This window comes from Gopherus flavomarginatus, chromosome 1 (genome assembly GCF_025201925.1).
Source record: "Gopherus flavomarginatus isolate rGopFla2 chromosome 1, rGopFla2.mat.asm, whole genome shotgun sequence".
In the NCBI taxonomy this organism is placed as follows: Eukaryota; Metazoa; Chordata; order Testudines; family Testudinidae; genus Gopherus; species Gopherus flavomarginatus.
The window spans coordinates 145,940,926-146,085,104 of record NC_066617.1 but is presented as its reverse complement, the minus strand read 5'-3'; the positions used below and the strand labels follow the sequence as shown (position 1 = coordinate 146,085,104).

General features: G+C 47.8%; 1 protein-coding gene and 1 long non-coding RNA gene across 4 annotated transcripts; one reads left to right on the top strand and one right to left on the bottom strand.

The window, feature by feature from the left end:
• Positions 1 to 40,075: 40,075 nt before the first annotated feature.
• On the bottom strand, positions 40,076 to 122,553 carry LOC127046307 (antigen WC1.1-like). Of its 3 annotated transcripts, none has more exons than XM_050943182.1 (17): positions 122,437 to 122,553; positions 118,616 to 118,930; positions 102,655 to 102,969; positions 76,570 to 76,884; positions 75,803 to 76,114; positions 70,148 to 70,465; positions 63,966 to 64,280; positions 62,680 to 62,994; positions 60,880 to 60,942; positions 60,481 to 60,795; positions 60,050 to 60,085; positions 59,086 to 59,223; positions 43,950 to 44,042; positions 42,888 to 42,971; positions 42,140 to 42,229; positions 41,573 to 41,725; positions 40,076 to 40,482 (listed from the first exon to the last, which is right to left on the bottom strand). In XM_050943182.1, exons 1-17 carry the CDS (start codon positions 122,495 to 122,497, stop codon positions 40,358 to 40,360), a joined length of 3,363 nt encoding a protein of 1,120 aa, XP_050799139.1. In that variant the 5' UTR covers positions 122,498 to 122,553; the 3' UTR covers positions 40,076 to 40,357. The 3 variants fall into 3 exon arrangements, with proteins under 3 accessions (XP_050799139.1, XP_050799157.1, XP_050799147.1); XM_050943190.1 differs by having other exon boundaries at positions 40,455 to 40,482; positions 41,521 to 41,725; XM_050943200.1 differs by lacking the exon at positions 42,140 to 42,229.
• Positions 122,554 to 138,901: 16,348 nt separating this feature from the next.
• Positions 138,902 to 142,973, top strand: LOC127047242 (uncharacterized). The gene is made up of 2 exons (XR_007773357.1): positions 138,902 to 139,926; positions 141,346 to 142,973. It is a non-coding gene; the product is annotated as an uncharacterized LOC127047242 (long non-coding RNA).
• Positions 142,974 to 144,179: the final 1,206 nt, after the last annotated feature.

The following is a 144,179-nucleotide window of genomic DNA, read 5'->3' as shown; positions in this document are numbered from 1 at the left end:
CCCAGCAGCCCCATGAAGTAGAACTGCACTGGCTTCCACCATCTGTCAAGCCTCACACCCCCAAGGGACTGGGAAGAGAATAGATTTTCTCCTTACTGCAGACTCCAGCCATTTCTTTGTGATGTGTTGGGTAAATGTTCTATTCCAGGAACAGGAACTTTATCTGCAGGAGATTTTTAACTGCATCCTGAGGAAATTCTCTTCTTCTAATCCCTCCTGTGGAGTCACTGCTTCCGACAACACCTATTCACATTGCCCTCCGTGTATCTCCTCTCCCTGAACATGATGCCTTCAGACTCACAAAGAATTCATCAACAGATGCAGATGGTTAAAGCTGCCCTCTCCAAAACTGCATTGTCACTGTGTTCAGAGCTATGATGATGATTGTTATTATTTATAACTCGTAATATCCTAGTACCTAGGAATCCAAGTCATGGACAAGGACCTCATTGTGCTAGGTGATGTACAAACACAGAACAAACCAACAGTCCTTGCCCCGAGGGCTTTATAAGAGAAGTATAAGGCAAGAGCCAGGTAAGATATTAATGTCCAAGACCTGCATGGTAGCATTCTCTGAAATGCTTCCAGCTCCACATGCAGGGCCAATTAGACAGGCAGGACTGCAGAGTCTCAATGCATGGATGAGACAATGGTGTAGGGAGGAGGGTTTTAGGTTATTAGGATCTGGGAACCTTTTAGGAAAGGAGGAGACTATATGGGAAGGCTGGGCTCCACCGAGACCAAAATGGAACCAGATTGCTGACATGTAAAATTGAAAAGGTCATAGAGGAGTTTTTAATGTAAGGGCTGGGGGGGGAAAGCCAACAGGTGCAGAGGAGCACATGGTTTGGACAGAGACATCCCTTAGGGGAGGATCAATTAACGGAGATTTTCTATATCTCAGTGAAGAGAAGAGGACAGAAGGTGATAAAGTACAGGTAGGACCTAAAGAGAAATAGTCAAATAAAAAAAAAAAGAGTCCCATTCAACTACATCATATAAATGCAGGCAATGAAATATTGACAAATCTTATAAGTGCTTCTATACCAATACCAGAAGTCTAAATATTAAGATGAGTGACCTTGAGTGCCTGGTGTTAAATGAGGACATTGATATAATAGGCATCACAGAAACTTGGTGGAATGACAATAATCAATGGGATATGGTAACAGGTTACAAAAAAGACGGTTACTTACCTTTGTAACTGTTGTTCTTCGAGATGTGTTGCTCATATCCATTCCAGTTAGGTGTGTGCGCCGCGCGTGCACATTCGTCGGAAAACTTTTACCCTAGCAACTCGGTGGGCCGGCAGGTCGCCCCCTAGAGTGGCGCCATCATGGCGCTTGATATATATCCCTGCCGGCCCACCCGCTCCTCAGTTCCTTCTTGCCGGCTACTCCGACAGTGGGGAAGGAGGGCGGGTGTGGAATGGATATGAGCAACACATCTCGAAGAACAACAGTTACAAAGGTAAGTAACCGTCTTTTCTTCTTCGAGTGATTGCTCATATCCATTCCAGTTAGGTGAATCCCAAGCCTTACGTAGGCGGTGGGGTCGGAGTGAAATGTGGCAGAATGAAAACTGCTGAGCCAGAGGCTACAGCATCTCTTGACTGTTGAACCAGGGCATACTGCGAAGCAAAGGTATGGACCGAGGACCAATGGAGCTGCGCGACAGATCTCGTGGGTAGGAACACGAGCCAGCAAGGTGGCAGATGAAGCCTGAGCCCTGGTAGAATGCACGGTGATGTGGCTTGGGGAAATATGAGCCAAATCATAACAAGTTCGGAAGTCTGCCATCACCCGAGATGTGATCCTCTGAGAGGAAAACAAGCAAGCCCTCCCTTTGGCCCGCTACCGTGACAGAGCTGGGGCACCTTACGAAATGGTTCTGGCAGCGCAATATAAATGCGAGCACTCCACAGATGTCCAAGGAGTGCAATGGTTGTGCCCATTGCGTTGAGCTGTGGGTAACATGAAAGGCCGAAACCACCTTAGGGAGGAAAGCCGGGTGCGGTCATAACTGCACCTTGTCTTTGTGAAACCTAGTGTACGGCGGAACCCTCGTAAGAGCTCTGAGCTCGGAGACCCGTCTGGCCGATGTAACAGCTACGAGGAAAGTTTGTCGTCCAAGACGGGTATATCAGAGGGCCAGTCGTGAACGGCTCGACTGGGGGAGACATAAGTCTAATTAAAACTAGGTTGAGGTCCAAGGTTGGGGCTGGCGGCGCACCCGAGGGTGCAAGCTCTCCAAGCCCTTGAGGGATCTCGAACCCATAGAGTGTGAGAACACGGAACGTCCACCTTAGCCTGGCTGGAAGGTAGAGATGGTTGCTGAGTGTATCCTCAGCGATGATACCGCCAGGACCTGCCGCTGAAGGCCAGAGGTAGGCCAAATAGAGGGGGTCGAGACCTCAGCAGGAGCAAGATCGAGCGTATTGCAGCTGTAGAAGAAACGCTTCCACCTGGCCCGGTACGTTGACCAGGTGGAAGGCTTCCTGTCACCCCAGCTCAGTTACGCAGCGGCCACACCGTGAGGCGAAGAGGCTGCAGGTCCAAGTGACGAAGCCTGTTGTTGCCCTGAGTGATGAGGTCTGGGTGGGGTGGCAGGGTAATTGGGTCTGTTATTGACAGGCCGAGCAACGTGGTATATCAGTGCTGCCTGGACCACTCTGGAGTGATCATGATGATGCGCGCTCTGCCCCTGCGGAGTTTGAGCAGGACCTAATGAACCAGTGGGAACAGTGGGAAGGCATAATGGAGTTGGCCTTTCCACGGCATCAGGAATGCGTCCAAGACCGATCCTGAGGAGAGACCTTGGAAGGAGCAGAACATCTGGCATTTTCTGCTCTCTCGGTGAGCGAACAGGTCTATGTGAGGAAACATCTCCGCTTCTGGACAGCAGAACGCCTCACATGGGGCAGAGTGATCACTCGTAAGACAGGAAAGACCTGCTGAGTCAAAGCGCCAAGACGTTCCGAACGCCTGGGAGAAAGGACGTCACCAGCTCCATCGAGTAGGCCATGCAAAAGTCCCGGAAATGGATGGCCTCCTGACAAAAAGTGTGTGGGGGGAGGACCATGTCCCTCCCTGGATACTTATGAAGCACATGGCCGCTGTGTTGGCTGTAAACACCTAGATACAACGGCCTCGCAGCTGCCGCTGGAACCCCTGGTACTCCAGGCGGACTACTCTCATTTTTGGGGCATTGACGTGGAATGCCAGCTCCCGAGAAGACCAAAGGCCTTAAGCTCGGAGGTGACCGTGAGCACTTGAGCAGAGAGATGACGCGTCCGTCGTCAGGGGCAGTGAGGGCTGGGGCGGAGGAAACCGCCTCCCTGCCCACACCAGGGAGGGAGTTAGCCACCACTCTAGGGAGCCTAAGGTGCTCGAGGGAACGGTGACTACCATGACCATTGGCTCCCTGTCCGGGTGGTACGCCGAGGTGAGTCGGACTTGGAGAGGACGGAGGCGGAGCTTGGCATGTTTGGTTACCAACTTGCGGGCAACCATGGACCCAGGAGACTGAGACAAGTACGAGCTGAGGTCGTTGGGAAAGCCTGCAGACCTCAGATGATTGTTGCCATCGCCTAAAACCGCAGTTGTGATAAGTAGGCTCCGGCTAGGTAGGAGACCAAGATAGCTCCTAGGAAGTCCAACCTCTGCGTGGGAACCAGAGTGGATTGCTCTATAGTAATCATCAGGCCTCGACCTGTGAATAAGACCGTGACGATGCCCACGCGCTGAGTGGTTTGTGTCTCAGAGTCTCCTCAGATAAGCGAATCGTCCAGATACGGAAAAACGCATATCCGACATCAGCGAAGGTAGGCGGCGACTATGGCCGTAAACCAGAAGTACTGACAGTCAGCTAGAAAGCGGAGGTATCTCCTGTGCGGAGGGAAGATGGCGTAGCGAAAGTACGCGTCCTTCCTATCCAGGGCGGCATAGTAGCCCCCAGGAGGCAAGGATGGAATAATGGTTCCCAGGGATACCGTGCAGAACTTCAACCTTATCCTAAACCGGTTGAGTCCGTGCAGGACTAGGAAGGTCTGAGACCTGCATTCGAGTGGGGAACTAGGGCATAACGGGAGTAAAACCCCTTGCCCCTTTCGTCCATCGGCGTCTGCACCTCTTGTACGAGGAATTGCTCGTGAGAGGGGTCCCTGAACGGGGACAGGGCTGGAACAAATTAGAGGTGGTATCTATGCTCCACCGTGCGCAGGATCCAGCGATCTGAAATTAACTAGGGTCACGCCAGGAGAAAGCGGGATTGGGATCCCGGTCTGTGACTGGTACACCGCCCTCAGGCGCACCTTGGAAGGTTCGTCTTTGGTCCCAGTGGTAATTGCAAGGGACCTTGACCTGGGCTCTTTAGGGGTCCTGACGTTCGTCTGCGACCGCCTTGGCCTCGCCGTTTGCCAAAGTCCTGTCTCTGGCTAGGCACCGAGTATGGCGGGTGGGGGCAGAAAGGCCTGTGTTTGGTCGCTGGCATATGCATGCTGAGAGAGCGCATTAGGACCCTATTGTCCATTAGGCTTGGCAGCCTGGGGCTGTCTTTGCCGCGAAAGGCCTTTACCACAAAGGGTAAATCCTGAATGGCATACTGCAGCTCCGGCCGGAGGTTTAAAACCTGGAGCCATGAGATGCACCTCATGGCGACACCAAAGGCCAGAGACCTGGCTGCAGAGTCTGCTGCATCCAACGAGGCCTGGAGGGATGCTCTGGGTACCTTTTTCTTTTCCCCCGTCCTCCAAGACGGGAGCGAGCATAAGATCTGTGCATGTGGGATGACACGCATGCGTGTCCGGATGGCCATGGAGGTACTAAAAGAAGGCACAGGCAGAGTCTCTGACTCTATCGGACCTTGCCCAACTCGGCACCGGGAACCGGCACCGGGATGCGTACCGGTACCTGGAACGAGATCCAGACCCGCAACCAGAATGGTGCCTGGAGGTCGACCGAGATCTCGAGGCTCGGGGAGAGGCTACAGGAGTCAAGGTACCTGTCGCGGTGCCGGGAGTCGGAACGGTGCCGATAGCGGGTCGGCGAATGGGATACCGACCGGTGCAGCGAGTGCGACTAGTACCGATGAGGAAAACAGCACCGGGACTGCAAGTGGTGTCGGGCGTGCCAACAGGATCTGGAGTGTCTGCGGGACCGTGATCATGAACGGTGCCGCTCTGCTGTGCTGACAGAGGATGGTCACATGAAGAAACTGTATTACCCGCACCGGCGGTGCCGGGGTCAGGCAGCATCGACTCTGTCATGGCAATGAGATCCCTCGCCGTTGGTAATGCCTCCAGCATGGAGGGAACAGCAGGCTCAACCACAGTGCATACTGGGGAGCTGTCAGGCACCGGATTCGACGGCCCTCATGGGACCGGGGTCGACGGTACCGAGGTCGTCAGAGCTTCGGTGGGCGTCAGTGCCGGGCGATCCGAGTTAGATGAGCTGTCTGGCTGCGGTGCCGTCGGCACGGAAGCAGCAGGAGCAATAAGCTCAACCACGGTGCGCGCCGGGGAGCCGTCAGGCACCGGATTCCACGGCCCTTGTGGGACTGGAATCGACGGTGCCGACGTTGTCGGTGCCTCAGAGGTGTCGGTGCCGGGCAATCCGACTTAGACGAGCTGGCTGTGGCGCCGTTGGCACGGAAGCAGCAGGAGCAGTAGCTCAACCACGGCGCGTGCCGGGGAGCCGTCAGGCACCGGATTCTACGGCCCTTATGGGACCGGGATCGACGGTGCCGACGTCGTCGGTTCCGCAGCAGGTGCTGGTGCCAGGCGATCCGACTAGACGAGCTCTCTGGCTGCGGTGCCGTTGGCACGGAAGCAGCAGGAGCAGAAGCTCAACCACGGCGCGTGCCGGGGAGCCGTCAGGCACCGGATTCTACGGCCCTTGTGGGACCGGGATCGACGGTGCCGACGTCGTCGGTGCCGCAGCAGGTGTTGGTGCCAGGCGATCCGACTTAGACGAGCTCTCTGGCTGCGGTGCCGATGGCACGGAAGCAGCAGGAGCAGTAGCTCAACCACGGCGCGTGCCGGGGAGCCGTCAGGCACCAGATTCTACGGCCCTTGTGCGACCGGGATCGACGGTGCCGACGTCGTTGGTGCCTCAGCAGGTGTCGGTGCCGGGCGATCCGACATAGACGAGCTCTCTGGCTGCGGTGCAGTCGGCACGGAAGCAGCAGGAGCAGTAAGCTCTACCACGGCGCGTGCCGGGGAGCTGTCAGGCACCGGATTCAATGGCCCTGGGGGACTGGAATCGACGGTGCCAATGTCATCGGTGCCTCTGCAGGTGTCGGTGCCGGGCCATCCGACTTAGGCGAGCTCTCTGGCTGCGATGCAGGTGGCACGGAAGCAGCAGGAGCAGGGGGCTCTACCACGGCGCGTGCCGGGGAGCCGTCAGGCACCAGCAGGAATTGTAGGCTCTCTCAACTTCGGAGGAAGGGAGCGGTGCCGAGTCGACTTCGGTGCCGGCGACGGCCGGTGCCGAAAGGCCTTGGCAGTACCGGCGGAGTCCGGTGCCGAGGAGGCGCTTCTGCCAGCCGCTTGATCATCGCTCGGCGCCCAAGGTGGAGGGGTAAGTGAAAGTCCCGCTCCTTTTTGTTCTCTGCTTAAAAGCCTTGTAAATGGGGTACTTAGCTGTCAAGTGATTCCCTGAGGCACTTCAAACAGGAGTCGTGGATCTCCCTTCGGCATCGGCTTCTGGCAGGCCGAGCCCATTTTAAAACCCGGTGAGCCATGCATGGGCTCCGGCACCGGGTTCATGGAAGGGGCTACTTCCTGAACCCCGCTAACAATTATCAATCTAACTATGTTAGTAGAGAAAAAACGTATAACTATACAAATATATATATAAAAGAATTATAACTGTATAACTATATACGAGAACTACGAGTAGCTAGGGAAGTGGAGGTCAGCTAAGCCGCGCTCCACTGTTCCAACGACCGACACGGGCGGTAAGAAGGAACTGAGGAGCGGGTGGGCCGGCAGGGATATATATCAAGCGCCATGATGGCGCCACTCTAGGGGGCGACCTGCCAGCCCACCGAGTTGCTAGGGTAAAAGTTTTCCGACAAATGTGCACGCGCGGCGCACACACCTAACTGGAATGGATATGAGCAATCACTCGAAGAAGAATATATAGAAATAACACAGTAGGTCATGGTGGTGGGGCAGTGGTACTATATTTGAAAGAAAGCACAGTCACATATAGTAAAAATCTTAAATGAATTAAACTGTACCATAGAATCTGTATGGATAGAAATTCCACTTGAATAATAAGAGTAGAGCTGTAAGAAAACCCTTCTGACTAAGTGACCAAGATGGTTATTGTGAAAAGATCAGAGAGATCAGAGAGGCTATAAAAACAGAAAACTCCATAACGGTGGATGTCAGAGTCAACATGGCTTTTGTAAAGGAAAATCACGCCTATTAGAATTCTTTGTGGGTATCAACAAAGGTGATCCAGTGGATACAGTGTACTTGGACCTTCAGAAAGCCTTTAACAAGGTCACGTTGCTCTTTAGCAAAATAAGCAGTTGGTGGGATAAGAAGGAAAGTTCTCTCATGGATCACTAACCGGTTAAAAGATAGAAAACAAAGGGTAAGAATAAGTGGTCATTTTTCACAATTGAGAGAGGTAAATAGCAGGGTATGCCAAGGATCTGTACTGAGTTCAGTGTGCTTCAACATATTCATAAGTGATCTGAAAAAAAGGGTAAAGAGTGAGGTGGCAAAGTTTGCAGAGGATACAAAATCACTCAAGATAGATAAGTCCAAAGCAGACTGCGAAGATCTCACAAAGCTAGATGTCATAAACAGATAGCTAAGGGTTAATGTCTCTTTCACCTGAAGCACCTGACCAGAGGACCAATCAGGAAACCGGATTTTTTCAACTTTGGGTGGAGGGAAGTTTGTGTCTGAGTCTTTGTCTGTCTGCCTGCTTTCTCTGAGCTTTGGAGAAGTAGTTTCTACTTTCTAGTCTTCTGTTTCTAAGTGTAAGGACAAAGAGATCAGATAGTAAGTTATATGGTTTCTTTTCTTTGGTATTTGCATGAATATAAGTGCTGGAGTGCTTTGATTTGTATTCTTTTTAAATAAGGCTGTTTATTCAATATTCTTTTAAGCAATTGACCCTGTATTGTATCATCTTAATACAGAGAGCCCATTTGTATGTATTTTTCTTTCTTTTTATATAAAGCTTTCTTTTAAGACCGGTTGAAGTTTTTCTTTACTTCAGGGAAATTGAGTCTGTACTCACCAGGGAATTGGTGGGAGGAAGAAATCGGGGAGATCTGTGTGTTGGATTGCTAGCCTGATTTTGCATTCCCTCTGGGGGAATAGGAAAGTACTTTTTGTTTCCAGGACTGGGAACAGAGAGGGGGGGGGAAGGGAAAAAGGATTATTTCCCTTTGTTGTGAGACTCAAGGGATTTGGGTCTTGGGGTCCCCAGGGAAGGTTTTTCAGGGGGACCAAAGTGCCCCAAAACACTCTAATTTTTTGGGTGGTGGCAGCAGGTACCAAGTCCAAGCTAGTAACTAAGCTTGGAGGTTTTCATGCTAACCCCCATATTTTGGACGCTAAGGTCCAAATCTGGGACTAAGGTTATGATATGGTGTAGCAGCGGGTGGGATATAGACAGAATCCAGAAGCCAGTAGGAATATTATATTTTTCTCTTCTCTGCTAAGGGCTTTTTAGCAGAGAGAGAAACAGTTGGTTTTAAAAGGGAACCAGAGAGAATTTTTTTTTCTGCTCTCTCTGGCAGTTTGTGGCTTGCATGTTAAGCAAGAAGCCATTACCAGACTGTTAAGGGTCTTTTGTCATGCAATAGCCCTCCCATTAGGAGGCAAGTTCCAGCACTATATGCATGCAAATAAAGTGGTTTTTCAGGTTTACTTAACATTGAAGATTAGCTAAAGGCACTGTTGCTAGGCAGACTTCAGGAGGCAACAGAGCCTGCAGTGCAGAAGATAAACACCGGAGGGCACCCCAACACAAGAAAACAGGAATCATGACTTCTAAGGCAAAAATTGAGGCCGAAGAGCAAATCAAAGAAGCTAAACACAGGCGACAACTGAAAATAAAACAAAAAGAGATGGAGATAAAAGAAAGAGAAAAACAAATCAAACAGGCAGCACACAAAAAAAACTAGAAGAAGAAGAGTTCGCCCACCGAAGGAAACAAAAAGAAGAAAAGTTGGCCCACCGCCGAAAAATGGAAAAACAACAAAAAAAAAAAAAAAAGAAGAAAAAACAAAAAAAACATGAACTGGAGTTGGCAAAAGCTGGGCTGCCTGTGCCAGCCAACCCTAACAACCCGGCGCCAAATATTGCTCCACAGCACAGGAAATTTCCCACCTACAAGGCAGGGGATGACACCGAGGCCTTCTTGGAAAATTTTAAAAGAGCCTGTCTTGGGTACAACATCCCCGAAGACCAGTACATGGTAAAATTAAGGTCACAGCTCAGTGGACCTTTAGCAGAGGTGGCAGCTGAAATGCCTAAGCAGCAAATAAATGACTATAAACTTTTTCAAACCAAGGCCAGATACAGAATGGGGATAACCCCAGATCATGCCCGTCGGCGCTTCAGAACCCAAAAGTGGAAACCAGAGGTGTCATTTCCCAAACACGCCTACTACATTGCAAAAAACTATGAGGCCTGGATAACAGGAAACAACATTCAAACCTTGGAAGAACTGCACCTCCTCATACAAATGGAGCAGTTCTTGGATGGAGTTCCTGAAGACATCACACGGTACATACAAGATGGAAATCCCAAAGATATCGCTGAGGCGGGGGAGATTGAAGCCAAATGGATGAAACTAGCAAAAAGCAAGAAAGCTACTGTCAAGGGGAACGATTACCCCAGGGGGCACACAGACCATAAACCCTACAACCGAGGACAGCCAAAGACCCCACATACAACCCAAGTCAAGCCACAGACGCCCTACTCTTCCACCTCACCAGTCTCCAGTAACTCACTTCGGCCCAGTGACCCATCAGATGGAAGATGCTTTAAGTGTAATGAACTGGGACATATCAAGGCCAACTGTCCCAAGAACACCATGCGAGTGCAATTCATTACACCACCATCACACCAAAGATCCCCAGGCCTGGATGCCTCTCAAATACCCTTGGAGCGAAGGGAAAATTTGAGAGTGAGCGGAAAGAAGGTTACTGCGTGGAGAGACACGGGGGCACAAGTGTCAGCTATCCACCAATCCTTCGTTGACCCCAAATTCATCAACCCAAAGCCCAAAGTTACAATTTACCCCTTCATGTCACAAGCTGTAGACTTGCCTACAGCTCAACTGCCTGTCCAGTACAAAGGCTGGTCAGGAATGTGGACTTTTGCAGTCTATGACAATTATCCTATCCCCATGCTACTGGGTGAAGACTTGGCCAACCAGGTGAAGCAGGCCAAGAGAGTGGGAATGGTTACACGTAGCCAAACCAGGCAAGCTTCCAGACCCATTCCTGTTCCTGAGCCGTCCACAGAGGCCCCGTCTGTGTTACCAGAGACCCAGGCAGAGGTAGTGGACCAGGATTCCATGCCTACCACTGAAGCAGCCACAGCATCTCCAGTCCCAGGCCCGGAACTGGAACAGCAACCAGCACCAGCAAGTGCAACCACATTTTCAAACTCAACGCCAGAGGGCGCCAGCGAGCCAGAACTGGCAGAAGCAACAGACAGCCATACCCAAAAGGCTCAGCCAGAGCCTGAAATAGAATTCAGTAGTTAAAAAGTGTTCTTAAAATGTACAAGTCTGTTACTTATATACTTAGGGGTATATGTAAAGGTGCATGTGTTGTATTAATCTGTTTATTTTAATGTTCTAGAAGGAAATCGCCGCCAGTGAGCTTCCCCACTGTCTGCAATTTGGGGGGCGTGTCATAAACAGATAGCTAAGGGTTAATGTCTCTTTCACCTGAAGCACCTGACCAGAGGACCAATCAGGAAACCGGATTTTTTCAACTTTGGGTGGAGGGAAGTTCGTGTCTGAGTCTTTGTCTGTCTGCCTGCTTTCTCTGAGCTTTGGAGAAGTAGTTTCTACTTTCTAGTCTTCTGTTTCTAAGTGTAAGGACAAAGAGATCAGATAGTAAGTTATATGGTTTCTTTTCTTTGGTATTTGCATGAATATAAGTGCTGGAGTGCTTTGATTTGTATTCTTTTTAAATAAGGCTGTTTATTCAATATTCTTTTAAGCAATTGACCCTGTATTGTATCATCTTAATACAGAGAGCCCATTTGTATGTATTTTTCTTTCTTTTTATATAAAGCTTTCTTTTAAGACCGGTTGAAGTTTTTCTTTACTTCAGGGAAATTGAGTCTGTACTCACCAGGGAATTGGTGGGAGGAAGAAATCGGGGAGATCTGTGTGTTGGATTGCTAGCCTGATTTTGCATTCCCTCTGGGGGAATAGGAAAGTACTTTTTGTTTCCAGGACTGGGAACAGAGAGGGGGGGGGGGGAAGGGAAAAAGGATTATTTCCCTTTGTTGTGAGACTCAAGGGATTTGGGTCTTGGGGTCCCCAGGGAAGGTTTTTCAGGGGGACCAAAGTGCCCCAAAACACTCTAATTTTTTGGGTGGTGGCAGCAGGTACCAGGTCCAAGCTAGTAACTAAGCTTGGAGGTTTTCATGCTAACCCCCATATTTTGGACGCTAAGGTCCAAATCTGGGACTAAGGTTATAATACTAGATGAGTAGGCAACAAAATGGCAGATGAAATTCAATGTTGGCAAATGCAAAGTAATGCACATTTGGAAACTTAATCCTGACTATACACACAAAATTATGGGTTCTAAATGAACTGTTACCATTCAAGGAAGAGATCCTGGAGTCACCATAGGTACTTCTCTGAAAACATCTGCATAATGTGCAATGGCAGTCAAATAAGCTCACAGAATGTTCCAGAACCACTGGAAGGGATAGATAATACGACAATAAATACTATTATGCTAATATATAAGCCCAGGATACGCCCACATCTTGAATACTGCATGCAGCTCTGGTCACCCTTGTGACACTGACAGACAAGGTGCTACCTTATGCCAAGGCCCTTAGGCCTCACTGAACACTGTCAAGTCTGGTTCACTTGTGTTAAAATAGATATTGGCTTTATAGAAATGTGTTTTGTGTTTTGACTTTATGAAATGCTTGTAAAGTGATGCATGCATTCATCTCACTTATAACAGCTGTATCCTATGCAATAAGAAGTTACTCATCTTGTGCAGTAACAATGGTTCTTTGAGATGTGTCCCTATGGGTGCTCCGCTGTAGGTGTGTTTGCATCCCTGTGCTGCTGATCGGAGAACATCAGTAGCAGTGTCTATTGGGCCCGCACATGCGCTGTCTCTCCTCATGCTGCGCCACGAGGCTGGTCAGCACACGAGGACTAACTGTCCTCAGTTCCTTCTCTACCGCAGAGCCATTGACAAGAACTCTAAATACAGGGGAGGAGGGTAGGTTGTCAAGCACCCAGAGGGACTGTGGCAGGGTGCTGCTAGAGAGGCCTTAATCAGCTCCTGGCACTCCAGCCGCAATCAGGAGGATTGGATTGGGGCTGGGTAGATAGCTTGATGCTTGTCTGGTAACTGACCACACCTACCAGCCTGGCTAGTAGGAGCTATAAGGCTGGGAGGAAGTGAGAGTAGAAGGCGGGGAACACAGAGACAAGGGGAAGGTCAGACTCAGAGGGAGGTGGGAGTCTCCTAGTCTGTTGGTGGCCAGGCCTGTGATAGGCCGAGCTGTTGTAAAAAGCCTGTATATAGGTGGAAACGGGTGGTGGGGACGTGATCACAAATAAAGAGAACAAATAAAGAGCCTAAAGTGTCCCTGAGTCCAGTCTAGGGCCATCCTTAGGATTTATGGGGCCCCACACAGTATTATTAAACTGGTGCCCAAATGCCCGATGGCAGACCAGGCTCGCAGCCCAGGTGGGGGAGGGATGAGGCAGCAAAGGATGCCAAGCCATGAGGTCCGCCTCATGGCAGTGGAAAGTCACATTTCCCTGCAGAGATCCCTGGGTGCTGATGCATTCAGCTCTGTGAATACAGCCCCTTCCTAAGGACACTGCAGCGCACACTGGGTGTGCAGGAGCTGACCCACTCTTACCTGCTGTCATGGGCTGTAGGTGAAGCTGCCTCTTTGGGAAGGCTCACTCCCCAGCCCATCTGTTCTGCCTGTGGCCCAGCATACTCTGCCCCAGGCCCCACCCCTACTCTGCCCAGGCCCCACCCTCTCCCCACTGTCTCCCTCCTCTCTTCCTTCTATGTCCCTCATCACCTCCTTCCAGCCAAATCCCTGAACCCAAATGAAGCAAATGATATTTGAAAAAAACACTCTTCTGCAATTTCTTTCTAAAGAAAATGGAGCATGTTTTCCACTGCATGCCAGAAGGTGAAGACTGGACATGCAGAAGGTACCTAATTAAAGGCACTAAATTTGGGAATAAAAAATGTCAGTCATGGGCTTTTTGATATGCCCTGAAGTTTGTCAGAGATTTATTTGCAAAAACTTTGTAGTAAGGGCAAGTCATTTGCCCTGCTAAATACAACATTAAACATTATGGAATATATGATGCAACTCTTCTCTGTTTTACATTTTCTTAATCAGTATTTCTAAGCTGATTTTATATTTTAAATGTACTCTTAAGCCTTCATAAATAATCATTCCAGATTACTACATATTTAGCTCACTGAAACAAAGACATTATTTTAAATTTATCAGTCACAGAGATTGTGTGTGTTCTTAACAATATTCATTGCTTTTAGTAAAAGGGAACACTAATTTACTTTGTGTTATCTCCATAACAATAGATATGTTTATGAAATTTCACCAACTTTAAAAAAATATGTTTCCAAAGATTTTGGGCATAACAAAGGATTTTATATCTTCTTAAGGTGGTGATTTTGCTAGAGGGTTCTCTTAAAACTAGTTCATCAAATAGTCAGACAACAGACATAAAGAAAAGGAAACTTGTTTGTCCAGCTATCTGGCAGGAAAGGGGTGTTGTCCCTTTAAGGGCTCTCTTCCACAGGGGCACGAAGGGAGAAAGGAATGGACAGAAAGGACAGGAAGACTTGGGAAGCAAGATTTTTGTACTGTAGTAATTAAAATGTCTATTTTAGATAAGGGTGATCTGTTGAAGGATTTATTTAAAAAACTATATCTGAAGATCCAAGCATTTAAGGCTAAAGATGAATACTCAGATTGTGAATCTAAAAATTTATGCAAGGTTTTTTTAGAGATATGATTTTATCATTTTCAGCAACACACTAATGACATATTTTTAAAGTAAATTTTAAACTAAGGTCCTGTACACTAATATGTTCTGAGTAGAGTGACCAGATAGCACCTGTGAAAAAATGGGACGGGGATGAGGAGGGCAATAGGTGCCTATATAAGAAAAAGTCCCCCAAAATGGGACAGTCCTTTTAAAAATGGAACATCTGGTCACCCTAGTTCTGAGTAAACATTACAGTAATGCACATTTGTTTTTGTCAGTAAATTCAGAAACTGATAGTATATACCTGGGGGTTGTTAAATGGCTTCATTAACACTTGAATGGCTTTTTAACAGTTTCAGTCTTGTGCAAATAGGTCTGGCAGGCTGGGAGCTTTTTCACTTTTAAGTACTAGATCCCTTCTGGAGGAAGACTCACCAGGCTGCAGCAGCTAGCTGTGGGAGCCTGCAGGAAGGGTCAGAACAGTGATAGGAAGAGGCAGGAAGGTAGACACTAAGACCCAGAGGTACCTCAAATTTTCAGATGCCCTATACAGGGCATATGCTGCATATTCCTAAGTCCGGTCCTACCTGAGTCTCTGAGAAGAGAGAGAGAAGGGCTGAACCAGAGGGGCACAACATGTGCCCCGTTGCATGGGTTGGAGGGTGGTTCCAGGGTCCAAAGCCTCCACCAAACAGCAAGAGGACCAGCAGAAAACCCTGCAGGTCTTCCAGCAGTCCCACCAGGCAGAGCGGAAGGCCTTACTTGCCTGGCAGGTCGAGCAACAGAAAACCCTCCAGGACTTCATCAGGGAACAGGCCAGTATACAGCAGCAGCTCCTGCACTGATGGGTGAGTCCCTCGGGGGTGATGGCAGCAGTGCACCAGGGTCGGAACTCTGTAAGAGGGGCCATGAGGATGACCCTGATGCCTTCCTGCGTATGTTTGAGCCGGTGGCCACGGGCACCGGAAGGGACAAGGCAACCTGACCGGCGAGGTGCAGGCTGCCTACGTGGCCTTAAGTGACGAACAGGCCAAAGATTATGACATGGTGAAGGCAGACATGCTAAACCAGATGGGGCTATTCGCAGAAAAGTACAGACAGAAGTTTCAGGCGGCCTGGTGAACGGGGGGTTGTGTCCTTTTGCCCAGAAACTTGTGGACTGGGCCACTCCGTGGTTGAGGTCGGACACCTAGAGAGTGGGAGAGATTATGGACAGGGTGATCCTGGAACAATTTGTGTAGCGCTTCCCGGAAAACATGCGAGGCTGGGTCTGGTGGCACCAGCCGTATACAGTAGAGGCTGCGATGTGAGTGACCGGGGTACAAATGCAGAGATTGCCCGGAAGTGGAGTGTTGGCTAGCCAAGTTTTGTGGTTGTACAAATGATGGAGGGAGGAAGCAGGGGCAAGGACTGGAAACCATCCCTGTGCAGGTGGGGAGGAAGCCCCAGAGGGACTTGGTGGACATGGCCTTCACTCACTTCCTTGTTCAGTGAGAGCTGGTGAAGCCCTAGTGGTTTATTCCCAGGATGAGAATGATGCCTGAGTGTATCCAGGGGGAATGGAGGCCCTGCCCTGTGGCCCAGGTGCCCCTGGATATCAGTGACTGGTTTGCCTGGCAACTGGTGGGATTAATAGAGGGGTTGCCATACCCGATGGTACTGGGGACAGATTGGGGGCATGACCCAAAGGGGAAATGAGACCATGGGAGGGGGGCCCCCAACAAGAAAGAAGGGGAGACCCCGATGAGGGAAGGGGAGACCCCTATGCTCAGTGGCCCCAGAGAGGGGGAGGACCCAGGTCCCCAGAGGACAGAAGAGAAAGACCCTAGACAACAGAGCTAGAGAGAAGATGGATGAGAAATAGAGGGCTGTGAGTAGTTGGGAAGAATGTTTGTTAAAAGTGGCAATGTATTTTGTATGAATAGTTACATTAAAAAGTTCCTGCCATTACAGCTATATTGATAAACTGTTAGTATAGATCGTTATCAGTGTTACTGACCACAAAAGGAATAGTTACAGGTGTTTGTATTTTATTAAAACCCTTCTTTGCAGTACAGTTTTTAAAAAGTTAATACATTGACTTTAAATAGCATACTTTATTACTCTCCATTTTTTACTATACTTTTGTATCTTTGTATGAAAAGGTTTTGGTAATGCAGCCCTCAGGCCAATGTACTAGTCCTTCTGTGGCCCTTGTCGTGCTTTGAGTTTCAGACCCCTGGTCTAGTCTGTCCCTGTTTGGTCTCTAATCCAAATTGAACCACACCTGAAGGCACCACATGCGAAGTCTGGGGTGTGGTATTACCGCTGTGCCTGCTGCCATATGCCCTAAGAGTTGTAGGCAGTGTCTGGCTGATATCTGTGGGTTGTTCTGAATAGTCTCCGTGAATGTAGCCAGAGAGAGAAATCTGTGTTGAGGTAGGAGAGCTCTCGCCCATAGAGAGTCAAGGTCAATGACCATAACTCCAGGTGTTACGCAGGAGTAAGGGTTGATTTCTGGGCATTGATCTGCACATCCAGCTCTGTAAACAGTCACATCAAGGCTTCAGTGACCTGGTGAGCTGTTTGGAGAGACCAAACTCTGAGAAGGGAATAGTCCAGATAAGGGTAAATCATGATCCCTTGGGAGTGTAAGTGGGTGGTCACCACTGAGAGAACTTTGGAACATTCTCTTGGGAGCGATGATAACCCAAAGGGGAGCCCCCTGTACTGGTAGTGGTCCTGTCCCACAGAGAATTTGAGAAATCATCCGAGAGTAGGATTAATATGTAAAAATATGCATCCTGAAGGTCAAGGGCCAAAATCCAGTCTCCTTGTTCCAGCGCTGGAATGATGATTACTAAAGTAACCATCTTTCATTTCTGAGCTTTGAGAAATTTGTTGAGAGCTCTGAGGTGTAATATGGGTCTCCAGCCCTGCCCTTTCTTTTGGGTATTAGGAAATACCAAGAATAGAAACCTTTTCCTCACAGATGTTGATGTACCAGTTCTATGGCTCCTAACTGGAAGAAACAGTCTACCTCTTGTAAGAAGAGTCGCTGAAGAGGAATGGGAAGGGTGTTGTGTGGGGGAGGGGGAATCAAATGGATAGAGTACCCCTGGCAATCAAACAAACAAACAATCTCTAGGAACCATCGGTATGATGTTAGGCATTCCCAGGTGCCGAGGAACAGTGTGAGATGGTGGCCGAATGGGTGGGTAGTGATGGTCAGTTGTAGCTGTTGTAGGGAGTGGTTCTCCAGCACCTCAAGATGTCAAAATTGGTGTTTGTAGGTGGATGACTGGGATGAGGAAGATTGCTAGGCAGACTGTTTACGTCTTGAGAATTTAGTTTTCTTCTTGTGTAGCTTGTAGTTTTTATAATCCAGTTATTGGGAGATGTGTGGCTTATGCTGGGGCTATGGGCTAAACTTTCTTTTATCCCAGCATATAGATGTCCAGAGAATAGAGAGTGGCATGAAAATCCTTCAAAGTGTGAAGAGAGGCGTCTCCGTGAAGAGCTTAATACCCTTAGTCGGAAAATCTTCAACGGTTGCCTGCACCACCTTCAGGAAACCTGACAGATGGAGCCAAGAGGCACATCGCATCACTGCCACTGTGGAAATACATCTGGCTGCAGTATCGACCACATCAAGGGCAGGCTGTAGTGTACGCCTTCCTCCCAAAGAGGTCCAGATGCTTCCAGTACCTATTATATGGAGTGGACTTCATGTGGTGTTGATGGCCATGAGAATTGACAGGGTCCACTGGGACCCCACCCTCCACCACCACCACACTGTCCACACCAGAACCCCCGAAGCACATGCATGAAGGAGAGCACACAGCAGGACAGCTAGCATGCCTGAGGAGAGTTGGTATATACATGCCTCTGCCTCCGGAATGGGCTTAGACAAGGGAGCCCTAAACGCCATCTACACTCAGCTAATGCCATGTGACCCAAGTACTAAGCTTGTCTGAACCTTGGAGCTGCTTTTCTCTCTACTGCTCCGGTACTCCAAGGCCCCGAGAGAGGATCTCATGTTTACAGCCTACCAGTGCTATCACTAGTTGGTTACAAGCTCTGTTCAGGGTTGCTGTATGTACAAGGCCTTAGGAACTGCTGTAAGACACATCCCTGCCAAGGACCCCAGCTAACTGCACTGCACGGCCTGGGCTCTGAGCTCTGCCAGAGCCTGTGTGTTACTCACACTCTGAGAGACACCGCCACACTAATATCACAGCTACTCTCAGTGTGTGTCCATTCCCTTCACTGAGCCAAACAGATGTCAAGGGGGGATCTTGACTGTAGGGGACACAATTCACCTTCACATCAGCTAACCCACCAATTGATGGTGCTTTACAAACACGTCTCACCAGGAGAGGCAGGAGATTATCTTTCATATCATCCCTCCTGGATCCCACGGCTCCACCAGGGATCACTGCCTCCGTGAAGGGCTAGGAGAGTTAGTGGCGAGGGGAAGCTCTCACAGCACAGCTCTCCAGAGAAACTGTTGCTCTAGTCCCCAGCTGTGGGAGAGCTCAGGTTCCCAGGATCACCTCACCCCTCTCACCCACCTGGCAGCTCAGGGAAGGGGTTCTAGGTAACTTCTAGTAGGAATCCAGCAAGGATCTGGTCAGGAGTTATATGGGGTGTTCTAACCACTCTAAGACACTCGGATGTCAGCCAGGGAGATGGTGACAAGAGCCAGATCACTACAGGGAACATATGGTGCTAACACACCTACAGGAGCCATCATTCCTGTAGGGGTGCCATTGTCTGACTGGGGTCAGTCTCAGAAAAGGGGGCTCATTTCTATAGGGGTCCCATTGCCTGTCTGACTCCTTACCCCTCTGGGGCTCCAGTGTCTTATACACTTGCTGGATGGTGTCCTCTGCATGCATCAGCATTTTACCTTCAGCCTCCAGTCTCCCCTGAACAAGTGTGACGTTATTGACATAAACTGTGACCATATAGATCACTGTTGCAGCCACTGTTATATATTTCCAGCAAATATTGTACTAAAGTTGTCATGTGAGGTGTCTATGAAAAGGTTATGATTATGCTATCTGTATGCATGTATCATTTTTGTATTTAAAGTTATGTCTTAGCTCTATCCTGTCTATATTTCAAACTTGTGCTATGCTTCTGGGTGACAGCCCAGACAATTTGCCATCAGCACTGCCTAGCCTGCTTCATGGCCCATTAAAAACCATCAGCTATACAACTAACCCACAGATACGCCTTATGACTCAGCAAGACATGCGGGGACATGCCTATGGACAGAACTCTAAGGTTTTTCAATGCCATGCGCTGGGTGGCTTGTGATTGGAACAAAGCAAGCAGAAGCCACATGGCAAAAGGACTATAAAAAGCAGCAGCAGCATCTCCATTTTCTCTTCATTCCTGCAAACTGAAGCTCTGAACAAAGGACTGAATGATCCAGCCAAGCTATGGATGTACTCCAGAGACTTGATTTGCACCTGCAGTTTATTCCATCACTGCTACAAGCCTGAACCAAGAACTTTGCCCTTACTATATTAATTGATTCCATTTAACAAGTTTTAGGTCTCATCTACATTTCTTTCTTTTATGAATAAACCTTTAGATTTTAGATTCTAAAGGATTGGCAACAGGGTGATTTGTGGGTAAGATCTAATTTGTGTACTGGCCTGGGTCTGGGACTTGGTCCTTTGAGATTGAGTGACCCTTTTTTCTTTTACTGGGGTATTGGTTTTCATAACGTGTGGCTTCTGGAGATGATTCGGGGAAACTGGAATGTCTAAGGGAATTGCTTGTCTGACTTCTGGTTAGCCAGTGGGGTAAAACCGAAGTCGTCTCTGTTTGGCTGGTTTGGCATGCCTTAATAGCAAAGAAAACCCAGCATTGGGCTGTAACTGCCCTGCTCTGAGCAATTTGTCCTGAATTGATACTCTCAGTAGCGTCCCCCCAAGAGGCTGCATTGTTACAGCAAGGAACCTCTCTCTTCAGTCCCTGGGGAGCTAGGTGTGGGGAGCTCGTGAGAGGAGCCCTGCAGGGAGAAATTCAGATAAAGAGCTTCAATTCTCACTGCCCCTCAAGAGAGTCTGCCCCCCAAACCCATGTGGGATGGGTAGTGGCACAGAGCCCAATGGGGGGGGCCTTAGAGCTCCTGTAGCGATGGGGGGTGCTTGTTCAAAGACCCAGGCTTCCTTCAGGACCAGTGTTCCCTTACGCCCCAGGGGCAGCATCATGGGGGCATGGCATGGCTGTTATGGTGAGGTTCCCAGATCATAGCGAGGGCCCTAAGGGTCGGTCATCTCTTCCCCCACCTCTGCCAAGGGATGTTTCTTTGATCTCTTTCCCCCACACTAAGGCTTGATGGAAGGGGCTTCTGGGGCTGTACCCTCTGGGACACATCCCGGCCACTCCATTCAGATCCTGCCACTGGCAGGGGTCATGTAGTGAATTCTGCTGACAGCTGGCGGGTCAGTGCCTGCTGTCTGGGTCTCTGCAGAAGGCCTGGTACTCAACAGGGCATGGAACAGCCAAGCTGTTATGGACAGTAGCTGGGATTCTGGGCAGAGTCCAGCACCAATGCGGTAGCCCCCTATTCTACTCTTTTTGCCACTGCAGTTCCCGGGAGAGCCCTGTGGTTCTCTGGATATCGATTTATTTTTGCAGATATCTGCATCCGCGGATATAAATTTGTATCCATGCAGGGCTCTAACACCTTGTACATAGTAGGTTGCAGGGCTGCTAATATCAGGTCAGGCTCCTGTACCAGATATGGACTGGCTACAGAGCTTCCTTCCATGAGCGAGATGTGCAGATGTGATCATCATAAGATCCTTTATGGCTCTGCCACCTATGGCTGAGCTTGGCTTAAATAAGGTATGTGACATACCGCACCACTTAGTGGCTGACTGGTATAATACAGTCTAGCTTTCCATTACAGCTCCTGCTCCTGGGACTGAGGAGTAGGCTGACGATATGCCTGGACATGGGTGTATTTCCTTCCCTGTGGCCATGGTGAACACACTGTGAAGGCAGCTGGCAGCGGGGCATATTCCAGGCCAGTCCCCAGCTTGCTGACAAGACAAAGGAGCCTGTCGTAGACTTTCCAGTGTGAGGTAGGGATGTGAAACTGCAAGGCAACAGGCCCAGGGGTTCGGGATGCAGGAGCAGAGGGTCCAGGGATCCAAACCTCTTGTAACAGTCGCTCAGGATAATCCCCACTTCAGAGATGGGGAAACTGAGGTAGTCAGAGCTGTGGCGTAGCTAGCATGGGACATTTGGGTTGGCCCCTAATTCAGGTATGCTGGCAGTGATGGGGAACAGGAGGGACTGGGGGGCCAGCCTCTGCCACCCTCTTCAGTCCATCTGGCTTTCCAGGGGGCAATGGATGTTCTGGTCAGGGCCCCCCCCAGAATCTTGTGTGTGCACCCAGCTCCGGGAGGAGATGCCTTTCTCCAGCATGCATGACTCCCGGTACCTATCTCTGGCACACCGCCCCACGCCAGGCCAGGCTCCCCGAGGCAGCAGGCCTTTGGTTTTTATGATTGTTGCCATTGGCCGTCCAGCTGGCCAGTCGCCCTCCTCCGTCTCCACCATGCATACACGTGCATATGATCAGCACGATCATCAGGCATGGAAGACCGTATACGGGGGATCTACTGCGAGGGCCTGTAGTTCCGACACCCGCCTAGCTGAGGTGATGGCCACTAGGAAGGCGGTCTTCCATGAGAGGTAGAGCAGGGAGCAAGTCGCTAACGGCTCAAATGGAGGGCCCATAAGCCGAGTTAGGACCAGGTTGAGATCCCATGAAGGGGCAGGAGGACGGACCTGCGGATAGAGACGTTCCAGGCCCTTCAGGAACCTCGCCACCATAGGGTGGGAGAAGACGGAATGTCCGTCCCCTCTGGGATGAAACGTGGAGATAGCCGCTAGGTGAACACGAAGGGACGATAACGCCAGACCCTGAGCCTTAAGGGACCAGATGTAGTCCAGAATAGTGGTGATTGGAACCTCCGTAGGGAGAAAACCTTTTTTCCGAACACCAACAGGAAAAACGCTTCCACTTAGCCAAGTAAGTAGCCCTGGTGGAAGGCTTCCTACTGCCCAGGAGAACCTCCTGAACCGGGGTAGAGCAGCGTAACTCGGAGCCGGTCAACCACACAGGAGCCATGCAGTAAGGTGCAGAGACCGAAGGTCCGGGTGACAGAGCCTGCCGTGGTCCTGGGTGATCAGGTCCAGATGAAGGGGGAGGGCAACTGGGTTGGCTACTGAGAGGTCCAGCAACATGGGGTACCAATGTTGCCTGGCCCACGCTGGAGCTATCAGAATCATGTGAGCTCTGTCTCTGCGCACCTTGAGGAGGACCCTGTGTACCAGCGGAAAGGGAGGGAACGCGTAAAACAGATGGGTCGCCCATTGGATCAGGAAGGTATCCGCTATCGACCCGGGCTCCCGACCTTGAAAGGAGAAGAATGTCTGACATTTCCTGTTCTCCTTGGATGTGAAGAGGTCTATCCGGGGACGACCCCACCTCCGGAAGAGTGAGAGGGCGACGTCCGGGTGGAGGGACTTCTCATGCGAGCAGAAGGACCTGCTCAGTCGATCCGCTAGAGTGTTTCGTACTCCCGGGAGATAGGAGGCGGAAAAGTGAATGGCATGGGCTATACAAAACTCCTAGAGTCGCATCGCCTCGTGACATAGGGGAGAGGACATGGTGCCGCCCTGCTTGTTGATGTAGAACATGGTTGTCGTGTTGTCGGTGAACACCGCGACACAACGACCTTGAAGGTGATGGACGAACGCTTGACAAGCAAGACGGACTGCTCTCAACAACCATATGTTGATGTGGAGGTCCAGCTCCTGACGGGTCCACAGGCCGTGAGTTCTCCGAGCGCCGCTGTGCGCCCCTCAGTCCAGATCTGAGGCATCCGTCGTCAGGGATGCCGAGGGTTGGGGCGGATGGAATGGGAGCCCTGCACAGACTACGGACTGGTCCAGCCACCACTGAAGGGAGTCCAGTACCCCTTGGGGGACGGTGACAACTGTGTCCAACGAATGTCTGGCCGGCCGGTACTGCGCGATGAGCCAAGATTGAAGAGGCCTCATGCGGAGTCGGGCATACGCTGTCACGAATGTACAGGCCGCCATATGTCCCAGGAGGGCCAGGCATGTTCTTATAGAGGTCAGCGGGGCCGCCTGTAAGCGCAGAATGATGGCCAATAGCGACTGGAACGTGGGCAAGGGTAGCAAGGCCCTGGCCAGGGTAGAGTCCAGAACGGCCCTGATGAACTCTATCCTCTGCATGGGGAGCAGAGTAGACTTGTCCAAGTTGATCACGAGGCCTAGGGCAGCAAAGAGGCTGCTGATCCTGTGGACATGGTCGCGGACCTGCAGCTCCGATATGCCCCGGACCAGCCAGTCGTCGAGGTAGGGGAACACGTGAATGCGGCCGCGCCGAAGGTATGCGACGACGACAGCCATGCATTTTGTGAACACCCTCGGGGCCGTAGAGAGGCCAAACGGGAGGACCACAAATTGATAATGTTGGCGGTCGACCACAAAGCGAAGGAAATGCCTGTGGTGGGGGAATATGGTGATATGGAAGTAAGCGTCCTGCATGTCGAGGGCAGCGTACCAGTCTCCAGGATCCAGGGACGGGATGATGGTTCCAAGGGATACCATACGGAACTTCAACTTCACCATATACTTGTTGAGTTCCCGCAGGTCGAGGATAGGCCTGAGGCCCCCCTTGGACTTGGGGATTAGAAAGTAGCGGGAATAAAACCTCTTGCCCTTCTTGCTCTCTGGAACCTCCTCTATGGCTCCCTTGACGAGGAGCGTCTGCACCTCCTGATGGAGAAATTGCTCGTGAGAGGAGTCCCTGAAGAGGGACGAGGGTTGGGGGTGGGAGGGGGGGGGCGATGAAAACTGCAGGCAATAACTGGCCTGCACAGTGCGCAAGACCCAACGGTCCGATGTTATTTGGGTCCACGCCTGGAGGAAAAATGAAAGACGGTTGGAAAACTGTGGGGAAGGATCCGAAGGGGAAACTGGTACTGCGCCCTCGGGCGCACCTTCAAAATGAAGGCTTGGGTCTGGGTGGGGCCTTGGCGGAGCCTTGGTTTTGCCCCGTTTGGCCACCCGACTGTCTGCATCTATTGTTCCTGCCGCGGCGCCTATTAAGGTCCTGCCGCGGACGGAACTGAGGATACGGCCGACGCTGCTGTTGTTGGTTCTGCTGCCAGAAGGGCCTGCGCTGTGTTGCAGGCGTATGCATCCCCAAAGACCGTATGATGACCCTATTGTCTTTAAGGTCCTTTAGTCTGGGGTCTGTCTTATCAGAAAACAGGCCCTGGCCTTCGAAGGGGAGGTCCTGGATAGTATGCTGGAGCTCTGGCGGAAGGCCAGAGACCTGGAGCCAGGAAATGCGGAGCATCGTAAGCCCTGAGGCAAGGGTCCGAGCGGCCGAGTCCGCAGCGTCTAAGGAGGCTTGTAGCGAGGTCCTCGCTACCTTTTTGCCCTCGTCAAGAATGGTGGTAAATTTCTGACGCGCGTCCTGCGGTAACAGCTCTGCAAATTTGCCCGCCGCTACCCAGGAGTTAAAAGAGTAGCGGCTAAGGAGGGCCTGCTGGTTCGAGACCCTGAACTGTAGCGCCCCCGCTGAATAGATCTTACGGCCCAGGAGGTCCATCCGCCTCGCCTCCTTAGACTTGGGCGCCGGGGCCTCTTGACCATGGCGCTCCCTGTCATTCACCGACTGGACCACAAGGGAGCAGGGTGTCGGATGAACGTGTAAGTATTCATAGCCCTTAGAGGGGGCCATGTACTTTCTTTCCACTCCTCGAGCGGTTGGAGGGATGGAGGCCGGTGACTGCCAGATAGTGGTGGCGTTGGCCTGAATAGTCTTGATGAAAGGCAGGGCCACTCTGGTGGGCGCATCGGTGGAGAGGATGCTCACCACCGGGTCCTCGATTTCAGAGACCTCCTCTGCTTGAATGTCCAGGTTCTGCGCCACGCGCCTGAGGAGGTCCTGATGTGCCCTAAGATCTAGAGTGGGAGGGCTGGAGGACGAGGTACCTGCCACTGCCTCATCAGGGGAAGACGACGAGGAGACCCCTGGCAACAGAGCATCCACGGGGCGTTCTGTCTGGGGCTGCACCTCCGTCTCTGGAGGGAGCTCTGGGTCCTGGTGGCTGGACCTGTCCTCTGCTTCCGGGGAGGGAGGGGGTCTAGACACCGTTGCCTCTGGTGGCCTGCGTTCCGCCGCAGGGCAGGGAGTGATATGTTGCGGACCCTGGGCTTGGTGGTACGCCCAGGGGGTCCAAACCCCCCACTGCTGAGGCCCTCGTTCTTGAGGTGGAGGGTCCTGAAACAGGGCTGCGTGTCTGTTCTGCCCCAGCGTATAGGCACTCTCCACCTGAGAGGACACGGATGGTTCCCTTGAACGCCATGGAGGCGCCGAGCCAGTTTGATAGACCTCTCTATATGCCGACACCGACGATCTCCTCGGTGCCGAGGATCGGTACCGTGAGTCGTACCGGTGCCGGGATCGGGACCGGGAATGGCGTAGTAGTGGGTGCCGGGATCCAGATTGGGATCTGCCTCGAGGTCGGTGCCGAGAGCGGGACCGCGATCTGCGTTCAGCGCGGTGCCGGGATGGCACTGGGGACCTGGACCTGCCACCGACGCGGTGCCGGGAAGTCGACCGGGATTGGGACCTACTACCGGCTCAGTGCCGGCAGGTTGACCGAGGAGCTGAACGCCGAGGTTAACGGCTCCTAGAGTCTCGGTGCCGGTGGTAAGAGGAGCCAGACCAGGACCGTGCAGATGCTGATCGGCGCTGCGAGTGTGACCGGTACCGCCGAGCAGAATGGTGCCGGGACTGTGAGCGGCGCCCAGAGCGCGAGCGTTCACATCTCCGGGGCGATCGGTGCCTGGACTCCGGAGACGGCACTCTCAGCATTGGTTTGCCTCTGGAGGTTACTCACCCCGGGAGTACCGTGGTTTGAGGCTGCGATGGCTCAGTGAGCGCTATCAAGTCCCGTGCCGAGGCGAAGGTCTCCGGCGTAGATGGGACTAACAGCTCGACCCCCGATCTCAAGGGGGAGCTAGGAGGGGCCAGACTCGACGGACCTGCCGGGCCCAGAGTCGACAGCAGCCCTGCAGGCGGTGCCGCGGCCAAGGTAGGTGCCGGGCGTTCCACTCGAGCCTGCCTAGATGGTGTTGCAGACGTCGAGGGTCTTGTATCCATTCCCGGTGCCGGGGATGGACGGTGCCGGGGAGTCTTGCCGGTGCCGGCGCGGTCCGGTGCCGGAGTAGAAGTGGCCGGTTGCGCTGCCGGTACCGGAGTCAGTGCTGCTTCCATTAGGAGAGCGCGGAGTCTTTGATCCCTCTCCTTCTTTGTGCGAGGCTTAAAGGCCTTGCATATACGACACTTCTCAATGATGTGCGATTCCCCCAGGCACTTGAGGCACGCATCGTGGGGATTGCTAGTCGGCATCGGTGTCATAAACAGATAGCTAAGGGTTAATGTCTCTTTCACCTGAAGCACCTGACCAGAGGACCAATCAGGAAACCGGATTTTTTCAACTTTGGGTGGAGGGAAATTTGTGTCTGAGGTCTTTGTTGTCTGTCTGCCTGCTGTCTCTGAGCTTTGGAGAAGTAGTTTTACTTTCTAATCTTCTGTTTCTAAGTGTAAGGACAAAGAGATCAGATAGTAAGTTATATGGTTTCTTTTCTTTGGTATTTGCATGAATATAAGTGCTGGAGTGCTTTGATTTGTATTCTTTTTTAATAAGGCTGTTTATTCATATTTCTTTTAAGCAATTAACCCTGTATTTTCTCACCTTAATACAGAGAGACCATTTGTATGTATTTTTCTTTCTTTTTTATATAAAGCTTTCTTTTTAAAACCTATTAAAATTTTCTTTACTGGGAAATTTCAGGGAAATTGAGTCTGTACTCACCAGGTAATTGGTGGGAGGAAGAAATCAGGGAGAGATCTGTGTGTGTTGGATTTGCTAGCCTGATTTTGCATTCCCTCTGGGTGAAGAGGAAAGTGCTTTTGTTTCCAGGACTGGGAACAGAGAGGGGGAGTCACTCTGTGTAGATTCACAGAGCTTGTGTCTGTGTATCTCTCCAGGAGCACCTGGAGGGGGGAAGGGAAAAAGGATTATTTCCCTTTGTTGTGAGACTCAAGGGATTTGGGTCTTGGGGTCCCCAGGGAAGGTTTTTCAGGGGGACCAGAGTGCCCCAAAACACTCTAATTTTTTGGGTGGTGGCAGCAAGTACCAGGTCCAAGCTGGTAACTAAGCTTGGAGGTTTTCATGCTAACCCCCATATTTTGGACGCTAAGGTCCAAATTTGGGACTAAGGTTTGACAATCGGCTTCTTGCATGCTGAGCACTGCTTGAAGCCCGGCGAACCAGCCATGAGCCCGGTGCCGGGCGCCGGGAAGGGCAACGGCCCACCCGCGAACAAGTTCTACAACTATATACAATAAACAACTAACTACTATACTACCTTAAACTGGTTTTGAAACTATTTACAACTACAACTACGAACAGTGTACAAGGGAGAGCTAGGGACACGGAGGACAGCAAGCCGCACTCCACAGTTCCAGCAACCGACACGGCGGTAAAAAGGAACTGAGGAGCGGGCGGGCCGGCAGGGATATATATCAAGTGCCATAGTGGCGCCACTCTAGTGGGCGACCTGCCGGCTCACTGGAGTTGCTAGGGTAAAAAAGTTTCCGGCAAATGTGCACGCGCGGCGTGCACACCTACCTGGAATGGATATGAGCAATCACTCGAAGAAGAACTGGGGCTGTTCCTCTTGTTGTCAAAGTCCAGTCCCATTTCCTAAAAGACACGACAAACACGCACAAGAGGGGAGAGAAATGACAGTGCAGATGGAAAATGTAACTTGTGTCTGGTGTTGACTCTCACTTGCAACCTCACTGTTGGAAACACACAGGTGAGGTACACGATCTGATCAGCCACCCCGAGCCTGACAAATGAGTAGCACCACTAGACTGATTAGAGCATTGCTTCGCACTGCCTCTTTGGTCACAGGCTCACACTGGTGTTGCAAAATACGCCGTCTTGGCTGGCTAAGTCAGACTCTTATTGAACAGAGAGCAAAAGGAGAGGGATAGGGAAGAGAAGGGGTAAGATAGGGAAGGAAAAAGACACATGGGGAGTAGGGGTGGAGGATGATGACAAGGCTTCACATCTCAGATGGTGTTTGGGATTCAGGCAGAGCCAGTGGAGGTGATGACGTCATCTGGGCCCTCCACTTTGCCCAGGTTTGGTCAGGACATCTCTTGGGTTACATCGGACAGAATTAACATGGTTCACCACTGTAAAGTCTTTTCTATGGTCTGGACCCCACATTCTGGCCGGGGGACCTGGGCCACGGGCTTGCTGCTCTTCTACCAGCAGCCACACTCCCCTGGACCTGCTCCCTTGGCTGGTTATTTTGTGGCATTTTTAGTCCATTTTTCATAGCGCATTTGAAAATAAAATACTTCACTGGAGCTTTTTCAAAAGCCTCAATGAAAGGGCCTTGAGGAAGAAACAGCACGCTCTGCTGGTTCCTACGAAAAAATCTCTCTGTCATGCAATAAGACTTTCTAGAGGACCATGGCCTCTAACTGTACTTCATACAGTTCCAAAGTGCTTAGTTTACTGGGTTTACATTCTGGGTTTCACCTTAGGCACCTAGGTAGTGGAGTCTGAGTTTGATCTGTAACATCTGTCCATGTGTACGTATACACAGCTATAGAACCATTTTAATCTAGTTATGGTTAAGCTGCTGCTTGTAATATTAGCTTCTCTATCCAGGCACATAGAGCTTTAGAAATCATTACTCTCGGGAATCAAGTTTCAGAGACTCATTCTTGTCCCTGAATTTAATTCATTCATGGGAAATTCTTCTGCCTTTTTGAGTTCCCCCATCCTAGTAAAAAAAAACGTTTTTTTACATTCTTGCAGGTACTTTCTATACTTGAATTCTTTAAAAACAGCCTATTCTGCTAATGTAAACTCGTGAGGGACTTAATCTCAGTCGGGACAGGAGTCTTTGAAACAGTTGAGTAAATTTGGTGTAGAAATAAAGTGCTAAAAGTGCTAGTCTGCCATTGATTTTAAAGGGACTCAGGCTCGGACCATAGTGCAGCTATAGACTAGAGCACTTTCTAGCTTTAAGGGGACCGAGTCCATTTGAAATGTAGGCTCTTTCAGAAAATGAGCTAGAAATGGTTTCAGAGCCTACACATGCCCAAAAGCTCACAGGTATTGGGCTCAGGGGTATGGTTTTGTGCCACTCTAGAGACAGAGACCAACTGCAAAATGCAGCTCCAGAGCTGGCTTCAATTGGCCAACTACCTAAAGTTTAGGGTGTTCAGATGCAGGTATCGGCTATAGCTACAGTTCTAAGCGTTAGACATAGGTATAACGCACCTCTTCCATTTTTAACCCACTAGGCTCTATCTAGTGCAGGGCTCAGCAACCTTTCAGAAGCGGTGTGCCGAATCTTCATTTATTCACTCAAATTTAAGGTTTTGCATGCCAATAATACATTTTAACATTTTTAGAAGGTCTCTTTCTATAAGTCTATAATATATAACTAAACTATTGTTGTATGTTGTCATAAACAGATAGCTAAGGGTTAATGTTCTTTTACCTGTAAAGGGGTAACAAAGGAAAAAGACGGTTACTCACCTTTGTAACTGTTGTTCTTCGAGATGTGTTGCTCACATCCATTCCAGTTAGGTGTGCGCGCCGCGCGTGCACGTTCGTCGGAAACTTTTTACCCTAGCAACTCCAGTGGGCCGGCAGGTCGCCCCCTGGAGTGGCGCCGCCATGGCGCTCAATATATATCCCTGCCGGCCCACCCGCTCCTCAGTTCCTTCTTGCCGGCTACTCCAACAGTGGGGAAGGAGGGCGGGTGTGGAATGGATGTGAGCAACACATCTCAAAGAACAACAGTTACAAAGGTGAGTAACCGTCTTTTCTTCTTCGAGTGATTGCTCACATCCATTCCAGTTAGGTGAATCCCAAGCCATACCTAGGCGGTGGGGTCGGAGTGAGAAGTCGCGGCATGGAGCACTGCAGATCCGAAGGCCGCATCCTCTCTTGACTGCCGGACCAGGGCGTAGTGGGAAGCAAAGGTGTGGACCGATGACCAGGTCGCTGCCCGACCGATTTCCTGGATGGGCACATGGGCGAGGAAAGCCAGTGACGACGCCTGCGCCCTGGTAGAATGCGCAGTCACACGGCCCGTAGGGACGTGGGCCAAGTCATAGCAGGTCCTGATACAGGACGTTACCCATGAGGATAACCTCTGGGAGGAGATAGGAAGCCCCTTCATGCGGTCCGCTACTGCCACGAAAAGCTGGGGGGATTTGCGGAAGGGCTTGGTCCTCTCCACGTAGAACGCGAGAGCCCTACGGACATCAAGCGAGTGGAGCTGCTGCTCCCTGCCTGAGGAGTGAGGTTTCGGGAAAAAAACCGGAAGGAATATCTCTTGGCTGATGTGGAAGGACGAGACTACCTTGGAAAGAAAGGCAGGGTGTGGCCTCAGCTGCACCTTATCTTTGTGGAAGACTGTATACGGGGGGTCTACCACAAGAGCCCGGAGTTCCGACACCCGCCTAGCTGAGGTGATAGCTACTAGAAAGGCAGTCTTCCAAGAGAGGTAAAGCAGGGAGCAAGTAGCTAACGGTTCAAAGGGGGGTCCCATGAGCCGGGACAACACCAGGTTAAGATCCCAGGTTGGAGCAGGGAGACGGACGTTAGGGTATAAACGTTCCAGTCCCTTAAGGAATCTAGACACCGTCGGGTGAGAAAAAATAGAGCGACCATCCGCACCCAGGTGAAAGGTGGAGATAGCTGCCAGGTGGACTCGCAACGACGATATCGCCAGACCTTGCTGTTTGAGGGACCAAACGTAGTCTAAGATATCGGCCACCGAAACTTCCATAGGGCGGAGATTTCTCTCCACGCACCAACAGGAGAAACGCTTCCACTTGGCCGAATATGTCGCTCTCGTGGAAGGCTTCCTGCTGCCCAAAAGCACCTCCCTCACCGGTGTGGAGCAGCGCAGCTCAGAACCGGTCAGCCACGCAGGAGCCACGACGCTAGGTGCAGCGACTGCAGGTCCGGGTGACAGAGGGTCCCGTGCTCCTGGGTAATCAGGTCCGGGTGAAGGGGCAGGGGAACTGGGTCGGCTATGGTCAGGTCCAGCAGCATGGGGTACCAATGTTGCCTGGGCCATGCCGGGGCTACCATGATCACGCGAGCCCTGTCCCTGCGCACCTTCAGAAGGACCCTGTGGACCAGAGGGAACGGGGGAAACGCGTAGTACAAGTGGGTCGACCACGGAATAAGGAAGGCATCCGCTATCGACCCGGGCTCCCTGCCCTGAAAGGAGCAGAACGCCTGGCACTTCTTGTTCCCCCCGGACGCGAAGAGGTCCACACGGGGATAACCCCACCTCCGGAAGATGGAGAGGGCGACGTCCGGGCGAAGGGACCACTCGTGCTACAGGAAGGATCTGCTCAAGCGATCCGCCAGCGTGTTCCGTACTCCGGGGAGGAAGGAAGCCGTGAGGTGAACGGAGTGGGCTACACAAAAGTCCCAGAGTCGCATCGCCTCGTGACACAGGGGAGAGGATCTGGTGCCGCCTTGCTTGTTGATATAGTACATGGTCGTCGTGTTGTCGGTAAACACCGCGACACAACGACCTTGAAGCTGATGGCAGAACGTTTGACAAGCGAGGCGGACCGCTCTCAACTCCCGCATGTTGATGTGCAACCCCACCTCCTTCTGGGACCACAGGCCCTGCGTTCTCAGGGTCCCCAGGTGGGCCCGCCAGCCTAGATCTGAGGCATCCGTTGTCAGGGACACCGAGGGCTGAGGTGGGTGGAAAGGGAGCCCCGCACATAGCACGGACTGGTCTAGCCACCAGTCGAGAGAATCTAACACCCCTTGGGGGATCGTGATCAGCATGTCTAGCGGCTGTCTTGCCGGCCGGTAATGATCGATGAGCCACAACTGGAGGGGCCTCATGCGGAGCCGAGCATAACCGGTCACAAAGGTGCAAGCCACCATGTGGCCTAACAGGGCTAGACATGTCCGCACTGATGTCAAGGGGGCTGCCCGCAGTCGTTGAACGATCGCCGACAATGCCTGGAACCTCTGCAACGGCAGCAAAGCCCTGGCCACAGTGGCATCCAGGACGGCCCCGATGAATTCCACCCTCTGCGTGGGGATCAGGGTGGACTTGTCCATGTTTATCAAGAGGCCCAAAGTAGCAAACATGCCGGTGATCACGCGGACATGGCTGCAGACTTGCCGTTCCAACGTGCCCCGAATCAACCAATCGTCTAGATAAGGGAACACGTGGATACGACTGCGTCGAAGATGTGCCACAACAACTGCCATGCATTTTGTAAACACCCTCGGGGCCGTAGAAAGGCCAAATGGGAGGACTGCAAATTGGTAATGAAGGGGGCCCACCACGAAGCGAAGGAAACGTCTGTGGTGTGGCCAAATGGCAATATGAAAATACGCGTCCTGCATGTCGAGGGCGGCGTACCAGTCTCCCGGATCCAGGGATGGGATAATGGTCCCCAGGGATACCATGCGGAACTTCAACTTCACCAGGTATTTGTTGAGCTCTCGCAGGTCGAGGATAGGCCTGAGGCCTCCCTTGGCCTTGGGGATCAGAAAATAACGGGAATAAAACCCCTTGCCTTTCTCGTTTTCCGGAACCGCCTCTATAGCTCCTTTGCTGAGGAGCGTCTGTACCTCCTGCCGAAGGAATTGCTCGTGAGAGGGGTCCCTGAAGAGGGACGAGGAAGGGGGGCGGGAAGGAGGAAATGATACAAACTGCAGGCGGTATCCCGTCTGCACCGTGCGTAAGACCCAGCGGTCCGATGTTATTTGGGTCCACGCCGGGAGGAAAAACGAAAGGCGGTTGGAAAACGCGGGGGAAGGATCCATGGGGGAAACTGTTACTGCGCCCTCGGGCGCACCTTCAAAATGAAGGCTTGGGTCCAGGCGGGGGCTTAGAGGAGCCTTGGTTCTGCCCCCCTTGGTTCCCCGAATGCCTGCGCCTTCCATTCCTGCCACGGCGCCTGTTAAGGTCCTGCCGTTGGCGGAACTGGGAATATGGCCTGCGCTGCTGTTGTTGCTGTGGCCGGAAGGGTCTGCGTTGCATTCCCGGTGTGTGCATCCCGAGGGAGCGCATAATGACCCGATTGTCCTTCAGACTCTTGAGTCTGGGGTCTGTCTTTTCGGAAAACAGGCCCTGGCCTTCGAATGGGAGGTCCTGGATGGTATGCTGGAGCTCCGGAGGAAGGCCAGAGACCTGCAGCCAGGAGATGCGGTGCATCGTTACTCCCGACGCGAGGGTGCGGGCAGCCGAGTCTGCAGCGTCCAAAGAAGCTTGCAAAGATGTACGTGCAACCTTCTTGCCCTCATCTAAGATGGCTGCAAATTCCTGGCGGGCGTCTTGCGGCAGCAGCTCCTTAAATTTGTCTGCTGCCACCCAGGAGTTGAAAGCGTACCTGCTGAGCAGGGCTTGCTGGTTCGAAACCCTGAGCTGCAGCGCCCCAGCCGAGTATACTTTACGGCCGAGGAGGTCCATTCGCCTGGCCTCCCTGGATTTGGGGGCTGGAGCTTCCTGCCCATGACGCTCTTTGTCATTTACTGATTGTACCACCAGGGAACACGGTGTCGGGTGTATATGGAGGTACTCATAGCCTTTAGAGGGGGCCATGTACTTCCTCTCGACGCCCCTCGCCGTAGGGAGGATGGAGGCCGGAGACTGCCAGATGGTATTGGCGTTGGCCTGGATGTTCCTTATGAAGGGGAGGGCGACCCTGGTGGGAGCATCCGATGAGAGGATGGTAACAATCGGGTCCTCTATTTCCGAGACCTCCTCGGCTTGTAGGCTCAGATTCTGAGCTACTCGCCTGAGGAGGTCTTGGTGCGCCCTGAGATCCAGTGGGGGGGGGGGCGCTACTGGAGGAGGTAACAGCCACCGCTTCATCAGGGGAGGAGGATGAGGAGACCCCCGGCAAGAGAGTGTCTAATGGAGGGTCTCCCTCGGCCCTCGCCTGGACCCTTCCTCCCCATCCGGGGAGGGAGGGGGGCGAGACAATGAGGCTTCCGGCACCCTGTGCTCCGCCGTCGCAGGCCTAGCAGGAAGCTGTTGGGGCCCCTGGGCTTGATGGTATGCCCAGGGTGTCCAAAACCCCCATTGCTGCGGGCCTTGGTCGTGTTGTGGCGGGTCGTGAAATAGCGCCGCCTGCCGGTCGGTGCCCAGCGCATACCCGCTGTCCGTTTGGGAGGAGACCGACGGCTGTCTAGAAGGCCACGGCGGGGCAGACCCTGGTTGGTAAGGGTCTGCGCGGGTCGGCAGGGACGATCTTCTCGGTGCCGGGGATTGGTACCGGGAGTCAAAACGGTGCCGGGACCGGGACCGGGACCGGGTTCTGTCTCGGTGCCGGGATCTGGACCGGTACCGGCCGCCGCTTCGGTGCCGGGATCGGGACCGGGACCTGCCACCAGCTCGGTGCCGGGAGGTCGACCGGGACCGGGACCTGCCACCAGCTCGGTGCCGGGAGGTCGACCGGTGCGGCGAGTGATGGCGGGACTGGCTCCTGGAGTCACGGTGCCGGTATCAGCGGCTGGAGTCCGACCGCGACCGCCTTGAGGTCGACCGGTGCCGCGAGTGCGACCGGTACCGCCGAGGAGAGCGGTGCCGGGACTGCGAGCGGCGATGAGATCTCAATCTGCCGTGACGTTGGGACCTGGACCGTGAGCGCGAGTCCCGAGACGGTGCCGACATCATGGGCTTGCCTCTAGACGCGACCCGCACCGGAGGTACCGGGGGTGGCAGCTGAGTAGGCTCAGTTAAGGCAATGAGGTCCCGAGCCGAGGCGAAGGTCTCCGGCGTGGATGGGACCAATATCTCAACCCCAGATCTCATGGGGGAGCTTGGCGGCACCGGACTCGACGGACCCGCCGGGCCCGGAGTCGACGGTGCCGGCGGCGCCGCGGCCGATGTTGAGGCCGGGCGCTCCAGTCGGGTCTGCCTGGCCGGAGTAGCAGACTTCGACGGTCTTGGTTCTGTCCCCGGTGCCGGAGAAGGTCGGTGCCGGGGAGTCTTTTCGGTGCCAGTGCGATCCGGTGCCGGCGCCGAGATCACGGCCTGCGAAGCCGCCGGGTCAAGTGCCGCCTCCATAAGGAGAGTCCGGAGTCTTTGATCTCTCTCCTTTTTTGTTCTTGGCTTAAAAGCCTTGCAGATGCAGCACTTGTCCGATCTGTGCGATTCCCCCAGGCACTTCAGGCACGCGTCGTGGGGGTCGCTGGTGGGCATAGGCTTCTTGCAGGCCGCACACTGCTTGAAGCCCGGCGAACCAGGCATGAGCCCGGTGCCGGGTGCCGGGAAGGGCTAAGCCCCCGGCGAACAACTATTTACAACCTATTTACACTTAATTACTACTATCTATACTTAACAATCTAACTAACAACTATAACAATACGAGAGATAACGAGAGATAACAAGGAGAGCTAGGGACGTGGAGGACAGCTATGCCGCGCTCCACAGTTCCAACGACCGACACGGCGGTAAGAAGGAACTGAGGAGCGGGTGGGCCGGCAGGGATATATATTGAGCGCCAGGACGGCGCCACTCCAGGGGGCGACCTGCCGGCCCACTGGAGTTGCTAGGGTAAAAAGTTTCCGATGAACGTGCACGCGCGGCGCGCACACCTAACTGGAATGGATGTGAGCAATCACTCGAAGAAGAACCAAACACCTGAGCAGAGGACCAATCAGGAAACAAGACTTTTTCAAATCTGGGTGGAGGGAAGTTTGGGGTGTGAGTCCTTTGTTCTTGGTCTGTTCCTTTTCTCGTCTCTGAGAGTGATCTTTCTATCTCCTGGCTTTCTAATCTTCTGTTTCCAAGTTGTAAGTACAAGGATAGTAAGACAATAGGTTTATATTGTTTTTTTTGTATTTACATGTGTGTAGTTGCTGGAATGTGCTAAATTGTATTCTTTTTGGATAAGGCTGTTTATTCATTTTTTTTCCTTTAAGCAATTGACCCTATATATTGTCACCTTAATACAGAGATCATTTTATGTCCTTTTTCTTTCTTTTTATATAAAGCTTTCTTTTTAAGACCTGTTGGAGTTTTTCTTTAGTGGGGACTCCAGGGAATTCAGTCTGCAGCTCACCAGGGAATTGGTGGGAGGAAGAAGTCAGGGGGAAAATCTCTTTGTGTTAGATTTACTAAGCCTGACTTTGCATACGGGGGAAGAGAGATTAGATCTCTCGGTACTTGTGTTTCAAGGATAGGAAGCAGGGAATCTCCTAGGGTCGTCCAGGGAGGGGAGCCTGGGAGGAAGTAACAAGGAAACAAGGGGAGGGGGTTATTTCCCTTTGTTGTAAGACTCAAGGCACCTGAGTCTGGGGGTCCCCCAGGGAAGGTTTTGGGGAGACCACAGTGAGCTAGGCACTGTATAATTCCTAGCTGGTGGCAGCGATACCAGGTCCAAGCTGGTAACTAAGGTTGGAGGTTTTCATGCTAATACCCATATTTTGGACGCTAAGATCCAGATCTGGGAAGAAATGTTATGACATATGTAAAATAAATAAGGCTTTTAAAATGTTTAAGAAACTTCATTTAAAATTAAATTAAAATGCAGATCCCCCCAGATAGGTGGCCAGGACCTGAGCAGTGTGAGTGCCACTGAAAATCAGCTCGCGTGCCACCTTCGGCACCTGTGCCATAGATTGTCTACCCCTGATCTAGTGCTTTGTCATTATAAGGAATCCTACCTGGAGAGCCATGGAGCCTAATAAGTGATCCTTCCTCAATAACAGGCAATGGATTCAGCTAATCCAAAAGACTCAGGGAGACAACCCTTTATGATAACTAATGTATACAAAATACATTTTTGTGGCAGCAAAAAACAATATTCTTACCCTCCATCATGAAATCCAAAGGCATTATTTGCAGGCTAGGCTTTGGCTACAAGTAACTGGCTGTGATGGTCACTCTTACGCTTTCCCAGTTGGCCCTGATGCCTTTGTCTGGCTCAATGGCTGTAGCTAGTGATGGGTGAAGGTTTAGCTGTTTGGCGCAGAGAAACACATATAACGTCAGCATCTGATACAAAGTGTCTTTGAACCAGATCGATCCACAAACAAGGGTGGGAAATACAGCAAGACTGGTATCATTTTTGCTGTTCATCTAGCCACCCTGCCAATTCTTCACCAATTGGTTTCTTTCAACGTAATGAATTTCTGCAACACTTTGTCTACTAACTTTAGTACATCATAGAAACTCAGTTTTAGGACAAGGATTCCTGTGAAAAGGATAGTGCATAGTTTTTGTTACTACACGGAAGTGAAAGACTAACATGCTGTAGTTAGGGTATATTTGTGCAACATTCATTGTTTTGTTTCAGTGTTTATGGAAAACACATTTATCCTTAGGGTAACTGTATTAGGGAGATGTGTGTTGAAACAAGTGTTTGAAATATAAAAATTATATTCAATTGAAAAAAATGAATGGTTGTGCTTGTGGACAGGTGAGGATGAAGGTAAAAGGTTCAGCTTGTGATTGGATTGTCTACTAGGAATGTAAACAGGCATCTTTTAAAAGCAAATTAACCTTTAGCTACAAGAATACTTAGAGTCATACAACATGAGGGTTGGCAGAGACCTCAGGAAGTCACCTAGGCCAATCCCCTTCTCAAAGCAGGATCAACACCAACGAAATGATGGCATCATTTACGTCCTTTTGATTTTTATGTTTTTTTTTCTCTATATACATTTTTTTATTATTTAGTAAAATTATTGAATACCTTCAGTTTGATAGTCAACTTATTTATTGAGGAATACATTCTAGAAAGAATTTCCATTGTAACTGCCCCTGTTACTCAACATTTATACAGTTACTTTATCATCTATCTATCTATCTAATCACTAACACTAATGAGCAGCTTTAATTTTTCTTGTTTAAGCATTTCCATTGTAACTGCCCCTGTTCTACTTACAGCTTTACTCAATATTTATACAGTTACTCTAGCTTACTAGCTATCGGAGCAGACAAGCACCTGCATACATAAAACATCATTAGATATTGGTAAAGTTGCTCATTAACATAAACTCCAGAAATGAGAAATGAACACATAAAGGATCCATACAGTTTCCCACTACCATGCAGTCTTTCATCATTTACTGCAATTTATGCTGCTGACACAACCTTACCTTTGCAACATCCTTCTATTCTCTAACTACGATAAGCTATGGGATATCTATATAGTATTGTTTTAAAATAGTTTTCTACATAGATAATAAAGATTTCAAACACACATGCAATTATACAAGCAAAATAAATATATAACTATAGGTTCCAAAGTTTAGCGTCCCCTCTTGAAGGACACACAGAAAATAATTTAATTTTCCCAGCATAGTCTTCTTGTATCTGTGCAAAGTGTGGGCCATTAATGATGGTCTAGAATCTTGATGGCTCCCATTCATTAGGACAATTGATTGTAAATGGTTCATTTACCTGAAAGCCTTCCTGTGTTCCTGTGAACCAGTCCAGGAAGAATAGAGGCTGGGGTCTCACATGTCACCTGATACTGGAATCCATCTTAAACCTGGTGCTTTTCTATATAGAAGGAGAGGTGTAGACCCAGACAGAAAAAATATTACTGCCTTGTGCCAAATCTATAAAAGAGAGTGGAACAGAATAAAGGAGGCTGCCAGTCATGAGAACACCCCTGCTTTCCACTTAAGATGTGTGCTGTAACCAACAAGGACTGTACCAGGGGAAAAGATTGGGCCCAGAGTAGGGAGGAGTCTAGTTTGTGAAAGAAGCTTATTAGAACAACTCTGAGGCTACGTCCAGACTACCCACCGTATTGGCGGGTTAAAATCGATTGCTCGGGGATCGATATATCACGTCTCATCTAGACGCGATATATCGATCCCCGAGCGCGCTTATATCGATTCCGGAACTCCATCAACCCCAACGGAGTTGCGGAATCGACAGGGAGAGCCGCGAACATCGATCCCGCGCGGTGAGGACGGGTGAGTAATCCGATCTTAGATATTCGACTTCAGCTACATTATTCACGTAGCTGAAGTTGCGTATCTAAGATCAATTTCCCCCCGTAGTGTGGACCAGCCCTCAGGGTGAGATTTTACCTGTAATTAGTTTATTAATGTATTAGGCTTACACTTGTGTGTTTTTGCTTTATTTTGCTTGGTAACTTACTTTGTTCTGTCTGTTATTACTTGAAACCTCTTATATCCTATATTTTATTCTTAATGAAATCACTTTTGTTTATTATGGAACCCAGAGTAAGTGATTAACACCTCGGGCAGCAAACAGCTGTGCATATCTCTCTATCAGTGATATAGAGGGTGAACAATTTATGAGTTTACCCTATATAAGCTTTGTAAAGAGTAAAACAGATTTATTTGGGGTTTAGATCCCAATGGGAGCTGGGTGTCTAGGTGCTGGAGATAGGAGACCTAATGAGCAGTTTTGGGTTAAAGTGTGCAGGTTTGGGGGCATGGACCAGACCTGGGTCTGTGTTGTAGCAGACTAGCATGTCTGGCTCAACAAGGCAGGGTTCTGGAGTCCCAAGCTGGCAGGGAAAATGGGCTCAGAGGTAATCTTAGCACATCAGGTGACAGTTCCAAGGGAGTCTCTGTGACCAAACCCGTCACATCAGTCTCCATCTGTCTCCCTACAGGGCAACATAGAGTCATCCAATAGACCTCATGAGAGAAACATCACGCCTGGAATAGATTTTCAAAAAGGATTTAATAAGAAAAATCAAAAATTCACAATGAAGAAATGTTAGGAACAAAAAAGCAGGGAAATTCCAGACTGTCTGATCAATGGGAAATTAGAGGGGAAATCACAGCCCCTATCCCAGTCACACTTATTTCTTGCATTTAAACAAAATTGAAATAAAAAAGCTAATTAAAGTAGTTCCCAGGCAGGGATTGTCTCCAGTACCACCCATGGCCCAATGAGCATTTGGGAAAGGAAGAGTCTAACCATACAGCATTTACATCCTCACAGGATAATTGATCTGAACCCAGGCATTCTTATATTGATGTCCCAGAGCCACCATCATCAACATCATCATAACCTGGGTCATGAGGAGGTGGGGACAGGACGTCACTCTCAGCCCCAGAGGCCCCTTCACTTCTTAGCAAGTGCAGGTTCCAGCCTGAAAATAGCAAGGTCACATTACAGTCAATGTATCCATTCTCTACCCATGTGAACTCACATAATGGATGGGCAACATACAGCATGGACTGTGAATCAGCCCCCACCCACAGTTTTCCTGAGTGGGCCTCTGACAAGTTTAGTCCATTATCTCTCTCTGTTCTTCAAAGAAAACATATGGGAGGAGATTCTGTCTGTGCTGAGACCTCCCTGGTGCAGGAGAAGTGTAGTGGTGGCAGTGAGCTGGTGATGAATCTCTGATAGGCCACTGGGAGCTGCTGTAACTCCTGACAGCTGATATAGTCCCTAAGGGACCACATGGTGGCTGGAGAAGGGTGGGGACCCTACTCCATGGGCCTTGCCTGGACATCACAGATCTCACCTACCCATGCAGTGCTGGTTCTCACATTACTCCCATCAAGACCGAAGAAATGCAGATTTCATCCCAACCCAGTTTCCCGAGGTGCAAAGTGGCAGCTCAGCTCTGATCCTATGCTAATGGGGACATTTACATATTGAAGAGAGTGATTTCAAACCTGATGCCAGGCCACTAACTAACCGCACTCCATGGACCCTGCTCTTCCCATTACCGCCTAGGGCACTTGTTTGGGGACAGGCACTTTGGCCCCGATCCTGCCAATGGACTCTTGTAACTTAGATGATTGGACAATTCCACTGAAGTCAGCAAGATTATTCATGTGAGTAAAGTGACAGATGAGATCTAGTATTTGTAGGACCATGGCCCTTAATATGAAATCTTCTTTATTTCTTGATTTAAGTTCATGTAACTCAGAGCTGCCCAAAGGATTCAGGGGGCCCAGGGCAAAGCAAATTCGAGGGCCCCTTCCATAAAAAAAAAGTTGCAATACTATAGAATACTATGTTCTTGGGGGGGCCCTGCGGGGCTCGGGGCCTGGGGAAAATTGCCCCACTTGTGCCGCCCCCAGGCAGCCCTGATTTAACTCTGTTTAGTAGAGGTCAGGGTGGGGATACAGCTGGGAGTTTACCAATAACTGTATTTCAGTGCAGTGACAGTGACCTCTAGTGGCCAGTAAAGGCTCTTCCAGGTGAGCTGTCCACACACCACTCACCCGTCTGTGACTCCCAGTTCGTGACACTTCCCCCACGGGCCACAGTGACTTTCTGGGCACTTGGTCCTGAACCAGGGTCATCTTCAGGGTCAGAAATTTCTCTAGCATCATCATAACCATCCCCTGGGTCATCTCCAGGCAGGGCAGGGACCTCTGAAATAAAGATGTGAATTAATGGAAATGAGAAGAGGCTTTCCACTGAATAGAGAAATAAGCTACATGCCAGGTGTGGCAAACGAGGGAATTATGTGTATTATTTTTTATGAATGCCACATACACCCCAGTTTAGCTGTTTGATATTATCCTGCCAGACTGCACAGAGAAAATCAAAGGAGGCTATTGGCGGGGAAGCAAACAGGAAACATAAAACTAACAAAGACATGGCTCCTTAAGGGCATGGGGAGAGCTGTGAATTGTGGAATGCATCTCCCTGGCTCCAGCCAGGCTAGTCTGGGTTAATTCTTCCCAGCCCTGAGCTCAGGATCAAAGGGCAGACTAGGGAATGAAGGGGTGGAACAGCAGTAGCCAAGGGGTAATGTGGTTTCTGGAGGGGGATTCACTGTTCACCTCGACTGTCTGGAGTCTGGGGGACATCGTTCAAGGCAGACTCCTCCACGTTGTCGTAATCCAAACGAGAGCCCCCTGGGTAATCTGCCTCTGGAACAGCAAACACCACACTCAGCTTCCCCTGAACACACCCCTTTCCCGAGCAGGTTTTAATTTCCCATTAAAAGCCTGTTGTCTTGGAGTTTGGGCTATTCATCAGAGTCTGTACGGGAAGTCACAAGGTGACCCAGAGGAAAAGGGAGAGTCATGGACATTCTGTGAAACAATAATTGTGCCACCTTCATATCCTCAAAAATAACTACAGCCCAGCCCTGCCCCACAGCATCCAATAGCAACTTTATTATGCCCTTCAATGAGATCAAGACCTATGCTGGTATTGAGCTATCCCTGGACCCGTTGGGAGACAGTAGCTGCCACACAAGAGCTGACCATTGTGAATTGAACTGAACTCTATAAAGACACAGAGTCCTGACTTTATATGGGCTGGATCGTGAATTGGCCTATATGCCGAGACAGGGGGCTAAGATCATGGGGCACAGATCAGGGGTTGTATAGTGACACGTGTCAACTGTGGAAGCCACATGCTTTCATACCATGTGAATATTTCTCTGCCCAGTTCCCTGCAGCTCCTCCCCTGGGGGAGAGCACCATCAACCACACACAGAAAGGATCACGATTTGTTCACATTTCCATCAAGAGTTGGACAGAAATCATTATGTGTCTCTGTACCCACCCCCACCCCCGTTACCTTGTTCTGATCCACGATCGTTTTCCCCCTCGCTGTCCCCAGTGTAATACTGCAGCTTCGTCACTGAGTCATCTGAATAGGAGACTGGAGAGATGGTAAATGGGATGTTACCACAATGAGAGCAGTGAAACTGGCTGATGGGCAATGTATCCAGGTCCTGGAGCAAGATTTATGGTCTCAATATATTGCTCCTTCAAGAGAAGATGCTGAATTCACAGCGACTGAGTGGTGAGAGGCTGACACAGGTTTTCCGAGATAAATATCCATTTTTTTGTGGTAAATGTGGCTTTGGAATGGATAAAATCAGACTGGGAAGATGCTGGGAACAGCCATAGTGACCTCATGAGGCGAGGCAGGGACTGAGTGAGCCTTTAACCATGGGATCCCCTCCTGTGGGTTTCATTTGAATCCTTCTTATTAACTGCAGAGTGTATTTTGAGTCACACTCAGGGTGTAAGAATCTGTTTAGAGAGGAATGTTTATCTTCTCCTCCTAAATGTTGCTACTTCATGGCCTGATCCAGCAGAAAATTATGGCTGAGGCTGCTGGTCCAGACCTCCTCAGCCACAGACACGACTCCCATTTTGTTATGCAAGACACCCCCCTCCCCTGCCTCGTTCCCAGATTAGGCCACCCCCTCCCAGGATCAGAGTCTGTGACCAACCCCCATCATTAGTAGAGAGGACAATGTGCATCTCAGCCTCAGGGCGATGCACTGACCATGCCCAGAGTGCCCCACAATGTGCTAAATAGAGAGCAGCATCTTCCCAACTGATTGACATTGAGTCAAAAGGATATGAACAGCCATTTTCCTGACCCATAACTAATTACCCCCTAAGGCTGCAGAATGTACAGATCGGACTGACTCAGAATGCAGAGTCTGCTAGGGAGGAAACTCATTCATTTCAGCCCAGTAACTGGCTGATCTCTTCACAGACCCAGCATCTGCAGCCATCCAGGACTCACAGGCTTGAAGGCTGCAGAAATTTAGCTCTAGGTCAGAGCTTTAGAATGCAGAGTGCAGTAGAGATTTTCTCCCTGTTAGGAATGACACACACAGACCTGAGCGATCAAACATCTGCTTCTTTCTCATCAGGTTATAATCAATCTCCTCGTACACGGCCTCAGAGAAAGGGTCCAAGGATCTTCTGGAGCCTAAAAACAAAGGGGAGGGTTTGCACAGGGTCAGAGAAGCTAGGGATGGGAAACCCTATGAGATCATCCAGCCCCTCCCCCTGGGCCCAGTGCAGGACTGGTCCCTAAAAAACATTCCCACTGCTCTTTCCAGTTAAGATTTCAGCATTGAAGGTGACCATGTCCGTGTCATGTTTGTTCTATTGGCTATTTCACTGTCATTAAGTTTATCTTAACATTCAGCCTTAATGGTCCCTACATAAATTTATCCTATTACTCCTAGTACCATGCAAAATCATTCCTCTCCTATCCTGGTGCTCACACCTATGGGCAAAATAGTACTTGTACATGTACTGCCTAGAGACTGTGTGGGGAATAATTAGCTAATATTTGTGCAGTGCTTTAAAAATGGAAAGTACTATCTATATCTCTTTTTAGGTGACAAATCTGAGGCATTGTCTTAGACTGAGGTGTCATTAGAGAAAATTTTGGAATACATTGATGAAGTAAATAGTAATAAGTCACCAGAACCAGATAATATTCACCCAAGAGTCTGAAGGAACTCAAATATGAAATTGCAGAACTATTAACTGTGATATGTAACCTATCAGTTAGATCAGTTTCTGTACCACATGGCTGAAGGATAGCTAAAGTGATACCAATTTTTAAAAAAGGCTCAAGAAGTGATCCCAGCAATTACAGGCCAGAATCCTAATTTACAGAACCAGGCAAATTAGTTTAAAATACAGTAAAAACAGAAAAGACGGTTACTCACCTTTGTAACTGTTGTTCTTCGAGATGTGTTGCTCACATCCATTCCAGTTAGGTGTGCGCGCCGCGCGTGCACGTTCGTCGGAAACTTTTTACCCTAGCAACTCCAGTGGGCCGGCAGGTCGCCCCCTGGAGTGGCGCCGCCATGGCGCTCGATATATACCCTTGCCGGCCCACCCGCTCCTCAGTTCCTTCTTGCCGGCTACTCCGACAGTGGGGAAGGAGGGCGGGTGTGGAATGGATGTGAGCAACACATCTCGAAGAACAACAGTTACAAAGGTGAGTAACCGTCTTTTCTTCTTCGAGTGATTGCTCACATCCATTCCAGTTAGGTGAATCCCAAGCCATACCTAGGCGGTGGGGTCGGAGCGAGAAGTCGCGGCATGGAGCACTGCAGATCCGAAGGCCGCATCCTCTCTAGACTGCTGGACCAGGACGTAGTGGGAAGCAAAGGTGTGGACCGATAACCAGGTCGCTGCCCGACAGATTTCCTGGATGGGCACACGGGCGAGGAAAGCCAGCGACGACGCCTGCGCCCTGGTAGAATGCGCAGTCACACGGCCCGTAGGCACATGGGTCAGCTCATAGCAGGTCCTGATACAGGAAGTAACCCATGAGGATAACCTCTGCGAGGAGATAGGAAGCCCCTTCAGGCGGTCCGCTACTGCCACGAAAAGTTGGGGGGATTTGCGGAACGGTTTGGTCCTCTCCACATAGAACGCGAGAGCCCTACGGACATCAAGCGAGTGGAGCTGCTGCTCCCTGCCTGAAGAGTGAGGTTTCGGGAAAAAAACCGGGAGGAATATCTCTTGGTTGATGTGGAAGGTCGAGACCACCTTGGGGAGAAAGGCAGGGTGTGGCCTCAGCTGCACCTTATCTTTGTGGAAGACTGTATACGGGGGGTCTACCACAAGAGCCCGGAGTTCCGACACCCGCCTAGCTGAGGTGATAGCTACTAAAAAGGCAGTCTTCCAAGAGAGATAAAGTAGGGAGCAAGTAGCTAACGGCTCAAAGGGGGGCCCCATGAGCCGAGACAACACCAGGTTAAGATCCCAGGTTGGAGCAGGGAGTCGGACGTTAGGGTATAAACGTTCCAGCCCCTTAAGGAATCTAGACACCGTCGGGTGAGAAAAAACGGAGCGGCCATCCCCACCCGGGTGAAAGGTGGAGATAGCTGCCAGGTGGACCCGCAACGACGATATCGCTAGACCCTGTTGTTTGAGGAACCAAACATAGTCTAAGATATTGGCCACCGAAACTTCCATAGGGCGGAGACCTTTCTCCACGCACCAACAGGAGAAACGCTTCCACTTGGCCGAGTATGTCGCTCTCGTGGAAGGCTTCCTGCTGCCCAAAAGCACCTCCCGTACCGGTGTGGAGCAGCGCAGTTCAGAACCGGTCAGCCACGCAGGAACCACGCCGCTAGGTGCAGCGACTGCAGGTCCGGGTGACAGAGAGTCCCGTGCTCCTGGGTAATCAGGTCCGGGTGAAGGGGCAGGGGGACTGGGTCGGCTATGGCCAGGTCCAGCAGCATGGGGTACCAATGTTGCCTGGGCCACGCCGGGGCTACCATGATCACGCGAGCCCTGTCCCTGCGCACCTTCAGAAGGACCCTGTGGACCAGAGGGAAAGGGGGAAACGCGTAGTACAAGTGGGTCGTCCACGGAATAAGGAAGGCATCCGCTATAGACCCGGGCTCCCTGCCCTGAAAGGAGCAGAACGCCTGGCACTTCTTGTTCCCCCCGGACGCAAAGAGGTCCACATGGGGATAACCCCACCTCTGGAAGATGGAGAGGGCGACGTCCGGGCGAAGGGACCACTCGTGCGATAGGAAGGATCTGCTCAGGCGATCCGCCAGCGTGTTCCGTACTCCGGGGAGGAAGGAAGCCGTGAGGTGAATGGAGTGGGCTACACAAAAGTCCCAGAGTTGCATCGCCTCGTGACATAGGGGAGAGGATCTGGTGCCGCCCTGCTTGTTGATATAGTACATGGTCGTCGTGTTGTCGGTAAACACCGCGACACAATGACCTTGAAGCTGGTGACAGAACGTTTGACAAGCAAGGCGGACCGCTCTCAACTCCCGCATGTTGATGTGCAACCTCACCTCCTGCGGGGACCACAGGCCCTGCGTTCTCAGGGTTCCCAGGTGGGCCCCCCAGCCAAGATCTGAGGCATCCGTTGTCAGGGACACCGAGGGCTGAGGTGGGTGGAAAGGGAGCCCCGCACACACTACGGACTGGTCTAGCCACCAGTCGAGAGAATCTAACACCCCCTGGGGGATTGTGATCAGCATGTCTAGCGGCTGCCTTGCCGGCCGGTAATGTTCAATGAGCCACAACTGGAGGGGCCTCATACGGAGCCGAGCATAACCGGTCACAAACGTGCATGCTGCCATGTGGCCTAACAGGGTTAGACATGTCCGTACTGATGTCAAGGGGGCTGCCCGCAATCGCTGAACGATCGCCAACAATGCCTGGAACCTCGGCAACGGCAGAAGAGCCCTGGCCACGGTGGCGTCCAGGACGGCCCCGATGAACTCCACCCTCTGCGTGGGGATCAGGGTGGACTTGTCCATGTTGATCATGAGGCCCAAGGTAGCAAACAGGCCGGTGATCACGCGGACGTGGCTGCAAACTTGCAGTTCCGACGTGCCCCGAATTAACCAATCGTCTAGGTAAGGGAACACGTGGATACGACTGCGCCGAAGATGTGCCACAACGACTGCCATGCATTTTGTAAATACCCTCGGGGCCGTAGAAAGGCCAAATGGGAGGACTGCAAATTGGTAGTGAAGGGGGCCCACCACGAAACGAAGGAAACGTCTGTGGTGTGGCCAAATGGCAATGTGAAAATAAGCGTCCTGCATGTCGAGGGCGGCGTACCAGTCTCCCGGATCCAGGGATGGGATAATGGTCCCCAGGGATACCATGCGGAACTTCAACTTCACCAGGTATTTGTTGAGCTCTCGCAGGTCGAGGATAGGCCTGAGGCCTCCCTTGGCCTTGGGGATCAGAAAGTAGCGGGAATAAAACCCCTTGCCTTTCTCGTTTTCCGGAACCGCCTCTATAGCTCCTTTGTTGAGGAGCGTCTGTACCTCCTGTCGAAGGAATTGCTCGTGAGAGGGGTCCCTGAAGAGGGACGAGGAAGGGGGGCGGGAAGGACGAAACGATGTAAACTGCAGGCGGTATCCCGTCTGCACCATACGCAAGACCCAGCGGTCCGATGTTATTTGGGTCCATGCCGGAAGGAAAAACGAAAGGCGGTTGGAAAACGGGGGGGAAGGATCCGTGGGGGAAACTGTTACTGCGCCCTCGGGCGCACCTTCAAAATGAAGGCTTGGGTCCAGGCGGGGGCTTAGAGGAGCTTTGATTCTGCCCCCCTTGGTTCCCCGAATGCCTACGCCTTCCATTCCTGCCACGGCGCCTATTGAGGTCCTGCCGTTGGCGGAACTGGGGGTATGGCCTGCGCTGCTGTTGCTGCTGTGGCCGGAAGGGTCTGCGCTGCGTTCCCGGCGTGTGCATCCCTAGGGAGCGCATAATGATCCGATTGTCCTTGAGACTCTTAAATCTGGGGTCTGTCTTTTCTGAAAACAGGCCCTGGCCTTCGAACGGGAGGTCCTGGATGGTATGTTGGAGCTCCGGTGGAAGGCCAGAGACCTGCAGCCAGGAGATACGGCGCATCGTTACCCCCGAGGTGAGGGTGCAGGCAGTCGAGTCTGCAGCGTCTAAAGAGGCTTGCAAAGATGTTCGTGCAACCTTCTTGCCCTCGTCTAGGATGGCCGCAAATTCTTGGCGGGCGTCTTGCGGCAGCAGCTCTTTAAATTTGTCCGCTGCCACCCACGAGCTAAACGCATACCTACTGAGCAGGGCTTGTTGGTTCGAAACCCTGAGCTGCAGGGCCCCAGCCGAGTAGACTTTGCGTCCAAGGAGGTCCATACGTCTGGCCTCCCTGGATTTGGGGGCTGGAGCTTCCTGTCCATGACGCTCCCTGTCATTCACCGACTGCACCACCAGGGAACACGGTGTCGGGTGGACATGGAGGTACTCGTAGCCTTTGGAGGGGGCCATGTACTTCCTCTCGACGCCCCTCGCCGTAGGGGGGATGGAGGCCGGTGACTGCCAGATTGTATTGGCGTTGGCCTGGATCGTCCTAATGAAGGGTAGGGCGACCCTGGTGGGAGCATCCGACGAGAGGATGGTGACAATCGGATCCTCGATCTCAGAGACCTCCTCGGCTTGCAGGCTCAGATTCTGAGCTACTCGCCTAAGGAGGTCTTGGTGCGCCCTGAGATCCAGCGGGGGGGGGGGCTACTGGAGGAGGTGCCAGCCACCGCTTCATCAGGGGAGGAGGATGAGGAGACCCCCGGCAAGAAAGTGTCCAATGGGGGGTCTCCCTCGGCCCTCGCCTCTGTCTCAGGAGCCAGAGCGGAGTCTTGCTGCTTGGACCCTTCCTCTCCATCCGGGGAGGGAGGGGGGCGAGACAACGAGGCTTCCGGCACCCTGTGCTCCGCCGTCGCAGGCCTAGCAGGAAGCTGTTGGGGGCCCTGGGCTTGATGGTATGCCCATGGGGTCCAAAACCCCCACTGCTGCGGGCCTTGGTCCTGTTGCGGCGGGTCTTGGAAGAGCGCCGCCTGCCGGTCGGTGCCCAGCACATACCCGCTGTCTGTCTGTGAAGACACCGACGGCTGCCTAGAAGGCCATGGCAGGGCCGACCCTGGCTGGTAAGGGTCTGCACGGGTCGGCAGCGAAGATCTTCTCGGTGCCGGGGATCGGTACCGGGAGTCATAGCGGTGCCGGGATTGGGACCGGGACCGGGTTCTGTCTCGGTGCCGGGATCTGGACCGGTACCGGCCGCCGCTTCGGTGCCGGGATCGGGACCGGGACCTGCCACCGACGCGGTGCCGGGAGGTCGACCGGGACCGGGACCTGCCACCAGCTCGGTGCCGGGAGGTCGACCGGTGCGGCGAGTGACGGCGGGACTGGCTCCTGGAGTCACGGTGCCGGTATCGGCGGCTGGAGTCAGACCGCGACCGTCTGGAGGTCGATCGGCGCCGCGAGTGCGACCGGTACCGCCGAGGGGAGCGGTGCCGGGACTGCGAGCGGCGGTGGGATCTTGATCGGCCGTGGCGTCGGGACCTGGATCGCGAGCGCGAGTCCCGAGACGGTGCCGACATCATGGGCTTGCCTCTAGGTGCGACCCGCACCGGAGGTACCGGGGGTGGCAGCTGAGTAGACTCCGTTAAGGCAATAAGGTCCCATGCCGAGGCGAAGGTCTCCGGCGTGGATGGGACCAATAGCTCAACCCCAGATCTTATGGGGGAGCTTGGCGGCACCGGACTCGACGGACCCGCCGGGCCCGGAGTCGACGGTGCCGGCGGCGCCGCGGCCGATGTCGAGGCCGGGCGCTCCAGTCGGGTCTGCCTGGCTGGAGTAGCAGACGCTGACGGTCTCGGCTCTGCACCCGGTGCCGGAGAAGGTCGGTGCCGGGGAGTCTTCCCAGTGCCGGTGCGATCCGGTGCCGGCGCCGATATCACGGCCTGCGAAGCCGCCGGGTCAAGTGCCGCCTCCATGAGGAGAGTCCTGAGTCTTTGGTCTCTCTCGTTTTTTGTCCTGGGCTTAAAAGCCTTGCAGATGCGGCACTTGTCCGATCTGTGCGATTCCCCCAGGCACTTCAGGCACGCGTCGTGGGGGTCGCTGGTAGGCATAGGCTTCTTACAGGCCGCACACTGCTTAAAGCCCGGCGAACCAGGCATGAGCCCGGTGCCGGGTGCCGGGAAGGGCTACAGCCCCCGGCGAACAACTATCTACAACACTATTTACACCTAATTACTTAACTAACTACACTTAACGATCTAACTAACAACTATAACAATAACGAGAGTTAACAAGGAGAGCTAGGGATGTGGAGGACAGCTATGCCGCGCTCCACAGTTCCAACGACCGACACGGCGGTAAGAAGGAACTGAGGAGCGGGTGGGCCGGCAAGGGTATATATCGAGCGCCATGGCGGCGCCACTCCAGGGGGCGACCTGCCGGCCCACTGGAGTTGCTAGGGTAAAAAGTTTCCGACGAACGTGCACGCACGGCGCGCACACCCAACTGGAATGGATGTGAGCAATCACTCGAAGAAGAACTATCAGATATATAGATGAACACGATTTGTTGAGGAAGAATAAACATAATTATGTAAAGAAAAATCATGCCTTAACAATCTACTAGTATTCTCTGAGGGGATCAACAAGCATGTGGACAAGGGGGATCCAGTGGATATAGTGTACTTAGATTTTCAGAAAGCCTTTGACAAGATCCCTCACCAAAGGCTGTCATGGAATAAGGGGGAAGATTCACTCATGGATCAGTAACTGGTTAGGAAGAAATAAATTGTCAGTTTTCAGAATGGAGAGAGGCAAATAGTGGTGACTCCCAGGGATCTGTACTGGGACTAGTGCCGATTAACATATTAATAAATGCTCTGAAACAAAGGGTAAACAGTGAGGTGGCAAAATTTGCAAATGATACAAAACTACTCCAGATAGTTAAGTCCAAAGCAGACTGCAAAAGATACAATGGGGTCTCACAAAACTGGGTGACTGGGCAACCAATGGCAGATGAAATTCAGTGTTGATAAATGCAAGGTAATGCACATTGGAAAGCATAAGCCCAACTATACATATAAAATGAGGGGGTCTAAGTTAACTGTTACCACTCAAGAAAGAGATATTGGAGTCATTGTGGAAAGTTTTCTGAAACCATCCACTCAGTGTGCAGTGGCTGTCAAAAAAGCTAACAGAATACTGATAATCATTAGGAAAGGGATAGATAATAATACAGAAAATATCATATTGCCTCTATATAAATCCATGGTATGCCTACATTTTGAATACTGCGTGCAGATGTGGTAATCCCATCTCAAAAAAAGATATATTGGAATTGGAAAAAGTTCAGAAAAGGACAACAAAAATGATTAGGGGTATAGAAAAGCTGCCATATGAGTATAAAATCATGACTGGTGAGGAGAAAGTAAATAAGGAAGTGTTATTTACTCTTTCTCATAACACAAGAACTAGGGGTCACCAAATAAAATTAATAGGCAGCAGATTTGAAACAAACAAAAGGAAGTATTTCTTCTTACAACACATAGTCAATGCTTGTGGAACTCTTTGCCAGAGGATGTTGTGAAGGCCAAGAGTATAATGGAGCTCAAAAAAAGAACTAGATAAATTCATGGAGGATAGGTCCATCAATGGCTATTAGCCAGGATGGGCAGGAATAGTGTCCTTAGCCTGGGAATGAGCAACAGGGGATGGATCACTTGATGATTACCTATTCTGTTAATTCCCTCTGGGGCACCTGGCATTGGCTGTTGGTCGAAGACAGGATACTGGGCTAGATGGATGTTTCGTCTGACCCAGTATGGCCGTACTTATGTTCTTGTATAAGGGTACATCTACACTGCAATCTAGAGGTGTGATTGCAGGATGCATAAACACATCTGAGCTGTCTTAGATCTAGCTAGCCATATAGCTGTGTCAGCAAACACAGCAGCATGGACTAACTTCCGATGTACAACCTCACCTAGGAGCCTGGGTGCATACTCCAGGGGCTTGCCCACATCACAGCCATGCAGATGCAACTACACTGTTGTTATGCCAGCTAGGTAAAAGCTACCTTGGGTATGTCTACATGTGCTGCAATCACACCTCTCACTGCAGTGTAGATATTCCCTAAATGCCTGGTAGAAATGTCTGATCTCTTTCACCATCACCCAAGCTCTTTTGCAGCATTTCTCCTTCCTCATACCCTCCCTCCTGCTGTCTCTCTCTATTTGGGATCTTTCCCTTACATGGATTTTCTTGCACTTTTCTAAATGGAATCTCAACATGTTCTTTTTCTAACAATACTTGCAGTCACTTTGTATTATTTCCTCTAGAGAGGCAGAGTGGCCTCCTTCCCCACTTGAGTGTGAGGGACCATTACGCTCCCTCTGGTGGGTGGAGCCAAACCTGCCCTGCCCCCCTTGCTGGAATTATCAGGGCAGGACAGGAAGCATAAAGTGAGGGCCTTGCATTTCATTTGAGTGGGAGCCAGGGAACATAAGAACTGCTGCCAGTTTCCTGTAAGGTGACCGGATTAGCAGCATCAGTTATACTGTGAAGCTCTGCACAGTGCAAATAGCTATAACTACTGTGTTGGAAGTCTTGGTTGGTTATTTTTTATTGGTTTGTTTTTCTTGTATAAGAAAACTCAGAATCTGAGGAATGCAGAAAATGCTGTAGAAGGGCCTTCCAAACTGATTTTTTATACCTGAGGCTTTTTAATGTTAGAATATAATAATATAAGAACGGCCATACTGGGGCAGACCAAAGGTCCATCCAGGCCAGTATCCTGTCTGCTGGCTAATGCCAGGTGCCCCAGAGGGAGTGAACCTAACAGGTAATGACTGATCTCTCTCCTGCCATCCATCTCCACCCTCTGACAAACAGAGGCTAGGGACACCATTTCTTACCCCATCCTGGCTAATAGCCATTAATGGACTTAATCTCCAAGAATTTATCTAGTTCTCTTTTAAACTCTGTTATAGTTCTAGCCTTCACAACATCCTCAGGTAAGGAGTTCCACAGGATGACTGTGCGCTGTGTGAAGAAGAACTTCCTTTTATTTGTTTTAAACCTGCTTCCCATTAATTTCATTTGGTGGCCCCTAGTTCTTATATTATGAGAACAAGTAAATAACTTTTCCATATTCACTTTCTCCACACCACTTATGATTTTATAGCCCTCTATCATATCCCCCCTTAGTCTCCTCTTTTCCAGGCTGAAAAGTCCTAGCCTCTTTAATCTCTCCTCATATGGGACCCTTTCCAAACCCCTAATCATTTTATTTATTCTTCTCTGAACTTTTCTAATGCCAGCATTTCTTTTTTTTTTTTTTTTGAGATGAGGAGACCACGTCTGTACGCAGTATTCAAGACGTGGGCGTACCATAGGTTTATATAAAGGCAATAAAACATTCTCTGTCTTATTCTCTATCCCTTTTTAATGATTCTTAACATCCTGTTTGCTTTTCTGACTGCCGCTACATGCTATGTGGACGTCTTCAGAGAATTATCCATGATGACACCAAGATCTCTTTCCTGATTAGCTGTAATTAAATTAGCTTCCATCATATTGTATGTATAGTTGGGGTTATTTTTTCCAATGTGCAGTACTTTACATTTATCCATATTAAATTTCATTTGCCATTTTGTTGCCCAATCCCTTAGTTTTGTGAGATCTTTCTGAAGTTCTTCACAGTCTGCTTTGGTCTTAACTATCTTAAGCAGTTTAGTATCATCTGCAAACTTTGCCACCACACTGTTTAACCCTTTCTTCAGATCATTTATGAATAAACTGAATAGGATTGGTCCTACGACTGACCCTTGTTGAACACCACTAGTTACCCCTCTCCATTCTGAAAATTCCTGCCCTCTGTTCCCTGTCTCCAGCCTGCTGCAGAACTCTGGAGCTGGACCTGTACTGAGCAGGATCCTGTCTCCAAAGGAGACCAACCCTGGAGAGAAATTGCCGGGAATGTCATTGGCCAAGTACCCCAACGAGACAAAGAACCCGGGCACTATGGAACCCGTCACTCAGATGCTGGTAGGAAGTAGCCCAAGGAAATTGGACTTTGGTCCCGTTTCACTGTCAAAACCTGAGTCCACATATTTTAGCTGCATCCCTGCTGGCCCAATGGAACAGTCTACCACATTAGGGCCCTGAACTAGGATGCAATGAAGTAGGGTGCGCCAAGGTCCCCCCATCTTCTGCTGCCAACCTCATTCCTGGGGTGGCAGCTTCCCACCTTAGGCCAAGAGGTCTGCTGTCTGTCAGAGCCAGGACTTCAAACCTGCCCGTTTGGTGTTCTGCCCTGCCTGAGGGCTTGAATCCCTAGACTGCTTGGTCTTCCCTGCTCTGCCCCACCCAAAGAGCCAGAGCCCCAGTGTTGCGTGCCGGGATGCTCTGCAAGGACGAGGCCCACACACACAGGTGAATTAATTGGCTTTAATGAAGGTTAAGTGACACACCCGCAATGGGAACTCCACGCGTTGCTGCCACTAGCTTGGGGAGTCCAATGTCCGAACATCTCGGTCAGGTGAGAAGTTCAATGCGCAAGCTCTAGCCCTTAGCAATTATAGCATTATGCTAATAGCATGCAAACTAGCCTTTACATATACAATAAGGGACTTTTCATTAACAATGGCCGCCTCCCCTGGCCTCAGGCCAGGGACTTTCTGCAGACTTTCTGCAGTTCCCCAAAACACCGAGGCTTCCCACACAGGGCAGTTTCAACCGGTTAGAAGCAGCAGCTGCTAGCAACTTCTGTCCGCTAATAACCTCTCCTTGAGAAAGCGCAAGCCTTAGCTTAAACCGTAACAATGTCTTCCGGGGTCCCCTACACCCAGACTATGTGTTTGCTGGATGCCTTAACCAAGAGTCTTAGGCAACACCTGCTCCCTACTCTGCCCTGCCCTGGGGGCCAGAGGTTCCCTGATAGACCATTAACTGCCAGCTTCCCCAGCCAGGATGCTGTGGACTAAAGACTGCTTATACTCCACCCCGCCTAGAGGGCCAGAGCCCTAGACTCTTGAGTGACGGCAGCCCTGAGAGGAGGCTGCGAGCTCTAGACTGCTTACAGATCAGCCCAGCCAGTGGGACCCAAGCCTGAGTGCTGCTGCCTGACAGTGAGAAGGAGTGGTTTCAGTGTAGCAGCCGTGTTAGTCTGTATCCGCAAAAAGAACGAGGAGTACTTGTGGCACCTTAGAGACTAACAAATTTACTTACTTATGAAAGCTTATGCTCAAATAAATTTGTTAATCTCTAAGGTGCCACAAGTACTCCTCATTCTTTTTGAGAAGGAGTGGGCTCCCTCCTCACTTGAGAGCAAGGGACCACTGCATTTCCCCTTTGTATGATTTCTTTGTTGTGCCCACTAGTCTCAGCTCCTCCCAATTTACTGTCATCTGGACTGGCTACAGAGCTTCCTTGCAAGAGAGGTACACACCAGATGTGTTCACCATAAGATACCTTAATACTCTGTCAGGTATGGCTGAAGTTAGCTTAACAAGGTGTGTTACACACACTGACACCTAGTGGGTGAACAGTATAATACAGTTTAGCCTTGCATTACATCTTCCCTTTTGAGTGCTACATTCCTACCATTTACAAGATGTATGTTATCATGGTATATTTGTAGTTTAGCTCAAATTAGTTTATAGACCTGTCTCTTAGCCATGGATAAAATTTTGCATTTGACTTTTGATACTTTCATATTCTCCTTACTAATGTGTGAACAAAGAATGAAAACACTTTGTGTTGTTTCCAGATGGGGTTTATAGCACAATGAACAGAAATAAGGAAAGGAGTTAAAGTGTTTCTGGGTATGGTGGTAGTTTAATAATAGGTATAGCTCCAATTATTATCTCCTAGAACTGAAAGGGACCTTGAAAGGTCATTGAGTCCAGCCCCCTGCCTTCATTAGCAGGACCAATTTTTGCCCCAGAAACCTAAGTGGCTCCCCTCAAGGATTGAATTCACAACCCTGGATTTAATAGGCCAATGCTTAAGCCACTGAGCTATCCCTCTATATACAAGCATGAGCTTGAAGACTGCCTCAACCCTTATCTCAAGGCAAGGTCAAGCAACCAAATGAAAGGGACAAAGGGTGTTGATGGGGAACCATAAGAAACACTAAAAAGACAGAGAAAAGGTGACCCTAGTCGAAACCTAACCTTACTCTTTACCCCTCCCATAGGGTACAAAAGAGGTGGTACCAAAGTCCCCATACTCACGATCCTCCAAAACGGAACATGACCATAAATTGTAAGGGGTGGGACCAAGGCCTTGCACTGTAGGTATAATTAATCCCGCTAAGAAAAAGAAGGTGGGAAAAAGGACAGGGAAATTTTTGTGGTGTACAGAGCTATGGATATGCTTGCTTGATTAACCCCAATAAACATCGAATTCCCTGAATTTGGACTATGGGCTTTGCTTTCTGTTTGCATGATATGAACCAAGAGAGGGGCAAGGGAAAAAGCTCTAACATCTCTCAGTCGTACTAATTTTCTAATTACCCAACCCAAACAAGTAACAACTTGGTCATCTGGATTTCCATCAGTAGCAATGACTGCCTGAGGCCTGTTTGGAATCTCTGAGTTTTCTTCCTCTTCCTCTGCATCTGCCATTTGTAGAGTTTGCTCTATTGATTCTTCTTTCTGAGGTACACTGTATGCGCCAGCATTTTATCTTGAGTTTATTTGTACTGGGTCTCCTTTCAAATATCCCTCTGCCAAGTTCTTCCACTTTTCTCATTAGGCCCATCATGGCTGCCACACTGAGGTGGAGAATGCCATTCGCCTTTAATCCTTTGATCACACGCACTCCAAATGGGAAGTTTTTGTCTTTGAAAGATATTTCTGTGGTGAACTGTCCCATGCAATTCAGAATGCCTCCAGGGCTAGGCAGAGCTGCATCAGGTGACTTCAGCTCTGGGAGGGATTGAAGGTAATTGTAAGGCCCTTCTGAGATGACTGTTACATCTGCTCCTAAATGAATTTTAAAGTCAATAATGTTTCTCTGAATGATCAGTTTCAGGCTCTGTATCATAATACATGATAGATCCCAGAAACAATGGTTCTTGATTGTCGGTAATATAAATCCGTGCATTTACTGCGTATCACTGTGTTTATGTGGCAAACAACTGCAAAATGTCCATGTTTTGTGCATTTTAATATATCCTGAGTGTCTGAGTAGTATTTGTTCCTCATAGCCAGGGGGTTCTCCCTCTTTACCTCACCAGTTTTATAGTATTAACTTGTTGCACTTATGCTGTGTTTTTTAACAGCTTCTAAGCTAGATTCTTGTTTGGCAAATTGCTCTGGATTTTGCTGTCTCATCAGCTAGATTGCTTTGCCATTTGAATAGCAGTTTGTACGGTGAAGTCTGTTTTTAATTGTAGCTGCTGTGAAGGACTTTTATCGTTTAACCCAATAACCAGTCTCTCTCTGATATTTTCATGTTTCCAACTCCAGAATCACAGTTCTCAGCCAAGACACGCAGAGCTATAATAAATTATTCAACATTTTCCCCTAGTCCTTGAATTCTCGGGTGAAAACATGCCCTTTCATAAACCACATTTCTCTGAGGGCACAGTAGAACCTCAGAATTACAAACACCTTGGAATGGAGGTTGTTCATAACCGAAACATTCGTAACTTGGAAGAAAATGTTATAGTTGTTCTTTCAAAAGTTTACAACTGAACATTGACTTAATACAGCTTTGAAGCTTTACTATTCAGAAGAAAAATGCTGCTTTTAACCATCTTAATTTAAATGAAACAAACACAGAAACAGTTTTCTTACCTTGTCAAATCTTTTTTTTAATCTTTCCCTGTAATTTTTTAGTTTTTTACATTTAAGTCAGTATTGTACTGTATTTGTTTTTGGGTTTTTTTGGTCTCTGGTGCTGCCTGGTTGCATACTTCCAGTTCCAAATGAGGTGTGTGGTTCACTGGTCAGTTCTGTAACTTTGAGCTTCCAGTGTATAAAGTATGCATCAAACATAGCCAGAACCCTTCCATAGTCATCTTTGTGACTGTCCGCAGGAAAATAAAAGAATTTAAAGAAATGCTCTGCTTGCTTCCAAAGAGCACAAAGTAAACACCATACCTGTATATCTTCAGTTTCCTTATGGAGTTTTGTAGCAATTTGAAATCTTGCAAAATGCTGCTTCTAGTCTCTTAGTTGTGAAGGTCTGTGAAAGCTGAAGTTCTCTTAGGCAATGAAGAGGGAGATGTTGATGAAATCCTCCAACCTGTGTTGCTTTTTTTTTCTCTCTGCAGCCTACATTGCTCCTTCTTCTGTCTGCAACTTCTGTTGCTCTCTTCCTTCTGTTTTTTTCTTCTCTTCTGGCGCTGCTTAACTTCAGGCACCATGTCACATACACCTTGTACATGGTAGGTGGCAGGGCTGCTATTAGCATGTCAGGTTTCTGTACCAGATATGTAATGGCTTTCTCAGGGAAGAGCTTTCTTCCCAGAGAAATACTCACCAGATGTGTTCACAATAAGATTCCTTAATGCTCTGCCAGGCATGGCTGAGGATAACTAAAATAAGTTGTTACATGAAATGTCACTTTGTGGATGAACAGTATAATACAACTTAACCTTCCATTATACTGCCAATGCCCCACCCTACTTTAGGCACAGCTCCTCTTGCTATTTCAGAGGCATTTCACACAGTGACAACAATCAAAATTCACCTCTATTCTGTGCCCTGGCACTTCGCACCTGAGCACCTAGGATGATTAAGACCAGGCAGAGCAGGGCTCCCAGGATAATGCAGATGACCACGGGCACCGTGACTCTCCCACTGTCAGTCAGAGGACGGCGTGGGGGAGCTGGATGGAAATGAACATGTGACAAGGAGAGATTAACTTGTGAGAGTCAGAGTGGGGCCCGGGGAGCTCCCAAGTCACTCATTGCACAGCCCAGAACAGCACAGTAATGGACTGGGACACAGTCTGTGCGCCATGGAGGCAACACACAGGCGCTGTTTAAATCATGGGCCTTGTTCTATCAGCTGGAATCATCAGGGTTAGCATGGCCTGCAGCTCCCACCCAGATGTCATTCAGCCCTAAGTTTCACAGGCCATGTGTAAGGGGACTGTAACCCCGACAGGGCAGGAGTGATGCTGGGAAGAAGAGTCCTGCCACTTAACACCTGAGGGCGTGTGGCCACTGCCAGAGCAAGCGTCCAACCCATAGCATCCCTACAGCACAGCCAGAGCCTGAGAAGGAGGCCTGGAACTTGTGAGGAACAGACTTTGAACTGCCCTGACATTTCAGAAATGCTAGTTGTGATGTCCCTGTGCCACAGACTGGGGTGATGTGATTTCCTTTAACCTTTCCCATTTTTCCCTTATTTTTTTTAAACTGATTGCTGGGCCCAGCCTTGTCAGGGTTACAAGGACTCTGTCACACAGGAGAGTGGAAGGGGAGCACTTCACGTCAGGAAGGCCTCTGGGTAAAGGAAGTGGGAGGACTCAGATCCCTTCATTAGCCCACTTCACCGGGGTACTGTATAAGCCAGGAAAGTTCCCCACAATAATGGGACCATTCCCCTGCTTACACATGGAAAGGAGCTCCTCTCTTAGGCTGCAGCTTGCAGCTCATCCTCTGTGACCCAGCACCAGGGAAATTTGATGGGAGCGGGGGATGTTTTACCTGTTCTACTCAGTGATGCTGTCGTCTCTGTCACACCTGCAAAGGGAAAGGGACAAGAGTTGGAGTCTGGGGGAAGTGATGTTTTTGTCACGTGGTAGCACCCCTCAGAGTCCCTGAGGATCTCCAGACATCACTTATACAAACTCCCTCAGAGCAGCACAGGGTCTGTATGTTACTGATTTAGGGCCCATGTCCTCCTATATTGACTAGTAACAAACCAGCACACTGGGGCCTGTGATGGATGCAGGGGCTATGTGGGCTGATGTCTGTGCCAGTCTGACCCCACAAAGGTTCTACCCTATAGCATCATTGATGCTCCCGCACACGGGAGATGGGAGGGCCTGGTCTGTGACCAAGGGGGGTCGGGCAATTGGACCCATCCTCCTTCCAGAAAATTACAGCATGTAGCAGAAACATTTCCTGTCACTCACCTGAGCAATTCACTCCAATATCTTCCTTATGGTCACAGTTGCTCTCACCCCAGGGTTTGGCAGGACAGTCCCAGAGAGATGACTCTGTCCCTCTGCAATTCAATGTTTCTACCCAGATGGGACCAGTCCCCTCACCAAATGCAGCCTCGCCTGGGACTGGTACAGCAGATCCACAGCCCAGTTGTTTACACACAACTTTGGCATCTGCCATGTCCCAGGAGTCATCACAAACTGTTCCCCAGGAACCACGGTACCAAACCTCCACTCTCCCCGAGCATCTGTCCTCTCCTCCCACGACACGTAATTTCTCCTGGTCTGGAAATGCAGAAACCTCACGTTACTGGGACAGCTGGGAAAGTCCTTAGGGACCAAGAGTGAGACAGTGAGAAACAGAAATACCTGTGCAGCTCGTCGAGTTTGGGCATTTGGCAAACAGCATCTGAGGTGGTTTCTCTTTCTTTCCTATGGAGAGAAAATTATGAACTGAATGGTCCGAGAAGAGTGTGGGATGTAGGAGAGAGTAGGGTTTCTCTGTACATTAAACCCCTAAATTTCAGCAATTTTATGAACTTAAATCTAAAATCTAGTTTGTTTCAGAGCTAACGGATTTATAACTCAGTGGATTCTCTGGCTGTTGAAATCTTTATGCAGTTCCCTGCTGGTGTGTGCGTTTGGGGTTATCTGAGTCTGTTCCATCCACCCTGTGTACAGCTGCTTCTGGTCCTGTTTGAAGGTAAACAGATTTGTCAGCTGAAACTCACCCACATTATTGTGGGGATCCAGAGACAAGAAATGGTGGTATTAGAATTGAGACCGAAATAGGACTTTAGATCTGAAACAAACTCTCACTAACATGCACAGACAGACACACTTCTCGGGAATTCTGATTCTGACCCAGATTTCACAGCCCGGGGGTCAGGAAGCAGGGGCTGCAGCAGAGCTAGTCTCCAGACAGTTAACAAGCGCAGCGGCCTGTATTTCGCTGCCTGACTGGTCATACTGCCTGATTGGTGGGAAGGGTCAGCAGTCCAGCTCCTGAATCAAGCATTATTCAGCAACTGCTCAAAGCATTTCCCGCAGCTAGGATACCTCATTTTCCTGTCTTGTTCCTAGGCTTGCTGTTGCCTTGACTCCAGACTTACCCCTTGCCTTGCTCCAGGTAACCTGGTCCTGACACTGAGCTCCGAATTCTGACTTCGGCTCTGGCATCTGGCTCTGGATCTGACCCTGACCCTTGGCCCCAATTTCTGGCTACCAGCTCCTGCTCTAACCACTGGGCATGACTCCTGCTTCAATCACTCAGCATGACTACCCATGTCCCGGTCACTGACCTTGGGCTCATCTCTGACTGTTCATTCCCAAAAGTATAGCCACAGAGATTCCCAAATGATGCTCACTAATGAGAGGCATTTGTGGTGGCACTGGAACAATTTTTACAGTTGGGGGCTGAGAGCCAGTGGTGCCCAAACTTTTTACCTTGCCCTCCCTTACCCATGTCCATGCCCCCTCTCTCCCAAGTTGGGACCAGGACTGGGCTGTGGCTCTTGGGGGGGGACATGGATGGGGTAAGGGGATTGAGGCTGGGACCATAGCTGGGGGCGGGAGCAGAGCCCTGCTTATGGGGCCAGCAGTACGACCCCATGTGTGGGACCAGTAGCAGAGAGCGGGGCCAGCAGCTGGGACCCCGCACAAAAACTGAGGGTGCTGAAGCACCCCTCACACCCCAAGTTCCCCTGCCTATGGGCATTTGTGGGGTCTCACTAGCTGATTGCACTGTATAACACACAGCTTGTATAAATAACTCCATGTTTGTTTTCCAGGGGCTGTATTCTCATTCCTAGAATGGATTATGAAACTTTTATTTCACTAGGAGGGTGGTGAAGCACTGGAATGGGTATCTAGGCAGGTGATGGAATCTCCATCCTTAGAAGGTTTTAAGGTTAGGCTTCACAAAGTCCTGGATGGGATGATTTAGATGGGGATTGGTCCTGCTTTGAGCAGGGAGTTGGACTAGATGACCTCCTGAGGTCCCTTCCAAGCCTAATCTTCTATGATTATAAGATATGTCTGTCACTGCTGCAAATGTAAGACTACCTACACTGAAAAGTAAATACATTCACAATTTCTATCACACCCTTTCAATGAGTTAAACATGTAGTGGATGTGAGCATGCGTGCGCACAGAGAGTTTCAGAATTACCACTGCAAGAAATATGGGTCTCTTCTGCGCGGTTATCACAGGACTGCTGTTTCCACATGTCTGATGGGCACTGCCAGATGGAACTGTGCTGCTCCTTGCATGAAACATGGTCCAGCCATGTGGGACCAGAACCTTCTCCATATGCAAAGTCTCTTGCAAGCTGCCCTCTGTCCCCACAGTTCAACTGTTTGCAGACAATTGCTGCGGTGACTCCAGGCATCCCATTGGAGCAAACACTGCCCCACGTCCCATTGTAGAAAACCTCCAGTCGCCCAGCACAGTCACTGTTGCTCACCAGCCTCAGATCTGTGAATTCTAGAAGGAAATGCAGAAAAAGGGAATTTAAATCTTCAATTCTGAAATGACCTGGTGTGAAGAGTGAAATCCCAGCGATTGCTAATGATCCTGTGCATCATTCTGCAGGAGCAAATGTCAGAGAGAATCACATACAATGGTCACCTCTGAAAAGTCACCAGTTCCCAGCAATTACACACACATATACCTGCAATACAGCAGTGACTGCCCTCCCAATACTAGAGAAATGCTGCGATATCTCCAATACTCCTGGGTGGGAACATATGGGAAATGGTGACTTTCTAATCACGACCCCAGTAGGTAGGTTGAAGAATAGAGTGATCATATTTTCTTTAAAAGGGAAAATGGAACACCCCACGGGGGGCCCAACCCCAAGGCCTCCCTTCCTCTCTTCACCCTCCCCCACGAGGACAGCCTAAGCCCACTCTGCCTCCCGCCCCCACAGGGACAGCCTGAGGTTCCCCTACCCTCTTGGCACATGGGCCAGCCTGAGCCCCCCTGCCACCCATTAGTGTCAGGCCAGCCCCAAGCCCCCTTCTTCCCTCCAGCGTGCAGGGTGGCCCAAGACCCCTGCTGTCCTCCCGCGTGGGGCTGGCCCAGCCAAAGCTGCTTTCCTGAGTCCTCCCTCCAGCGTGGAACTGGTGTTGCCACTTGCCCCACTCCCGTATGTTCCTCCACATCCCACTAGGGGTCGTTTCCCACTTCTTTAGCAATATTGTGCATTTGTCCCATTTGCTCCTACTGACTCATGATCACTTGGCAAGAGCAAATGGGATAAATGCCCTGTTTTGCCAAAACTGTTGGGATGGCCATGGCAGGCTTAAAAAAGCTACTGTCCCGGCCAAAACTGGATGTATGGGCACCCTATAGAAAAGAGACAGTGAGGTAAAGACTCTATCACTCTAAGTTCTCTCCTCAATTGTCTGCCTTCTCCATTAAATCCTCTGGTAACCAGCGTTCCTGGACCAGACCTGAGCAGAGAACTCCTGCATCTTCTTTGTGTCTGCAGTTGTGCTGTCCCCAGCCTCTGGAAGGACACTCCCAAAGTTCGGATTCATTCCCAGAGCAGTTCACATCATCCAGCCAGATCTGCCCGGATGCTTCCCCATAGTGAGCAGAGATAGTTGCATTGATGGCATGTCCACATCCTAGTTGTTTGCAGACGACATTGGAGTCTGACAGATCCCAGAAATCATCACAGACTGTCCCCCAGCTGCCATTGTAATAAATCTCCACTCTCCCAGCACAGCGACCTGTCCCATTCACCAGTCTGATCCGCCTGCTCCCTGCAGGGATAGATCCCAGCTGTTAATATGAAATATGAGGATAATTAAACAGCTTCCATGTAATCAGTGATGATGCTACAATGGCTGAGATATTGAAATACTTTTAAAAATCTGTCTTTAACAAGAAACAGAAAAGAAGAGAAGCTGAGTAAGGAAACAAGGAATACTTTTTACAGAGCAGTATTGATAAACAGAGTGTGAGTGAAAGGACCTAATTCTGAATTCCTTACTCATCAGAGCAATCCTTAAGGGACTCGTCACATGGGTCAGAGCTTCTTTGTGAGACGAAGGCTTAGCGGAATCAGCCCTTACACGAAATCTTGAATATTTTCAAACAACTCTTAAATGATAAGCATCAAGGTGTTCAAGGAATTATTAGGCAATTAATTTACCCATAACCAAATATTCTTTTCAATTGTTTCTGAATGGGGAGGGTGTGACATTGTCTGACCAGGTCATGCTAGAGTGTATTTAGATCAGTTCACTTGTGTAGATCAAAGTAATGGTTAGATGTCTAAGGGTGTATTCAGATTTTAAACTTTATGAAAACTAGTGGAATGTTACTGGTATTGTTTTCGCTTATCTATTCATGTCATAATGTAATGCCAAACATGTACATGGTAAATACACTTGTAGCTAAATAACACATATTACACATCAAATAAATCTTGTGAAATGCTAAGGATTTAAGGACTTTAACAGAAAATGCTAATTTCAAAGCAAATGTCCATTATGCATAAGGTTGGAGGTCAAAAATCTAAGTGCATTTCTCACTCCCTGTCATCAAAGTAAAAGCCCATATGGGTAGACCGTCAGCTTGTTTTCTGTGAGAAGAAGATATAAATATGGATTCAAAGAAAGATCCTGTATTCCTAGGCTGTTTGGATTCTAACAGAAGAATTACTGAATGAGAAGACAGAGATCCCCAGAGTTATTCTGGGTAGCCCTGTGTGAAGGGGTAAGCTCCCCACACTAGCCCTGTAAGAGCTGGGTTGGGCCAGGTGGTTCTAATCAGCTAATTACACTGCAAACAGTGGAGCTTTAGGCCAGAATCAGCTGGTTAGAGAGACTCGCCTGTTCAGGAACTGGTGGGACCTATAAAGCCAGGAAGCTGGCTATGGGCTGGGGCTGTTGGGAAAGGCTGCAGGAAGGCAGGCGAAAGTCATGCACTGGGAAGAGGGAGGAGTGTTTGGGGGCTGCAGGGAGATACTCTGTAGTTATTCCTTGGAAGCAGGATTCTTGGGGATGGCACACCCAAAGTGAGGAGAGGAACCAGAGTATAGGAAGCAGTCATAGAATCATAGAAAATTAGGTTTGGAAGCGACCTCAGGAGGCCATCTAGTCCAATGTCCTGCTCAAAGCAGGACCAACCACAACTACATCAGTCCAGGTGAAGAGCAATGTGGGCAGATGGAGGAAGTCCAGAACTGCTGAGCTGTCCCTGGACTGGAACCCAGAAAACAGGGCAGCCCTGGGTTCCCCTACCAGTCACTGAGGGAGTGGCACCAGGCAGTGAATGGGAAGACAGCCTAGGACTCTTGATGAACTGAATCATATAAGGGGGAACACTAAGTGACCTAGCTGGAGGGCTAAGTCACAAAGAGGATGCTGCAGATCCTGAAGCAAGATGTCCTGCAGACCAGAGTCAGAGTGATGGTGTGCAAACTGTGGATTGGGCATTGGCCTCAAGAGCTAATCCCCAGAGTGATGAGGAGGAGATGCCAGATCGGCAGTGAGTGGAGTACCTCACGACACCCTGTAAAAGACTTTTGGGAAACTGACAGTTTATTATATCACTGCCACCATTTGGAGTTACAAACTGATTTGCCTGTTATATTTTACCTGCTATAAACTCTCAATAACCCTCATTCTTCCTTCTAAGCTAATAAACCTTTAGTTATTTACTATAGAACTAGCTGCCAGCATAATCTTTGGAATAAGGTCTGGAGTGACTGACTGGTCCCTTGGGACTGGGAGAAACTTGGTGTGGTGTGATATTATGATTAAGTGACATTTTATCACAACTTTCAGCTTGTCTGGGTGGCAAGTTAGGCTGAAGAGCCTAAAGGGACTGTCTGTGACTCCATAGTGAGACTTGTGTAGTGATCCAGGAATTCATGTTTGACTGGCTTGGTGAAATCTAATTATAGAACCGGGGTCTCAAACTCCCGGGCTGCGGGTTATCTGCAGCCCAGGAACCTCCTCACTGTGGCCCATGAAGGAGAGAGACAGGCAGACAGGCCGTTCGGAAGGTCTGCTGTAGCACGGCCCCCCTGTAGCTCCCATTGGCTAGAGGAGAGGGACTGAGATATCATTAGTTGCCGGGCAGAGTCAGCCATGGAGGCAGAATCACTTTTTTCCACAATGAATATAAACAAGTCAAAATACCAAACACAACTATGTGATGTACATAGCAGAGGGGCATTGCTGGCATATCCACCAATGTAATATACGCCATCATATGCCAGCAATGCCCCTCTGCTATGTACATTGGCCAAACTGGACAGTCTCTACGGAAAAGGATAAATGGACACAAATCAGACATTAGGAATGGCAATATACAAAAACCTGTAGGGGAGCACTTCAACCTCCCTGGCCACACTATTGCAGACCTTAAGGTGGCCATCCTGCAGCAAAAAAACTTCAGGACCAGACTTCAAAGAGAAACTGCTGAGCTTCAGTTCATCTGCAAATTTGACACCATCAGCTCAGGATTGAACAAAGACTGTGAATGGCTTGCCAACTACAGAACCAGTTTCTCCTCTCTTGGTTTTTGCACCTCAACTGCTAGAATAGGGCCTCATCCTGCCTGATTGAACTGACCTCGTTATCTCTAGCTTGCTTGCTAGCATATATATACTGCCCCTGGAAATTTCCACCACATGCATCTGAAGAAGTGGGTATTCACCCACGAAAGCTCATGCTCCAAAACGTCTGTTAGTCTATAAGGTGCCACAGGATTCTTTGCTGCTTTTATAAAATTGTATGATAGCTTTATTGTTTCTAAGAAATTCAGAATAAAAAAAATATAAACTTTTTCTTTTCTGAACCCCATCTTCAGTGACATTATTGGCCCGCTGGAAGGATTTGAGGACTGGCACTGGCCTAAGGCAAATTGAGTTTGAGACCCTTGTTATAGAACACACCATCAGTTTGGGTGTCTGCCCTTGTTTTTTTGAGTCTGCCCTGAGATAGTAACTCACAGTGGTGAGCCACTCCAGACAGCGTGACAGGAGGTACCAGAACGTTAGAGAAAAGCAGACTTGGTACCAATTTATTTTACAAATAAAGTGAAAGAAAGGCAAATTGGATCCATGTGTCCTAATTCTACCCTGCTGAAATCAACTGTGAAGCTCCCAGTGACACAACGGGAACAGAAATGGGCCCTTAATGTGCTGTAGTTACCTTGCAGTTGGAGTGGGCATGAAAAATGATATCAGTGCAGTAACATACAGTGCACCGTCTATGGTGTAGTAAATCCAGGACAAACAGCTACAAAGGGGGCGGGGGAGGGGTAGTAATTAGTCCCAGTGGGTTAAAAGGCCTCTCCCAATCCACAGAGAGAGAGAACCATGGAGAAACAAGGTTCAGCTGGAAAAGGGGCTACCAGGAAACTAACTATGTTCAGCCTGGTCCAATTGCTCGAGACCTTTTTAAACCCTCCCCTGCGTGGAAACAGGTGGGTGAGAGAAGCAGGGAAGCTGCTAATAGGCTGGGTGCAGCAAGACACTGACCCATTCCAGGAAGGAAGGCTGCACTCCCTCCCCAGAAGGGAAGGAAAACAAGCACAAGGGACTGGCTAGGGAAAGGAATAGCTGGACCCTGTGCTACCAGTAAGGATCTGCCTTGCCCAACTCTGTGTCTCCAAGGCAAAAAGGACTGAGCCTGCTGAGGGGAAGAAGGTACTTTGTCACAAGGGACACAGCTAAAACATGTGTTACTTGTTCACTTTTATGGTGGGACCTTAATGTAAATAAAATACCAGCAAAAAGAACAATAGAATTATTGTGTACAATAGTCATGTACAACCAAGAACAATGAAAAAATCTCATCACAGATTCCTTTTTCCTTCTTTTCATTTAAATGAAGGAAAATTGCACAGTTATAGATTGTGACTTAACAAGGTCACATAAGAACAGCAATTTTGATGTATTTCCTAAGTGACAGAGGGCTAGATCCACAAAGGTACATAGCTACCTAATTTATAAATTGTTACATATTTATTGAAGCAGGGACTTGACTCTTCCATATTCCAGGTGAATGCCCTGGCCACCAGCTAGAATCAATCTCTAGCTTTTTTTCTGATTCAGTGACTCATTATTTGTACAAAGTGGAACATTTCCAACAGGAGAGACCCACCCCAGCATATCCTGTAGTCTATAGTGACTAGGGCACTCACCTGTGTTCACATCCCTGCTCCAAATCAGGCAGAGCAGGGATTGAACATGGATTTCCCACCTCCCAGCTGAGTGCTTTAACCACTGAGTTATGGGTAAAATGGGGAGATGAGAGAGCTGACCTGGCTTACATGCCTAGCTCCAGGAGTGGGTTCATGACTGAGATCCCTGAGCACAGGTGCTTACCTCTGCTTGTGTGTCAGGTTGCTGAGGCTTAGATCAATAGCAGGCTGGCATCTAAAGAACTTTGTGTATCTAGGCCCTATTCCCTTCCTTGGCATTTCACTGTTGGCAAATTTAGGTGGTTCACTGTTCAGCTTTCTGGCTTCTGGTGCCTAACTCTCCCCATGCATTGTATGGGGAGCTGGGCATGTGACTCAGAGCTGAGGATTCCATTGGATGGCAAGGCACCTAGGAGTCAGGCCTTGCAATGCCCAAGTCCCTTTGGGGATCTAGCCCACAGCTAGTATCCATGGCAACCTTGGTCAAAACAGTTTGCACATGACTTCCATTTTTTACTTTTGTTTTCTGATACAAGACAGCATGTTTTTTAAGACTTTAAAATCAAAAAGCCACTATATACACTAGAACTGCTTGGAAATTCATCCTTTTCCCCACAAAATATGAATGACAATGAATATTTTTCATGTTCCACAAATAAATTTGGGTTTTTCATAGAGCTGTCAAGTGTTTAAAAAAAATTAATCATGAGTAATTGTGCAGTTAAACAATAACAGAATACCATATATTTAAATATTTTGAATGTTTTCTACAGATTCAAATATATTGATTTCAATTACAACACAATAGAAAGTGTACAGTTCTCACTTTATATTTATATTTTTATTCCAAATATTTAAAGTGTAAAAAATAAAAGAAATAGTATTTTTCAATTCAGCTAATACAAGTACTGTAGTGCAATCTCTTTATCATGGAAGTTCAACTTACAAATGTAGAATTAGGTATAAAAAATAACTGCATTCAAAAATAAAACAATAGATTTCAATTGGTATTCTATTGTTTAACAGTGCAATTAACTGCAATTAATAATGATTTTTTTTAATCTCAATGTGTTTAGTTAAATGCGTGAGTTAACTGGTTAATCAACAGCTCAAGTTTTTCAATAAAAATCTGAACATTTTTAATGAAAACAGACTTTTTGTGAAAATTTGTAATCTTATTGTGAAGATTTTTCACAGGAAAAAAGTTTTCATGAAATTTTTTGAACATAAAAATATGGGAGAAAGAGAGAGAGGTTGCTATAGTGCATTAACCATATAACATGGCTATGCTTTGTTCTGTATATAATATATTTTTACCATAAATGGGTCACAGTTTTAACCTCGGATCCACATCATTTCAAGGACTGCTGAGATCACAGTACAGGGTGGGGTGGAGGCAGGCCCTGAGGTGGGTCATGTTCCCATTGAACAAGGACAGAATATTTATAAGATTTTCACACTAAGTCACCTGAGCAAATGACACCGACATCCTCAGCAATTCCTGCCTGGGTTGTCTCAGACACGGAGTTGTCACAGAGAGTCAGATGAGTCTCATTTCCAGCACACTGGACCCTTCTCAGCCCCACAGGGCCCCTTCCTCGCTCAGACTTAGAGGGGTTATAAGCTTTCTCAGCGACTCCACACTGGAGCTGTCTGCAGACCACGCTGGCATCGTTTATGTCCCACTGGTCATCCAGGACTCTGCTCCACACACCATGGAGGAAAATCTCGACCGTCCCATTGCATCGGCTCTCTCCATACAACAGTCTGAGCGCCTCAGAATGACCTGGGCTCACAGAAACACAAAATAAGCTGAATAACACTCCCTGTTGGTACTGCATGAAAAATAATACACAGATGTGATGTGAAACACAGGTTTTTGTGCCAAGTGGAAGGTAACCCTCCCCACTGTGCAGTGATACAGGGAACAACCTCTCTCAAGGATTTGATTTGTCTGTCTACTCAGAAATGCAAGAGGTGTTGGAGGGAAAGAATTCCCCAGCTCTGAGATCAGAGCTTGCACGATGTGGAGCGCTCTCTGCCCCTAAGGAGTCAATGTGAGTGGAGAATGCTCAGGAACACCTGGCAGATCAGGCCCCTGGTTACCAAAATGCTCTATGCAAAAGCGCTCAGTGCTCAGCCAACACAATGATAGTGGCAGCACTGTGAGATAGTTGTGATTTACAACAGGAGAATTTTCTGCACTCAGTTGGGTTTTTCCAGGCCAGGTCTGCAACTGTGGACACTTGAGTTACCTTTCTCATGAACTGTAGATATTGGCTTGGCTGGAGATGATGCTTGGAGGGGTGAGTGACCTCTGGGCAACGGGGAGGAAGGTCCCATTTTTTTCTAAACATCTGTATTTTTCGTATTAAAACTTTATCACTGTGAGCATGTAAAGATGTTGAAGTTCCTTGTGGGAGAAGCCAAGACCTTTTCTGGTGATTAGGTCATTGGAGTTTTAGACAGTGTATATGGCACCTTGCATTTCAAAGGAGCAACAGTGCTCCCAAAATATGATCTGTAAACATGTCATATCTTCCTAAATATATCAACAGTTATAAGAATATACATACAGAGGACAGTAGTGACTCCATATTTAAAGATGAGATTAGTATTGCACTTAAGGTAGGGATTCAATTACTCTGTTTTTTTATTAAAGTTATGTATGGTCTGATTCTCACATTAAGACTCCTATACTCTGAGCAGGTGTCACGGAGTCACTGGGCAGTGCTCTGGAACTACTCCATCTGAAGCCAGTCAGGACTCTGGCGGAGTATTCCTCCTCTCTGTGAGCATACTGTCTCCAGAGCAAGAAACTTACACAGCTTCTATCTTCCTGGATCTGACCTTGGAGAATTCAGCATCCCCTTCTCACACCATGTGCTTCCCACAGCGAGTTCACACATGGAGGGGCTCCTGGAACGCCAGAGGGCCCTGCACCCCAATTCCACAGTCAGACATGACTGACAGCCAGCCAGTAAACAGAAGGTTTATTAGACAACAGGAACACAGTCTGAAACAGAACTTGTAGGCCTCCTCAGCCAGGTCCATCTTGGGGCCAGGGAGGCCAGAACTCCACCTGGGCCTCCCTCCATTTCCCCAGTCAGCTCCAAACTGAAACTCTCCAGCCCTTCTTCCAGCCTTTGTCTCATTCCCAGGCCAGAAGGTCACCAGATCTTTGTTCTCCAACACCTTCAGTTGGCAAGTTTGCAGGGGAGGGGCCCAGGCCATCAGTTGCCAGGAGACAGGCTGTTGGCCATTCTCTGTGCAGACAGCATCACACTGGCCCTCTAGGGCTCTGCAACAATCACACCCCCTTATCCCAGCACCTAGATACTTAAGAAATGTAAAGGGAAAACTGAGGCACCCACACAGTATTCTGAGAAAGCATTAAGAATATTCCCACTTTGTCACAACAGGTGTAAATGAACCCTGTAGTTAGTAAGAATTGGGCCCACTGTAATATCCCCTTACTTCCCACACAGAAACTGTGTCAGTGTGACCCACATTCCTTGTACTGAAACATTTGACTTTATTTCTCTAACAGGAAGTGAAAGATGCAGTGGGGAGGGGACACAGATTTTAGCTGGATACTCTGGGCCTCTGTTAATTATGGGAAACCCACCTGGCAGGTCACACCCTAGTCACCCTCTGTGGACAGAGCTAGAGTGCAAGGCAGGGGAAGGTTATAAAACACGAGTTGAAGGGCTTTCATACACTTGAAAGGCTACCATGGCACAGCTGCAGCGCTGTAGCTGCACTTCTGTAGCCCCTTAGTGCAGACCCTACCTATGCTGACCGGAGGGATTCTCTCTTTGCTTAAATTGATCCACCTACCCGAGAGGTGATAGCTAGCTTGACAGAAGAATTCTTCTATTTACCTAGTGCTGTCTATACTTGGGGTGGGGGGTGGGTAGGTTGTCTTAACTATGTCACTCAAGGGTGAGGATTTTTCATATCCCTGAGTGATTTAGCTGGGTCAGCCCAGCTTTTTAATGTATTCCATGTCGAAGACAGCCCTTTGGACTCAGCGGCTGATAGATGCAGCACTGAGAGATGTGTCTGCTGTGAGGGCTGGTCCCAACCCCTGTACCACCATGGATACAGGGCAGTGCTATGCCAGCTTTATTTGCTAGGGAAGCCCTCCATTAGGATAATGTTTGGTGCACCATGGTGTGTTCTATGGACCTAGAGGGAGAGTTGGGGGTGGTATTTGTTACTGTGGAGACCACAGAGACTCTGGAATTTACATTTCACTGTCAGCTGATTGCTCTAAACTGGGACTCTGTCTCAGTTAAAGAGAGAGAATGGGGCAGCACTTAGTGAGATGAGGATTTGTGAATTCTTGCCTGCCTTAGCTGGGTTTATGGGGAGAAGACAGTGTTCTATGGAATGAGAGCCTTACAAAGATCCAGGGAACAGATATTGTAGAGGCTGCTTCTAATCCTGGTACCACTTAAAATACAGGCTACAGATTTCTGTTGCAACAGCAAATGAGAGACCCAGTCAACTTTTAACCCAAGCCTAGGGTTGGAGCACTGCTAGCTGCCAAGATCCCCAGAGTGTTTCGTTGCTCACCAAGTTCCGAAGTGTTTGAAATGACAGAGGTACTTCCATTTCTCAAGCTCTGAAGACACACTATATTTTACAACCACACTGCAAAGACTGAGAAATCATCTCTAAGAGAAGATCAGTGGGAAATGTGTTTTGATGTGCATGCTAAAGTATAGAACATGTTAAGTTGTAACAGAAACAAAAGGGGGACATTCTGAATAAGAAGAAGCTGTAGATTTACTGTTTCATAACTTTTGTTTAAATATCAGAGGGGTAGCCGTGTTAGTCTGGATCTGTAAAAGCAGCAAAGAGTTCTGTGGCACCTTATAGACTAACAGGCGTATTGGAGCATGAGCTTTCGTGGGTGAATACCCACTTTGTCAGATGCATGTAGTGGAAATTTCCAGAGGCAGGTATAAATATGCAAGCAAGAATCAGGCTAGAGATAACGAGGTTAGTTCAGTCAGGAGGATGAGGCCTTCTTCTAGCAGTTGAGGTGTGAACACCAAGGGAGGAGAAACTGCTTTTGTAGTTGGCAAACCATTCACAGTCTTTGTTTAATCTTGAGCTGATGGTGTCAAATTTGCTGATGAACTGTAGCTCAGCAGTTTCTCTTTGAAGTCTGGTCCTGTAGCTTTTTGGCTGAAGTGTTCTCCTACAGGTTTTTGTATATTGCCATTCCTGATATCTGACTTGTGTCCATTTATCCTTCTATGTAGGGACTGTCCAGTTTGGCCAATGTACATAGCAGAGGGACAATGCTGGCACATGATGGTGTATATTACATTGGTCGACATGCAGGTGAATGAACTGGTAATGGTGTGGCTGATCTGGTTAGGTCCTGTGATGGTGTTGCTGGTGTTAATATGTGGGCAGAGTTGGCATTGAGGTTTGTTGCATGGATTGGTTCCTGAGTTAGAGTTACTATGCTGCGGTATGTATTACTGGTGAGAATATGCTTCAGGTTTGTGGGTTGTCTGTGGGCAAGGACTGGCCTGCCACCCAAGGCCTGTGAAAGTGAAGGATCATTGTCCAGGATGGGGTGTAGAACACTTCAATCTCCCTGGACACACAATAGCAGATTTAAAGGTAGCCATCCTGCAGCCATTTCTCCTCCCTTGGTGTTCACACCTGAGCTGCTAGAAGAGGGCCTCATCCTCCCTGATTGAACTAACCTCGTTATCTCCAGCCTGATTCTTGTTTGCGTATTTATACCTGCCTCTGGAAATTTCCACTACATGCATCTGACGAAGTGGGTATTCACCCACGAAAGCTCATGCTCCAATATGTCTGTTAGTCTATAAGGTGCCACAGGACTCTTTGCTGCTTTTGTTTAAATGTTATTCATAGTTATTACAATGTTCTCTGTGTGGATTAAATGTTTATTTTACTAATGCCATATCTACACTATGGGTGCTACGGTGTCACAGAACAGCACTGCAGCTATACCGCTGTAGTGTAGATGTTTCCTTCAGTAACAGAAGGGGTTTTACTATTGCTGTAGGTAATTCACCTTTCCGAGTGGTGGTAGCTAGATCAATGGAATAATGCTTCTATTGTTGTCTACACTGGGGGTGAGGTTGGCATAGTTATGTCACTCGGGGTGTGAATCCTATTGAGCTCATTGATGAAGGCTGCTAAGTGCTTAATACTTGCTGAAAATGAAATGTAGGCTCTTAAACCAGTTAGGCATTTCCATGCTGAATGGAGCAACAGTGAAACAGGTGTAAAAATCTGGGCTTAAGACCCTATGAATAGCCAGCAGATAGATGGCAAGTTATCAGCTACTGCAGTTCTCTGGTGGGGCATGGGGAAGTCTTTGAAGATCTTTGGAGAAGCCTGGAGGAAAAAGGCCCCTGCAGTATTTGTGTTGCATCGTAGAAGAGGATCTTCATCAAAGCACCAGCTGCTCTCACCAAGAGTGGGATCTTTCTGAAAGTTTCCAGCTGGCTCAGAAGCCAACCTCTGGAGCCATCTGAACACTTTCCTGAAAACCGAGATTTTTCGCAAAGAAATGACTATTTCTGTGAAGTGTTGTAGGGTATTCATGATCTACAAACATACACACACACACACACACTGAGCAAACTCTGCAGGTGAGGGCTGCAACCCACCAGCACACAACCCAGGATGAGCAACGGCGGAACATTTTGGCCAGGAACATCAGGGCAAACACCTAATTTTCCAGAGAGTGAAATGAGATTGTAATACCCCCACAACCTGGATGAGATCTCTGCAAATAGATTGCTTGTGCAACACAAACTTCAACCTGATGAAGGGCTGAGTCAGCCCTGCTGAGACTGTGGGAATCTGTGAATCACAAACCCCAGATTTATAGCACAGAGTCACTCTCTCCGATTCATTCTGTCATAGTTCTAGGATCCACCTTGCCACCCTTCACTGAACTCGGAAGTGTCTCTGATCTGGGGAACTTAAACAAACAGAGGAACATTTCAATACTCCCACTTACCTTGAGTACTGTAGTCAATGGGACTACTCATGAAGATCCTAATCTGGGCAGTACACTGCACTGTAACTAACATATACACATCTGTATTAAACTTACCTGAGCAAATAACCCCGGCCGTGTCTCGGGGGGAGCAGCCTGGGTTGCCTAGGGCCATGCGAGAACAATTCCACAGGCAGGATTCAGTCCCTTCACAATGAAAAGTGTCGCTCCATATGGTTCCGTTCCCTTCCCCGAAATGGGCTCCTCCCTGGATCGACTCGGCATAACCACAGTTCAGCTGATGGCAGAGGACGTTGGCATCTTGCAAATCCCAGTGAGAGGCACAGAGGCTTCCCCATGTGACTCCATGTTGAATCTCCACTCTCCCGGAGCACTCGGTGCCGTTCACTAACCTGCCGCCCAGACAGCCTGAGCATGAGGGAAAGTGAGTGTCGAGATGGTGCAGTGACCAGTGTTAATGGCAATGACAGGGAGGGGAGTGGGGAACAGGAAGGGATTGTTACTCATGTTCAATGCTAGCAGCTACTCTGTGGGGGCTGTGGGACTATTCCACACCAGCACATTCACAAAGTGATACTCGATCCATGTCATTTAGTGCAAAGACAGGACAAGGGACCAGAATTTGGTTTCCTTGGTGCAGTCCGTACTCAAGGCACCACAAGCATTTCACAGGGGGATCAGTTCCAGCAGACTTGGCTGGTGCATGGACAGGGCATCGATTTATGGGCCAGGTCCCCACCTGGTGTAAATCAGCATAGCCTCATTGAGACCAATGGAGATTGGCCGATTGACACACTGTGAAGGACTGGCTGAGGATGTTCCCCAATCCCCAATTCTTTCCCTTTCCCACTGCAGCTGCTCACCTGAACACACCACACTGGCTTCCCTCCCAGGGGGACACTCAGTTGTGCCCAGTGCAGTAACAGGACAGTCCCTCAGGCGAGATTCGTTCCTCTCACAGCCAAATGTGCCGTTCCAGACATAACCGTCTCCTGTGCCAAAGAGCTGCCCTGCTGGAATCGACAGGGCGAATCCACAGTTATCCTGCTGGCAGAGGGTGTGGGCACCCTGTAAATCCCAGTGGGAGTCACAGAGGGTTCCCCAGGTGCCTCCATGGCGAAGCTCCACTCTCCCCGAACACCTTGTGCTGCCGTTTGCCAGCCTGTACTCGGAGTACCCTGAGAAGAAGGAGAAGGGAGAACAGAGGGACAGTTTTCTTACACAATTGTCTACAGAGATGTGACAAAGTATCAATAAATATTTCCCAGTTTACTGGGCACTTTGTGAATCAGGATGTTCAGACGTAATAATCAGGTTCTTACAGTGCAGGCAATATTGCCCATGTCTGCCCTTTGTGAGGGGTCTCACAGCACCCATCAAACTCCACCCCAGCATGTACCGCTCTGGGCTCAGGGTCACGCCTGGGACAGATTTTCTTGGGCTGGGCCTAGTCTCTGTTCTGGTGATTCCAAAGTGCTAGTCAGGAGTCTGGAAGGTCTGTCCCCAGGATCTCACACCAATGTAATGTGACGAAACTGGGGGTTCTCATGGGTGCTCAGTCCTAGGTTACTGGAAGCTTTCTGAATCAGAACAGCTCCACTCAGGGGTCTGACTGGGGACAAAATACACAGTGGTGATATTATAACTCAGTGACAGCTCTGCAACAGTTAAGGTTGAGACCAGATTTCCATCAAAGTTAATTATTTCTAAGTGCTCTAAAGTCTGCCTGATTGATGGGATTGTATTGGAATATGGTATTTCACATAGAAGCACAAGGTTGTATTAGTAATCAAAATTTGGGGCCATTTCACCAAGGGGTTTCCAATATACAGCTCCCAGGGAAAAAAGGAAAATCAGCTTGTCTTAAAGTTGACAGATTCTGGTATTTTATTTTTGCTCACAGACTGAGATCAAACCAAGGCTCAGATCATTACACCAGGGTCTCAGACACTCGAAGATTACCCCCAACAGAGTATATGGCATCAACCAGCCCTTGGGGTAAATCAAATTAAAATTTTATTTCAAAAAGCACCTGCTTCTCCAGTTAGGTGCTTGTGAAGGCTTCTGCACCTACACACATGCCTAATGGACTACACTGAGCATGTGCAGTGAGGGAGGATAGATTTGTGGAAACCTGCTAATCCAGCATGAGATGTGCGTGGTTTTGAGGGTAAATTGTGGTCCTTACAGATAGGCCCCTCCCCCACCTCAAGCACTGTGAGTGCAACTCCAGCCAGAAAAGAAAAGTGATGTTAAAAAAGCAGGTTTATTGCTCCAATTTGTCTCTCTTGTGGGGGGATTTTGTTTGGTGCAAATATAATCTGAGTTCAGCAAAATATTCAGAATGTGCTGAAACTGCTTTTGAAAAGAAAACAACTTCCATATGTGAATGCTGACTGGGAGGGGAAGGGTGATCAGAGGTGCAAGAGTAGGTGGTAATAGGGGAAAATGTTTAGGTTTGCAGCCAGGGATGTGTTTATTATGGGGAGGGAGACAAATGGGAATGGGAGGTAGGGGAGAGAAGAAGTTGTGGCAGGGAGAGAGTGGTGATTGGGGAAAGAGGAGGGGAGAAGATAGGAGGGGTTGCAAACTAGGAAGGGTAGCAGAAAAAGTTGGGAGGTTTAGGTAAGGCACATCAGCCACGAATTCTCCCCTTCCATGTGTGTGCTGCAACCTCGGGGAGCCCTGCCCCTTTGCAGGCCCCGGTAGCAATTACACAACCGCCATTATCCCTGTTGCATCGTAACAAAATGTACAGGACAGGGAGGAGCACTGAGGAATCACACAGCAACCTTGAGACCTACTGGAAAACCACTAGACTGGGACTATCCCCAGCTATGCTGCTGGCTGACCTTGCTTAAGTCTGAGGTTCTGAGCCCCAGCAGGCGGTGAGAGGCAGACCAGCTGAAAGTCTCTGGGCAAAGATCAAAACTGGGAATAATAGAGGTGATGTAATAGTAAGCATCTACTATAGATCACCCAATCAGGAGAAGGAGTGGATGAGGCATTTCTACAATAAACAGACATATTCAAAACACAAGACCTGGCAGGAACAGGGGACTTTATCTACCCAGACATCTGTTGGAAAAGTAATAAGGCAAAACACTAAATGTTCAATCAATTCTTGGAATGTATTGGGGGAAAGTTTTTGTTCCATAAAAGTAGAGGAAATAACCAGGAGGACCGACATTTGAGACTAGATTCTGACCAAGAGGGAGGAATTGTTAGTGAATCTGAAGGTGGAAGGCAACTTGGTGAAAGTGACCACGAAATGATAGCTTTCATGATTCTAAGGAAAGAAAGGCGTGAAAGAAACAGAATAAGGAAAATGGAATAGACTTTAACAAACACAGTGACCTGGTAGATAAAGTCCCATCGGAAGAAAGGGAGGTCAGGAGATCTGACAGTTTCTCAGTATTAAAAACACAACTGCAAACTATCCTGATGTGAAGGAAAGACAGAAAGAATTGTAAGAGACCAATATGGCTCCACAGGAGCTCTTTAATGACTGAAAATCAAAAAGGAGTCATACCTAAAATGGAAATGTGAAGTACTTGCTAAGGATAAGCACAAAACCACAGCACCAGCACGTAGGGACTAAATCAGAGAGGCTAAAGCACAATATGAGTTACACCCAGCAAGGGACATAAAAAGACAATAAGAAGAAGTTCTCTAAATACATTAGGGCATAAGAGAAAGATGAAATAAAGTACAGGTCCTCTACTTGGTGCAAAAGAGACCTAATAAGGGATGATATCAAGAAGGCTGAGGTGTTTAATTACTATTTTGCTTTAATCTTTACTAAATAGTTTAATGGTGAGCAGATACTTAACACAATTAATATTAACAATGAGGGGGAAGGAATGCAAGCCTCACAGAAATTAAGTTTACTGTCCCCAAAGATACAGTACACACACACAAACCTGTTAGCCTGTAGCCCCTGTATTTGACATTCCTGCATGTACACAAGAATTTGACAGCACTGGAATCTCTGATTTTGTATGTTTAGAAACGGCCAGCTGAAACTCAAACATCACATAGCTAAAAATAGTTTTACCACCCTGAGAGGCAAGGCCAAATAGCTGCATGCTCATAGTTTTTCTTATCAAAATGAAAGAAAAAATAAAAAAAAATGTACTGTAAAAATAGAAAAAAATGTTTGGATAACCCACCTTGGTTTTAGGTGTCTCTAACATGTAAGTTTTATTGTTGTTATAACTAGAAATATTTTGCTAATAAAAATAATGAATTGTTATTGGCTGTTGCTGGGGAAATTACTAGGCTATTAGAGGCTATTATGAGCTGTGTGCTTTATCCAAAGAAAATATACAAAAAATATTTAGAAAGTGTGCTTTGGAGCAGTCTGAGGGAGTTTTCCTTTTGGCAAGGATTTGACACCAGTAGTCAGATGGAAGGAGGGAGCCCCCGGTAACCTGGCTGTTAATTTCTTGAAACAATTTCAGACTTTTATGTAACTATAAATATTTGGAATGCTCTGCTCCCTACTGCTACAGCATACGTGTGTGTGTGTATGTGCACACTTGAAACCTAATAAAAAAGTAGTTTTAGGTAAAGTACTGTTGCCGGCACACAGGGTGCCCGAGGACAGCAACAGTGGGGGTGTTCGTCGCCCGGTGTGCTTCATGCCAAAGAACACACCAAGGTGGAGAAGCAGACTAAGTTTATTTGAGATCTCAAAGCAAACCTGATGCACGGAGACAGGCACGTCTCAGATCATGCACACTGATACAAACAGTTTCTCTCTTTTTATACATAACTTAGCCAAGCCGTTTCTATTCCCCGCATGCCCCCCTCTCCCCCCTTTCGCCTTTCCCTGTGACTGTTACAAAAGCAATTATCCCAAGTAGATAGATCACTCCTGGCACCTACTAATCTATCTTCGTTAGTGACTCTTCTCTAAACTACTATCTCATCCTAGTTTGTTATTCTACTCCCCTAGCCAGGTGCCTACAGGCCTCATTAGTGCCTCTTGGTACCAGCACTGTAGCTGATAGTTAGCCCCTCTTACATTCCATTCTTTAAGCTAGCTTGTCAGGTCGCTGAGAGTTCAAACATGGAAGGACTTTGGTTCACTGAGGCCTTAACAGGGGGCTTCATTGAGACACAGTGGCTTTCCACCCTCCCGAGTGGGCCAATGACACCAACAGTACTCTGCTTTGTATCAGTCATTTATCAGACAGAGGAGTTATGGCCACATTTTTTTTTCCTCAAAGAAAACCAGTTAAGTTACCACTGATTTGGGTTCTAAAACCCCTGAGTAACAAGCCCAACTAAGGACACACTCCTTACCTTAACAAACAGCACTGAGCTCATTTATGGTTGTCATGGTATAATTCCCCACTCTGAACCTTAGTGTCCAAAAGATGGGGTACCAGCATGAATTCCTCTAAGCTCAATTACCAGCTTAGTACTTGTAGCGCTGCCACCAACCAGGAATTCCAGTGCCTGGTACACTCTGGTCCCCTCAAATCCTTGCCCAGGGACCCCCAAGACCCAGACCCTCTGGATCTTAACACAAGGAAAGTAAACCCTTTCCCCACCGTTGACTCTCCCAGGTTTCCCCTCCCTGGGTTACCCTGGAAGATCACTGTGATTCAATCACTTGAATCTTAAAACAGAGAGGAAAATCCACCTTCCTCCCTCCTTCTCTCTCCCCCTCCCAGGCTCTCCCTGAGAGAGAAAGTAATCCTAACACAGAGAGAAAATTAACCTCTTTCTCTCCCATCCCTCCTTTCTCCCCATCAATTCCCTGGTGAATCCAGACCCCGTCCCCTGGGGTCTCACACCAGAATAAAAAAAAATCAGGTTCTTAAACAAGAAAAACTTTTAATTAAAGAGAGAAAAACACTAAAAATTATCTTTGTACATTTAAAATGGAATAGGTACAGGGTCTTTCAGCTATAGACACTGGGAATACCCTCCCAGCCTAAGTATACAAGTACAAATTAAAATCCTTTCAGCAAAATACAAATTTGAACTCCTTCCAGCCAAATACACATTTGCAAATAAAGAAAACAAACATAAGCCTAACTCGCCTTATCTACCTAGTACTTACTATTCTGAACTTATAAGAGCCTGTATTGGGGAGATTGGAGAGAAACCTGGTTGCACGTCTGGCCCCTCTAAGCCGCCAGAGTGAACAACAACCAAACCCTAACAGCACACACAAAAACTTCCCTCCCTCAAGATTTGAAAGTATCCTGTCCCCTGATTGGTCTTCTGGTCAGGTGATAGCCAGGCTCACTGAACTTGTTAACTCTTTACAGTCAAAACAGATATAAAGTACTTCTGTTCTATTAACTCCTACTATCTGTTAATGACAATGGTAAAACCAAGAATAAGTTTATTAATAAAGAACATAGACTTAAATGATAATAGGCAGAGATAACAGAAGCAGAAAATGCTTACAAACAAAAAAATACAACACTTTCTAGTGTCTAAGACTTTACGTTAGCAAACTATGATCTTTGCCTCAACAGCTTTCTCACATCAAGCTGCCAGCATCTCTAAGCTTTCCGGCAGGGAGATCTAACATTCATGGAATTAGAGAATGCTGTCCCCTTTGCCCCCTAAATGATGGGTAACTAAGAAGTTCTCTCTCCTTCTTTGTATACTCTAGTAAACTTTTGAAATGTGTTAGTCTGAAGTGCATCCCCAGATACATTTCTTCTCCTTTGCTATTTGACTCTTTCTGGTGACTTCCCAACAATCTCTTGGCTCATATGTAACGTAATTTCCACTGTCTCTGGCCTCACCTTGCTCAGTTTACATTGGAGATACAGGCAAACAGGCAAAACAACATCTCTTTGTCTAGGACAAATTTGTTTATCAAGCCTGTCCCCAAAACATATTTTAGGAACATATTTCCATCACATATACATAGCTCTACTTGCCATCTGTATATACTTCACACTACGATATCCATAACCAGCATGTCTTCAGTTTTTATATGATGTCTTACACAATACACTGTTACAGTACAATAATAGTGTATACAATCAGTTGTTTCAACTGCTTATTTTGGAGGTTTAGGCCCCCTGTTCTCCCCTTGGAGTGTCTGGACCCTGATTGTCACACAAAGATACTTAAGGATCTAGCTGAAGCACTGGTGGAACCATTACCAATTATCTTTGAGAACTCATCGAGGACAGGTGATGTCCCAGAGGACTGGACAAGGACAAGTACCTATCTATAAAGACTGGAATAAAGAGGATCCTGTCAGCTTAACTTCAATACCCAAAAGATACTGAAACAAATTATTAAACAATCAATTTATAAGCACCGACAATATTATAGGGTTACAAGGAAGAGCCTGCATGGATTTGCTAAAAATAAATTATGCCATGCCAACCTAATTTCCTTCTTTGACAGGGTTACTGGCCTCCTTTGACGGGCTGAAGTAGTAGATGTGAGAGATCTTGATTTTAGTTAGGCTTTTGATATAGTTGCACATGACATTCTCATAAACAAATTAGAGAAATGTGGTCTAGATAAAATGACTAGAAGGTGGATGCACAACTGGTTGAAAAATCATACTCAAACAGTAGTCATCAGTGGTTTGAAACTGGGAATGTGTATCTAGTGGGGTGCCATGGGGTCAGTCCTGGGTCTGATACTATTCAATATTTTCATTAATGACTTGGATAATGGAATGGAGACTATGCTTTTTAAATTTGCAGGTGATCCAAGTTGGGAGAAATCGAAAGCACTTGGAGGACAGGATTAGAATTCAATATGACCGCTACAAGCTGCAGAGCAGATTTGAAAACAAGATGAAATTCAATAAAGAAAAGTGCAAAGTGCTACACTTAGGAAGGAAAAGTCAAATACTCAGCTTCAAGAGGGGGCATAACTGTACTAGGTGGTAGTACTGCTGAAAAAGATCTGGGGTAACAGTAGATCACAAACTGAATATGATTCAACAATGTGATGCAATTTTGAAAATGCTAGTATCATCCTGGTGTGTATTAACAGGAGTGTCGTATGTAAGACACAGGAGGTAACTGTCCCTCTCTACAGGGCACTGATGAGGCCTTAGCTGGAGTACTGTGTCCCGTTCTGGGTGCCACACTTTTGAAAAGATATAGAAAAATCTGGAGATGGTCCAGAGGAGAGTAACAAAAATGATAAAAGGTTTAAAAAAACTGACCTATGAGGAGAAGTTAAAAAAAACTCTGCATGTTTAGTCTTAAGAAAAGAAGACTTAGCGGGGACCTGATATCAGTCTTCAAATATGTTAAGTTCTGTTATAAAGAGAACCATAGTGATTTTTTCTTCCTGTCCACTGAAGATAGGAAAAAAGTAATGGGCTCAATCTGCAGCAAGGGAGATTTATGTTAGATATTGGGAGAAACATCTCAACTAGAAGAGTAGTTTAGTTTAGTTCTAGAATAGGCTGCCAAGGGAGGTTGTAGAATCCACGTCATTGGAGGTTTTTAAGAACAGGGTGGATAAACATCTGTCTAGATTTAACTGGTCTTGATGCAGTGCAGGGGGCTGGACTTGATAACCTCTCAAGGTCTCTTCCAGCACCACATCTCTATGATTCTTTGAAGATACTTCACTGCTCTCTGTCTCCATTTCCCACCTGTGAAACGTGGATAATGATGTAAGTACTTTGAGAACTACTGATGAAAAGCTCTCTATAAAACTAGCTCTTTTGATTATTATTCACAGTAGCCTATCAGCTGCAAACCTAGGTGAGAACTACACCTCTACCTTGATATAATGCTGTCTTTGGGAGCCAAAAAATCTTACCACGTTATAGGTGAAACCGTGTTATATCGAACTTGCTTTGCTCCTCCGGAGTGCGCAGTCCCACCCCCCTGGAGCACTGCTTTACCATGTTGCATCTGAATTTGTGTTATATCGAGTCACGTTATATGGGGGTAGAAGTGTACAACTGTTTAAATAACCATTAACTCCTACCAACAAACATTTCTCTTTCAGTTTAAAAAGCTAGGAAATTAAATAGCAAAAATCTTTGTTAATGCAGAGTTAAGGTTGCCTGTTGATAGCACATGCGCTTCCAGAATTTTGGGTTCTGCAAAACTCAAACTTCTGAACACCAGGAAACAGAGTTCAGTTAAACACCCAAGCAATGTTAACTCTGCCCTCTTCAAGCAATGCCTCACAACACCCATAACACACACTCCCACTCTGCCTGTTCACTGTAATAGACAGGTACTATCTACACTTTCCCTATGCTCAAACACTGAGCCTACCCCCTGAGAGCATACCACACTTGCAAAATATAACAACCCCCCTTTTACCGCCCTTTACACATCAACACAAGATATCACCTAAACATATACTTTCCCCTATCCATCATTAAATCCACACACAGCTTTCATGTCCCAACTCTCTACTGACAATACCCATAGCAAGATGAACCCAGTGTCCTGCTCCTGACATAGCCTACACAAATGATGCTGACTGGAACCTCAAGGTCCATATGCACATCTTTCCTTTGATAACACATGGGGGCACTCAAGCCCAGATCTCCTCATATCACATTCACAGCTCTCTGATGCTCCTCAAACTAATCCCCAGATCTCCTCATATTACAATCACAGCTGTCCCACTTGGGGCTTCCATTGGTGGCACTGAAACAGAAACTCTAAGAGTTATGAACTGCCTCAGTCAACTCAACAGTGCTCAATCTGGGGCTTTCTGATGACAATTAAAAAGCAAATGCTGGTGACTATCTCCCTGCCCCAAAGTTGTAGAGCTGTTCTGAGATTGTGGGTAAAACTGGGGATTCAGAGCAGATTCTGAGTAGAATTAAATGGAAAAAAAACATCATTAATGCAGAGTTAAGGTTGCCCAATGATACCCTGGGCGACTCCAGAATGTTGAGTTCAGCAAGGGAGGGTCCCTCAAGTACAGGGCACAATCCCACAAGGTGCCTAGAGGATCCCTGTGAGAGGCTGAGCACCCTCGGCTGCCACTGCTGGATCAGGCCCAAAGTGAGTCAAACACACCATTGAAGGGATAAAGGAGGGAAGGGACATGGGGAGGTGAGAGCTTTATTATCACTAGAAACTCACACAAATAAATGCGTAGGAATGAGTACCATGGGGCTGAGGTCTCCCTCTCTCCCAGCCACCAGCCTTACACTTCCTGGATGGTTTTTGAGTCGCCTGGGTAGTTTTTCTATGCCCTTGCCAGTTGTTGGTCCATAAGTGTTATTGGCTGGGGGTGGGGGAGAGATTAGTGTTGCCAGGATTTCTAAGCTGTGCTCAAATGCTCCTGGGCATGCAGTGATCTCCGAACTCCAGCTACGTGTGCCACAGCTGGAAACACACTATGGTCTCCTGGCTGACGTGCTCATCCTGATCTGCATGTGTTCAGTGTGCCAAGGCAGACACCAGTCAATGGGAGAGCAGTGCTGCACTCCCAACCCCAAATCCCAAGAACCTTCCATAACTTTCTGAGCACTGAATCCCTCCCCATGTTTGCCCCCAGTCCTGGGACCTCACCCTGTCCACAGACCAGCCACACCTCCCCTGGTATCTGGGCCTGTGCACAGATAAGCCAGTTTTTTCTGTGCCTTGGAGGTAGCAGCCCCATCCTATACAGAAAGGCATCACCTCTCCAATCCTGGCTTCCTCTCTCCAGGGCTTCCCCTTTCAGGAAAAAGACCTCTCTGTTTTCCACTTCCTCTAGCCCATCCTAATACCCAACCTAGCAGCATGCTCATGACCAGCCAGCCAGGGCTCCTCATTGACACAGAGACAGGCTATCTGACTGGCTACCATGGACTGGGCTTTCGACCAGTGGTGTGTTCCACAGGCAGGCTAGTGGGCAATGCAGATCCTTTCCAGGCTCTGCCATTAGCAGTGATGTTGGGAAAGGCACCTTGCTAGGTGGCCCCACCCTTCTTTTAGCTCGTCCATTTAGATTTGTGTCCTGACAAGACCCTGACCCTGACAAGAAGGTGACCTTTGTTACTCATATAAGAAGATCCCAGGAATGTCACTCTGTGAGTCACTCTGAAGCCTAGGATGTGTGCTGAGTCAGTGTGAAAAGCTGGGACAAGCTACAAGCCTGGCTGAGAGCTCCTCTGGTTCAGAATATCACCAGGTTCAATCATCACTGGGATTCGTGGTCACTTACCATCCAACTTTTAAGTTATAAGCTATTTTCAACTCTTGGAGTTTCCCTTATTCCAAATGGCGCCATCTCCTGTTGCTGACAGTGCAGCTGAAGGCTGATGGTGGCATCTGCCCAGAGTCTGTCAGCATGTGGGAGCGAGGCTGCCCTGAGTAAAGTTAGCTGCCACCTCCCTCCCTCTGAGATTGAAGCCTACAGGGAACATGGCTGCCCTTGTATGGCTGAGGGGGATGGACAGGGTCAAGGAAATCTGAGAGGCAGTAGAGACCCTGTGAAAGGAGGGTGGGGAGAGTGTGGGGAGCATGGCTCCGGGTGGCAGGGGGAGGAGGGGCAGGAGGCAGATTTAAGGTTGCAAAGGAATGGCGTGGAGAAGTGTGTGGGGCAGGAGAAAGACTAGGGGGCAGAGGGACGTGAGGGCAGGGGGCAGCTGGAGGTGGAATGGAGATTGAGAAAGACATAGGGGGATGTGAAGTGCTGAGGGTGCTGCAGAAGACAGCAATGGGGGTGAGAGATGAAGGGGATTAGGTGGCAGATCCCCAGCCTCTGGTTGGTTGTGGAGGTGGGGAGTCCCCTCCAAGCAGCCAGGGGAAGGCAGTCTTGCAGCATTTCCAGATCTCGCAAGCTGATTGAGAGTCATGGGATTTTGCTGCTGTCATAAATATAAATGGAAGGGTAACAACCTTTATGTATGCAGTAATGTAAAATCCCTCTTGGCCAGAGCTACAGAATCACTTACCTATAAGGGGTTAATCAGTTCAACTAACCTAGTTGGCACCTGACCAGAAGGACCAATAAGGAAAGAAGATACTTTCAAATCTGCGGGGAGGTTTTGTTTGCGTGTGCCCTCTCGGACTGAGAGAGGAACTAGGGCAGAAAAAAATATCTCCTAAAAAGATCCTGAAACGGTACATCTAAAATTACAGAAATTGTAAGCAATATCAAAGAAATGCATTAGATTATCTTTTGTTTTAGCTTGTGAATTTTCTCTATGCTAAGAGGTAATTTTATTCCTGTTTTGTAACTGGGAAGCAGCATCAGAGGGGAATCCTCTGGGTTTTAAATCTTTTTATTTACCCTTTAAAGTTATCTTCCATCCTGATTTTGCAGGTGTGATTCTTTTACTTTTTTTTTTTTAAAAGCTGAGATCAACTAGAGGGTTTTTTTTTCTTTGCCTATAGTCAGAGGAGTTAAGCTACAGCAAGCTGGTTTTTTTTTTTTTCTTTCTAGCTCTCGGGCTAGGATAGGCTAAGCACAGGAAGGCTAGGATGAGAGAAAGTGAGGTCCAAATAAAACTGGAATTAGCCAGATTGAAAGCTGAGTAAAGAAAGAACATGAAAACAAATGTCCTTAAAGCACTTGGAGTTGGATGTGGTGGAGAGCAAGGAGGCAAAACGCTTGGAGGCAGAGGTAGTCAGGGAAGAGGATGCCCATAAAAGAGCCCTGAAGTTAAAAGGCAGAGAAATACAGGTCCAGCTTCAGGCCCAGAAGCATGGACTGGCTGTTATGGAGTTGAAAAGATGGAACCCTTCAGCAGCTGACTCCACTTCTACAAAAATCCACAAATAGGAGCTACTATGTCCACAGTATCAGGAATCCAGTGATATTGCTGAATATTTCATCACCTTTGAGAGACTGTGCCTCCTCCACGCAATTCCTGAAGATCACAAGGTGACCACATTGGTAGCAAAATTGAATGGAAGAGCTCTGGACATATTCATCAAGATGCCTATTGAGGATGCTTCTCACTATGGGAAAAACAACTGAGGAGAGCTGGCAGTTTTTCAAAGGGATAGTATTAAGGGCCAAAAGCAAACTATTCTGCTGGGTAGGAAAGATAAAAAATGTGGCCAAAAAAACCACCTTGGCTTAACCATGAGATCTTGCATGATCTAAAAAAGAAAAAAGAGTCATATAAAAAATGGAAACTAGGACAGATTACAAAGGATGAATATAGGCAAACAACACAGGAATGCAGAGGCAAGATTAGAAAGGCAAAGGCACAAAATGAGCTCAAACTAGCTAGGGGAATAAAGGGAAACAAGAAAACTTTTTATCAATACCTTAGAAGCAAGAGGAAGACCAAGGACAGGGTAGGCCCACTGCTCAGTGAGGAGGGAGAAACAGTAAGTGGAAACTTGGAAATGGCAGAGATGCTTAATGACTTCTTTGTTTCGGTCTTCACTGAGAAGTCTGAAGGAATGTCTAATATAGTGAATACTTACGGGAAGAGGGTAGGTTTAGAAGATAAAATAAAAAAAGAACAAGTTAAAAATCACTTAGAAAAGTTAGATGCCTGCAAGTCACCAGGGCCTGATGAAATGCATCCTAGAATACTCAAGGAGCTAATAGAGTAGGTATCTGAGCCTCTAGCTATTATCTTTGGAAAATCATGGGTCTCGGGAGAGATTCCAGAAGACTGGAAGGGGGCAAATATAGTGCCCATCTATAAAAAGGGAAATAAAAACAACCCAGGAAACTACAGACCAGTTAGTTTAACTTCTGTGCCAGGGAAGATAATGGAGCAAGTAATTAAGGAAATCATGTGCAAACACTTGGAATGTGGTAAGGTGACAGGGAATAGCCAGCATGGATTTGTAAAGAACAAATCATGTCAAACTATTCTGATAGCTTTCTTTGATAGTATAATGAGTCTTGTGGATAAGGGAGAAGTGGTGGATGTGGTATACCTAGACTTTAGTAAGGCATTTGATATCTTATCGATAAACTAGACAAATACAATTTAGATGGGGCTACTATAAGGTGGGTGCATAACTGGCTGGATAACCGTACTCAGAGGGTAGTTATTAATGGTTCTCAATCCTGCTCGAAAGGCATAACAAGTGGGGTTCCACAGGGGTCTGTTTTGGGACCAGCTCTGTTCAATATCTTCATCAACAATTTAGATATTGGCATAGAAAGTATGCCTATTAAGTTTGCAGATGATACCAAACTGGGAGGGATGGTAACTTCTTTGTAGGACAGGGTCATAATTCAAAATGATCTGGACAAATTGGAAAAATGGTCTTAGATAAACAGGATGAAGTTTAACAAAGACAAACGCAAAGTGCTCCACTTAGGAAGGAAAAATCAGTTTCATACATACAAAATGGGAAGAGACTGTCTAGGAAGGAGTATGGCAGAAAGGGATCTAGGGGTTATAGTGGACCACAAGCTAAATATGAGTCAACAGTGTGATGTTGTTGCAAGAAAATCAAACATGATTCTGGGACGTGTGTGTTGTGAGCAAGACACGAGAAGTCATTCTTCCACTCTACTCTGTGCTGGTTAGGCCTCAGCTGGAGTATTGTGTCCAGTTTTGGGCACTGTATTTCAAGAAAGATGTAGAGAAACTGGAGAGGGTCCAGAGAAGAGCAATAAGAATGATTAAAGGTCTTGAGAACATGACCTATGAAGGAAGGATGAAAGAATTGGGTTTGTTTAGTTTGGAAAATAGAAGACTGAGCGGGGACATGATAACAGTTTTCAGGTATCTAAAAGGGTGTCATAAGGAGGAGGGAGAAAACTTGTTCACCTTAGCCTCTAAGGATAGAACAAGAAGCAATGGGTTTAAACTGCGGCAAGGGAGGTTTAGGTTGGACATTAGGAAAAAGTTCCTAAATGTCAAGGTGGTTAAACATTGGAATAAATTGCCTAGGGAGGTTGTGGAATCTCCCTCTCTGAAGATATTTAAGGGTAGGTTAGATAAATGTCTATCAGGGATGGTCTAGACAGTATTTGGTCCTGCCATGATGGCAGGGGACTGGACTTGATGACCTCTCCAGGTCCCTTCCAGTCCTAGAATCTCTGAATCTATGGTAAATTTAAGAATTTGGTTTTGAAACAATTTCAAATTACACCTGAAACTTACAGAGTAAAATTTAGAGCCCTTAAGAGAGGGGCTGGACTAGGTAATCTGGTTTATGTAAAGCAGATGAAGGATCTGTTAGATAAATGGGGTCAAAGGAAGGATTGTAACTAGCTTTGAAGGGATATGTGATTTGGTTGTACAGGAGCAGTTCCTGACTATGACCAATGATAATATAAAAGAGTGTTCATGTGATAAGAAAATGGACTCAGCAGAAAGTGTTTCTTCTTATGCTGATCAATACGAGCAGTCCCAGACTGCCAGAGAGGTGGGGCAAATTGGAACAAAATGAGTGGAGGCAGCAGAGAGGAACAACCCTGGTCACAATTTGGGCGGATACCAGAAGGAGCACCCCGAGACCACACCATACCACCAGGGGCAGCCCAAGTCCCCACCCACACCCCAAGGAAAAGCCCAGACATCTTCTCGTCCTACCACACCGGTTTCCAGCAACACACCTCGCCCCAGTGACCAGTCAGCTGGGAAATGTTCTAAATGTAATGATCTGGGGCATGTAAAGACCAACTGCCCCAAAAAGCCCAACAGATTACAGTTCATTGCACCAGGGTCACACTAAAGGTCCTCAGGCCCAGATGCCACCCAGATACTCTCAGAGCGAAGGCAAACTGTGAGTGTGGGTGGGAAGAAGGTTATTGCGTGGAAGGACACTGGCGCATAGGACACCAATCCTTAGTGGATCCCAAATTCATCAACCCAGAGGCCCAAGTGATGATTCAACCCTTCAAGTCAAACTCTTTTGACTTGCCAACAGCCAAGTTGCCTGTCCAATACAAGGGCTGGTCAGAAATGTGGACTTTTGCAGTCTATGATGATTATCCCATTCCCATGCTCCTGGGTGAAGACTTGGCCAACCATGTAAAGCTAGCCAAGAGGGTGGGAATGGTCATCCACAGCCAGGCTAAGCAAGCCTTCACACCTATCTCTTTTCCTGAGCTTCCTACAAGGGCCCCATCTGTGTTACCAGATACTCAGACTGAGGTGGTGGAACCGGACATCATGCCAACATCTGCGACAGCAGTAGTGGATCCAGTCACAGAGACCCAGCCAGAATGAGTCCTGGAACCGGAACTGGTAGAGCAACCAACACCAAAACCATTGCCAGCACTGAATCCAGTGCTTGCAACCCCATCTACAACTCCAATGCCAGAGGGCACTCCCAAGCCTGCCCTGGTAGCAGCAGATAAACCTACCCAAGAGGCTCAGCCGGAGCCTGAAATACAACACAGTGCACCAGCGGAGGGCGGTTCACAGTCAACGGAAACAGCCGCTTCACCTGTATCGCTTCCAGAGGGACCAAGCCCAAGTCCACAATCCAGTGAGGAACTGATGTCTCCAGCATCAAGATAACTGTTTCAGGCTGAGCAGAAAGCAGATGAAAGCCTCCAGGGAGCTTGGACAGCAGGCCAGAGCGACCCACTGCCTCTCAGCTCTTCTAATCGATCCCAGTTTGTTGTAGAAAAATGACTTGTATGAGGAAATTCTTTCTGATGGGCACCAGGAAGACTGGCGTCCTCTAAGACAGTTGGTAGTTCCATCTAAGTACTGGGTAAAGGTCTTGAGCTTAGCCCATGATCATCCCAGTGGCCATTTTGGGGTGAACAGAACCAAAGACCGTTTGGGGAAGTCCTTCCACTGGGAGGGAATGGGCAAGGATTTTTCTACTTATGTCTGGTCTTGTTAGGTGTGCCAAAAAGTGGTAAAGCTCAAAGCCCAGGTCAAGCCCCTCTCCAGCCACTCCCCATTTCAGTGAGTAGCTGTGGATATTCTGGGTCCTTTCCCAAAGAAGACACTCAGAGGAAAGCAGTACAGTGTGAAAGCAGGAAAGTGTGAAAGCTACTCTTGGCCCCCTCCTAATAGCTTACAAGCAGCCAGTAGGGAGAAGCAGAAGCCTCATGGACACAGTACCTTGAACTTTTGAACTGTCTCCCCTTATCAGTTTTGAGACAGTTGAAGCTGGTTCTTAGCGAGTTTTTGCTGAGCAGATTGCAGAAGTGCAGGGTTTGTTAACCACCAATCAAATGCTAGCACGACCGAAGCCTGTGTGTGAGTGTGTATAAAAGATTCCTGATTTTTGTATTGAGTTGAGTTTTTTGCACCAAGGTACAAGGCTCTCCTTTTTTCTGCAGAATAAAGCATTTTTCCTTATCCTTGTCTGGCTGTCATTGGCTCTTAGCTAGGTGGACCTGACATTTCGGTAACAGTTTCTGGCGACCCAGATGGGACTCTCCTAGCTCGGACATCGGACTCCAGATGGCTGCGGTGAACTAGAAACAGCGCCACTGAGGTGTTTAGCCCCTCTTCCTCACTTCACCGCAGGCCCTGGGGTTCGTGCTCCGATAAGATAAGCCCTAATAGGATAAGGAAACACTATCTGGTTCTGGTTTGCTGTCTAGTTCTGGTTCTATTCTGTTTAACCGGTTACTGTTGTTTTTCTGCTCTGTTCATTTGGGCGTTAGGTGTGTGGGCGGAACTGAACCTCTCATTCATAATTCCTCAAGGTAGAAGCCATTGTGTGCGATGAAGCTCTGAGGTCGAATTGAGATCCTTCTGTCCCGTTCCCTGTAGCGGTCAGTGTACAGAAGTAGAAAAACCTGGATTAGACCGTAATTCCCTCTGCTCTCTGTGTAATTCTCTTTTTGAGTGTCAGAAGACAGATGGGTGGGTCTCTGGATAAACCCTCTAAGGATAGTCCTTTGGATTATACGTTAAGTAAATGGCCTTTACCCGGTGTTCAGAAAGGAATGTCAAGAGGAAATTGAATAGTTAAACTCCAATGGGCCATGGGTTTCTGTCCAGGTGGCAAGCCTCACGAGGGAGGACTCGGGTAGTCTTGTGAGTAGGAATGTTTAAGGGAAGAGACCAGGAAGGGTAGGGGTAGTTGAGAAGCCCATCCTCCTAGCTAAACTGATAGTGGAAAAAGTTGGTGCCCATGGAAGGGACGGTTCAGCGAGAAAAGCAGGATTGGGCTCAGGCAGGCAGGCAACAGATAGAGAGATTGGAAAACAGGTTGGAAAATTTTGAGGGTATAGTGGAAGGAAGGCGTAAGTAAGTGTAAGCATAGGGATTTCAAACACCCAGGACTATACTTGAAATGGTGATTTGAGTTGATAAAAGTGGCTGTTGGGGGACAAGCAAATGATTTAAGGAAGAGTGAGAAGTTAACTCTGTAGTTGCTGGAGGGAACAGCAGTTGAATTTTGTAAAAGTGCCAAAGAGGAAAGTTCTTGGTGTCTTTGAAACGTTTGTAAATAAATTCAGGCAAAGAAGTTATTAGATTGCAATCATTTGACTATGAACAATTTAGTTGAATAAGCTAAAGAATGAATACAGTGCTATGTAATTGAAATTTTATTAGGCTCTAAGGGGCACTATAAGTAGTGATGTTTTCTTTCAGTGTTTGAAAGCAGGAGTTAAAAGTAAAAAGCAATCAAAATTCTGGTAAAGTTAATTATGTCTCTTTTAAGGTAAGAATCTTTAAGCTGTGGATAGCTTTGGATCCAAAAGCAAGCCAGAAAGCATCTGTATTAATGCAAATTATCTAACTGATAAGGTAGAAGCCACTGAAACCTGGGCTGCCTGTGAAACAAATACAAGAAAATATGGGGTAATTCCTCTCTTTTGCCTAAAATCAACAAGGGTATTTGTATATTTTAAGCGATGATTGACTGCCCAGAAGGGCAGACCTCTGTTTTTTGTCTTTCGGATAATCGGAGAAAACTGATGCCAGCTGAACAGCATTCAACGTCCAATGCATTTACTGGCACAATAGGAATTATGTTTTGTGTTCTATGTTCTGTCTTGTGGTGTTTGTCTCGTGGCCAGAATTGTTGTGTTTAGTGTTTTCATGGGATTGTCTGGTTTAGATTCAGACAGAGGGGTTGGATTGGAATGCAGATGCTTGTTTTGTTCAACGTGGAATACAAAATGTTTGGATTAATCAGGAAAATGTGATATACTAAAGTCTAATACATTTCCTTAAGTAAGAAAAGAAACTTCATTGGCCAAATTTTTTAATTAAAAAAATTGTTATTAAAATTTGCATACCAACAGTCTTTGGAAGCAAGGACATGAAAAGTTAACCCACTCCCCATATTGTACATGGGATCCTTCTGGCTACCTCAGATTTCTAGCCAGAGGGCTGGGGATGGTGAAAGGCTATTGGACTAGAGGTTGTACTGAGTGAACTCCTCAAAGTGGGTGTGCTTGTCCTGGCTTGTTGCTCCAAAGCTCTGTAATAAAGTTATTTTAGTGGAAAGGTATATGTGGCATATACTAAATAATAAGACTAATGTACTGTATAATGGCAATGTTTGTGTTCATTGCTGGGAAAAAGAGTGTATCAGTAAAGAGTGGAAGTTTCCTTTGTAGGTTAAAAGAAGCCAAGAAGGGGAGAAGGAAAAAGAACAGAATGAATTAACTGGAAAAAAAATAGCTAGTATGCTCAGTCTAAAGATAAGATACTGGCCCCATTCAAGGACACTCCTCACAGCTGAGACTTGGCTGACAACCAAAAAAGAGGAGGGCTTGAATGTGCCCAAGCAGCTATGAGATCTGCAAAACACTGCCAGGCACTAATGACATGTGTTAGGTTTCTTTTCTCACAGGTAAAGAAGCGCTACCCAAAGACCCTAGCAGCCCTGCCACTCCTTGAGACCAGGAGACTGGATCTATGTAAACATCCACCAATGAAAGATTGCTTTGGCTCCATGCTGGAAAGGCCCTTATTAAGCCCTGATGACTACCAACACCGCTATGAAGTGCCAAAGACTGACTGCTTGAACCCATGATTCTCACTGCAAAAAGACTCCTCCGCCTCGGCAGGATTCTCCTACTGATGATTAGCCTATTTCTCCTTCTAGCTCCGCTGTACCTTCTGGACAGCAGGGAAAAAGGACAAGGTGAAGTGCTAGTAACCTCTCCCTTGTCCACTGACAAACCTACTGTGCCTTTGGATTTTTCTAGAAGAATCAAAACCATTACAGGGTGATTTGCTGGTAACCTCTCTCCTGTAGGATGCTGAACCACGACTGTTTTGGGAAAGAAGAAGGAACACTCACTCCACTGAAATTGCCAAAGTCCAAGAATTCCTGACTAAAAAGGACATTAAGAACTGATCCTGGTGAAGAAACAAAGAATTATACACTGGCAGGAAGAAATTTGTGGGACCCATGCCCGGGATTGTGGTATTGATTGGATTTTGGGGTTTGTTCTACAGGTTGTGCCCTGTGTTCTGGATAAATTCTTCAGCATGTATTGCTCTCCCTAATTGGATTTTAAATGACAGGTACCAAAGGAACTTTGTTGCCCCTGCCATCTCCCTCATTACCCTGTAATACACCCCCTCCTAGGCTATTAATGTTAATGCTTTTTGAAAATATCGAGGATAGTTAAATAACAGACGTAATATAGTACTACACCAAGGAAAGATGATATTGAATATCACTGAGGCTGGGAAGGCATTGCAGTGGGATCTAGTATGTTTAGAAATTCAGGATTTCCTGAATGACTAGCTGATGGCCATTCGGAGTGATCTTGAGCACCAGACTTGGCCCACTGCCCTTACAGACACATCAGGAGTACCATCTGATCTGTGGTCATGGAGACATATTTGGACACTTTTAATCTCATTACCACTGCAGGCAATCATATTATTTACTGGCCTGCAGATAGAATTTTGCAAGTAGCCCTAAGTTTCCAGATACTCTTTAATTGGACCAGCTTAGTATCTGATCGATTTCAAAATTTGCTTTCATTGTTACCAGAGGTTCAAAAAATCTCTGAAATACAAGGGCAAATTCACATGCTTCAAAATATATATCAAGTTGAAAAGTATGCCTTTCATACAGCTTATAGAATGTTTACTTTATGTACTAAGTATAATGTATTGTGCTTTGTAACTAAAACTGTACAACAACCCCATTATATTATTGCTATGGAAATGTTATTGCTTGTATTGCTGTTAGTTATCTTAGGATTAGGTTGTTGTTGTTGTAAAAGACGTAATAATAGTAATACCTTTCATGTCCATGCTAATCATGCATTGTCATTACTTCCAATCAAAACCCCTAAGGTTGAAACATCTGATGTAGAATCAGAAATCCATGGCTTAATGCAAATAGAGGTTTGAAAATATCTGTTGTACTAGAAGTACAAAAGGGGGGCGTGTGGAAGTACAGAAAGAACTGACAGGGATTTGTAGGGGATCTTAATGCATGACAGTCTTTGTTAGCCAAAGTTAGGCTAGCTGTAACCCTAATAACACGAGATTTGTAGAAGCAAGGATTGTGTGAGGTGAGTGAAAAAGAACTATGTGAGAAGTTGTTTTGACCTTGTGTAGATACTGTGTAGATAGACTGGTGTCTCTTAAGTGAGAAAAACAAGATATCAGGATGACCTATGTATAAACAAAATGCTGCTATTGTTTTCCATGCTGTGTCTCTTGATCACACCTTTAGTTTTGAGGACCTTCTCCCTGACCTTGGGTCATGGTTTACTGGTTTTTTCCGTACAATAGTTAAATGGAGTATTTTCTGTCTGTGCTTCGTATGTATTGTTTGATAGTAATACAATGTGCAAAATGTCTGTGTAATGCTGTAACCAAAGGTTCTGCTGTTCATAAGAAAACCCAGTACCTGTCTCTTCAGCTTGATCATAAATTACGTAACGGGCCTGACAATCTGGGCCAGACTGCCAGGCCTGAAGGGAGGACTGTGAAAGCTACTGTTGTCCCCCCTTAACAGCTTACAAGCAGCCAGTAGAGAGAAGCAGAAGCCTCACGGACACAGTACCCTGAGCTTTTGAATTGTCTCCCCTTATCAGTTTTGAGGCAGTTGAAGCTGGTTCTTAGCGGGTTTTTGCTGAACAGATTGCAGAAGTGCAGGCTTTGTTAACCACCAATCAAATGCTAGCACGATCGAAGCCTGTGTGTGAGTGTCTATAAAAGTTTCTTGATTTTTGTATTGGGTAGAGTTTTTGTACCAAGCTCCAAGGCTCTCCTTTTTTCTGCAGAATAATGCATTTTTTCTTATCCCTGTCTGGCTGTCATTGGCTCTCAGCTAGGCGGACCCAAAATTTCGGTAACACTGACTTTCATGGATTTTGCCATCCGATGGCTGAAAGCAGTAGCTCTAAGTAACACCAGGGTTAAAAGTGTGTGCCAAATATTAACATACATTTTTGCCAGGGTAGGTTGGTCCTCCAACATCCTTACAGATTCAGGAATGAATTTCCTGGTAGGGACCAAGAAAAGCCTTTGGGAAGCTCATGGGTGAACCATTTGGTTGCCACCCTTTACCACCATCAAAAAAAAGGCCTGGTGGAGAAGTTTAATGGAACTTTGGTGGCCATGATACATAAATTCATTAATGAGCACTCCAGTGATTGGGACCTAGTGTTTCAGCAGTTGATCTTTGCCTACAGGGCTGTACCACATCCCAGTTTAGGGTTTTGACAATTTGAAAATGTGCATGGCCGTGATGTGAAGGGGCCATTACAGCTGATGCAGCAATGGAAGGGGTTTACGCCTTCTCCAGGAACTGACATTCTGGACTTCGTAAACAACCTGCAAAACACTCTCTGAACCTTGTTCGCCCTAGCAAGAGAAAACCTAAAAGTTGCTCAGGAAGCGCAAAGGGCCTGGTATGATAAACATGCCAGAGACCGTTCCTTCAAAGTAGGGGACCAGGTCATGGTCTTGAAGGCGCTCCAGGCCCATAAGATGGAAGCGTCGTGGGGCCATTTATGGTCCAAGAGCACCTGGGAACAGTTAAGTATCTCATAGCATCCCCCACCTCAACCCTAAAGTGTACCACGTGTGACAAAGATCCTCCTCTACCTTGGGGGTCTTGTGTTTATTGGAAGATTTGCTCACTTCAGTGATCTTCCCCACAGTCTGGGTCAACTCCTCCTGTGTCTGATCAGGAGTTGGGAGGCTTGAGGGGAACCCGGGCCCACCCTCTACTCCAGGTTCCAGCCCAGGGCCCTATGGATTGCAGCTGTCTATAGTGCCTCTTGTAACAGCTGCATGACAGCTACAACTCCCTGGGCTACTTCCCCATGGCCTCCTCCAAATACCTTCTTTATCCTCACCACAGGACCTTCCTCCTGGTGTCTGATAACACTTGTATTCCTTAGTCCTCCAGCAGCACAGCCTCTCACTCTCAGCTCCTTGTGCCTCTTGCTCCCAGCTCCTCACATGCACTTCCTCTCCTCTGGCTCCCCCTTCCCTGACTGGAGTGAGCTCCTTTTTAAACCCAGGTGCCCTGATTAGCCTGCCTTAAATGGCTGCAGGTGATCTAATCAGCCTGTCTGCCTTAATAGGTTCTAGCAGGTTCCTGATTACTCTAGTGCAGCCCCTGCTCTAGTCACTCAGGGAACAGAAAACTACTCATCCAGTGACCAGTATATTTGCCCTCTACCAGACTCCTGTACCCCACTGGTCTGCGTATGTCACACATGTTAATTCTCTAAAGCTGTTTTATTCCAGAGAATTAAAGGTTTGTCAGCTTACAGCCCAGGAAGGACATGACGCTGAGTGGCCTGAAAGTGTCTACTATGAAGGAAAAAGTGACGATGGCATGGAAGAGATGAACCTCCCAATGATCATTGGACGTATGCAATGACGGCAAATCAAGCAGCTGTGCACTAGCTTTGCGCCAATGCAAACCTGCTCAGCCACCCCAGGACAGACTGAACAGGCATACCATTCCATTGACACAGGTAATGCTGGCCCAATTAGAGCTCAACCTTACTAGGTGGCTCCTCAAGCCAAAACTGCTATAGAAAGGGAAATCCAGGACATGTAATCCACCCCTTTAACAGTACATGGGCATCTCTAGTGGCTCTAGTGCCCAAATTGGATGGGGAAATATGCTTTTGTGTGGACTACCATTAAGCTAAATGCTGTGACTTGCCCAGACAACTATCCAATGCCACGCACAGATGAGCTATTGGAGAGACTGGGGCATGCCCAGTTCATCTCTACTTTAGACTTAACCTAAGGTACCACTAGATGAATCTGCCAAGAAAAGGTCAGCCTTCATCACCGATGTAGGGCTGTATGAATTTAATGTGCTCCCTTTTGGGCTGCAAAATGCACCCGCTACCTTCCAGAAAATTGTAGATTGTCTCCTAGTGGGATTGGGAGAATCTGCAGTCACCTATCTTGATGATATGGTCATATTTTCTGATTCATGTGCGGAACTCCTGGAGCATCTCCAGAAAGTCTTTGAGCGCATAAGGGAGGAAGGACTAACTGTTAGGGCTAAAAAGTATCAAATAGGTCTAAACAGAGTGACTTACCTTGAACACCAGGTGGGTCAAGGAACTATCAACCTCCTACAGGCCAACGTGAAAGCTATCCAAAAGTGACCTGTCCCAAAGTCAAAGAAACAGGTCCAATCCTTCTTAGGCTTGGCCAGATATTACAGGCGATTTGTACTGCACTACAGCCAAATCGCTGCCCCACTGACAGACCTGACCAAAAAGAAACAGCCAAATGTAGTTCAGTGGACTGAAAAGTGTCAGAAGGCCTTTAACCAGCTTAAAGCAACACTCATGTCTGACCCTGTGCTCAGGGCCCCAGACTTTGACAAACCTTTCCTAGTAACCACAGATGTGTCCGAGCGTGGTGTTGAAGCAGTTTTAACGCAGGAAGGACGGATCAAGAATTCCATCCTGTTGTGTTTCTCAGAAAAAAACTCCAGAGGTAATTTTAATTCCTGTTTTGTAACTCGGAAGCAGAGTCAGAGGGGAATCCTCTGGGTTTTAAATCTTTTTATCTACTCTGTAAAGTTATCTTCCATCCTGATTTTGCAGGTGTGATTCTTTTCCTTTTTTTTAAATAAAATTCTTCTTTTAAGAACCTGATTGATTTTCAGTGTCCTAAAAACCCAGGGATTTGGTCTGTGCTCACTTTGTTAACCTATCAGTTAGTATATTATTCTCAAGACCGCCCCCCGAAAGCTGAAGGGCCTTGGGGGGATATTTTGTGGGGGAGATAGGGCTCCAAGTGGCCCCTTCCTGAATGTTTGTTTAAATCACTTGGTGGTGGTTGCGATACAGTCCAAAGACAAGGAAAGGATTTGTGCCTTGGGGAAGTTTTTAACCTAAACTGGTGGAATATAAGCTTAGGGGGTCTTTCATGCGGGCCCCCACATCTGTACCCCAGAGTTCAGAGTGAGGAGGGAACCCTGACAGCTGCCTACAAATACATCAAAGGAGCTGGTGTGAATGTGATGACACAAGAAGTGCCTCAAATACTCCAATTTTCAGGGCTGGACCAAGCTCTGTGCGAAAGCTTCAGGGCTGAAGACACAGACCTGCCCTGCCACTGAGCCCTGCCTTCATGTATGTCCCTAGCACAGAGAGAGGGTCTTGGAGCAGCAAGAGGCAGGGGAGAGCAAAGTTGGGAAAGTGTTCCTGCTGGGAACCAGGCAGAAGACAAACCTACTTGCCCTAGGATGCAGGGGAGTCAGGGAAGTCATGTAGCTGAGTCCTAAGTGGTGAAGTCCCAGGGTAGCAGGATGCAGGGAAGTGTTGCTCCAGGTGAAGAGGGAATGAAGGGCAGTTTCCTCATTTCTGGGGTGAGAAGGGGGCAAGTGCAGTCTCCAGCTGAGCAGTCAGGGAGAGTAGTGTTATGTGTGTGCATTACAAGGTTGACTTTCCAACCTGAAATTATCACACACACGCTGGCAGGGGAATAGAGGACAGTTAAAAAGTCCAAAGATAGACTAGGGTGAAAATATACTTTAGTAATAAATACAGTATTGGTTCAATGATATACTCAGATTGGTGAAAGGCACTGTGGTAATAAGTTAGTTTCGTTTTCAAATCAGAGAGAGCTGTCAGACACTCAAGTTGTCGAGCATTTGTCTTTAAATTAATGTCCGCCTCAGAATGAAAATGGCTACATGCTTTCAACATTAATGAAATGTGTCGTTCAAAATTCTGTGAAAATATTAACTGTCCCAAATAATTTAAAAAACAACTGGGAGAGAGATGGGTATATCTGAGTTACATGATATGAGCCAAAGCTGTGACATGTGCATACATTGCAATTTGACAATCTACATGTTTTGCATTCATATTCTTTCTCGGTTTTTTTGCTTAATATTTTCTTCCAGCAGTCACTGTTGCTTCACAGGATTTTACGAATTACACCCATGCAGTAGCACAGGCTTCCAGCTAGTCTCTAATAATTAGATCTGTATGAATGGGTGGCACAAAGCCAACCCCCATCACAGGGCAATAACATGAAAGTGGCCACAACTGCTCCAATTCCATCAAGAAAGTTTTAAAATAACAACACCTGGCCCCAACATAGCACTATGTATTCAAGTGCCTCAAAGCACTTTACAAACACGAATGAAGTTAAGCCTCACAATCACTCACTGAGGTAGGAAATTTTAACTGTTGTTTTACAGATGGAGAAACTGAGGCACATGGCATTATTGAATACAGAACCAGAACTGGAAATAAAACCCATGTCTCTTGTTTTCTGGTTCTGTGCTCTGATGACTAGACCCTGCCCCTTTCCCTTACAGATGTATTTGTAGGGAAGAGAGTGCTCAGCAGTGGAGAACATGCATTCTTAGTGGAGGATAAGGAAAATCAGAGCTCTGCTGGCAGCCTATCCTTATAGCAGGAGAATGGTAAATAGAACTGTCCCCATTTATTGGAGACACTTGAAATAGAGTGTGGAATGTGAGAGAGAGAATGGGGTTTCCCGCCATCTCTTCTTGCTTCCCCGAGTGGTGGGAGAGTGGAGCCACCCTCTCTAGCAGACAAGAATCTTTTGCAGCAACTTGGAAACACATAAAGTTTTCTGGGATGTGGGTTCACGTGAGGGATATGTGGATGTGGGAGAAAAGAGACTGAGGGGTTCAGCTGTAGGGCCATGTTAGTGGTTCATCAGTTTGAATTCTTACCTGAGCACAATACGCCGACATCATTAGCATGGGAGCATGTGTTGTTAGCATGGGACATCCTGGGACATTTCTGAAGAAGAGACTCATTCCCCACACACTGGAACTCTTCCTTCCAGATCAGATCATGTCCTTCTCCAAAGTGAGTTGCTCCAAAGGTGGTTACAGCCTGTCCACACTCTAATTCATTGCAGATAACAGAAGCAGCGTTGAAATCCAAGTGTGAATCACAGACTGTCTCCCACACTTTTCCATGTTTGACTTCAACACGTCCCGAGCAGGCGGTGTTCCCTCCAACCAGCCGGACCTCAATGAGACCTAAAGAGTCAAAGCATCCATCAATGAGTGTTGGTTATACTGACATCCCATAACCTTCCCCAGGCCTTCCTGGGGATGAAATGAGGGAACCTTCTTCTCTCAACAGCAAAAACATTGTTAAATAAGCAGGAGCCCTTTACTCTATATCAGGGGTAGGCAACCTATGGCACGAGTGCCAAAGACAGCATGTGAGCTGATTTTCAGTGGCACTCACACTGCCTGGGTCCTGGCCACCGATCCAGGGGGCTCTGCATTTTACTTTAATTTTAAATGAAGCTTCTTAAACATTTTAAAAACCTTATTTACTTTACATACAATAGTTTAGTTATATATTATAGACTTAGAGAAAGAGACCTTCTAAAAATGTTAAAATGTATTGCTGGTACATGAAACCTTAAATTAGAGTGAATAAATGAAGATTCAGAACACCACTTCTGAAAGGTTGCTGACCCCTGCTCTATATGCCAGTTCCTGTTGTTACCTGTCAGCTCTGAGTTCTTGGGGAACCAGGGTGCAGTTCCCAGCCTGTCTTATTCATGAAAGGCCTTCCCCCCAGCCTCTGCTTGAACCAAAACCAATCAGAAGAAAGACTTAGGGTACGTCTACACTACAGGGTAATTTCGAATTAACATAAACCGGTTTTATAAAACAGATATTATAAAATCGACTGCACGCGGCCACACTAGGCACATTAATTTGGCGGTGTGCGTCCATGGTCCGAGGCTAGCATCGATTTCCAGAGCGTTGCACTGTGGGTAGCTATTCTGTAGCTATCCCATAGTTCCCACAGTCTCCCCTGCCCCTTGGAATTCTGGGTTGAGATCCCAGTGCCTGATGGGGCAAAAATCATTGTCGCGGGTGGTTCTGGGTACAGCCTCACTCCTCCCTTCCTGAAAGCAGCAGACAACCATTTTGCACCTTTTTTCCTGGGTGAACTGAAAGCAAACGCCATAGCACACCAAGCATGGACCCTGCTCAGATCAATAGCGCAATCGTGGACGTTGTAAACACCTCGCGCATTCTCATGCAGTCTATGGTGAACTATGAACTGCAAAGGCAGGCGAGGAGGAGGCAGCTACGGCAGCGCGGCGACGAGAGTGATGAGGACATGGACACTGATTTCTCCCTAACCCCGGGCCCCTGCGCTTTGGAGTTCCTGCTGGTAATGGGGGAGGTTCTACCCATTTTTGGGCCCGGGAAACAAGCACAGAGTGGTGGGACCACATAGTTTTGCAGGTGTGGGATGATTCACAGTGGCTGTGAAACTTTTACATGTGTAAGAGCACTTTCTTTGAACTTTGTGACTTGCTTTCCCCTGTCCTGAAACGCCATAATACCAAGATGAGAGCAGCCCTCGCAGTGGAGAAGCGAGTGGCAATAGCCCTGTGGAAGCTTGCAACGCCAGACAGCTACCGGTCAGTCGGGAATCAATTTGGAGTGGGAAAATCTACTGTGGGGGCTGCTGCGTTGCAAGTAGCCAAAGCAATCATTAAGCTGCTGCTACAAAAGATTGTGACTCTGGGAAATGTGCAGGTCATAGCGGATGGCTTTGCTGCAATGGGATTCCCTAACTGTGGGGGGACAATAGATGGAACCCATATCCCTATCTTGGCACCGGAGCACCAGGGCAGCTGGTACATAAACCGCAAGGGGTACTTTTCAATGGTGCTGCAAGCACTGGTGGATCACAGGGGACGTTTCACCAACATGTACGTGGGATGGCCAGGAAGGGTTCATGACGCTTGCGTCTTCAGAAGCACTGTTCTGTTTAAACGGCTGCAGCAAGGGACTTACTTCCCGGACCAGAAAATAACAGTTGGGGATGTTGAAATGCTTGTCGTTATCCTGGGTGACCCAGCCTACCCCTTGATGCCATGGCTCATGAAGCCATACACAGGCAGCCCGGACAGCGATCAGGAGCTGTTCAACTACAGGCTGAGCAAGTGCAGGATGGTGGTAGAATGTGCATTTGGCCGTTTAAAGGCACGCTGGCGAACATTACTCACTTGCTCAGACCTCAGCCAAACCAATGTCCCCTTTGTTATTGCTGCTTGCTGTGTGCTCCACAATCTGTGTGAAAGTAAGGGGGAGACCTTTATGGCGGGGTGGGAGGCTGAGGCAAATCACCTAGCCACTGATTACGTGCAGCCAGACACCAGTGCGATTAGAAGAGCTCACCAGGAAGCAGTGCACATCAGAGAAGCCTTGAAAATGAGTTTCATCATGGGCCAGGGTACAGTGTGACTGCTGTGTTTGTTTCCCCTTCATGAACCTCCTCCCCTTTATTGACTCCTCCTGTAAGCAACCCACCCTCCCCCTTCGATTCCAGCTTGCTTAAGGAAATAAAGTCACTATCATTTAAAAAGCATGTATTCTTTATTAAAAGTCATTCCCTGTAAGCAACTCACCCTCCCCCTTCGTTTAAAAAACATGTAATTATAAAAAGAGGAAGAGAATTAACAAGGTATCCCGGGAGTGGTTTGGGAGGAGGATAAGAGGGAAGGAAAAGGCCATTAAGCACATTTCAATGTAATGACAGCCTTTTGGTTGGACTGTCCATGGGGGTGGAGTGGGCTGGTGCACAAAGCCTTCCCCCACGCGTTCTTACACGTCTGGGTGAGGAAGATATGGAACATGGTGAGTACTGAGGGTGGTTACACAGGGGCTGCAGCGGCACTCTGTGACCCCGCTGCTCCTCTTGAAGATCCACCAGATGTCAGAGGATGTCAGTTTGATCACGCAGCAGCTCCAGCGTTGCATCCCGCCACCGCTGATCTTCCTGCCTACTCCTCTGATCTTCCTGCCACTACCTCTCATCTCGAGCGTCTCTCCTATCCTCAAGTTCGTCCCTCCTATCCTCACATTGGTCCTTCCTGTCCTCACGTTCACTGGCATCTTTCCTGTACTTTGCTACCACGTCCTTTCACTCCCTCAGATGAGCTCATAGACTCATAGACTCATAGGTCAGAAGGGACCAATATGATCATCTAGTCTGACCTCCTGCACAAGGCAGGCCACAGAACCCTACTCATCCACTTTTATACAACCCCTAATCCAGGACTGAGTTATTGAAATCCTCAAAAATGGTTTGAAGACCTCAAACTGCAGAGAATCCACCAGCAAGCGACCCATGCCCCACGCTGCAGAGGAAGGCGAAAAACCTCCAGGGCCCCTGCCAATCCGCCCTGCAGGAAAATTCCTTCCCGACCCCAAATATGGCGATCAGCTAAACCCTGAGCATGTGGGCAAGACTCACCAGCCAGCACCCAAGAAGGAATTCTCTGCAGTAACTCAGTTCCCATCCCATCCAACATCTCCCCGCAGACCATTGAGCAGACTTATCTGGTGATAATCCAAGATCAATTGCCCAAATTAAACTATCCTATCATAACATCCCCACCATATACTTATCAAGCTTAGTCTTGAAGCCAGATAAGTCTTTTGCCCCCACTACTTCCCTCGGAAGACTGTTCCAAAACTTCACTCCCCTAATGGTTAGAAACCTTCGAAAGGAACCTCTTTCATTGCGGGTTTCTCCCATGATTTCTGAGAACATTTCATCTCGCGTCCTCTTCTTCCTCCACCTTATCTGAGCTAACCTTCGGGATGGAGTAGGGAGGCTTGAAAAATATGCAGCTGCATGAGGGGGGCGGAAATAGGGAGAGAAGGATTTAAAAAGATACATTTTACAGAACAAGGTTATACTCTTTCATAGTGAACAACACTATTCACCTTACATAGCACACGTGATTTCACTACAAGTTCGCACTTGGAAACTTTTAATATTGAGTGCCTGCGGCTCTGGTGTTACAGATCTCACAGACGCAGGTCCGGGCATCACAATTCAGCTTGCATGCGGTCATGGTAAGGCACAGCTTCCCCAGCCTTCATATAGACAGTTCCCTTTGCTGCTTCTTTCCTGTTAACAAGGAGCAGCAGACACCAACCCCTCCCCTCCCCAAACCAATTCTCTAGAATTGCTTTACCCCTCCCCCCACTGCATGGCTAGTATCATGGAAGATCACTGCTAATCACCCCCTTTTCTCCCCCCACCACCGCGTGGCTGGTAGCTGGGAAGATTCCTGCTGGCCAAATGCTAAAAAGCTCAGCGCTATCCTTCCTCCCCTCCCCCATCTCTCTGTCCCCTTACTTAAATTCCTTAATTTCAACCAGGTTATCATGAACGATATCACTCTGCTGAGGATAACAGAGCAAGATAAAGAACGGATGTTTCTTGAATGCCAGCAATCACCGGGACCATACGCAGCTATGCTTTGTCATGCAATGATACCTGATTACTTGCTACATGCATGGCGTGGTAAAGTGTCTTACCATGGTGGACGGAACAAAGCTGCCTTGCCCAGAAACCTTCTGGTTTGGAGTACCTCCATGAGCGCTTCATGGAGATGTCCCTGGAGGATTTCCGCTCCCTCCCCAGACATGTTAACAAACTTTTGCAGTAACTTTACTGGCTGCGAATGCATCCCAAGCCCTCATGGCAAATCAATCATTAAAAAACGCTTGCTTTTAAACCATGTTTTATATTTACAAAGGTACACTCACCAGAGGTCGCTTCCATGGTTTCACTGTCTGGGCTAGTGGCTTGGGAGGGCTGGGAGGGTAATTCTGTCTGGGTCACAAAAAGCTCCTGGCTGTTGGGGAGAATGGAGTGCTGTGTGCTCTCTGCAAGCTCATCTTCCTCTTCCTCCTCCTCATCTTGCCCCTCTGCTGAATCCTCATCCATGGTTGAGATTATAACCCCCACCTCGGAATCCACGGACAAGGGGCAGTAGTGGTGGCGCAGCCCCCTAAAATTGCATGCAGCTCAGCATAGAAGCGGCATGTTTTTAGCTCTGATCCTGATCTTCCGTTTGCTGCTTTGGTTTTCTGGTAGGCTTGTCTGAGCTCCTTCACTTTCACTCTGCACTGCACTGAGTCCCTGCTGTGGCCTCTCTCCATCATGGTCTTGGAAATTTTTTCAAAAGTTTTTTCATTTCGTCTTTTGGAATGCAGTTCTGTTAGCACTGAATCCTCTCCCCATATAGCGATAAGATCCAGTACCTCTCGTGCGGTCCATGCTGGTGCTCTTTTTCTGTTCTCAGGAGACTTCATTGTTACCTGTGCTGATGAGCTCTGCATGGTCACCTGTGCTGATGAGAGCTCCACGCTGGCCAAACAGGAAATGCAATTCAAAAGTTCGCGGGGCTTTTCCTGTATACCTGGTCAGCGCATTAGAGTTCAGATTCCTGTCCAGAGAGGCCAGTGGTGCACTGTGGGATACCACCCGGAGGCCAATAACTTCGATTTGCAGCCACGCTAACCCTAAATCGATATGTTAATATCGATTTTAGTGTTACTCTTCTCGTTGGGGAGGAGTACAGAAATCGATTTAAAGAGCCCTTTAAATCGATATAAAATGCGTTGTAGTGTGGACTGGTACAGCGTTAAATTGATTTAACGCTGTTAAAATCGGTTTAACTGCGTAGTGTGGACCAGGCCTTACAAAAAGCAATGAAAAGGCAGCAGGAGACACACCTAAACCCCTGGGACAAGGGTGATGGGATTAAGGAAACTCCCCTAGCCTTATTTGCATTGAAGATGGGACAAGGAGGTATCTCCATTAGCATACAGAATGGAGAACAGAGATTCCAAGGCAAGAATCACACTGAACTCTGGGACTAGAAAAGAAGAGAAGCACTGCATGATGGGCGATCTCTGCTCCAGATGTTAATGAACCCATGCCTGCACACACCCAGCTCAGTAGTTATCATATCAATTCTAGTAATAAATCCTTTATTGTTATCCAAAATATTGAAGCTCCCTAATTGCATTCTGAACTTCCTCCAAGGAACAGCACCCATAGCCAGTAATGATCAGTTCCTATTGTCTAGCCTAAACAAAACAACTTTGGTATACTCCCTTGAGCCATGAGTTTACCCATAAACAAATCTAGTATTCTCCCTTGAACAATTGTTGTTTCCCTACAAAAACCCCTACCCTGCTCAAGCAAGTGTTCTGATGCCTGGATCCAAATCTGCATCAGTTCCATTGGGACGTCATCTTCTCCTGATCGTGGTGGGGGCTCTGCCTGTCTCCAGCACTCCGGACCCTCTGCTCAAGCACTCCAGACCACCACCAGGGACCCCCGATTGATTCAAGCTTCACAGAGTGGTGAGAACTCATCTCTCTCTCTCTCTAGGTATAGTCTTCTGACCCTGACTTGTGTGAGCAGTTATAGTTTTCTAAACCTGACTTTTATAATCAAATTTAAGTTAGATTTAATATTATCATAACTTCCATAGTTAAGCTGGTTGCTTCACTCTCTCTCTCCTCTGTTTTTTTGGTTTCCTCATTCGCTCTGCAGCAATGGTCCTCAGCTAAAGATCCTTGCAGCACCCAAAAATCCTGTGGGGTTTGCTCATCAAGTGGGTTACTACCAGAACAATTGTAACGTGAAAGTTTGGATAGGGATGTGCTGAACCTGGGACATATGAGGTCAGCAACTTGGAAGCGCTGCTCAACCCAGTCTGCTTAGTCCAGGAGCATACAAGGAGTCAGCTTGGAAGTGCTGATTAACCCGGTCCTCTCAGACGTGCTCTGTTAACGTGTGTGTGTGTTGGTCTGATTCTGGGGCTGGAAGAACCGTGCCCTAGGGAATTTAGGTCTTGCAGGATTATTCCATTTGGAGGGAACTTGCAGAAGGGAGTAGAGCTTCGTATGAGAACAAGTGACACAAGCAGTACATTGATAGAATTGCAGAACCCTCCACCCCAGAGAAGTAACCCTAATAAATGAGTGTAGCCCAAAGTAATGGGCAAATCTGGTAACACTGTGTTCTAGTGATGAGAGAGAATTTGAATAAAAGGGCAAAGTGCGACCCTGCTGGGGGATGGGGGTAGCCAACAACATAATTCTCAGGAGTGAACAGATAGACACAAAGCAGAATGTGTGACTGTGTCTGCAGGTGGGACTGGATGGGACTGATAAGTGTTTACATGATCTAAGTACATCCGCAGCTGGAATGTTGTATTTCTGTCCCTTCATCACAGGAAGGATATTGAAAAAAACTGGCAAAAGTTCAAAGAAAGGAAACAATTCAATGATGAAGCCTGGAGGCTTGAAAGAGACTCAATCTGTGAGACTGGAGAGTAAAGGAGAATAAGGGGCAAGGAATAGTAAGTGTTTTCACAGGGCTGAGAACAAGGAGGGGAGGAGCTTCATAATTCAGATGATCTGAAAATACTAAAATAATGGCTGAGAGTTCAGAAGAGAAAAGCAAAGGGTGAGAGGAGGAATAATTCCCCAGCAGTGGAAGTAGTAGAGAGTGGAATAGACACAAAGGGGAAGTAACCGAGTCACTGTGACTGAAGATAGTCTAGAACAGACTAGATACAATACTAGTGGGAATGAAGCAGGAGAACGTTCTGCATGATGCCAGAGAGTAGAGCTGCTCAGACTGCGTGCAATTAGGATCTCATGTGTCGGCCTCATGCCAACAGAGCCTGACACACAGAACACAGGTTCTGGTGTGAAGCACTTCTCAGTTACTTATGGCTTCTCTACAGGGGATGTTACCTCACATTAACTGTAATTAGCTCGCCTTAAATACCTTGTGTTCACATGAACTCTGTTCTCAGAGCAACTTATTTGGCATCTTAAGTTGCCATAACTAATCTTCGTTGAAGAAGGAGTAGCTCCACTTCACAATTAGTTTATTCCATTGTAAGATTCATGTAAAATAATTCCTAATGCTAATGCTGCTGTCAGTCCTCCAGCTAGTGTCCCTCACTGCATTGCTTCATACCTGCATCAACCTGCTTTGTGCCTGTGTGTGCTCCATAGTTCTGGGGTCATCTTGACCAGATGTACCCTCTCAGGTTAAATGCTGGCAGGCAGCCAGAAGTGCCTCTTTTCAGTACCAGGGGAGTTCACATTCACAAACCAACCATGGCACCCCTGCTTCCACATGGATCTCCATAGAGGGCAAGGACCTGATTGGCCTGTCTGGAGATAAGCATGTCCCGTTCCCTCTGGATAAGAGTCACCAGAATGCAGACTTCTACAGGGCACTGTCAGAGAAAATCAAAATGAGGTGACCCTGGACCTGGTAGCAAATCAGCAAAGGTTCTCTAGCAGGTTAGTAACTGCACATGCATCTCTGCAAGCTGTTCTGAATACAGCTGAATGAATACCTGAAATTTCTCCCCTTCCCACCCAAAATTTGTTCCTTTTTAAATGTATTTTCAAAATTATTTTTCAAATCTTTCATTAGATCAGAAGTAATTTATTATGTTTTGTTTCTGCAAGAAAAAAAAACCCAAAAAACATTCAGTTTTGGCTGTAAATGAACCAGCTCTTTTTTCAGATTTTTGGTTTGGCCACTGAACTGAAAAATGAATTATTCACTCAGCTGTAGTCAGTAAAGCCTGCAGAAAGGCACATGCAGTCATAAACCTGTTCCTGCCATTCCTCCACTCACCCTAGAAAAGAAAAAAGTCATACATCCACCCCCCCAACTGCTCCAAACCATGCACATTTAAAAAAACTAGCCTACTCAAAGCCTGCCTCTTCCTCTCCACACATGCATGTCCACCACTCAAATAAAGTACAGAGGGTCTGTGGAATGGGAAATAAATGGGGGAATATCTTACTATCACAAAGGAAATCATGGAGTTGGAAGAGAAGATGGGAATGGAATTCCAACATTATGGGAACAAGAACATTTTATCTTTGTTGGCATGGAGACTATGAGGAATGGGACCATAAATGACTGTGCTTTTTCCTATTTCCCTGTGCATGTGTAACTGTGTGAAGAAGGGAGCGGTAGCCTGCAGAGAGGCTGTCAGATCTCAGGAAAAATAAGAAAAAGCTATAGATGATTTGTTCCATGGAGCATAAAGTTAATCCCAATGGAAGGTCCTGAAAGTAGCTGGAAAGGTTTCCTGGAGCATGCACAAAAGGTCAGAATGGAGCACACGGCCCTTGGGAGAGACACAATGCGGACAATGCAGAGGCAAACAACTGTGATAAAAGCACCTTTTGCTGCAAAAGCCAAGCACTGAGACCCAGTGCTCCAATGTTCTGCAAACTATAGGGAATGCACCATACTGGGAGCACAATTCCAAACAACCTTATCACAGTTCCTTCCCACTGCATTCAACCCCACAGGAGATGGAGAACGAGAACACTTTCTGATGCATCACTGTCATGGGTGAATACTCCTTGGTGGGGCTCTCCCTCAATACCCAAGTTTTTCAGTTTGTACCACATTCTTTTGGCTGGTCTACTCTTAAAACTTAGGTCGCCCTAACTACATAGACTCATAGGCTTTAAGGTCAGAAGGGACCATTATGATCTAGTCTGACCTCCTGCACAATGCAGGCCACACAATCTCACGCATCCACTTCTGTAACAAACCCGTAACCTATGTCTGAGTTATTGAAGTCCTCAAATTGTGGTTTGAAGACCTCAAGCTGCGGAGAATCCTCCAGCAAGTGACCTCGTGCCCCATGCTGCAGAGGAAGGCAAAAAACCTCCAGGGCCTCTGACAATCTGCCCTGGAGGAAAATTCCTTCCCGACCCCAAATATGGCGATCAGTTAAACCCTGAGCATGTGGGCAAGAGTCACCAGCCAGCACCCAGGAAAGAATTCTCTGTAGTAACTCAGATCCCACCCCATCTAACATCCCATCACAGACCACTGGGTATACTTATCTGCTGATAATCAAAGATCAATTGCCAAATTAATTGCCAAAGTTAGGTTATCCTATCATATTATCCCCTCCATAAACTTATCAAGCGTAGTCTTAAAGCCAGATATGTCATTTGCCCCCACTACTCCCCTTGGAAGGCTGTTCCAGAACTTCACTCCTCTAATGGTTAGAAACCTTCGTCTAATTTCAATTCTAAACTTCCTAGTGTCCAGTTTATACCCATTTGTTCTTGTGTCCACATTGGTACTAAGCTTAAATAATTCCTCTCTCTCCCTAATATTAATCCCTCTGATATATTTATAAAAAGCAATCATATCCCCCCCTCAACCTTCTTTTGGTTAGGCTAAACAAGCCAAGCTCTTTGAGTCTCCTTTCATAAGACAGGTTTTCCATTCCTCGGATCATCCTAGTAGCCTAGTATTATCTAGACCCGTGGTTCTCAAAGTCGGGCTGCTGCTTGTTCAGGGAAAGCCCCTAGCAGACCAGGCCGGTTTGTTTACCTGCCATGTCCACAGGTTCTGAACCTCTTCCAGTTTGAATTCATCCTTCTTAAACACGGGAGACCATGTTCTGAACCTCTTCCAGTTTGAATTCATCCTTCTTAAACTGGGAGACCAGAACTGTACACAGTAATCTATAACTAAAATTCTTGTTATTAATCCCTAAATGCATGACCTTGCACTTTTCACTATTAAATTTCATCCTAATACTATTACTCCAGTTTACAAGGTCATCCAGATCTTCCTGTATGATATCCCGGTCCTTCTCTGTGTTAGCAATACCTCCCAGCTTTGTGTCATCCGCAAATTTTATTAGCACATTCTCGATTTTTGTGTCAAAGTCAGTAATAAAAAGTAATAAAATAAGATTGGCCCCAAAATTGATCCCTGAGGAACATGGGTCATGGCTGTGAAAAATCTACACCTCTAAGAGACATAGTTACTTTTTTTTGATAAACTCAATAAATTCATTTCCATAGATTTATAGAAGTGTAGGATTGGAATGGACCTTGACAGGTATGGACAGAGCTGTGTTGGTGGGGGATGCTCTCCCACTGACAAACCTACTGCCACTCGTTAGGGCTTGTTTAATTATGGCGGCAGGAGAGCTCTCTCCCATCGGCATAGAGCGGCTACATGGGATACCTTACAGTGGCGCAGCTGCAGTGGTACAGGTGTTAAGTCTGCAGTGTAGACATAGCATGTGTATTATCTAGACCCGTGGTTCTCAAAGTCGGGCTGCTGCTTGTTCAGGGAAAGCCCCTGGCAAGCCAGGTCGGTTTGTTTACCTGCCATGTCCACAGGTTCAGCCGATTGCAGCTCCCACTGTCCACGGTTCACCACTCCAGGCCAATGGAGACTGCAGGAAGGGCGGCCAGCACATCCTTCGGTTCGCGCCGCTTCCCGCAGTCCCCATTGGCCTGGAGCAGCAAACCGCAGCCAGTGAGAGCCACGATTGGCCGAACCTGCAGATGCGGCAGGTAAACAAACTGGTCCGGCCCACCAGGGGCTTTCCCAGAAGAAGTGGTGGCCTGACTTTGAGAACCATTGATCTAGACCATCCCTGACAGATGTTGTCTGACCCTTTCTTAAAAACCTCCAGTGACAGAGATTCCACAACCTCCCTAGGTAATTGGTTCCACTACTTAAAGAGTCTTACGGTTAAGAAGTTTTCCCCAATGTCTAATCTAAATCTCTCTTGCTTCAGTTTAATCCTTTTAATTCTAGCCCCATCCTCAGTGGCTAAGGAGAACAATTTAGTGCCCTCCTATTTATAGAAACCTTTTATGTACTTGAAGAATGTTAGGGTGTCCCCCCATCAGCCTTCTCTTCTCCAGACTAAACCAACCCATTTTTTTCATCTCTCCTCCTAGCTGACATTTTCTAGACCTTTGTTGCTCTTCTCTGTTGGCTACCATTTTCACGGAAAAACTTAATCAGGTAGAGCTCAGCCCATAAATGGCATAATACCTCCCACCCCATGCTATTCATTCAGAATATAATCAAACCAAAACTCTTTTGTTTGCTCACAGAGTGTTCATTAGCCATAACTTCCTGTGGCATCCTAGCAGAAGCACAAGGCACCCTCACTCTCTTCCCTTAACCACTTGGACCATTTTTCAGGGGGTCCGTCTCAGGCTGCCCATAATTTTGAGAAGTTTTATCCAGTTTCTGCCCTCATTCATCCTCCAGAATTTCAACCTGGGTCTCACAGATGTTGTGCAAAATACAACAGGCACTTATCACACCAGGAACATTAGTAGTAGTATCATAGCACCTGGGAGCCCTACTCATGGTCCAGGACTCCATTGTGCTAGGCGCTGTACAAACATAGAAGAGAAACACAGTCTCTGCCCCAAAGAATTTACAATCTAAGCAGAAGACAAGAAACAGCAGAGGGATACAGACAGACGGACAGGGGAATACATGGGCAGCATGGCAGATTGTGCTCTCAGCACACCAGCAGCTTAACCATTGTCAAAGTTTTCACTTGGGTCAAATTAGAATTGTTGTTCTATACAATCAGTTGATTCAATTGCTTATTGCTTGAGGTTCAGCTCACCTGTCTTTATAGCCCAGTAAACTTTTGCAATATACTCTTTGAGAAGTAAAATTCAGATTAAGCTCCTCTCGCCTGCTGTGTGTAGATGACATGATGTCTCCTCCCCAACTTGGAGCTTGACAGTTTTGTTTACCTAATTTGCAAATTGACCTTTTTCATCCCTACCTGACAACCGGGCTGGTCAGAGAAGCAAATACATTCCTTTGGCAGACCTGTTTGCCAACTCCCCCTGACAGTTGGCGCTGGGGGTTATGGTGACTGTGGTCCCTGTGTTCTGATACAGGGCCAAGAGGGTACAGGGGAGGGGTGACCTCCCCCACAGTTTCTGGGAATCTTATCACTGAGGATGGTAAAAGAGTGGCTGGGTGTAAGGGGGAGACACACAGAGCATTGACCCCAGTGCTCAGATGTGATCTCACCAGTGGTGGTGATCAGGGATTTGCAGAGGTGCAAATTGAGCTAATCAGAACAAAGAGGTGTTATCACTGTTCAGCCAGCTGCAGCTATCAGTGTTCCTACACTAAGGGCAAGTCTACATTACAAAATTTAGTTGACCTAAGTTATGTGAATATATAGCTGCAGCAGTAATTAAATTGCTTCTGCATGCCCACACTACGCTCCTTGTGTTGGTGGTATGCATCCTCACCAGGAGCGCTTGCACTCATGGGCAGCGTGTGAGCCACGCATTCAGGGAGCCTAGCCCCCAACCCTGCCCCATCTGCCTGAGGCCCTGCCCCTTCTCCACCCCTTCCATTCCCACTCCTGTGCCAGAACCTCAAACCGCTGACCATGGCCGCTGCCCCGCCCCAGCCCCGGGCCTCCATGACTAGCCTGCTTGAGTGCCCCCAGCCCGAGGCCCCAACCACCTGGAGTCCCGGGCCCCAGGCTGGCATGTACTAGCCCCAACCCCTTGGGGAAGAGGAGCAGCCTCCCTGGGCTGAGGCCAGGAGGAAGTGGCAGGAAGCAGGAGGGGATTCGGGATGGGGCCATGCCTGGCTGTTTGGGGAGGCTCAGCCTCCCCTGGCCTGCCAAACCTGCCGACCGTGCTTGCATCGATTTAACTGTCAGTGTGGAGCATTGTGGGATGGCTTCAGAAAGGCAGCAACAGTCTATGAAAGCAATGCAGCATCTACACTGACACTGCGTTGACCTAACTACATTGACCTAAGTGCTACGCCTCTCATGGAGGTGGAGTTATCATGTCGGTGTAGTGGTCAAGTTACATTGTCAGGAGCTACATTTTAGTGTAGATGCTTATGGAGTTTGGTCAACGTAAGCTGCCTACATCAACCTAACTCTGTAATGTAGACCAGGGCTTAGTATTACTTGTGTCAGAGATGTTTTTAACAGTGCATTAGTCACTCTCTTTAGACCTGTGTGCAAACAGGGATTGGGCCTGCTTTGAGCAGGGGGTTGGACTAGATGACCTCCTGAGGTCCCTTCCAACCCTGGTATTCTATGATTTTATCAACACAAGCTTTGATGAAGCCAGGCTATACATACATAGTTATTTCCCAAATGCAGAGTGCACAGGGATCCAGGTGTAATCTCGATAACATTACACTGGGGGATAAATCTAGCCCACCCTGCATGGGAAGACAGCCAGGTGGGCTGCGGAACGAAGAGCTACACATCATGTGGGAGCTTCATGTCTGACCTCGGGGGGATTAGGGGAAGGAGGGAGGTGTGTGGAGCTGTGGACCAAGTTTTTGCCCCCTGCACCTACCCCCAGCTGGCCTGGCCTCCCCGCCCTTGCTATGGTCAGGCTCAGGGCTCCTCCCCTGCTGTCTCAGGGAACTCTGGGGAAAACTCCACAACACTCGCCTCCCCCCTCCCCAGCTCCAGCTCCAGCAGCCACAGGGAAGGTCACAACTGCTGCTGCTGCCCAGGACTGCCTGGGGAGGTGTGGGCGCCAGTGAGGCAATGTGTCACAGGCCCCAGGCCCCACAGGGGCCCCCAGCCCCAGCACCCTGCGTCCATTCACATGCATGTGCTATTTTGGGCATTTCAGTTTTCACAACATAGGCTTATCCCAGATTCTGGAACAAGCTCAAATGCTCAGTTCATGGAGTATGTACATAAACTATATTAAAGAAAAACCCACAGTAACTGTCTCCAGTTTGTGAGGTACCCCATGGAGCCAGTCTCTAGGAAACAACCTCCATGAATTTATCTAAGTCTATTAATGGCTATTAGCCAGGATGTGTAAGGAATGGTGTCCCTAGCCTCTGTTTGTCAGAGGGTGGAGATGGATGGCAGGAGAGACATCACTAGATCATTACCTGTTAGGTTCACTCTCTCTGGGGCACATGGTATTGGCCACTGTCAGCAGACAGAATACTGGGCTGGATGGACCTTTGGTCTGACCCAGTATGGCCATTCTTATGTTCTAACCTAAATAAACCCAAAGTTATGGAGACAGATATGAGTCAAGGAAGCCAGCAGAGTATCGGAAACCTGGAAAAATCTCTGATTGGATGAGCTCAGGCATTTGGTCACAAGCTGAGGTGGTTCAAAAGTTTTGGATTTTTTTAAGCAGAATTTTTTTATTGTTTCTTTAAACAATCAAACACAGCAAGCAGCAAATATTTGGCCACGCACTTCTAAAACCCCAAACCATGTTCAGGTTTTTGCAGACTAATTTCAGCTTTTCAATTAAAAAACCACAACAAATTTTGAAGGAAAGCAGACGTTGTCCATGATTTTTTCTGCCTTTCAAAAACCCCTAGTTTTTGATCCAAAGAAGTTTTTATGGAAAATATTTGTCCAATCCTTTTAATGAGCTTTAGTGCCTTTTAGCACTAGCTGATGCTGAGAACCAGTGATACCTTGTAAACATGATTTGAAAAGAAGTTTTCTCAAAACTGGGTTTGTGCCGAGATGCAGAAGGTTTTTAAATATTTATTTTTCCCAGGGCCACCTGGGGGAGGCAAGTGGGGCAATTTGCCCCGGGCCCCAGAGGGGCCCCCACAGGAATATAGTATTCTATATTATTGCAACTTTTTTTTACAGAAGGGGTCCCCGAAATTGCTTTGCCCTAGGCCCCCTGAATCCTCTGGGCGGCCCTACTGCTGCCCTGGGGAGACACTGGGCTTCTATACACAGGCACCTACCAGCACAGACCTGCTAATGGGGATGTCCCCCATCCCACCCTTACTCCATGACAGCTGCCTGACCTGCCCAGAGAATGGCACAGCCTGCTCATCCCCAGTCTGCCCAGGGGAGCTCAGGGAGAGATTGGTCAGTTCCATCCTGACCCCAGTGCAGGGCACCCTCCAGCTCTGAGTCAGCAGGAATGTCACACACTTTGGGTTCAGTCCCTTCTCCCTCATGTGGAGTTTCCTATGGAGGCAGGTTGGCCGAGTTCTTACCTGAGCAGATCACTCCTGTATCATAAAGATGGTAGCACTGGAATGCACCCCATCCTCTATGTCTGCAGTCCCAGAGAGCTGACTCGTCACCATCACAATCAGCTTGAATCAGCCAAGTTGGTCCAGATCCTTCTCCAAAATGAGCCCAGGCAGGGGCACTGACAGCAGATCCACATCCCAGCTGCTTACAAACCACCTCAGCATCTTCCATGTCCCAGTCATCATCACACACTGTCCCCCACTGATCCTGGTGTTTAACCTCCACTCTCCCGGCACAGGGGCTGCTTCCATTCACCAGCCTCAGCTCATCAGCACCTTCAGACAGACACAGAGCAGAGTTGCAGACAATGCAGAGCCCAAACCCTCTGGCTTGGACAGTATCACACAAAGGCCCTGGGCTTAACTCCCTGATCCCCCAGTTAGGCTTGTCACTGAGGAGGCAACATGAGGTATCTCCTTCCCTCTGAGTTCTCCATGCTGGTGGATGCAGAGCACCATCACTGCTGTGTGATTCACAGCAGTAGTGCCCTCAAAGACTCCTCCCCTCCCTCGCCACCCCATCTCCTCCTCCTTTTGACCCTCCTCCCCCACCACTCACTTGAAAACATGTTCCCCCACCCCACCTCTCCCTGCACCAGCTCCTCCACCCATTTCCAACAACCTCTCCTGCCTGGAAAGGGGTGTGGTGTACTGAAAACTATTAAAATGACAATCTGCTGTCACTTTAAGAGTAAGGGGCTTCCTGGTCCTGTCTGCAGGCTAAAGATCGAGTGCGTTGTAAGGAAACGTCAATCTGGGCCTTCAGCAGCCAGATTGCAGAGAGCCTGCCAAAACCGAGGTGGGGTAAGTTGTGCCTCTCTGCCTTGTGGAGCAGACTACTTTGTCTCTCTCTCTGTTTTCGGGTTCTTGTGTGTTAAGGTTCTGCATTCTGAGTAACAGTGTCATATTATATTGCAACTTTCCAGAAAGAGTATTTCTAACTTCTCTGTGTTTATGCTGTGAACATAACACGGAGAGCCAGACATATCCCACTATCCTGCTCCCCCTCACCTCAGACTTGCTGCTGCTCTGCCCATTCAGTGCCACCTCCACCAACATACAGCCCATCTGCCATTCAGTACTACTTTCCTTCCTCTTCTGTCTGAGTCCCTGCTCCTCTCAGACCCCTCCCCTTCTACCTTCTTCAAATCTTTAAATATTTCTCATAAGGAATTAGAGAAAATGTTTTTCCCAATCTGCATTTACCTGCTTGTTACAAAGTGTAACTGCAGATTTATCTGTGATGAGTATTTTATACTCCGTTTTCATAAAGCACACTCCCTCTCCAGTAACAGGGGCTGTAACTCCATCCTGGGGGCAAGGGGACATCAGAAGCCTCAGAGCCGAGAGCTCCCGCTAGCTGCAATTACAGCTGTATATTGATGGGGAGCTGTGAGGGGGGGCACTGTTCTATATAATCTCATGATGAAAACAAACCTCTTCCCCAGAGCACAGTGACTATTATGGGAAGTCCAGGAGCTCTGGACCCACCTCCACATCTCTCTTGTTGAGGGGATTCATTCTGTGACACTGAGTCAGATTAAGAAACTTGGTGTCTTTCCCGACCCTTCCGCACTCTGTGGGAACCCATGTGGTGGGCTTGGGACAAAAGAGTTTACTTTGTTAATTTTAATTTATTTAAAGTTATTTTTATAGCTGGTGAATTTGATCCTCACATTATCCCTCCACCCTCAATCACACAGGTAGGTATTATTTCCATTTTACCGAAGGAGAACATGAGGAAGTGAGAAATGAAGTGAGATGCACCAAGGTCACATACTAAATCTGTGGCAGAGTCAAGAACACACACTAATCACCGGATTCCCAGTGCAGGGTTTTCACCATAGAACTATCTGTACTTTACACAGGGGCACAGGCTTACATGTGCACTCATATATTCCATGGTGTCTGCATCATAGCAGTGATGGGGGTTAATTATTATGAGTTCCTCTTAGTGACATTCCCAGTAGGGCATATCCACCACAGCATGTTTGAGCAGTCACCAACATGTTACATCTGCCTCATGCTCTCTGTGGCCCCAAACCAGCAAAGGCTTTTAGTCATAGGGGACTAACTCTTGTGCTTAATGGTAAGCTCTTATTTAAGTGTTTTGTTGGAAGGGAGCTTATAATGTACATTAGTCCTATGGAGTGATGGGTTGATTTTAAGATGTCCCTGTTCTTTTTAAATCCCATTGTGCTGTAGTCGCTGGCTGTATTTGAGTCGCCTCCCTCCTTGAGACTTTTTTATTTAAGTCCAGATTGTGGAACACTGTTGGGTCTTACTCCCAGGAGTTGTCCCACTGACTACACTGGCCTTCCTGGGACTGCTCCTGTCACAGAGGGCTCAGCAATGGCCGGAAAAGACATGGACAACAATTTCACAAAACCATTTCTGTTCTGCTGCAATTTTTTTTGTTTGCTTTTCTAAAACTTTGACAGTCAAAGATGAAAACATTAACCTGTTGGAGTGTCGGTTTCACCACTGTGAAACTTTCGAGTGGAACCAGAATCCAGCCCGTTTGTACGTGTCTATTTGTAGATTTGTAAAGTGCCCCGTTATTGAGGGAGGGTGGCAGGGAGTTTAGCAGCCATTCTAAGCTGCATTTAAATCAAGCTGAAAACATTCTCATGGACTGTTGGGTTATGAAGTTTTACCTGGACACAAGTGAGATGGGGACATTCCTGTTCCACATGGAGTCAAATTTAAAGGCAAGAAAAGAAAGGTTGTAACCAGCCTCTGTTATTACTCTGACCAGACTGTGGACCAGTGAAGTCCAGGGCCATCTTCTCTCCCTTCAGGGTACGAGTTTCACCCATTGTAGGTAATGGGAGTCACTCCACCCTGCAGGAAAAATAGGGCCCCCTGGTTTCACATGGCCCATGCCATGGCGATTTGATTACCCAGGAATCCCAGTGGAATTCTCTTCGTTTTCACTCTGGTAAAGGTCAGTTTTATCATGAGATCAAACTCCAGCTATGTCTGTGTGAATTTTTGGGGAAGTTCAGGTAAAAATCCCTACTCCAAAAAATCCCTTGCTCTGTAATCCTCAGCACTTACCCTCTCAGTCACAGAGAACCTGCAGAGCTATCTGTGATCTGTACATACCAGCTGTGGTACCACAGTTTGTCTCTAGCTAAATATTTGAGGTTTCTAAAATCTGACTTTCATCTTCAGCTTCACCTGTTCATGCTGCAGCTACAGAACAGCAGCGTCTCAGACTGCAGCAACTCACAGAAACAGGCTGCTACTGGACAGTTCAATGTACTGACAAGAGCATCATTCAAACCCTACTGAAGGTGCCCAGCATGTTGGACGTACACAGGACAGCAGTGTTATTTCAAATGGTACGGACTGTATATCTGGAATTATTCACAGGTTCCATACAGCGGTACAGAGCTGGATGGCGGATGAGGCTGGAGCTCACAACAGGGAAGCCCACTTTCCTTTTCTTGTGGTTCATTGGTTTACCAGGAATTTCTAAGCACTGACGCCATTAGTTCACTAAAACCAACTCACAATGCTACAAGACTGGGGTATTTTATAAAGTAAACACAGTTTGGGACTGGGTCAAATCTATGATAATTGCAAATATATAAACCTCCTCTCTCAGAATAACCAATGGGGAGATAATTATGCACACACATTTATTTAAACCCAATTGCCTGCTTTCCCTTTGTTTCATTGATTTCTGGAATAAAACTCCATTTCTAGTGGATTCAAAACTCTCTTTCTAGTTCTTGTCGGCCCAGTTCATACAGTGAAATAAATAAGGCACTTACCCATGGTGTCCTGAACAAAGAGAAGAAACCAAAACAGCTGAGTGGAGAGATGTCCCTTCATTGCCAGCCAGATCTGCTGTCCCCTCCTGACACTGCACTGGCTGCACCAAAACACTCTGCAGGGCTCGTCTGTGTCTGACAAGTGACAACAAAGCTGTGGAAGGGAAATATATAGATTCAGAGGCTGGCATCAGCTGCCAGAAGGAACCAATAGAAACATTATTCACCTTTTTAGACATTATCAGAGGATTTATCTAAAACTTTGTGCAGCTAAAACATCCAATACAATTCTAAAACTCTATCTGTGACCATATATGAGTGACGAGTCCACTTCTGATGTCATCTTCGCTTCAGTCTCGGATCATCATGTAACCACCCTCCTTGGCGCAGGGCAGAACAGTGTGAAAACAGTGTGCCTTTTTAGGCAAATAAAAGTGAGCCTTGAATGCTGCTCATTTGATAAACTAATTAAGAAAATAAATATGGAAAAAAAGAAACATCTAAAATTGAACCCCACAGAGCTGTGTGTGTCCAATTGTAGCCTGGCCACTAAAACCACAGAGCTGGGATGTTACCACTGGGGTTAGCTGTATCCAAAGGAGAAGGGAACAACCCCTGCTGCCTTTGTGGAATCCAGACTGCTCAGGGCTTCCCAAACAGAGTGGGAACAGCAGTGGTACATTAGTGGTAGGAGTGTGTCACTGTGACCATCAGTGGCAGCAGAGTCTCAGAGGGCTTCCTGTTCACCCAGTTAGAGCTTGTTCTTAACACTTAGTGATTAGTTTCTGAGTGACCATCTTGCATATCGTAGTGTAGGTAGCAACCCACTCCAGGACTCTCTGTCCAGGCCAGTGCTAGGACTGCCCTGTGTGGTAACTGTAGGTAGCACAGGCTGTGTTAGTCAGTCTTGGAGCTAGAGAGAATTGCAGGGTCCTGACCATTTCTGTCAGTCTGAATAGAGAATCTCCTTAATAGTCTGTGCAGCTGAAACCCTTCTCTTCTGTACAGTGAAGAGCAGCACATTGACCATAGGACACAAGCTTCACTGGAGCAAGTTAACCAGGAAAACAACATAGCCGACGTCCAGTGGAAAGTGGGTGGGGGATGGTCAATCAAAGGTAAAATCCAGCCTGAAGGAGCCACTTGTAGGTGTGCGTTAGAACAGGCCTAACTGAGGCGTTTAGAATGGAATTTGAAATCAGCCCATTGCAGTAACTGTGGTGCCAAACAGAAAGGTGGCCTTGCAGGAAACAGCTCTAACGCAGGCAACTCTGGCTCTTTGCCATCCCTACCTCATGAAGGCCAAACTGCCACAGCGAGAGTAAGTTGACAATGAACAACAGGGTGTTTCCCCAGCCAGATGTCATCTTGGTCAATGTTGAGAACTCTGAATGAGCACAGGAAGTTCTCTCTCATCTGTCCAAAGAGCGGCAAAGACTAGGAAGAAAGAGGCAGCTACACCAGCTCTGTCCTAAATACAATCCTTGTCAGCGGCTCACCGTGCAAGGGCCAGTACAGCACAGTGCAGCCACTGATCCTGAATAAACAGAACACAGGTCAGACAATTCAAGAACTGACTGATAATCAATGATGCTTACTGGCAACAGATACAGCTTTTTAGAAATTTCAGGTCTTACATGTATGAGGCCCTGGCACTGACAGTGGCATTCACATGGATAGGATGTGTCAAAGAACCACAGTTACTAGAAGTTAAATGATTTTCTTTCCTGTATGTGAGGCTGCTTCCTGTCAGGGCTGGCTCTAGGATTTTTGCTGCCCCAAGCAAAAATTTTTTTGGCCGCTACTGCCTTTTTTTTCATGCCTCCCCGGCCCCTCACCAACTCCACCCCTTCTGAACCCCTTCCAAACCCCTTCCGCAAATCCCCAGCCCCGCCTTCTCCCCCAGGCGTGCAGCATTTCCCTCCCCATTGTTTCCTTGGGGCCCCCCATGACCTCCCAGCCTAGCTTACCTCTGCTCCGCCTGCTCCCCCAGGTGTGCCGCTGCTCCACTTCTCCCCACTCTCTCTCAGGCAAGGGAGAGCGGAGAAGCGGAGCAGCGGTGCATTCAGAGGAGCAGGCGGAGCAGAGGTGAGCTAGGGTTGGGGGGGACGCAGGAAGTAATGGGGGATAGAGAAACCACTCCCAGCTACAGCTCACCTCCGCTCCACCACTGCCGCCTCCCCCAGCGCCCAGCGGCTCGGCTTCTCCTCCCTCCCTCCCAGCCTTGCTGCAGGAAACAGCTGTTTCACAGGCAGCAAGCCTGGGAGAGAGGGGGGAGAAGCGGTGCAGCAGCGTGTTCAGGGGAGCAGGTGAAGCAGAGGTGAGCTAGGGTGGTGGGGTGCAGGAAGTAAGGAGAGGTAGAGGAACCGTTCCCCACTCCAGCTTACCTCCACTCCACCGCCTCCCCGAGCGCCCGTCGCTGGGCTTCTCCTCCCTCCCAGACTTGCTGCGCAAAACAGCTGTTTCGCACACAGCAAGCCTGGGAGGGAGGGGGGAGAAAAGAAGTGGCGGTTAGGAGCTCAGGGGAGCCGGCAGAGGCCAGTTGGGGCGGCAAGTGGGGGCAGCTGGGGCCCTTTTTCCCTATGCCCCGGAGTCAGCACCTATGATGGCCGGTACCAGAATGCCGCCCTTAGAAATGTGCCACCCCAAGCACCTGCTTGTTCTGCTGGTGCCTGGAACCACCTCTGCTTCCTGTCCCCACCTCCACGGGAGGTGGAACTGCTGTGTAAGGGCTCTGGCTTCATTAGAGTCTGTTGGGGTTTTAGATAAATATTGTCTCTCTGCATTCATTCAGACAGGGTCACCCAGAGGATTCAGGGGGTCTGGGGCAAAAGCCCCACTCGCTGCAGTGCTTGTAATTACCCAGTGGCGCTCTGGGTCTTTGGTAACGGTGGGTCCTTCACTCAGCCCAGGTCTTCGGTGACACTGAAGGATCCGCCGCCGAAGTGCCACCGAAGACCCGGAGCGAGTGAATGGCCCACCGCCAAAGTGCTGTTGAAGATCCCGGAGCTGGTGAATGGCCTGCCACCGAAGTACCTCCGAAGACCCAGAGCGCCGCCAGGTGAGTCAAAATTAAAAAGCTGCCCCAGGGAAAGGAAGGGATTCTTGGCCAGGGCTCATGGGACCCGGGGCAAATTGCCCATCTTGCCCCCCTACCCTGCCGGGCAGCCCTGCATTCACAGTATTTTTTTATCATTTTGGCTGTTCTTGTTGATCCTTTGTAGAATCCTCAGGATCCTTCACATCAAAGAGACACTCAGAACTAGGAGCTGAATATTCAAATTCCTGCTTGGAACATGACAATCTGTCCCCTTAGTGGGAGCTGTGGTCCAAGGTCAGCTAGCCCTGTTCCAGTATGGCCAACTTCAGATCAGAAATCATGAGTCAATCCCCCCAAAAGCATGAGCTTGATCCAAAAAATCATAAGATTAATAAAAGACTATATTGTGTTTTTATCTGTCTGTTGACTGTTGAACTCCCTCTGCCCATGCCCAGTGTATGTGTGAGACAATTACTGTTACCCATCTCCCAAACCTCTTGGGTAAGGTGATTTTGACTCCCCCACAAGGAGCTCTCACCTCCACATCTGCTCATCTCTGCCCTAGGAATGAATTCTTCCCCCAACCTCCAAGTCAATCCTGTCCCTTCAGTCCCTGCATCAGTTCTGTTCCCTCACTCAACCCTGTCAGTTCTGCCTATTCTCTGCCTCCACATCTGCTCAACCCTGGGGTTCTTCACCCTCCCTCTCAGTCCTGGGGGTTGCACCAGGTTCCACTTTTCCGTTTTCCAGGATGCTGGGACAGCACCAAGGGGCTCTTCAACCCCACTTCATCCCTAGGCTTGTGCTATGGGGTTGGGAGAGGAGCAAGTGACCCAGGTTCCCTCTGTTGCTCACAGGATACTCCTGAAGGAATTCTGCACCAAAAAATTAAAAATTCTATGCACAATATTTTAAAATTCTGCAAATTTTATTTGTCAAAATAACACAATAACAATATAATCACATCATTTTCAATGGTTTGTTGATTATATTGTTGTGTTATTTTGACAAATAAAATATGCAGAAACTTGCACAATTTAATTTTTTTTAAAAAATTGTGGCACAGAATTCCCTCAAGAGTACCAGGTTTTGTGTAGTGCAATCTGGGTGTGGGCAGCTGGGGGAGTGGGGTGGGGTCCAGGTGTGGGAGGGAATCTGGATGCATATGGGCTCGGTGCGGGGTTCTGGGTGCAGGGGGAATGACACTGCAGGGGAGTCCAGGTGAAGGTGGTTAAAGCTCAGTGGCAGAGGGGCTGGAGGACTGGGGCTTGGTGGGGTGAGGATCAGGGTGCATCTGATTGTGGCTCAGTGAGGTGGGGATCCAGGTGTGGGTGGCTCCTGATGCAGGGGATGAGGCTCAGTGAGATGGAAGTTCAGGTTCTGTGTGAAGGCGGCTCCTGATGTGGGGGTGGGGGGCTCAGTGGGAAGGGTTTCAGGTGTAGGGGGGGCTCCCATGGGGAGGGTTTGAGGGGCTCAGTGAGAGGTTCTGGGTGCAGAAAGGTCTGGGTGTGGGGGCTGCTGATACAGGGGGTGAGGCTTGGGGAGTGGAGGTTTGGAAAGGCTTAGTGGGGGGATTCTGGATGCAGGGGGCTCCCAGTACAGGGAGGGGTTCAGTGGGGAGGATTCTGGGTATGCAGTGGGGGGAGGGGACACTGTACAGGGAGATGTTCCCCCATTAACTCAATCCCCACCCACACTGAGCCTCACCCCTCCACACCCAGAACTCCCACCTCACTGAGCCACCCTGTCATGGTATAATTCCCCACTCTGAACCTTAGCGTTCAAAAGATGGGGTACCAGCATGAATTCCTCTAAGCTCAATTACCAGCTTAGTACTTGTAGCGCTGCCACCAACCAGGAATTCCAGTGCCTGGTACACTTTGGTCCCCCCAAAACCTGGCCCGGGAATCCCCAACACCCAGACCCTCTGGATCTTAACACAAGGAAAGTAAACCCTTTCCCCACCGTTGCCTCTCCCAGGCTTCCCCTCCCTGGGTTACCCTGGAAGATCACTGTGATTCAAACTCCTTGAATCTTAAAACAGAGAGGAAAATCCACCTTCCCCCCTCCTTCTCTCTCTCCCTCCCAGACTCTCCCTGACAAAGAAAGTAATCCTAACATAGAGAGAAATTAAGCTTTCTCTCCCCCTTCCCTCCTTTCTTCCCACCAATTCCCTGGTGAATCCAGACCCAGTCCCCTGGGGTCTCACACCAGAATAAAAAAAAAATCAGGTTCTTAAACAAGAAAAGCTTTTAATTAAAGAAAGAAAAAACAGTAAAAATTATCTTTGTAAATTTAAGATGGAATATGTTACAGGGTCTTTCAGCTATAGACACTGGGAATACTCTCCCAGCCTAAGTATACAAGTACAAATTAAAATCCTTTCAGCAAAATACACATTTGAACTCCTCCCAGCCAAATACACATTTGCAAATAAAGAAAACAAACATAAGCCTAACTCGCCTTATCACCTAGTACTTACTATTTTGAATCTATAAGAACCTGTATCAGGGAGATTGGAGAGAAACCTGGTTGCACGTCTGGACACTCTCAGAACCCAGAGAGAACAACAACCAAAAACTAACAGCACGCACAAAAACTTCCCTCCCTCAAAATTTGAAAGTATCCTGTCTCCTGATTGGTCCTCTGGTCAGGTGACAGCCAGGCTCACTGATCTTGTTAACCCTTTACAGGCAAAAGAGATATGAAGTACTTCTGTTCTATTAACTCTTACTTATCTGTTTATGACACACCCCCTAAATCTGTCTCTGTATTCTTTCCCTCCTTTTCCCCAGCCCAACCACGACTAACATCCCTGGGTGGCTGGGGCACCCCCAGGCCCTCCTCAGCGATTTACTTCTCCCCTGGCTGCCCGAACACATGTATCTGAGCTGCTTGGGAGGGCTGAGTGAGCACTGGTGCAGCTTCTCTTTGCTTCTCCATAGAAAACATTTTCTGCAGAAAGTAAAAAGAATCTTGGGGGGGATATTTTAATGCTGAGCCGCAGCAGCGCAGACTCCCCCCAGGAGTAACAGAAAGGAAGGAGGGAATGGAGCTGCCCTGAGCTGCATGGCTCCCTAGCTCCCCTCCCTGCTCCCTTCCCATAAGAATAGCTTCAGGTTACTGCAGGGAGGAACTCTCTTTGCTGCAGCTCTGATTGGTTCCTTTCTCCTTAGGAGCAGGGGGCAAGTGGGGTAGGCAGCCAATCAGAGGACTCAAATTTACTAGCAGGCAGGAGCATCTCACACACATTATTGCCAGATTGAATCCTACCTCAGCGAAATCCCATCACTGGGAACCGATCACTAGAGCTGGCAGCTCTGTGATGGCTGGTCCCAGGCCATCCCCTTCAGAACAGGTGTTCGGAGTCCTGCAGCTTCCCCATCAGGGGCACATGGAATCGGGTGACCATGTCATTTGGCTGATCCCAGGAGCAAGGTAGAAACAGCCAGGGAGGGTCTGTTGCCCAGTCAGTGGGGATCAGGGTCTGGGAAAGACCTGGAGCAGGTCTCTGCTCAGAGCCTAGCATCTGGAGTGTGGCCAGCAGAGCTCCCTGCCTGAGGAAAGCTGGGGCAGGAGCCAAAGGCAGGACTGGTGAGTGAGCCAGTGGCTGGGAGATGGGAAGACGAGATCTGAAAGCTGGACATGAGGGGTAGCTGTGGAACCCTGGGAAAGGGGCCAGATGGGCTGGTGAAGTCCTGCCCCAAGTATAGTAGGGCAGGGCTAGGAGAGTGGGTTGGGAAGCCCTGCTGTGAGGGTGAAGAGGGGAAACTGAGGCAGGGTGACAGCATTGCCATGCCGTGGGAGCCTGTGCCAGAATGCACCTTAAGACATTGGTGATCTGGGGTCAGAAGTGTGGGAGAAGTCCTGAAACCTTCTAAATACCACTCCCAGAAAACACAAAATATGCATAGGGTCCTGCTACTGGGCTCTCACAACTATCATGAGTCTAGGGTATGCGTTAATCCAGAAATTGTACTGGGCTTTGTTCCATATTGACAATGTGTTTGTGTGTGTGTGCTTACGTTAGGGGAGGGGAAGGAGGAGGGCTGATAATATTTTTGCCTCTGTCTCTATGTGGCTAGTTACCTTAACTATTTCCTGCTGTTTGAATTTCCCATTTACTCCTGTACAATGATGTATTTTAGTATTTGCCTTGGTTTGCTCCCCTAGTTAGAGAAGAACCTTTTCTAAAGGCCCTGTCAGTCTTGATTTATTTCACAGTCAGAAAAACACCAATGAAAAGATCAGTATAACGTCCCCATGAAAAGAGAGCACAGCGTGGAGTCTGTGCTGTGTTCCAAGCCTGGCCCATTCAGGAGGAAGGCAGGAAGACTCCTCATATTTAAAGGTGCAGACCCCAGGAAATATAATTGTAACATTTCCTCAACATTCACTGCAGAAGAGGGTAGGGGAGGCTCAGGCAATGCAGCATCGTCCACCACATTGACACTTCAGACGTTCCTATGCTTGAGCACCTCGTGTTTGGATCTCTGGTTCTCTGGCGGCTGTAGCTGAGGCTGCAGGGGGGCAGATCCTCTCCCTGTGTCACCATTGCCCCATAATACTTTGGGGGTTTCACTGCATAAGAAATTCCCACCAGGCAAAAAGCTCAGTACAAGACCGGAGTTGGATTTTCTGGGTCCATCTCTTCTTTGGTGGTTCCAAACTCCTGGTAGGAATCTGGGGGGTGGAGGAATCTGGGAGGGGATGTCCCAAGGCGTCATAAACAGATAAGAAAAGTTAATAGCACAGAATACTTTAATCTCTGACTGTAAAGGGTTAACAAGTTCAGTGAGCCTGGCTGCCACCTGACCAGAGGACCAATCAGAGGACAGGATACTTTCAAATCTTGAGGGAGGGAAGTTTTTGTGCTGTGCTGTTAGTTTTGGTTGTTCACTCTGGGGGCTCAGAGGGATCAGATGTGCAACCAGGTTTCTCTCCAATCTCTCCAATACAGGCTCTTATAAGTTCAGACTAGTGAGTACTAGGTAGATAAAGCGAGTTAGGCTTATGGTTGTTTTCTTTATTTGCAAATGTGTATTTGGCTGGGAGGAGTTCAAATGTGCATTTGGCTGAAAGGAGTTCAAATTGGTATTTTGCTGAAAAGATTTTAATTTGTACTTGTATACTTAGGCTGGGAGGGTGTTCCCAGTGTCTATAGCTGAAGGACCCTGTACCTATTCCATTTTTTTTTTAAATTTACAAAGATAATTTTTACTGTTTTTTCTTTCTTTAATTAAAAGCTTTTCTCGTTTAAGAACCTAATTGTTTTTTTATTCTGGTGAGACTCCAGGGGACTGGGTCTGGATTCACCAGGGAATTGGTGGGGAGAAAGGAGGGAAGGGGGAGAGAGAGGCTGATTTCTCTCTGTGCCAGGATTACTTTCTCTCAGGAAGAGACTGGGAGGGGGAAAGAGAAGGAGGGAGGAAGGTGAATTGTCCTCTCTGTTTTGTGATTCTAAGAGTTTGAATCACACAGTGATCTTCCAGGGTAACCCAGGGAGGGGAAGCCTGGGAGAGGCAACGGTGAGGGAAAGGGTTTACTTTCCTTGTGTTAAGATCCAGAGGGTCTGAGTCTTGGGGGTCCCCGGGCAAGGTTTTGTGGGGACCAGAGTGTACCATTCACTGGAATTCCTGGTTGGTGGTAGCGCTACAGGTTCTAAGCTGGTAATTGAGCTTAGAGGAATTCATGCTGGTACACCATCTTTTGGACGCTAAGGTTCAGAGTGGGGAATTAGACCATGACAATCTCTTCTTTGGTGGTTCCATACTCCTGGTAGGAATCTGGGGGGGTGGAGAAATCTGGGAGGGATGTCCCAAGGACATTGCATCAGTCAGCAGGGAGTCAATCCGAGTTCTTTCTCAGCCAGATCTTGCTGCCCAAACTCTCCCAAGCTCTGTTGAGGCAGGTAAGCTCTTCTTTGGACCAGCTGATGGTTCCAGGGGTGCGGAAGGGTCCCCATCCTTCCCTTCTTCCTTCAAGCTGAGGGAAGTGGTAATATGCCCAGATGAGAGCTTCTTGCCCCTCCAGACCTGCAATGATTATAACAAGACATCTCTCATACCCTACATTAGACCTCACCAGGCCAAAACCTTTAATGCTCTTTTCTGATCCCCCTTAATATTCATGTTGTCCTCCAGCCGCTATTGCTGCTCTCTATCTGTTAATGAATCAAGGTATGGTGGTGGAGAGGGGGCATATATTGACAGTAGCTGTCAATTTGCTATTGACTGAGGCCTGACTGATGTGTTTCTAAGCTCAGCTGGGAGTCTGAACCAACAGGGCCTTTCCTGAAGGAATGGGACCATCAGTCTCAATAAAGTACAACTGAGAAGTTGAATGTGGTTAAGGAACAGCCTCCCCCTCTTCACAAGAACAGGGGGCCACCGTTATAGGGTGATGTGGGAGAAGTGCCCTCAGTGCCTTCCCAGAGCATGTACTCTCATTGATGCACTCCCTCTGCTCCTCCCTAGATGCCCTCCCAGCCTGACCTGTCTCTCAGCATCAAGTGTTCTCACGAGAGCCCTGGGGGCCCATTGCTGGCTGTTTAATGCCAGAGCCCCCCGTCCCCCACAGGCTCTCAATACCTCATGCTGCAACAATCTCACTGGCCTGGAATGGTCCTAACAAGGGGACTACAGACACTTCACAAATATCACTTGCCTGTGAGCTCCTGGAGCATAAACTTGGGGTTCCTACAACAGGCCTGGATGATAACTAGGTGTCATAGTTCAGGGGCACCTATATTCTCCCTCTATGTCCACCAAGCTCAGATATCTAGCTCCCCAGCTTTCACCTGGGTGGAAACTCATATCTCTCTCCCTTCTGACCAGGGCATTTATAGGTTGCACAGTTTCCTGACTACACTGTGAATTCCTCAGCAAAACAGACTGTCTAAACCAGCCTGTTTTGCCGTCTCTTCACAGACTGTAAACAGCATAATTGCCTATAGTTAAGCTATCATACAGCCCTTTCTAAGCAAGCACATTTATTCTTAAAGTAAAAGCATTACAGAGAAAACATATTAAAACAATAACAAATTAACATGAATCTTAATAAGCTTACCAGGGATCCCCAACTCTAACGTGAGCTCTCACATGTGAGCAGGCCCTTAAACACCACCAAGGTGTTTTCTGTGGTTACTAGTTCATAACCACTTTGGCTTAGAAGAGGCACCCTCATGAATCTGTGAGTATCTCCTTTATCCAGTTTGGGTCTTTGAAGAGACCGTGAATAGCAATGAGCCATTTGTTGCATTTGGGTTTTTTTTTTTTTGCAACAACATAACGTTGCTGACTCATGTTGAGGTTCTGATACCCCACAACTTCCTGATCCTTCTCAGCAGTGCTGCTACCAAGCCAGTTTTTCCCCATTCTATTTGGTTTTTCTTCACAAAGTGTAGCACCTTACACTTGTCTTTGTTGAATTTCATTGTGTTGACTATAGCCCAGGTCTCCAATTTATCAAGGGTATGCAACAGCTAAAGTACTATGGATGCTAGCTGGGCTTCTAGGCAGTGTCCAAGCACCAAAGCACAGAATATGGAAGGGAGAGAGGGAAGGATTCCCATGATGGAGGAACATAATTTCCCCTGAAGAGAAGGGTTACTCCCTGCCCTTCAGCCAAGCTCCTCATCTGTTCCCATCTCTGCCCACCCACTCCTAACCTCAGCTGCTCCAGCAAACTAAGGCAGCAGAGACCAGAGACCACTCTTGCTCCTAGGACTGAGAAGTAGGCTGATGATCTTTCTGGATGTGGGTGGTGTCCTTCCCCATGCCCATGGTCAACACACTATGCATGACAGCCCGCAGGAGGCAAGTTTCCAGCTCCTGATCTAGGGTCAGTTTGTTGGTAGGAGAGATGTGTTTGCTTTAGACTTCTGAGTATGGGGGTGGGGCAGGCACTAACAGGAGCATGAAACTGTGAACTAGTTGAATGCAGTGGATGAAACTTATGTATATATGGCACAAACACATATGTAGAGTCATGGATGTGCTTTATTTGTATACCAAAGAGACATCTATGTAGAGCAGTCAATTAGATTAATGTGCATAACAGAGAGATGAACATGACCTATTATTTTGGAAGCAATGAACACTATTTTTTATGCATTTGGAAATCAGACACATGCATAAAAAATAGTGTTCATTGACACTTTCAAAGATACTTTTTGTTTTCACAACAGACAAGCATTGGCAAGGAACAGAATGAACCACTGCCCACATCCCAAGCTGGACCCATAGAGCTGCATGTCTTAGGTACCCACGTGCCATGATCCTTGTAAAGAAACATTTTTCCTTTGCCTTGAGGTTTTTCTTGACAAAATTAAGTTGCCATAATTTTCACTCCCCAAATCAGGGTTCCTGTGGGATTTGAGCCCAGGACCTGTGCCTGTGTAATGAAGCCACACTTCTAGATCATCTGACCACTTTGTGCTTTGGTTTTCTCACTCATGAGTAGGTCTTTGCCAATTAGGTGTGAACTATTATTTCAAAACTGAGCAACACCCGAAGTTTCGCAAAACTAAAGACCACAACTCCTAGCCTGGGAACTCATCTAGAACACATCCAGTCTATGAAGCGCTGGACCAGGTGCTCAGCCCTGCCTTGAACATGGAGTCTGCTTTCATGCTGGATCTGCTTCTGCATAGAGGTGGTGTTAATACTGGACTGGGACAGAGAGGCTGGAGAAGAAACCAGAAGCCATCCCACCCCGATGCTGTAGCGCAGCACTCTGGATGCTATACTTCTGAGGTGGTATTAAACTGAGCTCCCTTCTTCTTGGCTGGGCAGACCAGTGGGAAATTAACCCCTTTGCCAGGCTGCTGCAGAGGACACCTGAGGTGTGGCTCCATCCCCAAGAATGACATTTTATCCAGACTGCTCTATAGCCTTGCAGGGAGGGACAATCTGCTGCTGCTGGGGAGACCTGAGGACTGGCTATATCTCCCAGATTAATACCATGGCTGTACACACTGCTAGGAGGGTTGCTCTGCATCATCTATTACTTGGGACCTGCTCTATCCCAGAATTAGTACCTAGCAGGGCTGTTCTATTGCCTGCAGGCAGGGACAATCAGCTGCTGTTAGGGACACATGAATCCTGGCTGAATCCCCCAACGGATGCTCTTTCTGGGTTGCTCTACAGCCTTACAGGGAGAGGAGTCCTGCTAGCTCTGCCAGAGAAACACCAAGACCTAGTTCCACCCACTACTGACATCACTGCTGGCCCAAAACACAGCTCTGGGTTCCTCCTGCTGCTGCAGAGTGACCATGAGGCCTAACTCCAAACTCAGCATTAATATCATTGCTGTGCTTCTAGATAGCACAACTGAGACCAGACTCCAACCCCCAAATTAATGTAATCGCTGGATGGCTCCATAGTTCTGCACTGTATTACTACTGCTTCTAGGGAGACCCTAAGGTCAGGATCCAACCCTAAAATTATGTATGTACCATGACTGTCAGTTGTGTGTGGGTTGTAACATTTGTTCTCAGTATGTCCAACTTATGTTATGATCATCACTGGTACATCATTGAGCATCCTTCTAAAGCACTGAGGCTCAGTGGTAGCAAAGTTTCTTAGCGCTTCCTGCTAAAAACTAGTTGATTAGTGTTACAGAAGATTCTAACGGGCCATGGTCATCATGATTATCAGATGTCCTTAAGACTTATTGCTTTGTCTCCTTCTCCCTTTCAGCTTTATGCCTTGTGTCATGCTGCCCCAATGCCTTGAACCTTCTCCCTGTTCTCATATGCTAATAGCCCTCCACCTTCTGCTTCAGATCCCTGCTGAAAACCCACTGCACCTCACCAATAACCCCCAACCTCTCTTATCTTGTTACCCAATATCATATTTTTGTTTCACTTGTCCTGCTTAGATCGTCAGCTCTTTAGGGCAGGGAACTCAGTTTATCTGTGTTTGTAAAAACAGTAAATATTTAGGGCACTGTAGAAAAGATGTTTAATAATAACTCATTCTACGCAGCACAACATTTATTCATGTCCCTACATGTCCCAAATATATGCATATTCTGTATGATCCTAACTCAAAATTACTCCAGCACAGGTTCTTAGGAGTTAAACCCATGTCTACGAAAGTTGAGATTCTCCTGCAACCACATGGATCCAGGAAACACCAAATATGGCAAGACTTGCAATAAAGTACTGCAAGCTGGCACTGCTAACTCCCTTGAGCCTTTTTGGAAATTCCAGATGAAGAGTAAAATTTTCATTCTAGATTGAAAGAGAGAGAAAATACAGTGCAGTAATTTGCTAGGTAACATTCTGCATCTGAACTGAAACACAAAATGTCTGCTACCTCACAACTACCTCTATATCAGAGAGAGGGGTTGTCTACAGTGCAGTCTTAGGTGTGACTGCAGCTCTGATGGGCAGGCCCACACTAGCTTTAATCAGGGATGAAAGTAACTTACAGGACTTACCGGTACTGCTGGAGGCAACTGGAAGAGGTGGGGCTTCTCAAGATTTAAAGGCCCTGGGGCACTGACTGCGGCTGGGAGCCCCAGGGCTTTTAAATCAACCAAGGGCTCCCAGCTGCAGAGGTGGCTGGGAGCCCCAGGGCTCCAGCCGCCATGGAGCCCTTAGCCCTTTAAACTCTGGCCCCAGCCCAGCCGCTGGAGCTGTGGGGGGGATTTAAAGGGCTCGGGGCTCCCCGCAGCAGCAGGGAGTTCTGAGCCCTTTAAATCTCAGCTCCAGCCTGGCTCCTGGAGCTGGGGTGAGGGTAAGAAATGGAAAGGGCTCTGGGCTCCCTGCAGCCGCTTACCATACCGGCTTACTTTCACCTCTGGCTTTAATCTAGCTAGCACAGGTGAAAAGAGCATGAAGACATAGAGGCATAGACCCCAGAACAGGCTAGTGATGTGAGTACATACCCAGGATCCCGGGCAGGTTAGTACAGCCCATGCTGATGCCGGTGTTGCCAGCCCTTTAATAGATCCCTCCTAACACCAGACTCTCTTCCTCCAGTTCCACTCATCACAGTGCACCTCCCCACACATCTCTGTCTGGTAACTCACCCAATCAGATTCCTTCAAGTGGGGGGTTGTGTTCATCTCCTGGATGGTCTTGGGTACATGCACTGGGCTGAGGATCAGTAGAAATGGATTCAGTTGCTTGCTCTTTAAGGTTCCTTTGTGACCACCTTAAGCAGGTTAGTTTATTTCTCTCTCTCTCTCTGTAAAATTGAGGTAATACTTTTCCCTTCTTTTCCTATGAGCACAATGGGTTTCTACTCCTTGATTGTGGCTCCCAGGCACTCCTGTTAAATAATAAGGAACTCTGGATTTTGGAGCTGCAAGGGGGTACTGACTGGAACTGGTTCCCTAAAAGAAGACTATATTTCCCCCCTTATCAGAAAACACATACCCTTTAGCCCAGTGTCACCACAACACTTTATTACAATAACAAATGGAGTTATATTAGCTGTGTTATTGCTCTTGTCTCACCACCAGGTAGCACTGTGAAATATTAACGAGTCCAGTTGGGCAGCGATAGTGTCCTTGAGTGCTTGGATTTTAGACACCCACTTGCGGTGTTGGACACACCAGGGTAATTAAAGGGGTGTAAGTAGGGGGCTTGTATGGAAGGGGAGAAATAGGCAGAAATACCTGGACATGTTGCTTTTGTTGACTAGAATGAGAGGAGGTGACATACCTGATTTTTCTTTTGCAAGGACATGGGGCTAAAGATTTTTATCAACTCTCAGCTACAGAAACCAGTCATGTACCAGAGTTGTAATGTCCTAAACCCCTCTCTCTTTCTGTGATGATGATGCCTGTAGAGGAGCAGAGCCCCAGGGTAATGCAGGTAGGATGGATGGGTGGGAGGACATATAATTGATTAATTACTAATAAATCTGTCTCTATTATTGTATGGGATGTGGATTTGACTTGGGCTATCAACTAGTGAGGAGGTAGAGGAGGGTTTATGCAGATATCATGATGTTGGTGTCACTCTGGCATAACCCTAGGTAACTCGGAAAGGTGATATACCACAAGTGTCAATGAAGCCCTTCTGCTGTAGGCCTTAATGAACCAATGTTCCTCCATGTTAAACACTTTGTGTAACCTAGTGTAATCTAATGTACTAATAGCTGCAAAAATGTAGTATTGTTAGCGTTTGATTGTAATAGCCAGTTCTCTGCTGTAACACATTGAAGCTAGGCTAGAGCACGTTCAAGGTCGTTTTAAGATACTGTATACATGTCTCAGCAGCAGAGAGGGGGAAGTCAAAAGATTGACTAAAAAAGGATACTGCAGCTGGATGGGAAAGTACAGGGGAGTGAAAGATCAGCTAGTCAGCAAGAAAGTTTTGTAGTAAACAACTGGGATATAAAAGGAAGAAACTGCTTGTTTTAGGTGTGCAGGATCTGAGATTGTTATTTCTCCCTGGCACCTTATTTGAGCTCAAATAAATTTGGTTGTTTGCTTCTCCACCCTGGTGTGTTTATTGGCGCTTAAGCACTCTAGGCAACGAACCACTGTTGCTTGCCTCTGGCACAGCTGTGTCTGCAACAGTTTTTGGCGTCCCTGGGTGGGCTGAGGCGAAAATTAGCCTTGCCTGGATCCCTCCTGGAGGTCAAAGGATCGCGGTGACGACCAACGCCCAGTGCACACCGGTGACTTCACCGGGGGCCTCGGCGGAGACGCGGTGTGAGCGACCCCAGAGGGCACAACGGTGCAACGCGCTCAAACAGTGGAGAAGCAGTTGTGGGCAACAGTGTGGAACCGGTCCCGGGCGACGGTGAGGAACCAGTCCCTTGGATAAGGTAGGAACAGTCCGGTTGTCCGGACTTTCTCTGTTTGGATCTGGGGACGCCCAGCATCTACCTGCGACACGGGGCAGGGGCAGAGCAAGGTGGAGAAGGCAAGGTGCTCCCCCCTAGAATGCATTCTGGAGAATTGGAAGGTGTTTGGATCGGATCCGTTATCCAAAAATAGGTTACAAAGATTTTGTACAGTGGACTGGCCTCAGTACAAATTAAAGGGTCAGGAAAGGTGGCCACCTGAAGGATCAGTAAATTACAGTACAATTACTCCTGTTTTGTCAGTGAACAGGTAGGTTCTGAAACTGTTTGTATGAAAAGCTCTGGGAAAAAAAAAAGAAAAGAACAAAGAAAAGGAAAAACCAAAAACCAAACCGTAGCTCCTGTTCTTCTCCCTGTCTGGTGGAGTGCAAGGATCCAAAAGCAGGTTAGGGATAGTTCAGGGACAAAGGAGGGACCTGTCTAGGAAGGCGAGACCCTATGTCCTAGTGCACTCTCTCCCTGTTGTGGCTGCAAAAAAAAAAGGGGCCAGTATGAGTGACTGTTACCGGAAGACGCCCAGAGTACCCTGTGAAGCAAAAGCTCGTGACCAGGACTACTCTAACGCAAGCCCGGTAACCAGTGGATCTTTAGAAGGTCCGACCCATGGTGGGCTGACTCGGCCTGGCATCGTCCGGTGAGGAAGCTACCTGGGTCTAGGAGTGTATGTACCCATCTTCCCTCCCCCTTTCCTTTCCGTGTGGGCTACTGACAGTCTGATCATCTCACTGGATGCAATCAGAGTAAGCGGCGCCGTCTCCCAGAGACTAACCGACGCTCTTTGCTGAAGGGAAGTGTAGGAGGGTCGTGGCCATCCTCGTTAGCTTCTCCTGTGTGAGTATCCTGTAGGGAAAAATCCTTAGTTTATGAGCTGCTAGCGCGGACAGGGCACCCTCCCAGTGTGTGTAAGTGGAAAATGGGGGAGGGGCAGTCTAAACATTCCATCTCACCCCCTAAGAGTACCCCAGCATATTACATGTACGTACATTATGGTTCAACAACCTGCAGGTATTTAGAGAATTGGAATATTTACATGCTTGAAAATCCATCTAAACAATGCCCACTAGAAGGTACTTCAATCTAGATAAGATCATACATCAAAGAGGAGCGTTTAATCACCAAAAAGCCCTGACACAGCATGAGCAAATTTGTCTATTGAGGAAAGGAGCGGGTTAATTTAAAAATCATCTTGGCCCAAGGATGGAAGGGGTTGGGGCTGCTCTGCATTCAGGGTCAGGAATCGGCGCGGACTGTGCTTGGTGCAGGGAGGGGCTGCTTTCAGCCCCAGCTGGCTGTGAAAAAATATAGACAGAGACGAACCAAAGGCAATACAAGTTACAGAACTGAGATTACATTTGCAAAGCTTAACTGTCCAGTAAGTGTGCCTTTGTGACCCTGGAGTCAGTGTGGCTTGGTGAGACCAAAGAAGCCACAGGCAGCCGACCTGGACTGGAATCTCTGAAAGAGACGCCGCAGGAGATTCCAGGGTGTAAGAGAACAGCCCTCCCAAGAGCAAAAGCATGTTGGAAATTCTGGACAAGCTGTATACAGGATAATCTCCTGTCCACCTCTCCCCCTCCTCTGAACATTATACACAGAAGTGGCCAGTCTGGACGTACGTGTGTGGGTATGAAAGGAGCTTGGGGCATTAATGTTTTCCTGAGTAATGTGGGAGCATTCCCAACACTCTCCATTTTTGTTTTATTATTTTATTAATGAAGCTTTAAAATTCAGTTATATGGTGTGTTTTCTTTATCTTCCCTCAATGATCCTGTAGTGTCAGCCTGATCACCTGACACGAGGGATAGATTGGTAACAGAAATTTGTCACAGTTTGGTGAGCAATTAAGAATGGAGGAGCCCTGCAGAACTTACACCATCTATTTGTTTTACCCTTGTTATTTTGTGTTTGCTTTGCTTGGTACTGTTGGTGTTATATGTTAAGAATTGCATAAGTAAAAGTGAGCCCTAATAGGATAAGGAAATGCTATCTGGTTCTGGTTCTGTTCTGTTTAACCGGTTACTGTTGGTTTTCTGCTCTGTTCATTTGGACGTTAGGAGTGTGGGCAGAACTGAACCTCTTGTTCGTAATTCCTCGGAGTGGAAGCCATGTGTGCGAGAAAGCTCTGAGGTTGAATTGAGATCCTTCTGTCCCGTCCCCTCTAGCGGTCAGTGTATAGAAGTGGGAAAGTCTGGCTTAGACTGTAATTCCCTCTGCGCTCTGTGTACTTCTCTTTTCTGTTTAAGTGTCAAACAGATGAATGAGTCTCTGGGTAAACCCTCTAAGAATAGTCCTTTAAATTATATGTTAAGTAACTGGCCTTTGCCCAATGGGTCATGTGTTTTTGTCCAGGTGACAAGCCTCATGAAGGAGGACTTGGGTAGTCTTGTGAGTAAGAATGTTTAAGGGAAGAGACCAGGAAGGGTGGGGGCTAGTTGAGAAGCCCACCCTCCTAGCTAAACTGGTAGTGGAACAAGTTGGTGCCCATGGAAGGGACGGTTCAGCAAGAAAAGCAGGATCGGGCCCAGGCGGGCAGGCAACAAACAGAGAGATTGGAAAACTTTAAGGGTGTAGTGGAAGGAAGGAGTCAGTAAGTGTAAGCATGGGGATTTCAAATACCTAGGACTTACTTGGAATGGTGATTTAAGTTGATAAAAGTGGCTGTTGGAAGACAAGCAAGTGATTTAAGGGAGAGTGAGAAGTTAACTCTGTAGTTGCTGGAGAAAACAACAGTTGAACTTTGTAAAAATGCTAAAGAAAAAAAGTTTTTTGGTGTCTGTGAAATGTTTGTAAATAAATTCAGGCAAAGAAATTATTGGATTGCAATCATTTGGTTTGGCTATGAACAATTTAGTTAAATTAGCTGAAGAATGTATACAGTGTTATGTAATTGAAAACCTGGGCTGCTTATGAAACAAATACAAGAAAATATGGGGTAATTCCTCTGTTTTTGCCTGAAGTCATCAAGGGTATTTGTATATTTCAAGTGATGATTGTCTGCCCAGAGAGGGTGGGTAAACTTCTTGTTTTTTTGTCTTTCAGATAATCAGAAAAAACTGATGCCAGCTGAACAGCATTCAACATACCATGCATTTACTGGCACAATAGAAATTATGTTTTGTGTTCTATGTTCTGTCTTGTGGTGTTTGTCTTGTGGCCGGAATTTTTGTGTTTAATATTTTTATAAAATAGTCTAGTTTAAAATCAAACAAAAAGGTTAAATTAAAATGCAGATACTTGTTTTGTTCAATTTGGAATACAAAGTGTTTGGGTAAATCAGAAGAATGTAATATACTAAAGTCTAATGCATTTCCTCAAGGAAAAGAAACTTCATTGGTCAAACTGTTAATTGCAAAAATTGTTAAAATTTGCATACCAACAGTCTTTGAAAGCAAGGACATGAAAAGTTAACCCACTCCCCATATTGTATATGGGATCTTTCTGGCTACCTCAAATTTCTAGCCAGAGGGCTGGGGATGGTGGAAAGCTATTGGATTAGAGATTAAATTTAATGAACTCCTCAAAGTGAGTGTGCTTGTCCTAGTTTGTTGCTCCAAAGCTCTGTAATAAGGTTATTTTAGTAAAAGGGTGTGTGTGTGGCATATATTAAATAATAAGACTAATGTACTGTATAATGACAATGTTTATGTCTTCATTGTTGGGAAAAAGGTGTATAAGTAAAATGTGGAAGTTTCCTTTGCAGGTTAAAAGAAGACAAGAAAGGAAGAAGAACAAAGCACAGAATGAGTAAACGGGAAAAAAAAAAGAATTAGTTAACAAGCTCAGGCTGTAGATAAGACACTGACTCCATTCAAGGACACTGCTCACAGTTAAGACTTGGCTAACAACTAGGAAAAGAAGGGCTTGAATTTGCCCACACAGCTATGAGATCTGAAAAACACTGCCAGGCACTAATGAAATGTGTAAGTTTCTTTTCTCACAGATAAAGAAGCGCTACCCAAAGACCCTAGCAGCCCTGCCACTCCTTGGAACCAGGAGACGGGATTGATGTAAAGGTCCACCGATGAAAGACTGCCTTGGCTGCATGCTGGAAAGGCCCTTAAGTCCCGGTGACTACCAACACTGCTGTGAAGTGCCAAAGACTGACTGCTTGGACCCAAGATTCTCACTGCAAAAAGACCCCTCCACATCGGGAGAATTCTCCTACTGATGATTAGCCTATTCCACCTTCTAGCTCCACTGTGCCTTTTGGACAGCAGGGAAAAAGTACAAGGTGACGTGCTAGTAACCTCTCCCTTATCCACTGACAGATCTACTGTGCCTTTGAATTTTTCTAGAAGAATCAAAACCATTACAGGGTTATGTGCTAGTAACCTCTGCCCTGTAGGATGCTGCATCACGACTGTTTTGGGAAAGAAGAAGGAACACTCGCTCCACTGAAATTGCCAAAGTCCAGGAATTCCTGACTAGAAAGGACATTAAGAACTGACCCTGGTGAAGAAACAAAGAATTATACACTGGTGGGAGGACATTTGTGGGACCCATGTTTGGGAATGTGGTATTGAATGGATTTTGGGGTTTATTCTACAGGCTGCGCCCTGTGTTTTGGATAAATCCCTCAGCATATATAGCTCTCTCTAATTGGATTTTAAATAACAAGTACCCAAAAGTTTGTTCTGCTACTAAAAATTTTACCCATATTGAAACCATTCCAATGACTAATAATGTATGCTCTTAATTGGAATGCCTTTTGACAGTACCTGAGAATAGTTAAATAGCAGGTGTATTATAGTACTACACCAAGAAAGGATGGTATTGAATATAACTGAGGCTGGGAAGGCATTGCAGTGGGATCTAGTATGTTTAGGAATTCGGGATTTCCTGAATGACCAGCTGATGGCCATTCGGAGTGATCTTGAGTATCAGACTTGGCCCACTGCCCTTACAGATGCATCAGGAATACCATCTGATCTGTGATCATGGAGACATATGTGGACACTTCCTGGGTGGAAGTGTGGCTTCCCAGGGCGGAGTGTGCGCCCTTATAGGGGATGAATACTGTACTTATGTCCCAGAAAGCGCACAGGATATTAACAAGCACATCCTGTCAGCCAAGCAGGCTTTTGAACAGTGGAAGGCCCAGGAAAGGAAACCTACTATTTCTGATTCCCCCTGGGGCTGGTTGCTCAACCTGGAAAAACTAAGGGAAGGCATTGTTCACCTCCTGCTCACTGGTGTGGTGTTGTGTATCGTTACTCTTCTCTTGCTTGCTTGCTGTAAAGCACTCCAGCTCCCTACAGCTTAATCACATGTTATCCTTTAAATGTGAGAACACTCAGCCAAAAGTTTGTTGAGTATTCTAAAAGGAGGGAGTTGTTGGTGTCACTCTGGCATAACCCTAGGTAACTCGGAAAGGTGATAAACCACAAGTGTCAATGAAGCCCTTCTGCTGTAGGACTTAATGAACCAATGTTCCTCCATGTTAAACACTTTGTGTAACCTAGTGTAACCTAATGTACTAATAGCTGCAAAAATGTAGTATTGTTAGCTTTTGATTGTAATAGCCAGTTCTCTGCTGTAACACATTGAAGCTAGACTAGAGCACGTTCAAGGTCGTTTTAAGATACTGTATACATGTCTCAGCAGCAGAGAGGGGGAAGTCAAAAGATTGACTAAAAAAGGATACTGCAGCTGGATGGGAAAGTACAGGGGAGTGAAAGATCAGCTAGTCAGCAAGAAAGTTTTGTAGTAAACAACTGGGATATAAAAGGAAGAAACTGCTTGTTTTAGGTGTGCAGGATCTGAGATTGTTATTTCTCTCTGGCACCTTATTTGAGCGCAAATAAATTGGTTGTTTGCTTCTCCACCCTGGTGTGTTTATTGGCGCGTAAGCACTCTAGGCAACGAACCACTGT

Coding starts and splice junctions, on each gene's coding strand:
- LOC127046307 (XM_050943182.1), bottom strand. CDS start 122,497: ATGAAGGGACATCTCTCCACTCAGCTGTTTTGGTTTCTTCTCTTTGTT. Junction 102,970..118,615: donor TACAGGAGTGATCTGCTCAG/GTAAGAACTCGG, acceptor TTGACTCTTTAG/GTCTCATTGAGGTCCGGCTG. Junction 70,466..75,802: donor GGCCGGGGTTATTTGCTCAG/GTAAGTTTAATA, acceptor CTGTGAGCCCAG/GTCATTCTGAGGCGCTCAGA.